This window comes from Phocoena phocoena, chromosome 3 (genome assembly GCF_963924675.1).
Source record: "Phocoena phocoena chromosome 3, mPhoPho1.1, whole genome shotgun sequence".
Lineage (NCBI taxonomy): Eukaryota > Metazoa > Chordata > Mammalia > Artiodactyla > Phocoenidae > Phocoena > Phocoena phocoena.
The window spans coordinates 168,586,027-168,714,839 of NC_089221.1; the positions used below are offsets into that span (position 1 = coordinate 168,586,027).

The 128,813-nt window shown below is 51.5% G+C and overlaps 2 protein-coding genes across 2 annotated transcripts; both read left to right on the forward strand.

Annotated features, from left to right (window-relative positions):
- Positions 1-11,518: 11,518 nt before the first annotated feature.
- ACER1 (alkaline ceramidase 1) lies at positions 11,519-28,504 on the forward strand. The gene is made up of 6 exons (XM_065875450.1): positions 11,519-11,611; positions 23,772-23,886; positions 23,975-24,116; positions 24,970-25,107; positions 27,924-28,061; positions 28,336-28,504. The coding sequence occupies exons 1-6, from the start codon at positions 11,519-11,521 to the stop codon at positions 28,502-28,504; spliced, it is 795 nt and encodes a 264-aa protein (XP_065731522.1).
- Positions 28,505-38,954: 10,450 nt separating this feature from the next.
- On the forward strand, positions 38,955-102,266 carry MLLT1 (MLLT1 super elongation complex subunit). Its single transcript, XM_065873845.1, has 13 exons — positions 38,955-38,991; positions 39,328-39,677; positions 49,250-49,517; positions 57,520-57,602; positions 86,016-86,159; positions 89,315-89,440; positions 93,250-93,804; positions 98,041-98,128; positions 99,852-99,960; positions 100,987-101,086; positions 101,348-101,419; positions 101,855-101,926; positions 102,138-102,266. The coding sequence occupies exons 1-13, from the start codon at positions 38,955-38,957 to the stop codon at positions 102,264-102,266; spliced, it is 2,133 nt and encodes a 710-aa protein (XP_065729917.1).
- The last annotated feature ends 26,547 nt before the right edge of the window (positions 102,267-128,813 follow it).

Consider the following 128,813-nt stretch of genomic DNA (forward strand, 5'->3'; position numbering starts at 1 on the left):
GCCCTCACCCAGTGTAGAGCCATGGTCTGTCATTACAATCCCTCCTTGACATATACCCTCAACTCCCTCCTCTATCTCTTCCTTCATCCCATTGACCTGGCTGGACTTAGTTAAAGCCAACACTCCATCCACTCCTCACCTGTACCTGGGCAGTCTCGCACACAGCTGTGCCGACTGGTCTCCCTTGAGACTCTAGACCTCTAATCCGCTGCTCAGTACTCCTACCACATCCCCAAGTCCCTTCACTCGCCAACTCTCTCATAGGTTAATGTCCTACCTTCCGTCTCCCCTCAAGCCTCCCCCTTCCTCCTGACTCTCAGCTCTGGACCTCACCTCCTACCTTCCGCGAAAACAAAGCCACAGAAGAGAACTTCCACGGCATCCCGGAACACCTACCCATGTCCCTTCATCTGGGCTGTCAGCGTTGCCTTCTTCTTTGTTATTGTGACGGAGCTGTCCCTGCTTCCAGCCAAGGTCAACTTTCCACCTACACCCTGGATTCCATTCCACTCGAGGCCATCGCTCTAACAAGTCTCTGCTTTCTCTCATAACAGCAGACATCCCCTCTCTTCTCCATTATTGCCATTAGCTTATAGACATGTGATAATTTCTGTGAGATATATATCTGTATATCTATATATAGATATATATTTCACATCTTCTCTATCCACTCCTCTATCCACTTCTCTATGGACACTTAGGTTGCTTCCACATCTTGGCTGTTGTGAATAGCGCTGCCGTGAACACTGGGGTGCATGGATCTTTTTGAATTAGAGCTCTGTCTGGATATATGCCCAGGAGTGGGATCGCTGGATCATATGGTAGCTCTATTTTTAGTTTTCTGAGGAACCTCCATACTGTTCTCCATAGTGGCTGAACCAACTTACATTCTGGGGGGGAGGGGCACAATGTAACCCATAACCCAGCCTTTGAGAGGGGGCTGGGAAGGGACAGGCAGAGTCTCTCCCCGTGGACCACAGTGATCTCAGCTTTGATGTTGAAGAGAAACGTTGGCCTTTGGGGCTAGATTTACAAGTCTGAATCTTTTGAACCTTAAAATCTGGCAGAAATCCCAGCTGGCAATATGTCTCCTCAGTTTTGTCACCATTCCCCTGCAGATGAAGAACAGAAGGTGTGCAAAAAAGGTTAATCTCAGAATAACCATTGGGGGTTAATGGAATTTGGAAGAGAAGGCACTGAAAGATACATTTCACAGAACTTTCTCATTCCAGGTAGGAACAGGACAGAGGTTTGGTTAAGGAGATACTTGCAAGTCAGTTGTCAGATTGAGCAAAGAAAAATGCAGAATGCCCATTTCGATGTGAATTTCAGATACAAAAGAAATCATGTTTTAGTGTAAGTCCATCCCACGCAATATAGAGGACACACTCATACTAAAAATTATTCACTGTTTATCTGAAATTCAAATTTAATTGGGCATCCTGCATTTTTTCTGGCAACCCTTTTCCAAACGAATAATGGAGTTAATCCACGTTAGAAGGCTATTGTGATGGAGTTTTTGAAACTTTGAGGCCACTTCAGGGTGTGGGTGAAGCAGAGACAGTTCACAACACACACTGACCCCAGTGAAAACCCAATGCGACTCTTACAAGGTGCAACCCCCCCTTCCCCGCTCTGAGGTGACCACTTCTCTGGATTTGGTGTTCGCCATTCCTTTGCTTTTTTTTTTTTTTTTTTAAAGCATTTTATCGCATATGCATGTACCCCTAAACCTAAGGCAATATTAAAAATATTGGCCAGAGCTTCCCTGGTGGCGCAGTGGTTGAGAGCCCGCCTGCCGATGCAGGGGACACGGGTTCGTGCTCTAGTCCGGGAGGATCCCACATGCCGCGGAGCGGCTGGGCCCGTGAGCCATGGCCGCTGAGCCTGCGCGTCCGGAGCCTGTGCTCCGCAACGGGAGAGGCCACAACAGTGAGAGGCCCGCGTACAGCAAAAAAAAAAAAAAAAAAAAAAAAAATTAAAAAAATTAAAATAAATAAATGAATAAATATATTGGCCAGGTCTTAAACCTTTTAGCTGCTGGGTCGTGAAGAAGTCCGTAGGGTCACAGGGGCATAGCCAGGGTGCTCAGGAACGTGCTGGAGTGAGGGAGGCTGGGAGCAGCAGCTACCTACCAACCAGTTTTGCCATATTTTATCAACTGGTACATTCATACAGAGGTGTGCCTGCTGGGTAGCAGCCCTGCCCTAAATACTATTTGTTGAATGTAGCCTTATTCTCTTTTAATCATTCTATAAACAGATATACTGTTTTATGACATGGTTTAATTTCTTTCTTTTGTTTTTGTTTTGGCCCACCACGATCTTGTTGGGAGTCATTCTCATTAATGCATGTCTCTGCTGTTCATTATTTTATGTGTCATCCATTGAATGACTACCCCACCATTTATTCATCTAGTCTACAGTTCAGGAATATTCCAGGGTCTTGCTATGGCTAGCAGGGCTGCTCTGAATAATCTTGTACATGAAATCTGGATCCACGTGTCAGAGTTTCTCAGGGGGACGTAAATCTGGGAAGGGAGTTCCCAATCGCAGGATCCGTTCATTTTCAGCTTTACTGGACCTGTCACAAAGAGTCAAGCTCCCTTTCCACGGGGCAAGGTTGTTCCTGGGGAGCAGCTGCTGTGCCAGAGACTACATTTCCCAGCCTCCCTTGCAGCTAGTTGAGGTCATATGACTTGTTTTGACCAATAGAAAGTACGCCAAAGTGAGGTGTGTCTTTCTGGACTGAGATGGTTAAGGATGCAGTGTGTCTTCCTCATGCTGTCCTTTCCTGCTGGGGCTGCCCTGAAAGCTTCATGCCGGGCGGGTGGAAGCCACATGGTGGGAATGGAGGCATCACAGACGGAAGGAGCCTGGACTACTTGACAGACTGCCTTCCAGGGTAGAAGCACACATTCAGTGGACTTAGCTTATGTAAGAAATAAACTTTCACTCTTAAGATACCGAGATCTGCTGTATTTTCTTATTCCAGCAATTGACTGACCCTGCCCAGTAATATATTAGATCACGTGAAATTGTTTTCCAAAATGGTTGCCCACCTCACGTTTCTCTCAGTGAGGGATGAGCGGTTTCCTTGCTTCTCATTCTCACCAATGCTTTTAATTTGCCAACTTTATTTTTGATTTTTTTTTTCTTTTCTGGCTGCGCCACACAGTTTGCGTTATCTTAGTTCCCCGACCAGGGATTGAACCCAGGCCCTGGGCAGTGAGAACATGGAGTCCTAACCACTGAACCACCAAGGAATTCCCTTAATTTGCCAACTTAAAAAAAAAAAAAACTTTCTACCTTGAAACATTTCTGTTGCAACAGAAAAGTTGCAGGAAGAGTTCAATGATCTGCGGAGTAACTCACCCAAATTTACCAATCACTAACATTTTGCCATTTTCCCCTCCCCCCTCTCTATTTTTGAAGAACTGTTTCAAAGCAGCTTGTGAGCATCACGTCCCTTCACCCCTAAATATTTAAGCATGTATCTCCTAAGAACTAGGCCACTCTCTTACATACCGATTCATTTATCAAATTCAGAAAATTTCTACAGATATAATAGTATTATCTAATCAACAGTCCGTATTCAAAGTTCACCAATTGCCCAGTCATGTCCTTCATGGCCTTGGGCATTTTCAGACTTTAAATTTTTGCCCCTCTGCACCTGTAACCATGATTTATTTAAACATCATCTTTAAATGAACTCACTTTTCAAAAAGGTAATTACATACATTTATTTCAGGAGGCAATTTTACATTGCTCCCCTAAATGGAAAGCTAGAAAAGTAAGCAAGTAGAAAGCAACTCTGAAAGCTTATACTAGTGTATATGCACACACACACACACACACACACACACACACACACACACACACATCTCAAGAAAGGGAAATTAAAGGCCAAAATGCTAATAATACTGAGGATATATCTGCGTAGTTAGGGTCCTCATATTTTCTTGTATTTTAAAATTTTTAATAGTAAGTTGCTTTTCTTTTTTAAAAAACTGTACTGTTAAAATATATCTTAGAACTTTAAATTGCACTGATTTCAATTTTCATGATTGTGAGCTCTTGGTCAAGCTTTGTATGTGCCATATATATATATTTTAAAAACCTAATTATTAAATGAAGAACCACAAAACAAAACAAAAATAAATGCTTGGGACTCCCCTGGTGGTGCAGTGATTAAGAATCCGCCTGCCAATGCAGGGGACACAGGTTCGAGTCCTGGTCCAGGAAGATCCCAGGTGCTGTGGAGCAACTAAGCCAGTGCTCCACAACTACTGAGCCTGCGCTCTAGAGCCCGTGAGCCACAGCTGCTGAGCCCATGTGCCACAACTACTGAAGCCCGAGCGCCTAGAGCCTGTGCTCTGCAACAAGGGAAGCCACCACAATGAGAAGCCCACGCACCGCAACGAAGAGTAGCCCCCAATCGCTGCAACTAGAGAAAGTCCGCGCGCAGCAGCGAAGACCCAACACAGCCGAAAATAACTAAATTTATTTTTAAAAATAATAAAATGTTGTGTTAGTTTCAGATGTACAGCACAGTGATTCAGATATATGTATATATATGTATATTCTTTTCCCTTACAGGTTATTATAAAATATTGAGTGTAGCTCCCTGTGCTATACAGTAGGTCTTGTTGTTTAAGTATTTTATATATAGTAGTGTGTATCTGTTAATCCTAAGCTCCTAGTTTATCCCTCTCCCCTTTCCCCTTTGGTAACCGTAAGTATGTTTTCTAGATTCCACATATAAGCAATATCATATAGTATTTGTCTTTGTCTGGCTTACTTCACTTGTGATAATCTCTAGGTCCATCCCTGTTGCTGTAAATGGCATTATTTCATACTTTAAAAAATTATTTTATTTATTTATTTTGGTTGTGTCTGGTCTTAGTTGCAAGCACACGGGATCCTCATTGAGGCACAAGGGATCTTTTCGTTGTGGCACACGGGCTCTTTGTTGTGGCATTCGGGCTTCTCTCTAGTTGTGGTGTGCAGGTTTTCTCTTCTCTAGTTGTGGTGCGTGGGCTCCAGAGTGCACGGGCTCTATGGTTTGCGGCACTAGGGCTCTCTAGTTGAGACACGCAAGCTCAGTGGTTGTGGCATGTGGGCTTAGTTGCCACGTGGCACATGGGATCTTAGTTCCCCGACCAGGGATTGAATCCATGTCCCCTGCATTGGAAGGTAGATTCTTTACCACTGGACCACCAGGGAAGTCCCTCATTCTTTTTTATGGCTGAGTAATATTCCATTGTATATCTATATACCACATCTTCTTTATCCATTCCTCTGTTGGTGGACATTTAGGTTGATTCCATACCCTGGCTATTGTAAATAGTGCTGCAGTGAACATTGGGGTGCATGCATCTTTTCGAATTGAAGTTCCCTCCAGATATATGCCCAGGAGTGGATTGCAGGATCATATGGTGGTTCTATTTTAAGTTTTTCAGGAACCTCCATACTGTTCTCCACAGTGGCTGTCAATCACGCTGTTTTAAAAAATCAATATGGAGAAGCCAAAAGGTGATATTAAATTTCTAGCCCACAAGGGGAGACCAAGAACTGTTAGAGAGGCCCTGAAGACACACTAGCATTCAACCGAGCTTTTCTCATTGGCTGAATCAGCCAGAAAGAGACATCAAAAGATACTGTCTTGGGACTTTCCTGGTGGTCCGGTGGTTAAGGCTGCATGCTTACATTTCAGGGGGCATGGGTTTGATCCCTTGTCAGGGAACTAAGATCCTGCATGCCACATGGTGAGGCCCCCCCTCAAAAAATACTAACTTTCTCATAATGGGATCCAATGTTCTTTAAGGCCATAAAGCGGTGCATGTCCCACACGTTGGGGACATTGTCTTCTCCTTGTGTGTGACTCTGGGGCAGGTCACTTGAACCTTTGAGAGCCTCCGTTCTCTCATCTGTGAAGTGGGAAGGCACATCACCCATTTGAGGGGCAGCGACCTTGGTGATTAAGAACAGTTACTTTGTTTTGTTTCGTTTTTTCTCCACGCCATGCAGCTTGCTGGATCTTAGTTCCCTGACCAGGGATCAAACCTGGATCCTGGCAGTGGAAACACCAAGTCCTAATCACTGGACCACCAGGGAATTCCCTAAGAACAGTTACTTTTTTTGTTTTTCCTTTTTTTTGTTTTTTAAATTTGGTTGCGCTGGGTCTTCCTTGTGGCTCGTGGGCTCCTTAGTTGTGGCATGCGAACTCTTAGTTTGTGGCATGCATGTAGGATCTAGTTCCCTGGCCAGGGATCGAACCTGGGCCCCCTGCGTCGGGAGCTCGGAGTCTTAACCACTGTGCCACCAGGGAAGTCCCAGAACAGTTACTCTGGAGACCCAGGTTTAGTTCCACCCGTGGAGCTCCTGGGGTATCTGAGACAATGAAATGAGATAACGCTTAGCACAGTGGTTAGAACTGCTCATAAACATTAGCCCAGCACTGTCCGGTAGAAATCTTATGTGACCTACATGTGCAACTAAAAATTTTCTAGTAGCCACATCTTGGAAAGTAAAGAGGAACAGCTAACATGAATTCTAATGGCAACACGATGCTCGGTGAAATAAGCCAGACACCAAAAAACAAGACAAGTACTAAATAATTCCACTTATAGGAGGTCCTAAAGGAGTACAATTCATGCAGACAGGAAGTAGATGGTGGGGGCCAGGGGCTGGGGGAGGGGGACAGAGTTTCATTTTTACAAGATAGAGAGTCCTGGAGATGGAGGGTGGGGATGGTTGTCCAACAATGTGAATGTACTTAATGCCACTGAGCTGTGTACTTAAAAATGGTTAAGATGGCAAGCGTTATGTTCTGTGTATTTTCCCATAGTTAAAAGTAGGAATAAAACTTAAAAGAATTATAGTGAAGAAGGCTTCAAGATACGGAAGGCTGTTAATGGCATTTTAAGTGAAAAAATTAGGAACGACATACAACGGCACCCAAATCTTTGTAAAAATAATAATAATACGAATGATTGTTTAAGCCGAAAACCCTAACCCTAACCCAGTATTAACAGCAGTTATCTCTGGACTGTAAGATTATCAGTGAGTTTCATTTTCTCTTGGCAGCTCTTTGTCAACCTCCTCACCACCCCACTGGCATCTACCTCCCACCCTTTCAAGCCCCATGGGAACTGATCTGGGGTGAGATGCCCGTGTCCGTCATGGACAGAGTCCCATCCACTGCTTCAATTCCGATGAGGTGAGGTCCCCATTCCCATCCCCCACCGTGCTGTCAAGTCCATCCTCATCCCCAAACCCATCCCAATGTTGTTCTCCAACTCACCCCCAACGCTGTCCATGTCCCCGTCCCCATTTCCATCCCCAACGCCTTCCATTTCCAATGCTGTCTTTAACCTCATCTCCAATCCCAACTCAGCCTCCATCCTCCACCCCAACCTGATCCCCAGGCCAGTTCCCAACCCTGTATCCATTCTTATCCCCAATTCCATCCTCGTGTCTATCTCAACCTCAATTTAGTTCAGCCCCAGCCCCCAGCCCGCTCACCCTCTTCTGTGAGTAGATGATTGGTTCCCTCCAAATGTCCACATCCTTGTTACCAAAACTTGGGAATATGTCACCTTCCATGGCAAAGGTGTCATTGAATTGAGGATCTTGAGAGGAGGAGATTGTCTCTCATTGTCCTCGTGGACCCAGTGTCATCACAAGGGTCTTTTTTAAATTTTAATATGTATTTATTTATTTATCTGGTGCACCAGGTCTTAATTGCGGCATGCAGGATCTAGTTCCCTAACCAGGGATCGAAGCCAGCCCCCCTGCATTGGGAGCACGGAGTCTTAGCCACTGGACCACCAGGGACGTCCCCATCACAAGGGTCTTTATAAGAAGCTCCAGATCAGAGAAAAGGGGTAAGATTATGGCATCAAAAGAAGGGATGACGCATTTTGGTTTTCTTTTCTTTTTCCTTTTTTTTTTTTTGTCTGCGATGGGTCTTTGTTGCTGCACATGGGCTTCTCATTGTGGTGGCTTCTCTTGTTGTGGAGCACGGGCTCTAGGCGCACAGGCTTCGGTAGTTGTGGCACGCGGGCTCAGTAGTTGTGGCTCGCGGGCTCTAGAGCGCAGACTCAGTAGTTGTGGTGCACAAGCTTAGTTACTCCGGGGATGTGGCATCTTCCCGGACCAGGGCTCGAACCCGTGTCCCCTGCATTGGCAGGTGGGTTCTTAACCACTGCGCCACCAGGGAAGTCCCGGATGATGCACTTTGAAGATGGAGGAAGGGGCCCTGAGCCAAGGAATGCAGGCAGCCCCTAGAAGCCAGAGAAAGCCAGGATATGGATTCTTCCCTGGAGCCTCCAGAAGGAGCCAGCCCTGCCCACACCTGGGTGTTTGCCCCATAGGACGCCTTCCGAACTCCTGATCTCCAGAACCGTACGATAGTAAATGCGTGTAGTCTCAAGCCACTGTTTGTGCTAATTTGTTGCGGCGGCCATGGAGACGCATCACCCCTCCACCCAAGCTCTGGCCCTTCATACCTGCTCGCTGGTAGAGGGCAAGCACCACCCCCTCAGCACCCACACACCTGTCTCACCGTCCTGTTGCCCCTGTGCGCATGTGCAGTACAGGGTGATTTCCCAAACTCCAGGCTGCAGTGGGCGTGGGCACCTGTTACCACCTTGCTTCCGGCTGCTAAACCCTTAAGCAAGATCCAGGAGAGCCAGATCCTGATGGCTGTGTCCTCGCCCAGATTTGACTAGGGAGGGACACAGGAGGCTGTCTGCTTCCAGCTGGGCTGGGAGAGGCTGGGGTGGCAGCGGTGGCGGGGTGTGTGTGTGTGTGTGTGTGTGTGTGTGTGTGTGTGTGTGTTTTAATATTTATTTTTTTATTTGGCCATTCCAGGTCTTAGTTGCAGCACATGGGATCTTTAGCTGCCTTGCGTCATGTGAGATCTAGTTCCCTGACCAGGGATTGAACCCGGGCCCCCTGCGTTGGGAGCCCGGAGTCTTAGCCACTGTGCCACCGGGGATGTCCCAGTGGTGTGTGTTTGCTCTCCTGGTCCACCTGGGGAAGGAGTTTGGGGCCAGGGCTATGGCTACAGGTGGGTTTTTTGTTGATCTAGGGGAGTAGAGAGCCAGGTCGAGCTTTTAATTCAGGCTCTGGAAACTTCTGTCACCTCTAAACGTGACGTCTTTCTCATCCCTCCAGAGGATCTCGAAGGCGGCTCTCTGCGTGCGTACCTGGAAGAGTGTGAACGTGGAAGCATTTTACACCTTGTAGATCAGGGATCCCCAACCCCCAGGCCGTGCTCCCCGTCGCTCACATTAAAGACTGAACCATCCCCCCGTCCCCTTCCATGGAAAAATTGTCTTCCACGAAACTGGTTCCTGGTGCCAAAAAGGTCGGGGACCGCTGCTGTAGATGATATCATGACGATGGTTTAATAGCCTCTTTTCATTCAGTGCCAACTCTGGGCTGAGACCTCAGCCTACACAACCTCAATAGTTCCCAAGTTTCGAATTTACAGAGGACCCTCGGGGTTTTCCTATATCCACCCCCCCACCGAAACTCTTATTTACGGAAGATATTTTGTCAAATAACACCCCCTTTAAAAAGCTAAATTAATTACTTTAAAAAACTGTGGTAAAACATACATAACACGAAATGTACCACGTTAACCATTTTTAATTCTTAAAGCCCGCACTCAGCAATGAAGACCCAACACAGCCAAAAAGAAAGAAATAAATTTATTTTAAAAAGTGAAATAGGGCTTCCCTGGTGGCGCAGCGGTTGAGAGTCCGCCTGCCGATGCAGGGGACACGGGTTCGTGCCCCGGTCCGGGAAGATCCCACATGCCGCGGAGCGGCTGGGCCCGTGAGCCATGGCCTCTGAGCCTGCGCGTCTGGAGCCTGTGCTCCGCAACGGGAGAGGCCACAGCAGTGAGAGGCCCGCGTACCGCAAAAAAAAAAAAAAAAAAAAAAAAAAAAAAAAAAGTGAAATAAATAAATACCGTGTAAATAATATCAAGACAGTCTAGCTGGATACTGTTGCCTGCTGAAGGGCTTTTTAACAAACAAAGGGATTAAACGTTGAGGCATAAACATGTATTAGCACCAACTGAGCCCCTCTCCTGGAACTATTGAGAACTGAAAAGGGAGTAAGTAGATTTCTCGCCACACAGTTCAGTGATTCTCAATGCAGGGCCACCATCACCAAAAGTTTTCTTCCTAGGGAGATGCTGTATCAGCTCATTAAATCTTCACAGTAGGCCTAAGAGGGAGGTACTATTATTATTCCCATCTTACAGGTGAGAAAGCTGAGGCTCAGAGAGGTGCATTCACTTGCCCAAGGCCACACAGCTTAGGAACAGGAGGAACTCAGAATTCAAACTCAGGCCTGTCTGACTCTCAAACCGGAGCTTTCCACAGCCCTGGGAAGCCAGGACTGGGGACCCCAGGCCCAGAACTCCACAGATTCCTCCCCTCAGGGATGCTTTGGTAGAAGCTGGGACACTCTAGGTGTATGAGGTCTTGTCCACCCAAGAGAAATGGCTTCAATCCGGCCTAGCCTTCCATAGCACAGACAGGAAGACTGAAGCCCCCAAAGGAGTTTCTATCACCAAGGATTCCAAGGGAGCTGAGCGGAGTCTGTTGGGGCAGGTGTCCAGCTGTTGGCCCTAATCTGGGAAGCAGCAGCGTGGAGCTTTGGCGATGTCGAGGTAGTAAAACCTAATGGTTAGAAGCTTGGAGTCTGGGGAATTCCCTGGCAGTCCAGTGGTTAAGACTTGGCGTTTTCACTACGGTGGCCCGGGTTCAATCCCTGGTCGGGGAACTGAGATCCTACAAGCCGCACAGTGCGGTCAAAAAAAAAGAAAAAGAAAAAGAAAAGAAAAAATAAATTAAAAAAAAAAAGAAGCTAGGAGTCTGGAGCCTGCCTGTTTTCACATCTTGTTGTCACCACCTTGCATGCTCTGTGCAAATGACTTTGCTCTCTGCCTCAGTGTGCCCATCTACAAAGTGGGGGTGGCAAAGTACTCATCCCAGTGGGATCATCACCACCATTACTTTATTTTTTAAAAATATTTATTTATTTATTTGACTGCTCCAGGTCTTAGTTGCAGCATGTGGGATCTAGTTCCCTGACCAGGGATGGAACCCGGGCCCCCTGCATTGGGAGAGTGGAGTCTTAACCACTGGACCACCAGGGAGGTCCCCATCACCATTATTTTAAATTACTGTTCCAAAAAACAGTCCCCCTGACTCCCACTCCTAGGGGGGCAGGGAAGGGAGGCCCCCTCCCCACTCACCCCTGCCCTGCCTGGACAGTGCCAACCCCTCTGCTTATGCCCAGGGCAGCGGCTGGCCGCCACCACACCGGACAGGCTGTCCTGGTGCCACCAGGGAGCCGTCCAGCAGGTTTTTCCTCTCTGCCTGCTGTGGGGCACCCCACCGTCTCTTCCCCGCCTTGGCTGGGCCCGGCCCTCTCTAGGCTCCCGTGCTCCTCTCTGCCAGACGCAGCCAGCGGATGGCAGGCACTGCATCGGGATGCCCAGCATCTTCGCCTACCAGAGCTCGGAGGTGGACTGGTGTGAGAGCAACTTCCAGCACTGGGAGCTGGTGGCCGAGTTCTACAACACGGTGAGGGCTGGGCGGGAGCCTCTGGTGGGACAGAGTCTCAGCAAACAGGGGTTCAAACCCCAGCTGCTCCACCTCCCCTCTGGGAAATCCTACCCGAGCAGCCGCCTCTCTGAGCCTCAGTTTGCTCATCTGTTAGGCAAGGCCTGCCTTCTGGCTTTCATTCATTAGACTGTCTTTATTAGGCGTGAGGCTCTGTGGTAGGTTTTGGAAATGCAGCCATACCCTGGAAAAGAGCTGCCTCTGCCCTCCCAGAGCAGAGGATACAGGTGCGACTCCAGGTGTCCACAACCCAGGATGATGGTGCTGTAATGGGAGGCGCACAGGCAGCTTCTGGGAAGCCTAGAGGCAGCTCCTGAGCCATTGGTGGAGGGGTGGATCAGGGAGGGCTTCCTGGAGGAGATGGCTGTGTCTGCCTTGTTCTCAGCTGTATCCCCAGCCCAGGGTGACCAACTCATCCCAGTATGCTGGGACTGTCCTGGTTTTAGCACCATAAGTCCCGGGTCCCAGGAGACCCTGCAGTTCCAGGCAAAATAGGATGGCTGGTCATCCTTCACCCAGCCCCTGCTGTCAGGACCACACTGGAAGGGCTCAAAACTCTTGGATGCCTCAACGGCAATGGCATTTAACCGAAGCTTGAAAGATGCAAGCGACCAGAGACACGTACAGTTATCCTGTGCGGGGTGCTGGGGACACCGTGGTGAATAAGGCAGTGGGCTTGCCTTCCTAGAGCTCCCAGATTGGTAGATAATGAGACAATGCCCTTTGCTCTGTGCCCTGCACATAGTACGTGCTCAATAAATGGTGAACATGAATTCACGCAAATAATGGCCTTTACCGAGCACTTACTGCGTGCCAGGCATTGCCCAAAACATTTTGCCTGAAAAAACCTCATTTAATCTTCACCATGACATTGGGAATTAGGCAGCATGTATAGTATATAGAGTTAGTTAATCCCATTTTCCAGATTAAGAAACAGGCATTCAGGGAGATTGAAGGATATGCCCAGGGTAACTGTGGTACTTAGAGGTGGGATTTGAACTTGGCATATCCGGAGAGGTGTTTTTTGCGGGGAGGGGAGCTCAGTGTCAGGTTGCTCTGACTCTGTTACCTTTGACCTCACCACTTCCCAGAGCTGGGAGGCAAGAGTTTGAGATTCAAGGGGTCCCTGAGGTCGCCTCAGCTTTTGCTTCTCCTGAGCCAGAGATACCGACCCTTTCTGGTCCTCGGTGGCCTTCCCTATAAAATGGGAGAGGGTTGAATGTGCTGGTGCCTGGAGGCTGAGAAGAGGGTGTGGGGTTCTGGACTCTTCCCCTCTGCGTTCCGTAGTCCGGAAAGTTCCCTGTCCAGCCCACCCCGCAGAAGGCACGGAGAGAGGGCTGGCTCAGATGTGGGCTGCTTCCGCATCCGTGCGCTCTCATGCAAAATTCCCCTCCGTGACATCCTCCTTCAACCTTTTTTTTTTTTTTTTTCCTGCGCCTCAGGGATTGTGGGATCTTAGTTTCCCCACCAGGGATCGAACCCGGGCCCTGGCAGTGAAAGCGCCAAATCCTAACCACTGGACCACCAGGGAAGTCCCTTTTATTTCTTTATTTTATTTTATTTTTTTGCGGTATGCGGGCCTCTCACTGCTGTCGCCTCTCCCATTGCGGAGCACAGGCTCAGCAGCCATGGCTCACGGGCCCAGCCGCTCCGCGGCATGTGGGATCCTCCCGGACCGGGGCACGAACCCGTGTCCCCTGCATCGGCAGGCGGACTCTCAACCACTGCGCCACCAGGGAAGCCCGGGAAGTCCCTTTTAAAATTGGAAACATCATCCTTAGCACATGGACCACACAAAAGCTATAACATTTTCACTAATCTTTGTAGGGCTTGAATAGATGTCAAACTACTAGGCAGCTTTTAAATTTTTAGTTTTAATTTTTTAATTTTATTTTATTTATTTATTTTTGGCTGCATTGGGTCTTTGTTGCTGTGCGCGGGCTTTCTCTAGTTGTAGCGAGCGGGGACTCCTCTTCATTGCAGTGCTTGGGCTTCTCATTGTGGGGGCTTATCTTGTTGCAGAGCACGGGCTCTAGGCTCAGTACGGGCTCAGTAGTTGCGGTGCACGGGCTTAGTTGCTCCGCGGCATGTGGGATCTTCCCGGACCAGGGCTCGAACCCGTGTCCCCTGCATTGGCAGGCGGATTCTTAACCACTGCGCCACCAGGGAAGCCCTAGGCAGGCTTTTAAAAGCATGCTTTTGGTCTAGGTATGTCAATGAAAGACCACATATATAGCAGAAAAAAATTTTAAATCTGTTCACATGGATTTTGTCATGATCCACTTAGGAATCACAGCTCATAATTGGAAAAGAGTGTTCTCTGAAGAATCTTTTGCTTTCTCGTTGATCTACGTGCAAGGAGCTCTGAGCCTGGGGTTGGAGGAAGTAGAGCCCAGCCCAGCACACGGTCGGGGTACAGACGAAGGACGCACTGGAGGACTCGGCTTCTTAGAGGAGGGCACCTAGGCGTTGGCTTTTGAAGGATGAATAGGACCTCGCCAAGTAGGGCAGGAGTCTGGGAAAGAGAGCAGAAGAGAAGAAAAGGGTGTGCTAAGTCCTGGAAGTAAACCAGTTTGGGAAAGTATGTCTCTGTGGCTAAAATACGGGGAGAGATAAAGATGAAGTTTTCAATGCTGAGTTGGAGTGTTTGAAATTTATCCTGTATTCACTGACGGACTCATTCATTCAACAAAAGTGCTGTAAACCAACCTGTGCTGGGTGATGCTGGGGTCCCAGAGAGGCTCAGTGCCCCCGGGTTGTTGGGCTGGTGGTTCAGAATTAGAAATGGACACCCCCACACTTAGCTCGTGGCAAAGGGAGAAAAACAGGGGGCAGATGTGGGATGGTGAGGAACCATGGGGTGGAGCGTGACGCCTCTGTTTGTTGAATGGGGAGGGAACCTTGATGCTTAAGGAATGAGTAAATGTTCTCTAAGGTATATGGGGCAAAGGAAACAGCATATGCAAAGGTCTTGAGGTGAGAGAAAAGAACTGTTAGCTTCAAGCCAACACCCAGGCTGCCTGCCTGAGGGGGAGGAAACGAAGGAGAGAAAAAGTGCTAATGAGGTTTCCAGGGGCTAAATCAGGAAAGCAGGGCAAAAGAGCGCGTGCTGCATCGTGAGGGCACGCGGGAGCCATGGCTGACTTCGGAGCATGGGGGAGTTGATGATCTGGGGGCAGCTGGAACACCTGGCTGCGTGTCACAGTCTAACCGAGAGCCAGGAAGGGCGATCCAACAGGAACAGAGGTCGGGGGTGTGGGAGGGGCTGGGGCAGGTGAGGCAGGGGGAGAAGTCAAGGTGTGGGCCGCTCTAGTTGGCACCTGTTTGCTTTGGCCTGGTGGCCTCCAGGTGTGGCCTCCTTCTGGGCTGCTGACAACTTAGGAGAGTTTCAAGTGGTGTGGGGAGATGTTTCAAGGCCCCCCCGCCCCAGGCTCCCAGAGGCAGCTGTGCTGCTGAAGTCCTTCCCTGGGATCCTGCCAAAGCTTCAGAAGCTCCGCATCTCATCCTCTCTAGAAAACTCCCTCTCAGATGCTCAGATTCAGAACAAAGGGATGGTATGCCTGGCGTGGGGAACTACATAGGAAAGGCATAGGAGTGGGGATGAGTAGGGGGAGTCTGGGGGTGGGTGGGTATCAAAGAGACAGGGAGATGAGAGCGGGGAGGGTGTAGGCTGCAGTGCACACCTCCGACAGCGTCCCCACCTTCTTTTCCGATAGCCTTGGCGCTGTTGGCCTCTGCAGTGTGCTGGTAACTCCAGTCTCTGTCTTCCCTGGATGCTGTGTGACCCAGGCGGGAGGCCCGCCCCTCTCTGAGCGCCTGGCTGTGACCAGCAGGTCCCATGAGCTCTAAACCACACCTGCCTCTTCTGCCTTTCTCCTCCTCAAAACTCACAGCAACTAATTACAGGGCACCTCTTGTATGCCAGGTCCCGCAGAACCGAGGAGGGCATGGTTCCTGCCCTCAGGGAGGAGAGATGCGATTAATTGAATAATTGCGCGCATGAAACTGGTGACCATGTTCATGATACATCCCAGACCCAGACTCGATAGGTCCCTCTGGGCCTCTCTTCTCCTTCGGAAAAACAGGCATCGCTGATCTGCAACCTGCTGGCCTCCCGGGGCTGACACAGGGGTCAGATTGAAATGACCCCTTTATTTCACTCTTCATTCATTGGGAATTGGTGCAGCCAGTCACTGTTTCAGTTCTGGGGACGCAGTGGTGATCAAAGCAGACAAAAATGCCTGCTCTCGTGGGGCTGGTGTCCTGGGGGATGGAGGAGACAGGCAATAAACAGGAGTCAAGAGTATAGGATGCCAGGGGGTGGTACACGCTAGGGAAGAAAAACTCATTCATTCATTCCTTTTTTAAAAAAAAATTAATTAACTTTTGGCTGCATTGGGTCTTCATTGCTGCGCTCAGGCTTTCTCTAGTTGTGGCGAGCGGGGGCTACTCTTCGTTGCAGTGCACGGGCTTCTCATTGCAGTGACTTCTCTTGTTGCGGAGCGCGGGCTCTAGGCGTGCGGGCTTCAGTAGTTGTGGCTTGCGTGCTCTAGAGCGCAGGCTCAGTAGTTGTGGCGCACGGGCTTAGCTGCTTTGCGACGTGTGGGATCTTCCCAGACTAGGGCTCGAACCCGTGTCCCCTGCATTGGCAGGCAGATTCTTAACCACTGCGCCACCAGGGAAGTCCCCATTCATTCCTTTTATTCAGCAAATATTTACTGAGTACCTATGCAAAAAGGGGATTTCTGTGAGGTGCTAGTAATTTTTGACTCATAGGACCATGGAGAGGATGATACAGCTACTGGACATCCCTAATGTCCATCAGTGGATGAATGGATAAACACAGTGTGCTCCATCCACACAATGGCATGTGATTCAGCCTTAAAAAGGAGTCAAGCACTGACACATGCCACAACATGGATGAACTTTGAAAACATGAATCTCAGTGAGAGAAACCAGACCCGAAAGACCACACAGTATGCCATTCTGTTGACACGAAACATCCAGAACAGGCAAATCCACAGAGACCGAGAGTGGATTCATGGTTTCCAAGGGCTGGGGGAAGGGAAGGGAGAGTGATTGCTAATGGGTACAGGGTTTCCTTTTGGGGTGATGAAAATGTTCTGGAATTAGCAATGATGGTTGCATACGGGGGTCCTCGGCCGTGTTTCTTGATTTGACTGAGTCAACATATTTTTCTTGAGTGCATGCCAGCCTACTGGGTGCCCAGCATGATAGACTTTGGGGACACAGCCGGGGAAAAAACAGGTGTTTCCTGTCCTCTTGGAAGTCACAGTCCGGTGGGGAGGGCAGAGATGATAAAGCAGTAAGCAGTGAAAAAGACTGAGGTGAGGCGTCTACTCAGGTCAATCCCCTTCCTTCCTTCCTTCCTTCCTTCCTCCTTCTCCCCACCTTCCCTCCATCTCTCCCCCTTTTCCTCCTTCCGGTCCTAAGGATCCAGCCACATCCACTTACCAGACGTCCTGCTGGGTACGGGTGATCAAAACATCAAAGCATTCTAGAATAATAGTCACCCCATGGTACACAGCACATGCATCAGACACATGTGTGCATTATTGACACGTATTCTTTGCATGCATTATTCGCTACAAAAATTCACTGAGCACCTACTGTGTGCCAGGCACTGTCCTAGACACCTGGGGTTTGTAGCAGTGAACAAAACTGCCGACCCCCCTGGTCCCGTGGCACTCAGTTCTCGAATCCTCACCGTGGCGCTCGGAGATAGGGCCTCCGTTTTATAGAGGAGGAAACTGAAGCATAGAGCATCCCCCAAACTCTGACTGGATACACCGTAAAGGCAGTGACTTTGTTTTCAGGCACTGGTAAGGTCCTTGAGTACGTAGTAGGTACTGAAGGAATGATTGTTGAGCAAATGAATGAATGAATGAATGAATGAAAGTGAAGGCACCTGCTGGGACTGGGACCCAAGGAATCCAGCTCACCTGTGTCCAGAGCTCAGGACTGGCCACGATCTCGGGCGGGTACCTTGCCTGCCTCTCTGAGTCTGGGTAGGGCCGGTGGTTGGGAAACGCGGGGGCCCAGCCCCGGAGGGCAGAGAGGGAGACGCTGGCGTCAGGGTGGTCTCTGATTCTATCACAAACCCCGGCGGCATTCGGAGCCCATTAGTTATAGGCGTTGCCCGTTGCTCTGTCCTCATTCTGCACACTCAGGGACGTTATTGAGAACACCCGTCTTCATCCTGCAGGCCACTTAGCATGGAGCATTGATACCAACCACAAGCCTGTTATTATTATCTCCTTGAACAGTAACAAGAGCAGCAGCAGCCTTTGCTATTTCTTGAGCCCAAACCATGTCCCTGGCGAAGTAGCTTTTCAATGCCTGGCCTCATGCATCCCCCTCCCCGCAACAACCTTCATGGTAGCATTGATGATCCTCTCCTACTTCACTGGTGCAGGAAAGGGGGACCCACAGACACCAGATCACACAGCCAGGAAGCAGGGGAGCCCCCTCTTCATCTTCACCACCCAATCTTTCAAAGCAGGGGGTCAAAGCAAACTTCGGAGTCCCCCAGAGCTGTGCAACCTCAGAGAAATCACTCCACCTCTCTGAGACTCAAGCTCCCCATTGCCAAACAAGAACTAGAAAGTTGGACCTTGAGGGGGTGTGCTAGGATTAAGAACAATCTGTAAGATCAGGCTGTCAATAGATTGGAAAGTGACAGTTGTAGCACCTTCTATTCAGAAGTTTCTAGATGCAAGACCCTCTGCCAAGTGTTTTCATGTGTGTGACAGGTGATCCACCTGAATTATTTTGAGATCCAGCCAACAGGATTTATTGAGCACCTACTATATTCTGGTTCCTGAGGTTATAATGGGGAAGGGGGAAGCCACAGTCCCCATTCTCAAAGCCAGGTTTAGCGGGAGAGCCAGATGGTTCCAGCCAGACAAGTGTCAGGAAAGTGGGATGGCACAGGGCCACAAAGGAAGGCCACCTGACCCTGCCTTGGGGGATTAGGAAGGCTTTAGGGAGAAAGTGATGCCCAGGTTAAAGGCGGAGTAATTGGCCTGGCGAAGAGGGGTAAGGGGGAATGAGAGTGTTCCAGGTAGTGGGAACAGTATGTGTGAACTCCTGGAGGTTAAAGTATGGCTCATTCAGAACTAAGTTATTCCTTCCACCCAGATTATAAAGTTGAAGGTGGAGAAAGGTGAGTTATGGAGGGAGTTTATAAGCCAAGCTTAAGAATCTGGATTTTATAGATGAGAGTCACGGACGTGTTTTAAGTGGAGGCTTAACAGTTTGGGAGGCTGGATGGCTCAGCATCTTCAGGGCATGCCTGATTTGCCCAAGGGCTGCCGTTTGGTTGAAGACAGAGGGAACATCAGATTTGTTTGGGGTTTTGCCCATTCAGTATCCATGGCCCCATTTTCCCTTCATCAACCACCTGGTTATGGCCTCGGTGGGATGGTCAATCAAGGTGGTCCCCCTCCTCTGGCCAAGGATGGGATGTGGCCCAGGCTACACTCTCCAGAATTTGAAGCTTGGGCTTGGACAGAAGGACTGGACACAGTTGTTTTCATTCATACCCAAAATTGCCCCCTGAAGAGATTGTCCATTAGAGGGTCAAAGCTGTTCTGGTTTCTGGTTTTCCTTGTCCTCTGCAATTCCTTTGATTAATGAGCTCCCTATAATAAATGAATGAATGAATGAATGAACGAACGAATGAATGAATGATTTGGTTAATTAAATAAGTAAACACACACACACACACACACACACACACACACACACACACATTTATATTTATAGGGTAAGTTCACCAGAATCATTTTCTGTTGCTTGCTACCAAAGAACCCTAGCTAATATTACCAGTGCTGATGGGTTTGTTGGATTCAGGCAATAGAATGGTAGCTTAAGCAAAAACTAAAACAAAGAAACAAACCAAAGGGGGGCGGAGGGGGAGAAAGAAGGCATTGGAAAGATTGTGGGATACCTTAGAAAATGGAAAGATGAGTTGTTTTGGGAAGGCTGCGACCCAGGGTAGGTGTGCAGGATTCAGAAGAAGGGCAAACACTACCCTCGAGTATTTGCTTTTTTTCCCTCACCCTTGTCTTCTCGTGGGTGGCAAGATGGTTGCCATATTTTAAACATCATGACAATATCCCAGGGCCTCTTTAGACAGTTGCCAACGGTGCAACACAATTATGGTGACTCCCAGGCTTTGTGTCTGCTCCAAGTTTCAAATTCCCCAAAGAAAAGTCTGATATCCTGCTTTGGGATAGGTGTCTATTCCGGTGGGGTAGGGTCTCGTGATACAGACAGGGCAGGTCGGGGGTGTTCTGTGTTCTGGGGTAGCCACTGTGAACTGGGTGATCCTCCTGGAGATGTGTTTGACTCTGTCCATTGACAAACACCAGAGAACTTGGCATGGAAAACAAGGACATAGGTGGGACCATGGGCTGGGGAACCAGTTTGCCAAGGCTGGGTTCTCAAACTATGACCTTTGAGCTGGTTCTCCCATTGCCCCAGGAGAGCTGTGGACTTTCCTGGAATCAGGAGGCCTCCTGTCTTGGGAACCTGTACAGGTGCCCAGGACCTAGGCTAGTAGATGCTGACATTGTATCAGGTGAATGATTTTCCCCACACCCACCACTGTGCCCTGTATTTTTGAGTCAGCATCGTTAATACTGGGGTTCTAAAAAATAACAGAGCATCCTAGTTAAGAGGGTGCTGTTTCTTCACTTTCTAAGATGGAATGCAGACAATTTAGGAGACCTTTACAAGGGGAAGATTTTTTGGGGGAGGGAAGGGTGTCATTGAGTGAGCAAGCTGGTTGACCTCAAATTGGCAGGTGGATTGAGGCCATGAGAACACCTGTTTCTGAGCCCATGTGAGATACTCACTGTGACCCCAACATACCTGGGGGAGACTTTGAGGGGCATCGAAGTCCTGCATCAGCAGTTGGGGACTTTGAGCCGTTGAAATTCTGGTGCAAATGTTCTTGTGACCTTAATTGTATTTATGAGTCCAGTGAGGTTTGGGGACCTTTGGGTCAACAGCATGAAAAGGCAGGTGGTGTTATGCATATGTCAGAAATGCAGAGATGGCAGGTTAAGGGATTGAAGTTACCTTCTCAAGGCTCCACAGTTAATGAGCAAGGGAACATGTATCCAATCCCACACCACTTGGATCCCAAAGGTCGTTCATTGGAATGCTTTGGTTTCAAATAAAACACCCAACTAAAACAGCTTAAATAGAAAGGACAGTATCTTTTTTTTTTTTTAATGGAAGTTGGAGGTAGATGGTTCCAGAATAGATTAACTCAGAGCCCAACATCATCAGGCTACTTGGTTCTTCCCATCTTTCTTCTCTGCTATCCCTGGAGAAGTGGTCCTCAAAATATTGTCCAAGCGCCACCCTGCTTGGTGTCCTTGAGACCCTTTCAGGGTTTCCTCAAGGTCAAAATTATTTTCATAATAATATTAAGGTATTATTTGCCTTTTCCCACTCTGATTCTCTCACGAGGGTACAATGGAACCTTCCAGAGGCTGCATGACGTGTGATGACATCATCTATCTGATGGCCACACGAATGTGGGCTTGTGTAGTCACGTGTCTTGAAAGTTTTGGGGTTTTAATTTCTAATAAGGTAAATCTTGATAGATGTAACTCACACAGGCAAAAGCTCTTCAGGGTCCTCAGTAATATTTCAGAATATAAGAAGTCCTTGAAACCAAACTGTTTGAGACCACTGTCCTCAAGTATTTGTTTTTCCTGTCAACCTTGTTTCCTCATGGTTGCAAAATGGCTGCCACAGCTGAAACATCAGAACAATCTCCAAAGGCCTGTTCACTCAGTCTGATTTCAGTAAAGAGAACTTTCCCAGAAGCCCCTCATCAGATCTTCCACCATGTTTCATTCCTTAACCAATCCTTAGCAATAGGGATGATCTATGCCCTGGGGCTAAATCCTGCCTCCCTAAAAGCCATGCCTTCCTGATACCTGAACAAAATTCTGGTTTATTGAACAAGGAAGAAAGGGAGTATCTATAAGTTAAGACATAAGTCCAGCTGCTGTAGCAGAGACCCAAAATAATAATGGTTTAATGAAGATAGAAATTTGTTTCTCTCTTACATAACATCCAATCATAAGCTCCCCAGGGCTGGTGTGAGAGCTTTGGGGTACCAGAGATCCAGGCTCCTTCTATATGGTTGTTTTCCCATCTCTAGGCCATTGCTGTCATCTGTGTGGCTCAAGAAGCTATCCCACCACATCTGCATCCCAGTAGAAAGGGATTAAGGGGAAGGCACACCCCTTCCCTTTAGGAAGACAACCTAGAAGCTGTACTTATGTCTTGTGCCCATGTCTTACTGGCCAGAACTCAGTCACACGGCTGTGTGGAGCTGCAAGGGAATCTGGGAAGTGTAGTCTTTAGCTTGGTGGCCTTGTTACGTAGAAGAAGGAGAGAATCAGATTAGCTCATGCCCATTGTTATTCCCCTTTGCCTCCCAAGAAGGAAAGGTCTTCCTAATACTGAACCAAATCAGTCTGGTTAAGGAGGAAGAAGGGAGGATGGTTGTTGAGCGCTCAATTCCCGCTGTCTGCCATAACTACCATATTCTTAGCGGTCATTGTGAGTTATCTGAATCATGTGTTATTATCAAACATCGATTGAGGTCTGTGAAGCAGTTTCCGCCTCTGTGATAAACAGCACTCTGATTCTTGTCTCAAGAAACTCACGTGGGATCTCGCTTCAAATCCTGGATTCTCCAGTTACTGGCTGGGTGACCTGGGCTGGACCATTTGACCACTCTGACAATCAGTATCTTCTTCTGTGGCGTGGTGATACACGACCTAACTGGCAGGGTTGTTTTGAGGATGAGAACAGATTCTGGGAATAATAAACCTTGCCTGGGCCCCAGAACATTGCGAATGTCTAATTATAAGGACGCAAATCACTAATCCACAGACAACATAGCTGTGCAATCATGGGGTCAACAGCATGAAAAGGCAGGTGGTGTTATGCATATGTCAGAAATGCAGAGACATTTCTGGACAAGGCATAGCTGTGTGGTACCAGCTGGCCTCCATGCACCTTTCTCCTCTCCTACCCCAGCCCACAGTAATATTTCCTCTTTGTCTCAGCTAGCTAATGTTGCATAACAAATGACCCTAAAGTTTAGTGGCTTGAAACAATGACCACTTATTTATTTATTTATTTTTGCTCATGAATCAGTAATCTGGATAGGGTTTGGCAGGGACAGCTCATCTATGTTCCACGTGGCAACTGTTGGTGTGACTTGAAGGGGGGAAGGGGACTGGAATCAGGTTCATTCACTTCTGTGTGTGGTAGCTGGACTGGGAAGAGTCAAACTTCTGGGGACTGGAATAGCTGGGGCTCCTCCAGCATCTCTCTCGATCTCTCTGTGGTCTCTCCACATGGTCTCTCCAGCATGGCAGCTTTAAGGGTACCCCGTCTTCTTGCATGGTGGCTAGAGCTCCAATGTCTCGTGCTCTGAGATAGCGACTATCAGGTGGAAGCCACTGTACTTTTTTTGACGCAACCTCAGAGGTCATGCCCCACCACTTCTGCTTCCTGCTGTTTTTAGAAGCGAGTCACTAGGGTATTGCATTGTCTTTCCTTGTCTACAAGGCCAAGGCCAACTCATGACCACCAAGTTTGCATTTCAGTCCACAAGAGGTAGAGTGCAAGCCTTAAGCTGCTTCTTAAGGACTGACCTGGAAGCAATAGGTTCATTTACATTCCTATCCCATTGACTAGACCAGGTCCCAAGGCCACAGAGAGCTGCAAGGAAGGCTGGGATATGTAGTCTTTCGCTGAGTAGTTGGACGCCCAGCTCAAACTTGGGGAACACTATTGCCAAGAGGAAAATGTGGAAAGTTAGTAGATAGACTTTGCCACAGGCATTGAATGAATGAATGAACCCATAGAATAATGGATGGAGTTATGGATCTACTGATGACTGGTTGGCTGTTAAGTTCAGCTGAAAGATGGATAGACCCTGGGTTGATCAACTGCCTGAAAGGTGATAGGGGACCGACTGGGTAATGACTAAGGGCAGCCCCCCTCCTCGTCCTCTGTCTGACAACCCCCTCCCCGTATTTCCCCCTTCCTTCTCCAGTTCAGCAATGTCACCTTCTTCATCTTTGGGCCTCTCATGATGTTTCTGATGCACCCATATGTCCAGAAACGTTCCCGCTACATTTATGTCACCTTCATCCTCTTCACAGTCATAGGTAGGTGGGGGGGTGGGGTGGGACAATACGGTAGTGGGGGCGGGAAGGGAAAATTCCCTTGACCACCTGCCTTTGTCTTTCGCTCCAGGTCTGTTCTCTATGTACTTTCACATGACACTCAGCTTCCTGGGCCAGATGCTGGATGAGATCGCTATTCTGTGGCTGCTGGCCAGTGGCTACGGCATATGGATGCCCCGCTGCTACTTCCCTGCCTTCCTAGGGGAGAACAGGTGGGGCGAGGGCCGGTCCTCTGTCGATCTTGCTGGAGCCCACCTATCCTCTGGGTCCCCTGCCCAGGCCCTCTTGGGGTGTTTAGAATCCTTCCCCTCAACACCCCAGGACTTTTTTCCTGACCCTGCCTGATCTAACTGGACTTCCAGGGACCCCTCTTCTGAGTGCACTTGCGACCCCTGGAAGTCCTCCCCTTATCCTACTCTTTATTTGGAATTCTTCCTCTGATCCCACCTGGATAGCTGGGACCTTCTCCAGACCCTGTCTGAACCCACTGTGGGGTCCCAGAACCCCATGCCTAAGCTTACCTGGGGCCCACAGACCTCTTCCCTGAGCTTGTCATCTGGGTTCCCCGGAATCTTTCATTGGATCCTCCTGGGCCCCTTTTTTTGACCTCAAGACCCATCTGAATCTCTCTCCTGACCCTGTGTGACCCACTTGAGCCTTCCAGGACCCCTCTCCTAATAGCCACTGGGACCCCTGTAGTTCCTTCCTTAATCCCACCCGGCTCACCTGAATCCCTTGCCTGAACTCACCTGGGCTCTGGAACCCTCTTCTGACCTGACTAAGCCCCCTTGAGCTTCCCTGAGACCGCCTCGTCATCCTACCCATCCCCTACCCCGGGACCCCCTTTGGACCCTGCCTGTGCCCACCTGGGTTCCCTGGGAAATTTCCTGTGATCCTCCTGGGACCCCTGAGACCTTTTACTGAGCCCACCTCGGAGTCTTAAGACCATTTTCTGAGCTTCCCTTTTCTCATCCATCTTTGCGACAAGAGCACCCTATTGCTCTGCCTAAACCCCACAGGAACACCCCCCAACCACCCCCGACGGCTGAGCCCTTCTCTCCCCAGGCCCCAGTACATCTGCCTGGTCATCACCGCCACCGTGGTCAGTACCTTCCTGTCCTTCCTGACGCCCATGATCAACGCGTACGCCCTCAACTGCATTGCCCTGCACATCGTCTACATCGTGGCCCAGGAATATAAAAAGTGGGTGGTGGCTGCAGGTGCCCGGGGAGGGGGCTCCCCTTTCCCTTCCAAGAACCACGCCCTCCACCCCCGCCAAAAAAACCCACAACACCTCACTGTGTTAAAGAGGTGATGTCCCTTCCCCAAGATCATTCACCAAATAGGGGCAGGACCGGGATTTGAACCTAAGGTTGTCTCTGACTGCAGAGTTTGTCCCTTTTATTCTGAAAACCCCCAAACACACATACAAGTGGAGAGCATTGTATCACAAATCTCCGTGTGCCCACTAACCAGCCCCAGCAAACATTAGCATTTTGCCGACCTGCGTTCTGTGTTCCCCCCAGATTTCGTATAATGTCAACCATTCATTGTTCAGGGTTTCACTCACCTGATAAAGAATTATTATCTTTAGCCCATACTAGGTCTTAGCAGGCTAGAGAGGGGACTCTCAAATGGGGCCATTTGAGGAGAGTTGAATAAAACGTTTCCTTACAAAGGAGAGGGCAGACTGTAGGAAAATCACTAGGGATCATTTAGAAGCTCTGTGTTAATAACGACGGGATTCTATGATCATCGGGAGACCTGGGATGGGGAGTGATGGGAGGGAGTGATTGCAAGAATCTGGAAGGAGAGAGCTAGCAGAGGGGGGTCTCCTTGGCAAGAGCTGTGGCCTCCAGTTGTTGGTTGTAGCCAGCCCGAGCCAATCCCACAGGGAGGTTGTGTGGACCAAATCCAGGGGCTCCCTTGTCCTTGGGCTTCCAGTTGGGTTGCCCAATGGTTTCCAGTTGGGTTGGCCAATGGGGAGCCCCAGTAGGGAACCGAAGGGTGGATGGAGGATACTGTTGGAATATTTATTTCGAGGTCCACATAGCTTAGCTCCCCTGCCCCTGCTGCCCCCTGAGGCACAGGGCAGAGTGGAGAAAGGCAGGGAAGGATCTAGAGGGACGAATAGATCCTTCCTTAAAATAGCATCTAATACCCATTTTTCACTGAACTTTCCCCAGTTTCCCAAAGACATCTTCTTACACCTGGTCTTGTTTAAATCAGAAGGCAAACACAGTCTCTCAGACCTTCTTTATTCCATAGCACTCCCTCCCTCCCTCCCTCCCTCCCCCCCTCCCCCTTTCTTCACGCCTCTGATTTGATAACAGAAACTCGATCGATCGTTTGTCCTGTACAACATCCTGCATTATGGATTTGGCTGACTGATTGCTGTGGTTTCTTTCTTTCTTCCTTCCTTCCTTCCTTTCTTTTTCTTTCTTTCTTTTTCTTTCTTCCTTCCTTCTTTCTTTATTTTTGTATTTCCTGAAAATTAATAGATCTAGATTTACATTTAATTTTTTCATTTCATGTGTGGCACTGGGTGCTGCTTGTTCCAGCCAATGAAGACCCCATGATGAATGGTTGTCCCACATTTAGTGCCATTAAGATTGGTCAGTAGATTCGGATGTTGTCATCCAGACCCTTCATTGTAAAGTTTTCTACTGACCTTTCCCCTAATGATTCCAGCAGCTGTTTCATGCCGTCTCCATCCGTGATCTCATTAGAGGGTGCAAAAGGGTGATTTTCAGATTCTGTTATTCCTTCTGCATTGATTATCTGGAGTTCATCCATCCAGATAGAAGGACTTTTGCTCATCAACCTTGAAATACAGTTTGGACAGGAAAGACAGGATAGGGCACTGATTCTTTCCCTTTTAAAAATCAATTTCTAGAGCAATGAGTTGGTGCCTTAGCCATCTCTAGTAAGGACCAATGAAGTGGTTTTTTCTTTAAGTATTATTATGAACTCATGGGTGTTTATATCTCTGAAGTGTTTCAATCCATTGCAGTCACTATCCTATATTTTTAACTTTTTATTTTGAAATAATTACAGGCTCAGAGCAAGTTGCAAAAATAGTACAGAGTCCTGTGTACCCTTTACCCAGATCCCCCCCTGCTCCCCCAATGGCAGCATCGGATGTATCCACAGTCCAGCCTCAAAAAGGAGGAAATTGACAATGGGACAATACTGTTAACTAGATCACAGACTTTATTCAGAGTTCACTAATTTTAATGTTTTTTTTCTTTTTTTTTTGGCCACACTGCCCAGCATGCAGAATCTTAGTTCCCTGACCAGGGATCGAACCTGTGCCCCCTGAAGTGGAAGCGCAGAGCCCTAACCACTGCACCGCTGGGGAATTCCTTAGATTTCACCAATTCTTCTTCTTCTTATTATTATTTTTGGCGTTCAAACTGTCCCATTTTAGGCTAGCGGGCAGGGCTTGTGCTTTTACCCATAAAGGAGTTACTGCCCCATTAATCCCTGATAAACTGTTTCCTAAGGGACAGTGGGTTAGCTCTGCTGTTTGGGAAACACAGATTCTAATCTTGAGTTGTCCTGAGACATGGCCTCAGAGAATACACCCTCCCACACACAGACATATATTCTCATAGCCACATAGACATAAATTCTCATGCACCGACCCACAGGGGCACACACACTTACACCCCAAGACACAAACACGGAAAGCCTTGTTGGTTACGGGTTCTGCATTCTGATAAACCTGAATCAGACCCCACTTACTAGCTGTGTAACCCTGGAGTGGGGCTGGGACATACTTAATCTCGCGTGCCTCAGTATTCTTATCTACAAAATGGGAATAATAGCATTGTTGTGAGGACCCGGCGTCTTGTAAGTGCTCAGCAAGTGTTAGCACAGACCTGGCCCTCTCCCCGCTTGCCCCCTTGATCCTTCCCTCCTCCCAGCCTCATCTCCTTGGATGGAGGAGTTTCCCATCGGCTCCTTTGGGCCCTGCTAGCTGAGTCAGGCTCTGATCTCCCTCCTTCCCTCCCTAGGACCAGTAATAAGGAGCTTCGGCATCTAATTGAGGTCACCATGGTTTTATGGGCTTTTGCGTTTACTAGCTGGATCAGTGACCGCTGGCTCTGCAGTTTCTGGCAGTGGATTAATTTCTCCTACCTGCACAGCATCTGGTAAGCATTTGCCCTGTGGTCTTGGGCCTTAGAAGCAGAAACTCTCAGATGCCAGAGCTTGGAGCAGGAGCCTGGGGGCAGGGTGGGGAGGCACAGATACTGGGATGTGTGTGTGTATGTATGTCTGTGTGTGTTGGGGGACGGTGTAGTCAGGAGATCAGGTCCAGGAGGTCCTTTGGGATGGTCAGGATCCATGAGAGGTAGGGAGAGGTGGGGATGGGGGCGTCAAGCTGGCTGCAGGGGCATCTTGTCCCGTCATCACCCTGTCACATAGGCATGTACTCATCAGCATCACCTTCCCCTATGGCATCGTCATCATGGCCATGGTGGATGCCACGTATGAGATGCCGGACAAAACTCTCAAAGTCTGCTACTGGCCTCGGGACACTTGGCCCATGGGGCTGCCCTACGTGGAGATCAGTGATGACAACAAGAGCTGCTGAGGTCCGCCAGCTTCTTGACCACCCAGCTACCTGCGTCCTGAGGACAGAAACCTGAATGGGGAGACTGAGAGACACTCGCAGTTCCACCCTCCAGCTCCATTTCCCCATCCTCCTGGCCCTCCGTGGCCCCATCCTGAGGCAGGGGATGGACTTCACAACCTCTCTGTGCTGTAGTCTGATGACCCTGGGCGGCTGCCTGGCAGAGCTCCCCTCCACAACCTGCCCCTGTTCTCTTTCACTTCCTCTTCCTGGTTCACTGTTGTCACGTGACCAGGCTGGATGACCTGGTGCTGTGACTCTGTGGCAGCCACTGGGAATGACCTCAGGCTGGGGCTTGGTCCCCGGGCACCTTATAAAGAGTGGCAGTCGCTATGAGACTCTTTGGACCTGTCTTTGGCTGTGCAACGTCACTGGTACTTGGGGGGCATCCCAGAGAAGGGACATGTTTTCCAGTCACCTCATTCTACACTCACACATGCGTGCAGAGACCTCACAGATACTCACACAGGCTCACACCGGCTCCCATGGAGCAACTTGGAGGCCGGGACTGGGTGATTTGGGTACTGTTGGGGCACGGGCATCAGTACGGGAGCTGCAGTGGCCGGTACTGGCTCTCAAAGCGAGGGGAGAAGGGGAGGGTGATTTCCATGGCGGTTAAGAGCCCAGGGCTTGGAGTCAGGCAGATGTAAGTTCGAATTCTGCTCCACCATCTCCTACTTGTATTATCCGGGGTAAGCGATTTTTTTCCTGCCTCTGAAGTTCAAGGACCATGTCTGTAAAACATTCCTTCCGGGCTTCCCTGGTGGCGCAGCGGTTGAGAGTCCACCTGCCATTGCAGGGGACACGGGTTCGTGCCCCGGTCCGGGAAGATCCCACATGCCGCGGAGCGGCTGGGCCCGTGAGCCATGGTCGCTGAGCCTGCACGTCCGGAGCCTGTGCTCCGCAACGGGAGAGGCCACAACAGTGAGAGGCCCGCGTACCGCAAAAAAAAAAAAAAAAAAAAAAAAAAAACCATTCCTTCCTTCCTGGGATTTCTGTGTAGATAAAACAAGGTAACATATAATGTGCTTAGCATGGAGTCTGGCAAACATCCATCCATCTACTCATTCTGTAATTTATCCATCCATTTATCCATCCATCCATCTTTTGAACTGTCCATTGAACTATCCATCTAGCTATCCTTTAATTTACTCATCCACTAATTTATTCCTTCATTTGTCCATCCTTTTATCTGTTCTCCATCTTCCTTATCTACTGCTTATTCATTAATGTATCATCCATTCATTGAACCATCCACGCATCCATCTACTCGTCCACTTATCCACCCATCCATCCATCCATATATTTTTCATCCTTCCATCATCCATTACTCATTGTCCTTCCACCCATCCATGTATCCAACTGTTAACTATCCCTCCCTCCATCTATATTTAGCCATCCATTTATTTTCATTTATCCTTCTGTCTCACCATTTGTTTAATTATTTATCCATCCATTCATCCATCCATCCATATTTAGCCATCTCTTTATTCATTTATCCATCCAAATCATTCAGTCATCCCTCCATTCATCTGTTTTCCCACCTGTTCATTCATTCATTCATTCAGTCAGCCATTCATCTCTTCAACAAATATATACTGAGTTCCTACTATATGTTTGACACCAGTCCTTGGGGATATATGACAACAAAGACATGCAAAGTCCCTCCCCTAATGAGGAGACAACATTAGATAAATAAAAAGACACATGACCAAGGCACTGATGGGTGCTGCAGAAAAGATAAAGCATGGTGATGTTCTCAAGACCATGGGGTGGGGAGCGCCCATTTCAAATGGATGATCAGTGGGGAGCGCACTTTCCAGCTGAGCCCTCAATAACAAGGAAACCAGCCATTCCAAGAACCGGGCAAGACCATTCTGGGCAGAGGGAATGGCAGGTGTGAAACTTTTGGGGTGGGAATGAAGTGGAACAACAGAAAGGAAGCTGCTGTTGGAGCTTAGTAAATGAGAGAGAGTTCAGAGTAAGAGGTTCTTAACCTGGGGGGCCGGGATGGATTTCGTATCCATGAACCACTTGACGTTCTCTGCAGAAGATGGGTTTCTGGGCATGTTATCTAAGCCCCTGGACTGCATCACTCCAAAAGGAGAAGAAGCAAGACCATCTGGCCTGCTGGAGAGATGGGGACATTGGAAGGAGAGGGGCCCCTCGTATTTACATGTCCATGACACACAGCATTGAACCTAATAACCCTCGACCCCCTCCCCCCCAGATAGACAAGAATAGTCTCATTTTATAGATGTGGCTCAGAGAGGGCAAGCAACTTGCCCAGGCCCCCACAGCCTGGACTTGAGCCAGGACTGTCCTTCCCCCAGATTCCTTGCTCCACAGTGAGTCAGAAGAAAGACTGTATTTGGATCTCAGGTCTCCTGCTTCTGGGTCTTTCTGACTTTCTTGTTCTAGAAACCAGAATTTCTTCACCTATGGCCTCAGGATGGATTGTGGTGGGAGGAGGGGGTGGAGATGGTGGGAATTTCTACAGACTTGTGAATTGTCTGCAAAATGTTGTGTCCTGGTGTTTCTGGTGGGGAGAGCAGCTGTGCCTCCATGATATTCTCTAAAGGGCATCTGACACTCTGATAGTGAAGAATCTCAATTCAAACTCTTCTGGGGGCAGGCGGATAGAAAAGCATCTGCTTCCTAATCCTCTTGCCTCTATCCGTAAATACATGGCCATGATTTGTCCCCAGCTTCTGACTCCTGGCCCCTGCTGACTCCTCCTTGCTGACTCCTCCTTACAGCCTCCTCTTGGGGCATGGAGGCAGTGGGCAGGTAGGAAGGAGGTCTAGGTACTCATCCAGTGTGTAATTCTAACTAACCATGGGACCTTGGCAAGTCCCAGTCTCCATCATGGAGGACTCTGGGTGGCAAAGGACAAAATGTTCAACTCTAGGTGGCTGGAATGACAAAAGGATAATCAGCATATATACCTTTGAAGTTAGCCTGCTGCTGGTGTGGCTGGATCTAGGATTCAAATGATGTCACCAGGGCCAGGTTCCCTCCATCCCTCTGGTCTGCCTCATGGGTAGGAGGTGGCTGCCACTAGGCTTCTAGCCTTCCAAGTAGAAAAGTATACACTAAAGCTCCAAGAGCACATGAAAAGATGCTCAACATCATTAATCATTAGGGAAATGCAAATCAAAACCACAAATATCACTTCACACCCACTAAGTTGGCCATAATATTTTTTAAAGGCCGTAGATAAGTGCTGATGAAAACATGGAGAAATGGGAACCCTTGTGATTTGCTGGTAGGAATGTGAAATGGTACCGCTGTGGTGGAAAAGAGTTTACTGGTTCCTTAACAAGTTAAACATAGAATCACCATGTGATCCATCAGTTCCACTCCTAGACATATACCTCAAAGAATTGAAAACAGGTATTCAAACAAGTATGCATACAGAAATGTTCATAGCAGCACAATCGATAAGAACCAACAGGTGGAAACAACCTAAATGTCCATCGATGGATAAACAAAAGTGGTGCATTCATACAATGGAATATTATTCCTCCTTAAAAAGGAATGACGCTCTGACACATGATACAATATGGATGAAGCTTGAAAATATTACACTCAGTGAAAATCCAGACACTAAGGGCACATATTCTATGATTTCACTTATATGAAATGTCTGGAACAGGCAAATCCATAAGGGAGGGCAAAAGCAGATTAGTGGTTGCTAGGGGCTGAGAGGAGGGAATGGGGAGTGACTACTAACGGGTATAGGGTTTCTTTTTGGGGTGAAGAATAGGTCTTGGAAAACTAGATAGAAGTGATGGTTACACAACACTGGGAAGGTTCTAGATGCCCCTGAATCATACGCTTTAATACGGTTCATGGTTAGTTTTACGTTTTGTGAATTTTACCTCAATTAAAATTTAAGAAAGCTCCCGGAGTCACTCTTGGCTGGTGTTAGATCGTGTCCTCTCGCACCCGCCTCCACCGATCCCGGTAGCGAGAAGGATGCAGCCCTTGGAGTGGCCAGACTTGGGCATGTGCTTCCTCTGTGGAGGGTGGGGAGCCTCACTCTGACTGTGAGTCTGATTGGGGGGAAGAGGGAGCAAGTGGGGGTCGAAGTCCTCTCTTAAGCTTTGTGCCTGTCATGAGTTGGCATCCTCCCAGAAGGGCTGCCATTTAAAAATTCACACAAAGGTGACTTACAGGCTCATACTGGAGGGAGCCCTCAGATCAGGGACTGTTGCCAGAAAATAAAAAAGGGAGAATGGGGGCTTCCCTGGTGGCGCAGTGGTTGAGAGTCCGCCTGCCGATGCAGGGGACACGGGTTCGTGCCCCGGTCCGGGAGGATCCCACATGCTGCGGAGCGGCTGGGCCCGTGAGCCACGGCCGCTGAGCCTGTGCGTCCGGAGCCTGTGCTCTGCAACGGGAGAGGCCACAAGAGTGAGAGGCCCGCGTACCGCAAAAAAAAAATAAGGGAGAATGACGCTAGGAGGGAGAAAATTGCAAATGTCCAGTGTAGTGCCCTTTTCTGGGGAAATGCCTTGTTGCACATAGTTTTGGTCTGCTCCAAAACCATGCATGGCTCCCCACTGCCTATGGGATAAGAGACAAGTGTCTCAGTGTGACATTCAAGCTCTGCTCTGAGTTGAAGTTAATCTGGGGTAGGTCTCCAGCACCCCACTAGGCTCTGCTCCAGCTTGGTCTTATTCGATACTGCTATGAGTGGCTGTGTGTACATGTGTGGCTGGCAGGAAACGGGAAGGTACAGGAAACGTGCTGAAGGCCAGAAAGAGGGTTCCAAAAAAAGTCTCCGAGGGCTGAACCACCTACAAGGTGAAAGGTAGGGGAATTAATACGAAGTCCTCCCTTTGGGTGCAAATAAACTGGACCACTAGAGGGCGATAGAAACCTAATATAGCAGTTCAGTTACAGACTGGAAGCTAGGCTCCCCAGGTCCAAAATGTTACTTTCTAGCTGTGGGACTTGTGCCTGATAACATGTATCAATCATGCATTCTGCCAAATGCTCAGATTACTATGTGCTTTTTGTTTCTTAAGATCTACTCCCTTTGCTCACACTGATGTATTTAAACAGGAAACATTGGGTCACTTCCAGAAGTCATTTGTCATAGATCAAAAATAACCATAAAACTAGATACAGTAACAACAAAAAGTGTGATTAACTGCAGCTCAGTGATCCTTTTTTTTTTTTTTTTGGCTGAGTTGGGTCTTCCTTGCTGCACGTGGGCTTTTTCTCTAGTTGCGGCCAGCGGGGGCTACTCTTCCTTGTGGTGCCCGGGCTTCTCGTTGCGGTGGCTTCTCTTGTTGCCGAGCACAGGCTCTAGGCACGCGGGCTTCAGTAGTTGCAGCACGTGGGCTCAGTAGTTGTGGCACATGGCCTTAGTTGCTCCACGGCATGTGGGATCTTCCTGGACCAGGGATCAAACCTGTGTCCCCTGCATTGGCAGGTGGATTCTTAACCACTGCGCCACCAGGGAAGTCCCATTAACTGCAGCTCAGTGATTCTTTTTTTTTTTTTTTCCCCGCCCCCTCCCCGCGCTGCCCTCCCCAGCTCAGTGATTCTTAACCCAGTCTGCACATGAGAATCCCCAGCTGATTTTTTAAAAATTTTTATCGAATTATAGTTGATTTGCAATGTTGTGTTAATTTCTGCTGTACAGCAAAGTGATTCATATATATATATATATATATATATATATATACTCCAGACTGATGAAACCAGTATCTCTGAAGGTGGGCCTCGGGCACTGGTATTTTTTGAAGCTCCTCGAGAGACATCAATGAACAGGCAGGGCCCTGTACCAGGTAAGTCACCTGTCCCAGGGTCTGAACCCTTGGTCTGTTCTCTTGCCATTAGGAAGATAAGAGGGTGCCAGAGAGGAATTTAAGAGTTGTGAACACCAAGCCAAGACTTTCTTCTTGAAGGAATTAGAAAGACTAGAAGAGAAATCATCAGGAACTAACCTTCTCACGATGTGATTCACTATTATTTCATGTCACGCAACAGACATTTTTTTTGAGCAGCTACTATGCACCAGGCAGTGTGTTCAGGGTATAGGGAGCAGAGTGAGCAATGGGGAGATAGGGGAGGTCTGTGCCTCCCTGTCCCCCTCATCTGTGACCTTGTAGATATTTATACAGACTTTGGGCTTTACTTTATTTAACAGCAAATTAAATAAAGTTTATCATTATCATCTATAATTACCCAGGACCTGGTCTTCAGATATTGGAGTTAATAACTGTGGAAGACGGTATATTTTCCAGAATGGCTGCAACCACATCTCCCATTCCACATGTTCTTCTTACAATGTGACCTTTATGCTCCTCTGTGAAGGAGCCCTTGAATGTGGGTGGGCTTAGTCTATGGTGGAAGTGACTCCATGTGACTTCTGAAGCTAGTTCATCCAAGGCAATGCAGCTATCTCCTGATTTTCTTGGGACACTCACTCTTGGAACCCAGCCACCATGCTGTGAGGAAGCCCAAGCCACCCTGTGGAGGAGCCCACATGGAGAACCAATAGCTGGCACCAACCTGCTGGTGTGGTGAGTGGGCTGTGTTGGAGAGATTCTTCGGCCTCAGTAAGCTCACATCGTGAGGAGCACAGAGAAGCTGTTTCTGCCAAGTCCTTAAATCCACTCCCTGTGCTCTTACTGAAGTCAATAGGAAACATTGTGTCACTTACAGAAGTCATTTGCCAGGGATCAAAAATAACCACAAAACTAGATACAATAACAACAAAAAGTGTTATTAACTTCAGCTCAGTGATTCTCAACCCAGTCTGCACATGAGAATCCCCAGCTGAACTTAAAAACGGGGGGAGGGGGAGGTGGCCCTGTCTTACTCCAGACTAATGAAACCAGAATCTCTGAAGGTCCAACAACTGGGTCCCGACAATAAATGATTAGTGTTGTTCTAAGTCACTCAGTTTAGGGTGATTTGTTATATAGCAAATGACAAACAGAGCAATACTGTGCACAGTGCCACCTTCTGACTTACTATCTAAACATTCTTCATTCCTCCGAAAGAAATCAGAATTCACCTTCCATGCAATTCAAGTCTCAGTTTCAATCTCCTCCCCCCCCCAACCACCACCACCAGGAAGTCTTCCCTGATATCCTTATTCAGCAAACGTGTACAGATGCTCTTGTGGGGGAGGCTGCTAGTAGGCACTAAGGTAAGACACAGGGCGGCAGATATGTAGCTCTGGACTCTCGGTGGGTCCCTGGCTCTGCCATATACTCAGCATGGGACTTTGGGTAACTCACCTCCTCTGGGCCTCAGTTTCCTCACCTGTGAAATGGGGGCAACGACACCTACCTCTTACAATTGTCAAGATGAAATGAGTTTAAAATTCATCCTCTGGAGTTTGTGTACAGCAGGTGTTGGCTAGGACATGGCCATGCTAATGACAAAATGGAGCAGCCCGCTGTTTACCTCCAGAGGAAGGAAAAGAGTGGTTCAATTTTAGGCAAAGGATGCATTTTTTTTTTTTTTTTTTTGTGGTATGCAGGACTCTCACTGTTGTGGCCTCTCCCGTTGCGGAGCACAGGCTCCGGACGTGCAGGCTCAGGGACCACAGCTCATGGGCCTAGCCGCTCCGCGGCATGTGGGATCTTCCCAAACCGGGGCATGAACCTGTGTCCCCTGCATCGGCAGGCGGACTCTCAACAACTGCGCCACCAGGGAAGCCCAAAGGATGCATTTTTAACATTTTTACTTTTTATTATAGAAATGTCCCACATGCAGAAAAGTATAGAGACCAGTTTAATGAAATCCCATATGCCCATCATTTAGATTGAACAATTCTTAACATTTGCCATATTTGCACTGTCTAGTTTTTAAATTAATGTATTTTAAAGGCGATTAGCCTGGGGGCATTTCACCCCTATGCAGCTTTAAAAAATAAGGCCATTTTCCTACACAACCATAATTCCATGATCACACCTAACAAAATACAAGTTTAAACATAATGCAATATAATTCAAGTTCAAATGTCCCCAGTTGACACAGCTGGTTTGTTCAAAGCCAAGATCCAATGAAGTACCCAACATTGCATTTGGTGTGACACCATCTCTTTGAACTCTGGGCGGTCCTCATTTCTTTCCTCCCATCCTGTTGACTCCAGAAAGCCAGGCTGTTGAGAGTCATGCCTTCTGGACTTGTCTGATGGCTTCTCATGGTGTCATCTGCCATGTGCCTCTATCCTTTGTGTTTCTTCTGTAAACTGGAACTAGAGGTGTGATTCAAGTTAAACGTTTGGGGCATGAACACTTTTTTGGTGCTGTGTATTTACCATTGCACCTAGTAGGAACTTGTCATCTGCTTGTCCCACTGCCCTGCTGCTAAAAGTCACTGAACAAAGGTGGCAATGGTATGATGCTTCCATCGGAAAGTTATTTTTTCCCTCTTTGCATCTAGCAGGCAATCTATGAGGAGATCATTGGAGGACCTGATACTATCCAGTCTCCCGTGAACCTTTCAGTTAATCGTTTTAGCATCCATTGACGACTCTTGTCTGTGATGATTAGTTCATTAGGGGCTTCAAAACAGTGATTTTTCTGTCATCCTTTTAGCATTATTTGTTGGCATTTTTCTGCAAAAAGGGCTTTCTTCCCTCATCAGCTGGAGCTGGTTTCATGCTGTAAAGGCTTGGTAAGTGAGGAGTTCATACAATTGTCACCTTCGAAGGTGACAAATGTGCTTTGTTGTTTTAATACCACTATGGACTCATGTATATTTGTATGTTCACAGAGTTAAATGGTCCTTTTTTTATCGTGGTAAAAACATATACAACATAACATTTGCCATTGTAACCGTTTTTAAGCGCACAGTTTTGTGGTATTAAGTACATTCTTATTATTGGGCAACCATCCCCACCATCCGTCTCCAGAACTTTCTCATCTTCGCAAACTGAAACTCTGTCCCCATGAAACACTGACTCCCCATCCCCCTCCCCCAGCCCCTGGCCCCCACCATCTAGTTTCTGTCTCTATGAATTTGACTCCTCTAGGGACCTCATGTGAGTGGAATCAGACAATATTTGTCCTTTTGTGTCTGGCTTATTTCAATGTGCGCAGTGTCCTTAAGGCTCATCCATGTTGTAGCACATGTCAGAATTTCCTTACTTTTTGAGGCTGAATAATATTCCATTGTATGGACAGACCACATTTTGTTTGTCTGTTCATTCATTGATGGGCACTTGGGGTGTTTCCCCATTATCCTTTCTAATGCTCAAAAAGTTATACCTGATCTAGTCAGAGCTCCAGGGAGGTAGTTTTGAAAACCCCCAACAATTCAGAATCTAATCTAAGGATAGTTTCCAGATGAGTAAGAGGGAGGAGGCTGAGTTCCTGAAGCTTTTCTTTGCAACAACTGTAGCTTAAAGGTTCTTCACTGCCTGCTTCCTTCAGAGACAAATTTCTGCACTACCCCACCCCCAGCTGGCCACACACCCAGTTTCTGATTCCATAAATCAAGAGAAACCAGAAATTGCATTTGTAACAAAGTTCCCAGAGATGCTGAACCTCCTGGTTCAAGGACCGCTTAGAACCACTGATCCACTTACATCCAGTTACAGGATTAAAAAAAAAAAAAAAAGTTAAAGTTGTACCCACATTAAAGTTGCTGCTGGGACTTCCCTGGCGGAGCAGTGGTTAAGACTCCGCCAGGGAAGCAGTGGTTAAGACTCCGTGCTTCCACTGCCGGCAGCATGGGCTTGGAGAACTAAGATCCCACATGCCACGGCGCGGCCACAGAAAAACAAAACAAAACAAAAACAATAAATAAATAAACAAAATAGATGATGATTAGGTATAATTATGAAGAATATCTAAAAAAAAAATAAGTTGTTGCATATTTTCTCAGCATGACCTCCACCCTCCCCTCTCCCACCACGAACCAGCTCGCCCTGCCCTAGATTAAAAAGCACGGTGTTACTATGTATTATGACAGTGATCTGGCCCTCTTCAGAGTTTTTGTTTGGACTTACTTCTATCCCAAAATAACTGATTTTTCCGGCGCTGTTCTTCAGCGCAAAGCACAGGCCACACCACCTAATGAATACTTGCCTGACACTTAAGTGAGAAGTGGAGGGGGGAAAATAGCCAAACAAACAAAAAACCCTGATTTCTATTTATAAGAAGGGATTTAAAATAACTGCACATCGTAGGTAGAAGTCCTAAGGTCCAAGAGACAAGTGGCTTACAGGATCCTGAAAAAGATGGGGCCATATGTTTACATTTGATATAAACAGTTTACAAGTCGCGGTATATTATCATGGGTAAATTAAAAAACGGTTTTTGGAGGGATTAGCATGATAAATCTCGTGGATAAAATGAGAACTTCTCGGTTATGTCAATGCAGCAGATTTTAGATTTGCATCATTCAGATTACCACGTACTAGCATCACACCGTGATGGTCCCCATTCTACAGATGCAAACTGAGATTCAGGGTAAGAAGGGAGTTGACCATGATACAGTTCCAGGATTGGAAAATTAATCTTCAGTTCCAGAGCCCAGGTCTCATTCCATCACACAGCAGCAACACGTGGCCAGGAAACAAAAGTGTCCCTGGGGATTCCTCCCTACCGGGGAGAGAGGGGCCCGGGGGAGGCTCAGACACGGGAAGCTCCGGTCACTGGGCAGTGCCCCCTGGGGCCACAGTGCGCAGGCGCGGCGCTCCCGTCCCGCCTCCGCCCCCGCCCCCCTCCACGTGCGGCGCACACCTCGCGCTCCCCTCTGCGGGGCTCGCCTCGCGCCTCCCTCCCTCCCTCCTCCCGCCCCTCCAGTCCGGGCCTCCCATTGGCTGCGGTCTTCGTCCCTCCGACCGCAGCCCGGCAGGCCCCCGCCAGGCCGGAAGTCCCGCCCCACAAGTTGCCGTCCGCGTCGTCGACTGGCCTGGGCAGCTGTCAGTCCGGGCAGCGGGCCCGAGTCGGCGGCGGGGGCCCGCAGTCGGTGCGCGACCCGGGTTGGCGGTGGTTTCCGGTTCCGCGGGGCTGGCGGGCGGGCGGGCGGCCGGGAGAGGCGGCGGCGGCGCCTGACAGACAATGAGGGCGGCGCGGCGGCGCTGAGCGGCGGCGGCGGCGGCGAGCGACGCGGGGCCCGGGGGCGGGGCGGGGAGCCAGCCATGGACAATCAGGTGAGGAGCGGCCGCGCCGCTGCAGCGCGGCCCGCGCCGCCCGCCCGGCCCCCTCCCTTCCCTCCCTCCCTTACCCGCCCGGCCGGGCCCGACCCTCCTCGGTCCCGGCCTCCCCGCCCCCGCTCGGCGCCCGCCCGCCCAGCTTTGTGCGCGCCCGCAGCTCCCCAGGCCTTTATGTGGGGCGGGGGCGCCCATCCCCCATCCGCCACCCCCGCCGGGTCAGAGCGCCGCGGACCCCCCTGGGAACCCTGGTCCCCCGCTGCTCAGAGTCCCCTGGGAAGCCCCTCGGAACCCCGGTCTGGCCCAGATCCCCGTGAGACATCCCCCGTGATCTCCACTTCAGCCCAGAACGCTCTGGGACGCTCCTCGGGACCCCGGCCTGGCCCACATCCCCCTGGGATGCCCCTTGTGACCCCAGTCCGACCCAGCGCCCCCTGGGACATCTCTCGGGATCCCGGCACAGTCCTGAGTCCCCGCAGCCCCCCCCCCCGGGGGCCCCTTAGATTGCTCTGATCCGGCCTGTACCCCTTTTCCTGTCTGAATCCAGGGCCAGTCGGTGTCTCCTGCCTCCTCTGGCCCCTTGGCCCTGAATCCTCTCAAACTCCCGGCATTAAACCTTTGCTGGGGTTTGAGTTCCCCACAACTCCTGGGGCCTTGGTCTGCAGCCTCCTCCTTCCTCGAACCCAGGCCCACGCTGACCTCTCTCCCCTCTGGTCCTGCCCTTGCCTCAGCCTGAGCATCTGTTCCTCCTCAAACCCTGATAGGGTCCCGGGTCTTTTCCCACCAGGACCCAGGCCTGCATTGAGTGGTCCCCTGTTTTGGACCTGGGCTTTCCTCTTCAGATGCCTTGGACCCACTCTGCTGCTCAGCCCCCTCTGCTTTCAGGCCCTGATCACTCTCCCTTGGACCGCAGGGCCCCAAGGGTCTGTCTCTTCACCTTCAAACCCTCTTTGACCAGGTCCAGGGACCATTTCTGCTCGGACGTGGAGCCTCCACGCCCTTCAGACACCAGATGCCTCACTCCCCTCAGTTCGGGCCCTCTTTGCCCCTGTGACTCTGATTTACGCTTCCCCACGTTGTCCCCCAGTCCAGGTCTCCTCTCTCTGGTTCCTGTAACCATAGTCGTCCTCCCTGCAGAGACCTGCAGTCTCTCCTGAACCCGTGTGTCTCTCTCCTTACGTTCAGGGTCGCCCACTTCCTCCCAGCATCCCCTAGTCTGATGCCGTGACTTTGACCCACTACCCTCTCCCCCTAGCACACCCCATTTTCCCTGCCTTCCCCAGCATCTTGGAGCCGCCACCGAGAGCCTTGCTGCAAACCTAGGGTGTTCCCCAGCCTCCCTAAACTCTCCCCACGGCCCCTTTCCCTTCTATCTGGAAACCCTGAGCCAGTCCTGGCGAACCCAAGGCTGTTCTCCTCTTCAGTACCCAAGCCCCTTACCCCTCCACAAGCCCTGGACCATTGCGACCCCCGTCATAGGATCATTTATTTCTTCACCCTCCCCTGCTGCCCCTGCCTTCCAGGGGCTCGAAGCCAGGAGAGGCAGTGTGGGAGCAAGTGGGGCTGGCAGCTGAAATCCCCGCTGTTAGGGCACGTTGGGGCATCCCTGGCTGCCGGTGCCACTCAGGCAGCTCTGGCTCGTAAGGTGCTGTGTGGCCGTGGGGTTTCAGGGTTGGGGGTTGGGAGACCTCCCCCCCTGCCCATCCCAGCCACCTGGTGGCCCAGGATCACTGAGGCCTGTGCTTGGGGGCACCCTCTCACTGCGATTTCCTTTCAGCCTTGGTGTTGTACCTCTTTCTTGAGAAGTAGGGAATAGTTCATGACAGCTGAATGGGGGATTTCTGCAGTGGTGTGAGTTCATTTCCCTTGAAGGGGCAGAGCTCGTTGCCTCTGATTTGTATTGAGTTAAGAAACACAACAAAATAAACCTTCATTGTCCACTTTCAAGGAAGCTGGCCCCTGGGGAAGTCTTGCTGGGCACCCTGTGGGCGTAGAGCATGGCTCCCGCCCCTCACCCCACCCGCCGGGCCCCCCGGGGAAACATCTCAGGCCCAGCTGTGTCCATTCCCCTTGTGATATGTGGCGCCCTGGCTGGTTGGGTGGCTGTCATCTGTATGAGCGGAGCGGTGAGAAGCGGCGGCGTTCTGGGTCGGTGACAGAGGGAGACAGCCGTCCTGCTGGGGGTGCAGGGAGCAGGCGAGCACCCTGGGCCAAAGAGAGGTACCTCGCCACTGCCCAGCGCGGCAGCAGCTAGCACTTGGTGGCTATTTAAACTTAAAAGTACGGGAACGAAAAAGTCAGTTCCTCAGTTGCACCACCCACATTTTAAGTGCCCGGGAACCACCACTCCTGAGGTGCCGGCCACCTCATTGGGTAGCACGAAGAGGCGACCTTTCCATCAGGGCAGAAGGTTTCACTCGACAGCGCTGGTCTGGATCCTTGCACACGTTTTGACAAGTGAAACCGGTCCCAGAGGAAAGCTTGAGCCACCCAGGCGTCTGACTCTTCATCCCTGGCTGTGTTCTCATGCAAATTTGGGAGAGGCCCAGGAGCTCTGTCCCTTCCTTAGGGGGCAGCAGCCCCTGGAGAGGCAGGAGAGGAGGGGCGGGGGAAATGCTGTGAATCCAGCAGAGTCAGCCTTCTCTGTCTCCCCCATGATGCCCCAAACCTGTGAATGCCTCAGTATGATGGGAAACAATGGGGCTTCCCCCGCTCGCCCAGGCCCGCTTGCTCTGGGAGACTTTGGTTCTCTTGACCTTCCTGTTGTGTTCTCTAGAACTTCCAGGCCCACCAGCTGAGAAGGGGGATTCTGCATTTGGCTCTGGCTCCCGGGAAAATGTCATTCTGGTACCCTTTGCCTTGACCACACCCCCACCTGTTTGATCCCTTGACCTGTAGCCTGTACTTACACGTCTGTCGTCTGCGGGATTTGTATTTTTTTTAGGGGGGACGTGGTGATGTATTTTTGGGGGGCAGGTCTTTGCTCACGCAGGGGTCATGGCTGGGAGCCATGTGATTTATCTCCAAGGATGGTGGGGAAGGAATGGGCGTGGTTACAGACTGAGCAGCTGCTGAAAAGATGGAAAGGAGGCTGGGAAGGGAGCCTCAGGGGGCGGGGGGTTGCCTAGGGAGCTAGAAGTGGTATCAGCATCTGGGGAGTCCTGTTCCCCGAAGGACCAGGGAGTCCTCCCTTCACAAAAGCATTGGGCCTGGCTGCGAGGTGGGCAGCCGACCCGCTGAGCCACATGGTTGAACTGACGCTGACTCTTCATCTCCAAACTTTGGATTTGAGAACAGCTGCCTGTGACCATACTCTGCTGTTGCAGAAGGGAGGTTTGTTTCTCACGGGGAAGGCCCATTTCACGGATGTGCAAACGCAGGCCCAGGACAGCCCTGCAAGGAGTCGAGGCCTGGTGGGATGCTTGGGGAGCGCTCGCTCTTCCCCCAGACCTTGCATAGAGAACCTCAGGACTGTGCAGAGTGCTAATGAGAGGGTGATGGGGTCCTCCCCCACCTGGCTCTGAAGCTGTCACAGCAGGTCGATGCCAGGTTTTAAAGTTGTGAAGCATGTTGTAAAGTGCTTGAGAGCGGGGACCAGAGTTCTGCTCCCCTTTGGGTCCCTCGTAGTTTGTAATGCGAAGAGTTGCACTTAGCTTCGCCAACTGTTGGTTAAATAAAAGTGACTAGGAATCACTGCCTTTGTCACCAGGCCCACCTGGCCTGGTGACAGATGCCTTTATTGGGCTTGTTCGTGTTCCAAATCTCCCAAGACTGCTCTCTGGAGAACTCTGGGGATGGCCGACGCATCATCTACATGTCTGTGTGCGTTTCCTACATATTTAATGCATATCCTGTCCCAGGCCTCCCTGGTGGGCTGGTAGGGGTGAGGCTTCCCAGCAGCCTGACAGCCCTAAAGATTGTGGGTGTATCTGCACGCCCTCACGGTCTGCACACTTACCTTAGAGAGTTTCCAGAGGCACATTCATTGAGCCCCTTCTTGTCCCTTTGTCATTAACCTGGTGCCCTGGGTCAGAGAATTGAGGCCGGATGGAGCCCTAAGAGAGTGTAGGGGCAGCCACCAGCCCCCGTGGGCCAGCCGTCAGTGGGCCAGCCGTCAGAGGGCCAGGGCCTCCTGCGGCTGTCCTGAGAGGTCCCAGCCTCCGGGCAGGCAGTCTCCACTTGAGAGGATTGTCTCAGAGGGACGGCCGTCCTCTCCCTGTCTTGTGCTCTGATTCAGTGGCTGCTCCCGGGAGCCCCCCGCTGGGTCTAGAGGGAGAAAGTTCTGTGAAGAGCGCTTACTTCGGGCTTGTGTGGCTGCCGCTCTGTGGGCCCAGCCCCTGTCCCCCTTTGTGGGTGTGTGGACCACGTTGCCAGTGACCCTGCTGGGTGTCATCAGACTTGGCAAAATCGTCCCAGGCTGATCAGGGAAAAGACCCCTGGGTGCTTCCTCCTCCTGGGAGGGGAGGGGATTGCGCATCTGAGGGAATTAGCTGCAGTAGCCAGACTCCAGGCCTAATTAGGCCACTTGGTAAAGTGGGAATTCCCGGGGTGGGGGGACGGGGGGGGGGGCATCTGGTAAAGAGAATTCCCACCAGAAGATCCGGGGAAATCTTACAGATACACTTGTTGAAGACCTGTCTCCTGGGGCCGGGCTGAGGGCAGGGTTCGAGGGATGTGGGAAGGATCCCGGGAAGCGAGGGCTGTGAGGCCGGCAGGGCTGTTGACACCAGGCTGGCTCTGTCTCTGCTGGGTGGGGCCTCCCCTTCCACACCTGCAGGGGTCTGTGCTGGCTGATCCGTTTGCCTGGCTCGCAGGACTTAGGATTCTGGCCCTTGGGTTCCAAGTGCCCGCCGCCAGTTGGCCTGGAGCGAGGGCAGTGCCCAGCGGAGGCCCTCAGCCCAAGCTTAACTGTCCCTAGATGGCCCTGGGAGCCCTCGTGCCACTCCATCTCATCTCAGGTCTTAGGGACGATTTCCCAGAGGTAGAATAGTTAACCCTTTCTGGAGCAGCCTGGAAAGTGCCCCTTTGTTCTGGGCTTTTGTGGGGGCAGTGGGTGGCGAAGTGGCCCTCAAGATGCTGGGACGTGGCAGTGACCAAGGCCGGGCCCTCCCTCTGGAGGCTTTGCGAGGGGCCTCCCAGCAGCTGCGGGGCAGGTGAGGGACGTCACTCCAGGCAGCGTGGGCTTTTTTTAAAATTTTATTTTATTTTATTTTTTTTAATTTATTAGTTTTTCTTTTTTCATTTTTTTTTTGGCTGCATTGGGTCTTCGTTGTTGCATACGGGCTTTCTCTAGTTGCAGTGAGCAGGGGGGCTACTCTTCGTTTCGGTGTGTGGGCTTCTCATTGCGGTGGCTTCTCTCGTTGCGGAGCACGGGCTATAGGTGCATGGGCTTCAATAGTTGTGGCACATGGGCTTGGTAGTTGTGGCTCTCGGGCTCTAGAGCCCAGGCTCAGTAGTTGTGGCGCACGGGCTTAGTTGCTCCGTGGCATGTGGGATCCTCCTGGACCAGGGCTTGAACCCGTGTCCCCTGCATTGGCAGGCGGATTCTTAACCACTGCGCCACCAGGGAAGTCCAGCTCGGGCTTATTAATCCAGTCAACAGCGAGCCTCTCCAGCAGGCACCCTTCCTGGAGAAGCAGCTGACTGATCTGCTTCAGTTCTCCAGTTCTGCTGGACGGGGAAGGAGTCCAGGTGGAGTAAGGAAGGAGGGGGCAGAGCCTGCAGAGGTGGAATTGTCGGAGGTGGAATTACCGTGACTCGCCGAGTCGGAATAGTTGGCCAGGGCTCAGCTTTACTTGCCTCCGCTTCGGTGTAGCTTGAGTGTCCTACCGAATCAATGATTTCTTTTCTAATATAGTGTCCCCAAATCTGTGATATTCCACCATCTTTACTTCTTAGAAGATTCCAGCATTCAGGGGAGACTTCTCCTGTGTGCACTGGCGTATGCAGTCATTGGCACCTGGGGTCTGGGGGTGTCGGGACTGAGCTGGCGCTGGCCCCTGAGGCAGAGATGCCGCCTGGGCGGAGCTTTGGGCACGGCCCGCCGGCTGCAAAGATTACCCATCGCGCTTCAGAACCTTCCTGTTTACTTTGGCCTCTGGAGCGTCTTTTTGGCGCTTCCATTTTCCCCCTCGGATAGAACTGTGGTCTTCCCTTCTTTCACAATCACTGCTCTGCCGGGCTTGCTCATGTGCCCTGGGTAGGAACCCCACGTGATGAGAAATGCCGGGAAGGCAGCTGGGGTTGGAGCAGGGTTGTTAATCTCCGGATTGGTGAACAGCAGAATCTGAGGGGGCATCTCATCACCTAGGAGTTAACTCGAAAGTATTGATACCAGAAGCCATTCAACAGTGTCCTGTTGTCATTGTGATTATGTGAATCTGGTTTCCCATAATCCAGGGATTGTCTCCCGACTCCTCAGTGTGAAAACAGGTCAGAGAGAAAGGCAGAGTTCGTTACACACCCGTAAGTGTATGGGGCGATTATGGCCTATTTGGGATCATGTAAATATTGTTGGGTGTTGTTTATCTTGAGCCTTGTCCATAAGCAGCGTTCTGCGGATAGAAGCTTGTGGTTGATTCGAGCATGACTTGTTTATCCAGACGTCCAGGCCTTTTCTCCAGCTGTCAGGGGGGTATTTCCCCCCAAATGTCCCCACCCCCCCCACCCTCGCTCCACCCACCCGGGCTCCATGGGCATCATCATAGCCACCCAGCTGCCTGGTCGCCTGTCTCTCCTTCTGCATCCGCCCTTGGGTCCTCCCAGTTCTCCTGTTTCAGGCTCCTTTTCCAGCCACTCCCTCTGGTTGCCTCCCAGCAGGCTTGTTGTTGTTGGTCTGTCTGTCCTTTTTGCCTTCAGCCCAGACAGTGTACACAGTTGCTGGGGTGCTTTATCACTTAGATGCTGTTTCCTCCAATCCGTCACCTGCGTACAGTTGGCTGTCATTTCTCTAGTGTGGAATCTAAATGCTCCATCCAGATCCCCACCCCTCCCCCGAGGGGACCGGTCCCGGGGCTCTCTGCTCTTTTCCCAAGCAGCCCCACGGGGACTGTCCTGTGCCGGCGGGGTGGGGGGCTCCTGCCCTGTTTTTACAGTTGTCTCACTAAGTACCCACTGCCTCCTGCCAGTCCATGCGTCAGGGCCACCCTGTCCTTATCTGTCACCTTGGCCCTTCCCTCTTGGAACGAACGTACCACTTAGAGCTCACTGATCTAGGAAGCCTCTCTGGTTTAATCCAGTGTTGATGCCTCGTGCAGCGTGATTCCAGGATAGAGGTTAAAAGGACGGGTGGGATGTGGCCCTGGGGGAGACAGCAGTGAACAGTCAGGAGCAGGGTCGGGATGAAGTGGCACAGCGGAGTTGGTTGTACACAGACTGCTGTGGAGACCAGGGTCTGGTTGGTTTCCGGTGTGGATCTATCAGAAGGGGCTCTGGAGAGAGTAGCACTTGAGCCAGGGCTTAAGGGACAAGTGGCATTCCAATCAGAGAGAAGTGAGTTAGGGCGCCCCCGGCTGTGGGCCGGAAGGAGCAGAGGTGGATGGGAGTGGACATTCCCAGTATGTTTGGGGATGGCTGGTGTCTGACTGAGTTGGGATGCAGGGTGTGTGCGTTTTCCTGTGCTTCCTCGGTTCTCAGCCTCTAAGGCCTGGCCAGAACTTAGCAGCAGCTTCTTTGTGCACGAGCATGTGTGTGTGCACGTACAGGGGACTGCAGCGCGGGAAACTTGCACGGCTCTGCGACATACTCTCTGATCTTGGGTGAAAGCATGGTAAACGAGGAATACCCCAGACTTCAGGAAGCACAGGTGCGAGATGGGAGGTATGCTGAGGCCTGCGGACTCGATTCTGACCGAGAGCGGCGGGCCATGCTTTCCCGGCAGTGACCGAGCAGCGAGGGGTGGAAGAGTGGGGAGTATGCCGGTGGTGGGTCTGAACAGGGTTTTGGAACCCAGAGAAGAGGCAGGTCCTGGAGGGACTGTGGCCCCAGGGGTGCCTGGGGGTCCAGTGGTGAGAAAGAGAGTGCAGAGGGAGGTTTCTGGTCTGGGCCTGGGCTGTTGAGCCCGACAGGGGAGTTTCCTTCCGGATGCGTGGGATGCAGGCCGCTGGCCCTCTTGTCCCTCGTTATCTCAATACTTAGGAGCAAGTGTCCACTTGGCCTCTGCTTTCTTTGTAACGTTCTTGATTTTGATACTAGGTGTCAGGCTGTATCTCTGTGAAGGCCAGAGAGGGTTTTAACAGGCCAGAGCGGATGTGTACAGTGCGTCCCTGTCGGCGGCTTCAGCTGGCCTCGCTGGTGCAAGTTCTACGAAGAGTTGGGGCTGCCTGCTTAGCCTGTGTGTGTGTGGCGGGGGGCCGGCACGAGCTGCTTCCTGTCTCAGGCGAGTGGTCAACATGTGTGTGAGGAGGGCAGCCCGAGGCCGCGGGCCCACCTGCACCTGTCCCCAGCTGACTTCACACTTGCCCCCCATTCTCACTGTGAACCGCTGTTCTGCTTTGAAAACAAAGCCAGCGTTTGTGCAGGTGACTCGGGTGACCCCAGGGGCCTCTGTTTTCCAGGAGGCACTCTGTGGGATGATGGAGAATGAAAATGCTTTAATCAAGGATGGCAGGATGGCACACTGGCCAAGGGAGTGGCCTTTGGGTGACACACACACACCTGGGCCTGAATCTCCCTACAACTCAGCCGCCTCGTGTGTGCCACTCAACAGCTCACTCTTGGAGCCTTGGTCGCCTCATTCGTAGAACGAGGTACAGTCTGCCCTCCGGATCCGTGGGTTCTGCATCCGCCCATTCAATCAGTTGTGGATCGAAAATATTCGGGAAAACGATTCCCGAAAGTGCCAGTAAGCAACCCTTGAATTTGCTGTGCCCCAGCAACTATTTACATAGTACTTACATGTAGTTACAACTATTTACCTAGCATTTACGTTGTAGGAGGTATTATAGATGATTTAAAGTATGCAGGAGGATATCCGTAGGTTACATGTAAGTGCTAAGCCTTTTTACCTAAGGGACTTGAGCATCCGTGGATTTTGGTATCCTCGGGTCCTGGAAGCGATCCCGCATGGGTACTGAGGGGCGACTGCAGTGGCACCACGGGTCACGCCGCTGTTTTCCAGGAGATCTTGGTGAGGGTTGCTACTCCGGGCAGGGAGCCATTTGCAGTGAGCCAGTGCAAGAGGAGAGTAGGCAGACTGCTAGCAAGATGATGTCTGATCATGGAGACTGCTGAGAAGACTGTGTCAATAAAGAGCCATGGGGTGGTGGTGGGTGCTTTCAGGTTGGGTGGTCAGGGAGGGCTTCTCTGAGGAGGTGACAGTCAAGCCGAGACCTCGGTGACAGGATGGAGCCAGCCGTGGGGAGGCCTGGGGGAGAGCATCCGAGGCAGTGGGAACCACAGGTGCCAAGGCCCTGGGGCAGGGTGGGGAGGAGGCGCCGGGGGGCCCCGTGGGCCTCCTGGGGAGCGAAGGCATGCACAGCCGTCGGGGCCCCGCCCACCTGAGCACGTGCAGGCTCCTGCTCCTGTGGACGCGCTGCCCCTTCGCGGACTCCCTTCACTTACGAGCTCTGTAGGCCGCGGGGGGCCGGGGGAGGGCACGGCCTGCAGCACCCTGCCCTGGGCTCTGCGTTGACCCTGTGCCCGCCTCTCTCTCCCTGCAGTGCACTGTCCAGGTCAAGTTAGAGCTGGGACATCGTGCCCAGCTACGCAAGAAGCCCACCACGGAGGGCTTCACGCATGACTGGATGGTGTTTGTCCGCGGCCCTGAGCAGTGTGAGATCCAGCACTTCGTGGAGAAGGTGGTCTTCCGGCTGCACGACAGCTTCCCCAAGCCCAAGCGTGGTGAGTGTCCCCACCCTGGCCGCCTGCCCTCTCCCTGGGGAGCAGGTGGCCTGTACCCCGCAGCCCGAGGCGAGAGCTCGCCCTCCACACAGGGCCTCCACCATCCCTTCTGCTTCTCCCTCGGCCGCGGAGTTGGCTGTAGGGAAAACCCAGCGGAGGTGGTGACAACATCTTGTGTCATCACTTAGACTCAGGCTCTGAGAAGCTTCCAGAGAATGTAGCCCTTGGTTGAGGGTGGGAAGGGCGACTTACACCCCCTGGTGAGTAAGCAGGAAGCTGCTTACTGGGCCCACGTTGGAGGAGAGATGCCCTTTAGGGAGCCCGTGGTATGTGGGGCAAAAGCAGAAAAGGCTTGCGTTTCGCCGCTGCCTCCTCCCTGGCTTCACCCCTCAGAGCGCCCGGCCATCTGCGAAGTACAGGGTGACATGCGGCCCGGCTGTCTCACGGGGCGGAGAGCCGGGAACTCACCCAGGGCGCCCAATCAGAGACCACTTCCTGGGGAATTTGGAGCGAAGTTGGAGGCAATGTTGGGAGCTCTGTGGGGGCCGGGCCCTGTCTCCTGTTTTCACCATTCGGTCCCCATGTGAAGCCCAGCCCGTCACAGGGGTCTTGAAAATAGTTCTCGAATGGATGCGTTGATAAAGGAACAAAGGACTCTGTGCTCGGAAAGGGCTTCAGGGCTGGGAGAGCCGTTGCTGGGCTGCTGCCCCCTCTACCCGCAGTAGGCGGGCCAGGGGGCCGGGGGTCATGCTGTGACGGCATGGAGCCTCGGGTGGAAGCAGGAGCCCATTCTGGGACCTGCTGGGGGCCTGGGCCTGGACTGGCAAGTGTCTTACTGTCCAGTGGGGAAGTGACGTGTGTTACAGGAGTAGAAACTCCTGGTTCAGAAGTAGGTCGAGATTCTTTTTCTTCTGGATTCTTCCATCAGCTTTCCGCTGTTCCTTTTCCTTCGTTTCTCCTTTCCTGAGTCTTCAGCTTCTCTCCCTTTTTCCTTTTTCCGTCTCTGAGCCTCTTGGAGAGAGCCCATCTGGTTCCTGGCAACAGCAGGTATCTGTAAAGCACCTGCTAATGATAATAGTAGTAATACATGCCACTTATCAGGCACGTCCTGCTCACAAGCTCTTTTCGTTCACCCCGCAACCCTCTTTTACAGATGGGGAAGCAAGCTCAGGGGGCCAGGTAAGCTGCCTGTGCTTTAAAGCAGGGGTCTGTGCTCTGTGGGCTGGATATGCCCGTTTTTCTTGGCGCTTGGTCACGCCTGTTCATTCGAGGGGAGCCCGTGGTCGCTGTGCCCGGACGCAGAGCAGAAGCCGGGCTGCCCCCTCCTGGCCCAGGTGCCTGCTTTCCCAGATAGCTGCCCCTGCGGTTCCTTCACCACCGCCCTCTCCCGTCCCTCCCTTTCTCTCAGGGAGGGGCCTCAGATGGTGACTCCTATCCACCTTTCAGCTGCTGGTTTCATCTTCCTCCCCTCCGGTCCTTAACCAAGCAGCCGCTAGAAGTAACACTCAGAGCGGCCTACGTTTGTCCTGCCCTCGCTCTGTGCTGTGCGATGCAGGGAGCCCCCCAGGATCCCCTCCCATATCTAGATGTGGAAACTGAGGTCCTGAGAGGCCCAGTCACCTGTTTGTGGTCACGAGGAAGCGGCACATTCTCTGAGCTCCCGATGTCTGAAGCATGGGTTTTGAGTGAAGCGCACTCCTTTGAAGTGTCGTTTTGCAGGCAGAGTTTCAGTAGGTGAATCGTGCATGTTTGCAAAGTCTGTGCGGCCTGTACACAGAGGGCACCTGTGTCACGTGTATCGAATGGTAAATGCTCACTCGCCATTTGCTTAGTGGTCAGTGAAAAACAGATCAGGTGAAGCAGCCAGTGAATTTCTTATAGGGCTCCAGCCTCTGAAATTATACTTTATGTGCTTAAAAAGTATCTTTTACACCAAAATATGCACCCGTAACAGACCCAGCAGAGATGTGCCAGATGGGATGTTCCCACCTCCCAACTCATCAGTGGTGGTATCACCCCAGGGGCAACATTTCTAGGCCTTTCTGGGTCGTGTCCTTTCTTAACACCTTAAAGCAGTAAAAGCAAATTTGCTTCTTATCTCTAGATTTTTCACATTTGTTTATTAACTTACTAGCGTGAAGGGTTAGACTTTCTCCTAAGCTTCTCCCCCTTTCATCCCCTACAATTGAGGGGTTTGTGTCTGGCCATATAGTTTGCTGCTGTATGCTAAGTAATACTTAGGTGCTTACTAAGTATTCGTTGAGAGAACGAATGCATTCTTCGATGCTGTCAACTTTGGCCAAGGTCTCCTGACTTTCCATTTAGGAAGAGAAGGGCAGGAGCACCCCGTCTTCCTTGAACCTTACACCCCTCCCTCTGGGAGCTACACTTGACTTCGTTAAGGTTGCTCCACTCCAGGATTAGAGATTAAGTCTAGAAGTTGGTAGCTGGCAAAGGGCACTGACCGTAGTGACTCTCTCCATTGTCGGGCTGGTCGGGATCCTCTCTGAACTCTGGGCCACTCCAAGGAGAACGCTCAAGCTCATGTCAAGGTCAGATGGGCTCTTTTTATCATCCTTGGTTAAAATTTGGCCCCGTTTACTGCGCTTCATATTTGGCCCTTTGATTCTCTTCCCATCCTTGCATTGTGTCTTTTTCATCAAAGGTGCTTTGCCTTTTTTCCATCCTCCCCAGCATTTCATTTATTCAGTGGAGTTTTTTCCCCTTCGAGATATTTCATTCTGGTCTCTTCCTCCTCTAATCAGAACTGGCTCCTCTTTAGCCATCACGCTGGGACTTTCCTTTACTTTTCTCCTGGGGGGATTTACCTAATACCCTTATGTTTTGGTTTATTTTCCTGTTTTACTAGAATAATTTCTCAAGAAGTTTCCCAGGAGATTAATTACTGAAGCAATTTCCAAAGAAAGGTGTGTGGGGAATAAACTCCTTGACTCCTAGTGTATTTGAAGTGCCCTTGTTCTGTTCCCACACTTGAATAGTAGTCTAGTTGGGTGTAACGTTCTAGTTGGAGAATTACTGTCACTTAGAGCTTTGGAAGTGTCGCTTCTTTGTCTTCTGAGAAGTCTGGTGCTATTGGGTTCTTGTTCTGTTGCAGATGACCTGTTTTTTAGTTTTTTGTTTTGTCTTTAGAAGGACTTAAGATGGCATTTATGACATTGTTTCCGGGGTCTTTTTTGGTTGTGTGTTTGTTCATCATGTTGGACATGTGGTGTCCTTCATTTTATTTTATTTATTATTATTATTTTTAAAAATATTTGTTTATTTATTTGGCTGTGCTGGATCTTCGTTGCTGTGTGAGGGATCTTTGTTGCCGCATGTGAGCTCTTTTAGCTGTGGCATGTGGGATCTAGTTCCCTGACCAGGGATTGAACTTGGCCCCCTGCGTTGGGAGCGTGGAGTCTTAACCACTGGGCCACCATGGAAGTCCTGGTGTCCTTCATTTTAGCTTCTATTTCTTTGACAATTTCTTTCCACCTATTTAATTTCTTTTTTCGCATTCTAGGATGCTTATTACATAACTTCTCTATGTTTAAGTCTTTTCATCTGTAAAATGGGAACAACTGCAGCTGCCTCGCGGTGTTGTTGCGAGGATTAAATGAGTTAAATGTGTAAAGTGCTGAGAATACTGCCTGGCATACCGTAGGTGCTTTATGAATATTAGCTGCTGTTGACATTTGTTTAATCTGCTGAGTTGTTTTTGCACCTTTCACCCTTTAAAAAAAATGTCTTTTTGCTCTACATTCTGGGAGATTCCATCGACTTTATTTTCTGGTCTTTCTGTTGAATTAAAAAATTGTAAGTACTATATTTGTACTAAGGTCTAAGAGCCCTTTCTTACTCTCTAATTTTCCTTTTTAAAAGTATTTTGTTTTCATTTGTTGAGCAAGTCTTGCATCTGAGGGCATTGACTCTAGGTTTTTGTTTTTGTTTTCCTTTTCCCAAGTTCTCTTGTGGTCCCCAAAGTATTCCTGTTTCTTTGGCCTCTTTCCTCCAGGTGGGAACTCTTACCGAGTGCTCTGTTCAGGGCAGGATGGGTTCGCTTTACCAGCGGTTTCTGGTTAGGGACGTGGGTCCCCCAATTTCCTGAATGAGAAGGGCCTGACTCAGGGGGTGGGGTGGGGGAAGGTCGCAGGAGGGATACCCAGGGCTGTTGTTCCAGTCACAGCCGCTCTGTTTGGCTTTTTTTTTTTTTTTTAATAACTGCTTTACGAGGTATGAGTCAGACATGATAAAATTCACCCTTAATGTGTACGATCCTCGTGTCTATTGTGTTCATACAGTGGCTCAACCATCACCTCTCTCATTTCAGAACGTTTTCATCACCCCAAGAAAAAACCCCTAGCCACCCGCTCCCCACCCTCGCCCCCCACTGCACCTGCGGATGCCCTAGCCCAGGCCTCCCGGGGCTCAGGCCCCCCGTGCAGCGCCTGTGCCATGTCCCTGGCTGCAGCTTCCTCTTCCTGTTTGCTTGCCCGGCATGCTCTCACCCACTTTCTGCCTTCCAGAAAGTTCTTGACTGCTCACATCGCCTCCCTCCCCGTTACTCTCCCGGCATTATTTGGTTTCCTCCTGGCCTCACTTTGCTTGCCATGGGCCCTCAGGTGGGACGGCAGGCAGGCCGGTGGCGTCTGCTCGGTCTCCCACGTCTGGAAGCCTGTACTCTGGCCCCTGTGCCCCGTTTCTGAACGGATAAGGTGGTTTTCAGCCTGGGAGTGCCCGTCCTCCGAGAGGCCTTTAGAGAGCCTGAGAAATGCAAAGCAGGGTCCCTTCCCTGAAGGGGTTTGTCGTCTGGTAGAGAGATGAAGATCAGAGGTGACATGAGTGGAAGTAAGTGACCTGGGGGTCAGAGGCCGAGGGAAGCCAGGGCTGTCCCTGCGGGAGGGGGCCCTGACTCGGGCCTTCATGGCTGAGGGGATTCAGACTGGGAGTGGGTGGGGGGAGATGGATATTGGGGTGGAGGGTGCAGGCAGGTCCCCGGTCCCTCCCTCCTCTGCTGGGGGATTGTGCAGTAAGAACAGGCCGCCCTTCCTCTCTGCTTCCTCTTTCCTTCCTGGATGCAGGTTAATTCAGCAAGCAAGCAGGGCCCGGCCCTGTGCGAGGCCGGGGCACACGAGGCAGACTGCAGGACGCTCACGGTGGGGGGCTTGGGCACTAGGTGGGCAGGGTTCATGCAGGTGGAGAAACCCCCCCTCAGTCTGCTCAGACAGGATCGAGAGACTCGGGGAGAGGCGGGCCGTGACCTGGCCTCCCTGCCCACATTTCTTCCTGTCCCTGGACAGGCCTCTCACTTCAGTAGATGACCTGACAGAGGTGTGACATGTGGCCCGCTCAGCAGTATTTGACAGATACATAGTGAATGTTTCCAAAAGGCCTGGCCATGGTGCTGGCTCTGGGGGTGTCACACTGCATGAACTGGAGCTCGTGTAGGATTGAGGAAGGTGGAGACAGTAAGCACAAGGAGTGCTGAGACCCAGTGATACAGGACGCTCGGGGCCGGAGGAGGGAACCGCAGCCTGGAACTTGATGGGGGACGGGGGCTGCTGCTCAGTGAAGGGGTCCCGGAGGAAGTGGTCTGTGATCTGAGAGGGGCAGCGTGGCCGGGCTGGTGAGAGATGAGCCTGGAGGGCATGGAGCCCCGTGCAGGCCCCCCGGAGTGGCTAGAAGTTGGTCCTGAGGGCAGTGAGGAGCCGTCAGGGGACACAGATCTGTGACTCAGAGGGGTCCTTCCCGCGACCCCTTCAGAAGAGGCCTGGGAGCAAGCCTGAGGCAGGCCGGCTGCTGAGGGGCTGGAGCGGAGGCTCAGGGCGCCAGGCAGCGGGGTGCAACCCAGAGATGTTTGGAGGTGGCCTTCACAGCGCTTGGTGGCGGGCCAGCTGTAGGGGCAGGAGGGGCTGAGGCGTCCTCGGGGGAAGCGGTGGACAGCTGGGGCCCTGACCTGCACGACGCCGGGAGCCGCGGGCTTCAGAGGGAACGAGGAGGTGTCTTGGGGCGGGCTGCTTCGGGCATGCCCAGCCAGCACCGCCAGGAGGCTCTCCGAGGAGCAGCAGAGTAGGAGCTGGCTCAAATAGGGATTTGGGGCCGAGGTCGACCCCACAGTGTCCCCGGGCTGCCTGGGCCACCGCCCATTGACCCAGCCTGCAGGCAGGGGCACTCCTTACTTCCAGGTGGGCTGACCGTCAGACTGAAGGTGACAGAGCTTACTCCTGGGGACCAGAGGTGTCCCCTTGGCCTCTGGCGTCAGCCGGGCACCTGACACTTGTCAGGCGCGGATAGTGGTGGAGTGAATGCACGAATGAGCGAGTGCAGCGTTTGGTAGCAGTAATGACTCTGTGCAGGCCCCGAGGTCAGGTGACAGTGCTCAGGGCGCTCAGCCGAGGCAGCCGGGCTACTGCTGCCCCCACGGGAGGCTATGCTGCGGGGGCGGTGGGTCCTACGGCCCGGTCGGGACGGCCCCGCTCGCCCCTGGCAGGGAAGTCCGTCCAGGTGAGCACGCCTCAAGCCCCGGGCTGTGGGGACTGGAGCCTGAAGCGCAAGCTGAGCCCTCCTGGGGGACGTGGGGGGAGCGGGAGCTGGGCTTGGAGGGCAGGTGGCTGGCGCAGGGGCAGGGGGAGCCCCTGGGGCTGGCTTACCCGCCAGTCCGCGCAGCTCGCGGGACTATGGTTTGCAGAGCGGGGTCCTGTGCAAGGCTGTCCAGCCAGCCCTGGCCTTGAGGGTCCCCAGTTACTCTAAACCCACCCCCTCACCAGTTTTGTTTGCGCAGATGGATGAGACACGTGAGATATTTGAGGTATATGATATTTTAAATTATTTTTTTTAAGAAAAATCTTAAAAGGTTTTAATTTTTAAAAAGTCATGTTTCTTTTTTAAAATTAATTAATTTATTTATTTTTGGCTGTGTTAGGTCTTTGTTTCTGCGCGAGAGCTTTCTCTAGTTGCGCCAAGCGGGGGCCACTCTTCATCGCGGTGCGTGGGCCTCTCACTGTTGCGGCCTCTCTTGTTGCGGAGCACAAGCTCCAGACACGCAGGCTCAGTAGCTGTGGCTCACGGGCCCAGTTGCTACGCTGCATGTGGGATCTTCCCAGACCAGGGCTCGAACCCGTGTCCCCTGCATTGGCAGGCAGACTCTCAACCACTGCGCCACCAGGGAAGCCCTAAAAAGTCATGTTTCATTATGTTCCAATGCACTGTTTTCCGGCAATTTCTGGCCCCCTTAAGAATTACAGTACAGACATACGTGTGTAAAGGTTTTAATCCTTGGCAGGATTTTTTCCTATCTCCCGGTCTGGTTGCCTCAGGAGAGGGAGGGGTGGAGGACAAGGGGGATTTGATCTGTACAGTTCTGATTTTTTTTCTTACATGCGGGAGAACAGTGTTGTCACGTTACTTCCATAATGACAGCATACCTGTCAAAACATTGACAGTTCATCCTGGAGGGTGAGACTGCGGGAGATTGTTTTACCTCTATTTTACTGTTCTTCTTAGTTTCTTTCTCCCCCTCCCTCCCTCTCTCATCACTCGTCACCTGGGAATGCTTTGCTTAGGTGCTGAGGTGGAACCCAGGCAAGCCCCCGCTGGGACCGGGCCATCTCCATCTCCATCTCCTGGCGTCCGTGTCCCTGGCCCCAAGCGGGGCCTCAGTGTCCATGTTTGAGTGGGCGATGGCAGGAGGAGGCCACAGCAGAGTGCCTGCCCTGCTGGGAGACCAGGGGCCCCCTGGCCCAGCGCCTCGCTGAGCCGCACTGCTGTGCTGCCCTCAGTCGGTTGAACCTGTGTGGCCCGTGGCCGGTGCTGGCTGCGCTGCCGTAGCTGGTCTCGTGCCCCTTCCCCAGCGCTCTCCCACCCTGGCGCCACGGGGTCACCTTTCTCCTGCTCCGCTGCTTCTCTTCCTCTTGACCCCTTTGACATGGAACAGGGCCTGGGGTTTCCCACGCTGGGGGAGCTGGCCTCCTAGCACTGACAGCGGTTTTCCCTTTCTTTTCAGTGTGCAAGGAGCCCCCCTACAAAGTGGAGGAGTCGGGTTACGCAGGCTTCATCATGCCCATCGAGGTGTACTTCAAGAACAAGGTAGGAGCCCGGGTAGCGGTAAGGAGGATGCACAGCTCACACAAGGGCCAGTGGGACCGGCAGCGCCGGGTGACAGGGTGGATGTTGGCATGTGTAGCAGAGACTGCATGTTGGGCGCCCGCGGGCGGAGCGTCGCGCGCATCCCTCCCATGGTGGCAGGGCTGGGGGGCGGGGCACGTTGCAGCAGCAGGTGGGGGAGTACCGGGGCACGTCGCCATAAGTCATCCTGAAAGTGGCAGGGTCCCCGGCTCAGCCGCCACGTGCTAGAGGGGTTGTCACCTCGCGGGAGGAGGGGTGAAGAACTGGAAGTTATTAGACGTCTGACAGTGGGCTGTTGGTTGGATGCACTTTTGCATCTTCTGAACAGAATCTTTGATGACCTTGGAGGAAAGAGCTTTTAATGTTGTTGAGTGAGGAAAGCAAGTTATATGTGTGTCATTTATAGAAAAAAGGAATTATATACGTGAAAGATGTTAACAGAGGTAATCTGGGTGGCAGGATCACAGCGGGGTTTTGTATTATTTCTCTCCATATGTATTTTCTAAACATTTACAATGAAAAAAATGGAAATAGTCATAGACCGTTAAGGCTGCTGTAACAAAATACTACAGACTGGATGGCTCATAAACAACAGAAATTGTTTGCTCAGCGTCCTGATGGCTGGAAGTCTGGGATCGGGTGCCACCGTGGTCGGGTGAGGGCTGTCCTCCGTCCTCTGGGTCACAGGCTTCTCGCTGTGCCTTCACAGGGTGGAAGCGGTGAGGGGCCTAGGGGCTCTTTCTGGAAGTGTTAATCCCGTTCCCGAGGGCTCCATTCTCGTGACTTAAGCCCCTCCCAGCACCATCACGTCGGGGGCGGGAGTCAGCATAGGAAATTGGCGGGGGACACATTCAGGCCATAGCTTTTTTTTTTTTTAAGCCCAGTAACCAACATTTAACAGTTGCCTCCCTGGCAGCGTGCCTCTGCTGATCCTCACAGGTGCCACCAAGCGGCCAGCAGTGACCTTCGATGGCTCCAAGGTGGCCGGCTGGCTGCTGCTTCTCCACAAGTCCAGCTAGACTGGCTGTGGGCGGCTGTGCCATCTTTCAGGAAGGACATCCCCCTGGGGGGCCCGAGGGTGCCACCACTCACTTAACGAGCCCCTTGTTCTGAGAGCCCGTGGCGTCAGAGGCCTCTGGGGTGGAGCTCAGGTGGGCACCCGCGGCCCCCTGAGCACCAAGGGACATCTCAGCGGGTGCGGCTCAGCGGGATTTGGCGGCGGGGCCTGTGGGTCATCCCGAGGCTCTCTGGGCGTCGAGGCCTGAGAGTCCCGGTGACTGGCCACTGTTGAGAGGAGAGCCCAGCCTGTCCGCACGGGTGGGACACCTGTGGGTGCACCCTGAGGGGGCTGGCGCCCTGCAGCTTAGGGACCATGCTCAGGGAGGCCTCCTGCTGCCCCGGGAGCGTGGAGAAGGGGGCGTCCATGTGGGGCGGGGTGCCAGTGCTGGGGTGAGTCCTGGGGCCCCCCGTGGGGAGGCTGTGCAAACGGGATGCTGATTGTAGCCCCTCTGGGTGGTTGGGGAGACAGAGTGAGTCCATTGGGAGGGAGCGCTGAGCTGTGGGTGCCTTGGTATCTGCAGGGTTGGGTGCTGGGTCCGGCATGGCCCCGTGAGCCCTTTCTCAGGATAAGTGCTGGGTGCTCTCCTGTGCCTTGCGTCCTGTTACTAGAATCCTCTGTTCCTGGTGGGGGCGTTGCCCTCAGGGCTGTAGCGGGCAGCCCTGCACTGCAAGGCCCATCGCGGGAAGGGGTGCAGGTCCTGTCACAGGTCCTGTGGGGTGCGTGTGCTGTGCCAGGCGCTCTGCTGAGCGGTGCTTATTACTTAGTACCCGGACCGGCCCCAGAGGATGGTGATCTCTCCAGTCTGGATGAAGGGGCGCCTGGATGCCCAGTTGTGTGGGCAGGGCTGCACCATGATTGGCGGAGCTGGGGTTTGGACCAGCAGAGCGTGTGTTCACACATGCGCACCCATTGCTTCAATACCCGAGACAGGCGTGACCCGGGATGACAGCTCCTCATGAATTCTGTTGTTTACTTGCTTCTGGGTGACAGGGACAGTATTGTTTTATGTATCGTATGGTACAGCTGTTGTCTAAATGTGGGTCCCTGTTGAGGGACGTGTGTGGAAAAGTGAGTGCCGGTTCATGGCAAAAGCAGCTTCTGTAGGCATGGGATGCATGTGAACCAGGGACATCGTGAGAGCGTCTGCTGGTGACTTTTCCCCCCTGCCATAGGCAAGGGCTGCCGTTGGCTTTCAGCCCTGCCTTACTGTCCAGCTGTCAGTAAGGTGAGCTAGTCTTTGTCCTGCTAAGAAGAGGTGGGGCAACTGTGGACAGCCCACTTCTCTTGGCCCCAGTTTCTCTGTCCGCGAGATGGGTTCCTAATTGTGTCTGCTGCTCAGGCTGTTGGGAAGATTCGGAGTGATGGAAGCTAGCGTGTGGCCCGGTACCCAGCACAGAGTAAGGGCTTCATCCACGTGTGTTGTTGATGTCACTGCTGGGTCCGCCTGGGTGAGCAGGGTGAGTGGAGTAGGCGGCCTCTGAGGCCTTCAGGCCCCAGGATGACATGTGGCCTCTCCGGACAGTGGGGGGATCTGCACCCAGAGCAGAAAGGACACTTTCTCAGACGCGGGATGTTTTCTCGTGTGAGCGTGAGGCGATCTAGCCTCAGTGGCACTAGCTGGAGAAATTCTGTGTTACGTGGTGTTTGGCGCTAAAACTTATCTGAGGCCACGTTCCGTTTGACCTGTTGGCAGGATGTTCTTTTACAGATAAAGCCCTCCTTTCCCCCAAGCGAAAAAAAGAAGCAGTGTGGGGGGTGGGTCTGTCTGACTTAATAAAAGTAATTTCTGTGTCTTCTTTTTTTTAATACTTTTAAAATATTTATTTATGTGGCTGCACTGGGTCTTAGTTGTGGCATGTGGGATCTTTAGTTGCCGCACATGGGCTCTTAGTTGCGGCACGTGGGACCTAATTCCCTGACCAGGGGTGGAAACCGGGCCCCCTGCATTGGGAGCGCGGAGTCTTTAGCCACTGCGCCACCGAGGACATCTGTTGAGCGGTTTTAACTCACATGCTTCTGACTCCAAATGCACGGTGTCCTTCCCAGCACCTCTCCTCCGGCTCTGATTCTCCAGGCACCACTGGAGTGCCCAGCAGTTCAGTTCGCTTCTGACACTAGCCACTTGAATTAGCGCAGACCTGCAGGTCAGGGGTCAGCCCCACAGGGCTGTCCCCAGTTCAGAGGACAGCCACAGGTCTGCGCTGCGCCTCCTGTACTTCTGATGGATCAGCTATCCATCGGGGGTCCCCACAACCCCCTCAGGTTCTGGAATTTGCTGGAACAGCTCACAAAACTCCGATCAGCATTTTACTCCCTGTTTCCGGTTTAGTGTATGGGATGTAATTCAGGAACAGCCAGGTGGGAGAGAGGCAGAGGGCCCGGTGTGGGCAGGAGTGGGCTTCTGGGGCCTCTCCTTCCATGCACCGCCCTCCTGGCACCTCCACGCTCACCTGCCCTCCCTGAGGTCTCCAAACCCCATGTTTAGGGGTTTTATGGAGGCTTCGTTGTGCAGGCATGAGTCAGTCATTGGCCACTGCTGACTGACTCAATCTCCAGCCCTCCCCCTCCCCGGAGCTTGGAGAGGCTGGGAGGGGGGATGAGCTTCTAATCAAGACTTGGTCTTTCTGGGGACCAGTCCCATCCTGAAACCATCTAGGGACCCAGCAAGAGCCGCCTCGTTAGAACAAAAGACGCTCCTGTCACCCCGTCACTCAGGAAATTCCAAGACCGGGAACTGAGGACAAATGCCAAATATCTTTCTATGATGCCACAATTGTAAAATAAAATTTTTATTGAGGTGAAATTCACGTAACGTGCAGTTAAGCGTTTTACAGTGCACAGTTCAGTGGCATTTAATGCGTCCCCCCGACCCTCATCCTCTGGGAGCCTCTCATCTGCTTTCCGGCTATGGATTTGCCTATTCTGGGTATTTCATACAAAACGAATCAGACAACATGTGTCTTTTTGTGAGTGGCTTCTTTCACTTAGCATAGTGTTTTCAAGGTTCATTCAAGTTGTAGCATGTGCCAGTACTTCATTCCTTTTTATGGCTGAATGAAATATTCCACGGTATGGAGATACACACGTATATACAATCGATTCTCGTTACTCAAAATAGCTATGCTCTCCGTAAGGTCACCAGGAACACTGAGTTAGTGAAAACTGAACGGTTGCTACAGGGGGCCTAAAGGGTTAAGTTCCTGCGAGCCTCTGGTCACAGTTTTGTCAACTGGTGGATGCATAACCTTGTTTCCTGAGTGCTTCTGTTTGAAACCTCCTTATTTACTGTACACTGTTGATTCATTAGCATTGAACTCACAGCCCAAGCACCATCATTCATGCCTGAACCAAGCTTGTCCAGCAGACATATTTTCTCTGTAAGGCACATCACAGCCCTCCTGGGCTTGGGAACCCTAGACAGCACTTCAGCACTGTGCGTGGGGCCATTTCAGATGGCAGAAGCACAAAAATGTGGTAAAAATGGCACTACATACGTGGTGAAAAGGCCACTCGTTCAGTGTGAGAACTGCACAGGAAGGCCGAGTGCAGCTTGTTTCACAGCAGCCGGGGATGAGCCTGCAGCCAGCTGCTTTCTCACCACGCGGTGCCTGTCTGCAAGTGGACATGAAAGCCACGAGGACTGATTTTGGGTTTATAGGTAATTTTAGTGAGTAGCTAAATACAGAAATACAGAAACGGGGAACGCACGAATATTGAAGATCCACTCTGCCACAGTTTGTTTATCCACTCATCTGTTTGTAGACGTCTGGGCTGTTTCCGCCTGCTCGCGGCTGTGATTCATGCTGCTGTGGACGTGTGTGGACGCGTACATGTTTGCGTTCCAGTCTCCAGTTCTGTGGAGCGTATGCCTAGAAGTGGAATTGCTGGGTCATGTGGTAATCCTGTGTTTTACTTTTTTGAGGACCTGGCAAACTCTTCTCTACATATTCCCACCAGCAATGTAGGAGAGTTCCTATTTCTCCCCATCCTCAACAGTGCTTGTTATTTTCTGTTTTTGTTTTGTGGTAGCCATCGAAGTGGGTGTGAAGTGGTATCACGTTGAGGTTTTGATTTGCATTTCCTTAATGACAGTGGTGTTGAACATCTCACCTGCTGTTGGCCATATATGTATCTTTGGAGAAATGGCTGTATACATCTTTCGCCCATTTTTTTTAATATTTATTTTTTTAATTGTTGTAAGAGTTTTTAATATATTCTGGGTATTAAACTCTTACCGCATGTGTGATCTGCCAATGTTTTCTGCCATTCTTTGGGTTTTTATCACATTCTGATAATGTTCTTTGATACACAGAAGTTTTTAATTTTTATGAAGCTCAAGTTATCTACTTTTCTTCTTCTGTTACACTTTTGGTGTCAAATCTCAGACTCCATTGCCAAATCTGAGGTCATGAAGATTTACCCCTATGTTTCCCTGTACTAGTTTTATAGTTTTAGTTCTTACATTTAGATAGTTGACCCATTTTGAGTTAATTTTTGTGTGTGGGATGAGGTAGGGTCTAACTTCATTCTTCTGCATGTGATCGTTCCGTTGTCCCCGCACCATTTGTTGAAGAGATTGTTTTCCCCTGTGGAATGGCTTTAGCATCCTTGTTGCATATCAATTGGCCATGTATGGTTGGTTTTATTTCTGGACTCTCTATTCCATTGGTCTTTATGTCTGTCCTTATACTAGTACCATACTGTTTTGATTACTGTAGTTTTGTAGAAAGTTTTGAAATCAGGATATGTGGGTCCTCCAACTTTGGGGGTTTTTGCTTGTTTTTTTTAATATGGTTTTGGTTTTTGTGGGCCTCTTGGGATTACATATGAATTTGACACTTGGCTTTTCCATTTTTGCAAAAAAGGCCACTGAAATTTTGATACAGATTGCATTGAATCTGTAAATACTTTGGAGACATTACGATCGTAACAATATTGAAGTCTTCCAATCCAAGAACACGGATGTCTTTCCGTTTGATTAGGTCTTCTTTAATTTCTTTCAGAAACATTTTGTACTTTGCAGTGTACAAGTATTTTACTTTCTTGGTTAAATTTATTCCTAGATATTTTACTCTGTTGCATGCTATTGTAAATGGAATTGTTTCCTTAATTTCCTTTTGGAATGTTCATTGCTGGTATATAGAAACATAACTGATTTTTGTGTGTGTTGATCTTGTATCCTGCAACTTTACTGAATCTGTTTATTATCTTTAGTAATTTTTTGTGACTTCTTTGGGATTTTCTACATAAAAGATACCTGCAAATGGAGATAGTTTTACTTTTTTCTTCTCAGTTTGGATCCTTTTTTCTTTTTCTTGCCTCAGTGATCTGGCTAGGACTTCAATACAGTGTTGAACAGTAATGATGAAAGTGGTCTTTCTTAGTTTGTTCCTGATCTTTGAGGGAAAATGTTCAGTCTTTTACCACTGAGTATGATGTTAGCAGTGGTTTTTTTCATAAATGCCCTCTATCAGGTTAAGGAAGTCCCCTTTTATTCCTGGTTTACTGAGTGTTTTCATGAAAGGGCATAACATTTTTTCAAACATTTTCTGCCTCTGTTGAGATAATCATGTGGGTTTTTTTCCTTTATTTTATTAATGTGGTATATTACAATGATTGAACCATTCCTGCATTCCTGGGATAAGTTTCCACTTGGTTACGTGTATAATCTTTTTTAATGTGCTGTTGGATTCGGTTTGCTAGTATTTTTTTGAGAATTTTATATTCACAAGGAATATTGATCAGTAGTTTTCTTGTGGTATTTTTGTCTGGCTGTGGTATCAGGGTAATAATTCTGACTTCATAGAATGTCTTAGGCAGTGTTCCTTCCTCTTCTATTTTTGGAAAAGTTTGAGTAGAATTGTTGTTAATTCTTAGAATGTTTGGTAGCGTTTACCAGTGAAACCATCTGGTTCTGGACTTTTCCCTAATGATTTATGGCATTGAGCGTATTTTCATAGCTTATTTGCCTTTAACTTCTTTGATGAGGTGTCTGTTCAAAGTGTCTGACCATTTTTAAAAATTGGGATGTCTATTTTGTTACTATTGAGTGTATAACTGTGATAGAGTGTATAATATATTGATTGTATAACAGTGATATTGCGGATATCAGTCCTTTATCAAACCTTCCTTTTGCAGATATTTTCTTCATCTATGGCTTGTCTTTTCAGTCTCTCAGTCTCTTAGTGTCCTGCAAAGAGCAGAAGTGCTTGATTGTGATGTAGCTCAGCTTGATTTTGTCATGTGTGGCTCGTGGTGTATCTGTGTCTGTAACATAATATTTATCATTTCAGCCATTTTTAGATGTATAATTCAGTGGCATTAAGAATACACACGATGTGAAATAAGCCAGACACAAAAGGCCAAATATTATGTTCTTCCACTTGTATAAAGTATCTAGAACAGGCAAATTCACAGAGACAGAAAGTAGGGTAGTGGTTACCAGGGACTGGGGGAGTTATGTTTAATGAGTACAGAGTTTTCGTTTTGGACGATGAGAAATTTCTGGAAATGGATAGTGACAGTGGGTGCACAACATCGTGAATATACTTAATGCCACTGAATTGTACACTTGAAAATGGTTAAAATGTTAAGTATTATGTTACATATATTTTATCACAATAAAAAATTCACCAAAAAAGTAAAAAAAAAAAAAAAAAAAAAAAAAGAATATGCAGAGTGCTGTGCAGCCATCACTGCTATCTGTTTCCAGAACTTTTTGATCATTCCAAATAAAACTGTGCCAATTAAATAATAACCTCTCCTACCCTCAGTCCTCTATTCTACTTTCTGTCTCTGTGAATTTGCCTATTATGGGTACTTCACGTGAGTGAAATCATACAATATTTGTCCTTTGTATTCACAACGTTTTCAGGGTTCATCCACATTGTAGTGTGTGTCATTGTTTCATTCCTTTTTAAGGCTGAACGATATTCCATTGTATGGATATACCACATTTTGCTTATCCATTCATCTATCTTGGACACTTGGGTTGCTTCTGTGTTTTAGCTACTGGGAATAATGCTGCTGTGAACATGAGTATACAGATATCTCTTTGAGACCATGCTTTCAATTCTTTTAATTTTTTTATTGAAGTATAGTTGATTTACAGTGTTGTGGGCTTTCAGTTCTTTTGGATACATACCCAGAAGTAGAATTGCTGGATTATAGATATAGTAAATCTATTTTAATATTTTGAGGAACCACCATGCTGTTTTCCACAGCAGCTGTACCATTTTACATTCTCACCAACAGTGCAGAAGGGTTCCAGTTTCTCCACATCCTTGTCAACACTTGTTGCTTTCTCTCTCTCTCTTTTTTTTTTTTTTTTTGATAGCATCAGTAGTAATGTGTGAGGTGGTATCTCCTTGTGGTGGTTGTTGTTGTTGGCCACACTGCACGGCTCGTGGGATCTTAGTTCCCCGACCAGGGACTGAACCCAGGCCCTCGGCCATGAATGCAGCACGTCCTAACAACTGGACCGCCCAGGGATTCCTTCATTGTGGTTTTGATTTGCTGCTTCTAATGATTAGTGATGTTGAGCATCTTTTCATGGGCTTATTGGGCATTTGTATATCTTCTTTGGAAAGATATCTATTTGAGTCCTTTGCCTATTTTTGAATTGGTTGTTTGGTTTTGTTTTGTTGTTGAGTTTTATGAGTTCTCTATATATTTTGGGTAATAATCCATTATCACATATATGATTTGTAAGTATTTTCTTCCTTTCTGTAGGTTGCCTTTTCACTCTGTTGGTCATGTACTTTGATGAATAAACGTTTTTAATTTTCATGAAGTCCAGTTTGTCTATTTCTCCTTTTCTTGCCTGTACCTTTGGTGTCATATCCAAGAAATCATTATCAAATCCAGTATTGTGAAGCTTTTGCCCTATGTTTTCTTTTAAGAATTTTATAGCTTTGGCTCTTACATTTAGGTGTTTGGTCCATATTGAATGAATTTTCAGATACAGTGTTAGGTAAGGGTTGAACTTCATTCTTTTGGACGTGGATATCCAGTTTTCCTAACACCATTTGTTGAGAAGACTGTTATTTTCCCGTTGAATGGTCTTGATGCCCTGTTGAAAATCATTTGACCACATATATGAGGGTTTATTTCTGGGCTTTCTAGTCTATTTCATTGGTCCGTATATCTGTCTTTATGCCCAGTACCACACTATTTCAATTACCATAGCTTTGTAGTGTTTAAAAAAATTTTTTTTTAATTGAAGTATAGTTGATGTACAATATTAAATAAGTTACAAGTGTACAACATAATGATTCACAATTTTTAAAGGTTACACTCCATTTATAGTTATTATAAAAGTATTGGCTGTTTTTCCTGTGTTGTATAATGTATCTTCATAGCTTGTTTTGTACCTCTTAACCCCCACCCCTATCTTGCCCCTCCCCTCTTCACTCTCCTTACTGGTAACCACTAGTTTGTTCTCTATATCTGTGAGTCTGTTTCCTTTTTGTTATATTCACTAGTTTGTTTTATTTTTCAGATTCCACATATGAGTAGTATCATACAGTGTTTGTCTTATTTCATTTAGCATAATACCCTCCAAGTCCATCCATGTTGTTGCAAATGGCAAAATTTTATTCTTTTTTATGGTTGAGTAGTATTCCATGGTGTGTGTGTGTGTGTGTGTGTGTGTGTGTGTGTGTGTGTGTATACCACATCTTCTTTATCCATTCGTCTGTTGATGGACACTTAGGTTGCTTCCGTATCTTGGCAGTTGTAAATACTGCTGCCGTATCTTTTCAAATTAGTGTTTTTATTTTTATTTTTTTCAGTACCCAGGAGTGGAATTGCTGGGTCATATGGAAGTTCTATTTTTAGTTTTTTAGGAAACCTCCATTCTGTTTTCCACAGCAGCTGTACCAAGTTACATTCCCACTAACAGTGCACAAGTGTTCCCTTTTCTTCACATTGTTGCCAACATTTGTTATTTGTGTTCTTTTTTTTTTTTTTTTGCGGTATGCGGGCCTCTCACTGTTGTGGCCTCTCCCGTTGCGGAGCACAGGCTCTGGACGCGCAGGCTCAGCGGCCATGGCTCACGGGCCCAGCCGCTCCACGGCATGTGGGATCTTCCTGGACCGGGGCACGAACCCATGTCCCCTGCATCGGCAGGCGGACTCTCAACCACTGCGCCACCAGGGAAGCCCTATTTGTGTTCTTTTTGATGATAGCCATTCTGATGGGTGAGGTGCTATCTCATTGTGGTTTTAATTTGCGTTTCTCTGATGATTAATGTTGTTGAGCACCTTTTCCTGTGCCTGTTGGCCATCTGCATGTACCCTTTGGAAAAATGTCCACTCAGGTCTTCTGCCCATTTTTTAATTGAGTTGTTTGTTTTTCTGATGTTGAGTGGTATGAGCTATTTATGTATTTTGGCTATTAACCCCTTATCAGTCATATCATTTGCAAACATCTTCTCCCATTCAGTAGATTGTCTTTGTCAGTGGCTTCCTTCGTTGTGCAATAGCTTTTAAGTTTAATTAGGTCCCATTTGTTTAGTTTTGCTATTATTTCCTTTGCTTCGGGAGACATCAAAAAAATATTGCTACAATTTATGTTAAAGAGTGTTCAGCCTGTTTTCCTCTAGGAGTTTTATGGTTTACAGTCTTACATTTAGGTCTTTAATCCATTTTGAGTTTATTTTTGTATGTGGTGTTACAGAATGTTCTAATTTCATTCTTTCACATGTAGCTCTCCAGTTTTCCCAGCATCACTTAATTGAAGAGACTGTCTTCTCTCCATTGTATATGCTTGCCTCCTTTGTCATGGATTAATTGACCATAAATGTGTGGGTTTATTTCTGGGCTCCCTATTTTGTAGTAAATTTTGAAGTCAGGAAGTGTGAGTTTTCCAAGTTTATTCTTATTTTTAAAGATTTTTTTGGCTATTTGAGGTCCCTTGAAGTTCCATATGAATTTTAGGGTAAATTTTTATACTTCTGCAAAAAAAAAATATCAATGGTATTTTTTTTTTTTTTTTTTTTTTTGCGGTACGCGGGCCTCTCCTGTTGCGGAGCACAGGCTCTGGACGCGCAGGCTCAGCGGCCATGGCTCACGGGCCCAGCCACTCCGCGGCATGTGGGATCTTCCCGGACCGGGGCACAAACCCGTGTCCCCTGCATCGGCAGGCGGACTCTCAACCACTGCGCCACCAGGGAAGCCCTGTTAGTGGTATTTTGATCGGGATTGCATTGAATCCCTAGATTACTTTAGGGAGTTTGACATTTTAACAATATGAAGTCTTCTGAATTCATGAGCATGGAATATTTTTTCATTTATGTCTAATATCTTTCGGCAATGTTTTATAGTTTCATTGTACAAATCTTTACTTCCTTGGTTAATCTCTAGGTATTTTATTCTTTTTGATGCTGTTGTAGGTGGAATTGTTTTCTTAATTTCCTTTTCACATTGTTCGTTGTTAGTGTATAGAACTGCAGCTGATTTTTTTGTGTGTGTTGATTTTGTATCTTGTAACTTTGCTAATTTATTAGTTCTAACAGTTTTGTGTCTGTGTGTGTAATCTAGGATTTTCTATGTGTAAGATTATGTCATCTTCAATAAGAGGTAATTTTACTTCCTCCTTTCCAATTTGTATGCCTCTATTCTTTTCTTCCTTTTTTTTTTTCTTTTTCTTGCCTAATGCTCTGGCTATTACTTCCTAGGTGTTGTATAAAAGTGGTGAAAGCGGGCATCCTTGCCTTGTTCCTGATCTTAGAGGAAAGCTTTCAGTCTTTCACTGTTGAGTGTGATGTTTGCTGTGGGCTTTTCATCTGTGGCTTCTATTTCTAGTTTGTTGAGCGTTTTTATCACATACGAGTGTTGAATTTGGTCATATGCTGCTTCTTCTACAGTTATGGAGATATAATAACTATTGAGCAATATTACTTATAATATTGTTACACCTCAGATAATTTTATACTTGGGAGAAAAGTATTGAATGATAATAGGCCAGGGGCTGTGTTAGGCATTTTACAAATAGCTCCTATAACCCTCACACAATCTCTAGTGGGTGTGAAGTGCATCTCATTGTGGTTTTGATTTGCATTTCCCTAGTGCCTAACGATGCCGAGCATCTTTTCATGTGCTTTTTGGCCATTTGTATATCGTCTTTGAAGACATGTCTGTTCGTGCCCTTTGCCCAGTTTTGAGTTGGGTAGTTTTTTTGGTTGTTGAGTTGTAAGAGTTCTTTGGGAATCCTGGATTGGTGCCCGTTTTTAGATGCTGACAGAATTTGCTGGGCAGAATGAATGTGTGATGTGAACTTCTCTGGGTTGGGAGCTTGAGCTCGTCCAGGGGGATCCAGATGGTCACCCTCTGATCACATGTGACCCAGAAAACCCTACGAGCTGTGGCTAAGTTGTTCCTTTGGAAAATGATCTGGGGTGTTGGTTGTGGCCTGAGAGAGTATGCCTGGACAAGACAGCGTGTCCAGGATGAGTAAAGTATCCTAGGACCAACTGAATGAACAGGGTCTTGCTGAAATGCTCCCTTGATATCTGTTCGTTGTCCCAGAAGTGTCCTAAGGTCCTTGAAGCCCTTCTTGTTCCAACAAGTGAATTATATCTTGTGCCCTGGCTGTCCAGTAGAAATATGTAAGCCACGTATGTAACTCGAAACTTTTTAGTGGCCACGTTAAAAAAAGGTTACAAGAAACAGGTGAAATTAATTTTAGTACTGTAACTTATTTAACCCAATATATCCAAAATATTAGCATTTCAACATGTGTAGTCAGTATTTTAATATTAGCAAGCTGTTTTATATTCCTTTTAAAAAATACTAAGTCTTTGAAATTTGGCTTTACACTTACTGCACATCTCAGTTTGGACACAAGATTTTATTGGAAGGACTTGATATGTCTTTAGGTTCCATAACGTTCACAGTCAAAAGAGGTCGCTTTGCAAACCCAAGTTGCTCCAAGTGTGCATAAAGGTGTCTTGAGTAACCCAACCAGGAAGGACTGGCTCATCGTCACGAATTTTTTTTTAACTTTTAATTCTGAAATAACTTTAGAAACACAGAAGAGTTGCAAAGATCATACAGACAGTTCCTCTATACCCCACATCCAGCTGCCCCTCGTGTTAACATCTTACATGACCACCGTGAGTGATCAAAACAAAGACATTAACGTTAGTGCAGTACTTCCTGTTACTAGGCTTCATTTGGATTTCCCCATTTCTGTTCTGGAATCCATCCAGGACCCTACCTTGCATTTAGTGGTTGTGTCTCCTTTTTTGCCTCCTTCCATCTGTGACAATTTCTTAGTCTTATCTTTCATGACCTTGATGTTTTTGAATTATACTAGCTAGGCGTTTTGAAGAATGCTCCCCAACTTGGTTTTTTTTTTTCATGATTAGGCTGGGGTTGTAGGTTTTGGTAAGAAGACCACAGAGGTGAGGAGCCCACCCTACCCAACCCCACCGTGCCCCACCCCCATCATTACCTCATAGTAGGGTGGACCTGATACTAACTTGACTTATTACTCGGGTTGTTACCTTGATCTGGTTAAGGGGCATCTGCCAGTCTCTCCTGTGAAATTACTATCTGTCCCTTTCCATACTGTTAGAAGCCAGTCGCTTATGGCCAGCCCTCACTCAAGGGCAGAAAAATTAAGCTCCACATCCTGGTGGGCAGAGTTAAATACACCACAGTAACTAATATCTATTTGGGGGAGATGCTTTGAAACTATGCAGATCACTTGTTTCTTTTTCAAGCTTCATCCACTAGTTTTGGCATCCATCTCTGGTGATTTCCATTTCACTCATTCCTTCTACATTTATTAGCTGGAATTGTTCTGTAAGGTAGTTGTCCCTTCTGCGTTTATTTATTTATTCAGCCCTTTATTTATATCAGTATGGATTCATGAATCTTTGTGGGGTTTGGGGGGGGTTATAATCCAGGCCTATCGTCATTTGTTTGGTGGTTCAAATTGTTCTCACTCTGGTGGGTGGGGACTCCCTCAGGTTGGCCCCTGGGCCTTTGCATCATGTTCCTGTGCTTTTTGGGGTGCTTCCTCGCTTTCTGGCACCACAAGGTGCTCCAAGCTTATCTTGGTTTTTTCCCCTGCACCAGCCCTAGAATCAGCCCTTTTATCCAAGGAGCCTTGGTCCCTTTTATTAGAGAAGGATGTTTAAAAACCAAGATCTGGGAGCAAAGCGTGTTCGTTGCTCCTGGGGCGTCACTGCTTTTAGGCCCCTCAGAGGGCAGATCTGAGAAGTGTATGCATGTACACTAACCGCCCGCCTGTGCTCATCCCGATGCTGTCTGTATATGTAAACACAAAAGTAAGCATCAGTTCGTGCCTCTGCCTCCACCTCCAGTCCAGCGCCACCAAGTTCACTCGAACACCCCTCACCCCCACCCTTGCTGATTTTAACTTCTTTCTCTGCAGGGAGACACCTGGCTCTCCTTACCTGCAATATACTTGCTCATTTGTTTAACCTTAGTGTATCTGGAAAGTAGTTTCAGAATCTCTAAGCCATATTCCTGTGAGAAGTAAAGTAACGGTGTCTGCATGCAGTTTTTGTCTTCAGCCTTCCAGGATCCAGTGAAAAGTTCTTTGTTGCAGCTCCTTTCCTCCATCGTTGCTGGTGTGGTTGTGTCATTCGTGTGTATACAGTTAGATTCATTAGTCATTGTCTGCGCTCTGTCTGGGGTTCCCTTTCCCCACTCATCTGGTTATTATTATTATCACCATTTTAGTTTGTCTTCAGTGAAGTTCATTCTGGGTTTTGACATGATAGAGTCATGCATCCACCACAGTGTCACCACACAGAACCCTTCGCTCCTCCCCAGACCCCCTCCCGCTGTCCCTTTGAAGTCAGCTCCTCCCCCCACCCTCAGTCCCTCAAAAACACTCATCTGTTTTCCATCCTTAGAGTTTTGCCTTTTCCAGAATGTCACATAAATAGACTCCTACAATATGTAGCCCTTTGTGTCTGGTTTCTTTCACTTGGTGAGATGCACTTAAGATTCATCCGTGTCGTCACATGCATGAATAGTTCATTCCTCGTTGTTGTGTGGATAATGCCGCATTTGTTTATCCATTTGCTGGTTGAAGGACATCTGGGTTGTTTCCAGTTTTTGGTGATTATGAAGAAAGTTGCCCTAAACGTTTGCAGACAGGTTTTTGTGTGGATGTAAGTTTTCAGTCCCCTTGGGTAAATACCCAGGAGGGGGGTTGCCGGGTGACACCGTACCGGTAGGTTGGACTTTATGAGAAACTGCCCACTGCCATCTGAAGTGGCTACCACTTGGCACCCTCACGAGCAGTGGAGGAGGGTCTTGCTGCCCTGTGTTCTTGCCAGCACTTGATAAACTCTGTTGCCTTTTTTTTTTTTTTTAAGTCTTCATTGAATTTGTTATGATATTGCTTCTTTTTTATGTTTTGGTTTTTTGGCCGGGAGGCGTGTGGGATCTTAGCTCCCTGACCAGGATCAAACCCACACCCCCTGCATTAGAAGGCAAAGTCCTAACCACTGGACCGCCAGGGAAGTCCCCCATTTTGCCTTTCTAATGGGCAGACAGTGGTAGCTCTCTTCAGTAGCTTTATTGAGATATAATTTATATACAATATAATTCATCCATTTGACGTGTACATTTCATTGGTTTTTAGCATATTCAGAGCTAAAAACATACAGTGCAACCATCACCACTAATTCCAGAACATTTCCATCACCCCAAAAGAAACCCCGTCCCCATTAGCAGTCACTCCCCATTCCCGCCTCCCCCAGCCCCTGGCAACCACTAATCCACTCTGTCTCTGTGGATTTGCCTGTTCTGGATGTTTCACATAAATAAAATCACACACTCTGTGGCCTTTTGTGACTGGCTTCTTTTATTTAGTGTAATGTTTTCAAGGTTCATCCATGTTGTAGCATGTGTCAGTGCTTCATTCCTTCTTATGGCTGAGTATATTCCATTCAGAGTGGATCACCTTTTGTGTATCCATTCATCGGCTGATGGGCGTTTGGGGTGTTTCCACCTATTAGCTGTTTTGTGAACAAGTTTTTCTGAGCCTATATGTTTTCATTTCTCTTGGGCATATACCTAAGAATGGCATCGCTGGGTCTTTCGGTAATGCTGTGTTTAACTTTCTGAGTGGCTGCCAGACTGTGTGGCATAGCAGCTGCCCCATTTTACCTTCCCACCGACAACGTCCGAGATTCCAATGTCCCCACATCCCGGCCCACACTTGCTGTCTCTCTGATTACAGCCATCCTGGTGGGCGTGAAGTAGTGTCTCATTAGATTCTGATTTGCATTTATTTCCCTGATGGCTGATGACACTTAAGCATCTTGTCATGTATTTATTTGCAACTCATATATTTTCTTTGGAGAAGTGAAGTGAGTGTTCAGAATTTTTGTCTTTTTTTTTTTTTTAATTGGGTTAGTTTTTTTCTTATTGTTGAGTTTGAATAGTTCTTTATATACTCTGGATACAAGTTCTTCATGCGGTACATGATTTATAAATATTTTCTCCAAGCCTATGGTTTGTCTTTTCATTCTCTTTAACAGTATCTTTGGCCCAGCAAAAGTTTTACGTTTTGATAGCCCAGTTTATCATTGTTTTTTCTTTAATGGCTTGTGCTTTTTGGGTCTGGCGAAGGGAATCTAAAAACCCATGAGTTTTGTTTTTGCAGCCCACCCACTGGCAGCGTGTTCGGAAACAGCTGTTTAAAGAGGCAGAAGGAAATTGCCTGTAGGAGGATGGTATCTAGAAGGCGATGCCATTGTCATTTATTCTTTGCAGTTGAGGGTTTTTAGAAAAGTTTATTTATTTACAGTGAGGAGGGGGAATTGCTTTTCTCCTGTTTTGGGGGTGTTTTTGTTTTGTTTTTGCTGCAGTTTCATTGATTTATTCAAGCAGCAGATATTTACCGAGTCTAGGACACAATGAGGACCAAAGTGGATCCGGTCCCACGTCTGGTGGAGCGCCCAGACCGACAGCGCAAGAGGTGCTGGACAAGAAGGGATGAGGGCAGCGAGGTCAGCATCAGTCCTCAGTGCTGCCAGTGCGTCGCAGGGACCCACTTAGAAGGGGGCGGGGGGGAGGTGCCGAGAAAGGTTTCCCTTAGGAAGCCAGGCTTACTCAGAGCCTTCGGGTGGGTGGGAGTCCGCGGGACACAGCAGATGGGAAGACACTCTTCCTGGTGAGGGTTGGGGCCACGCGGGTTCACAGGCAGGCCGGGGTGGGAGGGGCGAGAGCGTTGGGGAGCATTGGAGAGATCAGCCCGGTTGTGTGTGATGCGGTCACGCTCGCTGTGTAAAAGACCCCTCAGGCCCGTGCGCGGCAGGTGGGTGTGCTCTAGACCCTCAGCGAGGGGTCGATCCCTCTGACCCCTCTGGGTCCATCTGCCTCTTTGCTCGCGAGATCTTTCGGCCTTGGCCTCAGACTCCGCGGTGAGGCGCCTCTCCCGGGCCTGTCCCAGGTTGTCTGGTGGCAGCACGGTCACATGACTGGGCAGACCTGGCCCAGGCCTTCCTGGGAATAACTCAGTGGCTGACAAGCGGGAAGTACTTGTCCGTGTCCTGGGGAAGTAGGGTCGGTGTCTAGGGCTCAGGGGCCCTGAAGTATCCACGTGAAGGGGGGCTTGGGGGCTTGGTCTCAGGTGGGAGCAGATGTGGACGAGCTGATCTCATTTTTTTCTTTTTCAAATTAAAGCTGGTTGCCCCTTAGTCCTGAGTTTCTGGCTTGGAGCGATTGGTGAGACCAAGAGGAGAGAAGAGGGTCAGTGGCAGGGTGGGGATGAGAGGTCATCTGAGTTCGGAGACACCTGCTCTGTCATATCCCACGTCGGGCCGGCGGCCCTCGCTTGTGACCTGTGGACATCTGTTAGGGAGTGAACGCTGGCCTGGGCACACATGGGTGTGGAGCCCTCAGCTGGGCCATTTGGGCTGTGAAAACTTCCCCGAAGCTGACCTTGGTCCCGTTTCCTCTGGTCTCTGCCCCCCTTCATTGTGAGATGTACCGTCCGCTTAATGACACACTTCGGGAGGAGAAAGAGAACACATCATGGGTGCCTGCTGACTTCAGGACACAACCCGATTTTCAGAAATGCAGAACGTGAAGAAGTTTACTCTGGTGGCTTCTGCTAATATTGGACATCCTCCCTGCCCTCCACCCCGCCCCCAGCAAGCTCTTGTTGGACACTGAGCGCTCACCATCACTGACTTAACGTGACTTTTCTCAGATGCCGTTAGCTGAAGTCACAGAAAGGGCGTCTTGGTACGTTTTATTAGGAATTTTGCGTGGTTTATTCAGAAAGGATTTTTTGTTTGTTTGTTTTAAAGTAAGTTGAAACAGCGAGGCCGGCTTCTGAGCCGGAAGCCCTCAGAGGCCTCGTCTTTGACGTTCCCGCTGACTTGTGCTGGGGGGACGACAGCGTGGGCAGCGTGGCAGAACCAGCGACATGTTGTGGGTGGTGCTCTGGCCCCCACGTCCTCAGCCCCCCTGGGCAGAAGCGGCTCTGGGTGCCTGGCTTGCTGGTGGTGGCCGGTTGGGCTTTCCCCACTTGCCCTCAGTGTGGGTTGAGACGGCGGGCGAGAGTGGGTCTTGAGTGATTAGGCCCTCGCCCCCGGTGGGACCACCAGCCCCGCACACCCCTCGGCTCCCAGGCTCTCTGGGGCCTTGCTGGGTTCAGGGGGCGGGCAGCCCTCGGCTGCTCTGCACCGGGGACAGTTGCTGGTCGAAGCAACAGAGGGGTCGGCCCCACTGGTGGATCCCCAAGGAGCCAGGACAGAGGGGACAAGGTGAGAGGAGACCAGGGAAGAGGTCAGGGGCTGCCAAGTTGTGACAGGCCGCGTGGATGCCGGCCAGCTGTGCCTCGGTTCATCTTTCTCTGTAGCATCCCTCTGCTCCTCCGTGTGGGACCCCAGAAGCATCTGCATTTCCTAGAGGGTGGGTGTGGAGCCCCGGAGAGGCATGCCTTGAAAGAGCGAATGAGTGAGAGAAGAGGTGCGGCCTGACCCACTTGTGTAACCGAGCCGTTTGCACTGTCACCCCCCAAAGTGAGGGGGGTGCAGGCAGTGGGAGGGGGCTTTTCCACATCAGCCCGGGTGCTCTCTTGGATGGAGCTTCGGCTCAGGCAGCCTCAGTCCCAGGTTGAGAACTGATCTGCGTTTTTGCATACCTGGCTCTTGTGTCGCTTTGTCTTGACAGCACTGGGGATGGGGGCGGTCCTAGATGGGGGGCAGTGAGGTCCAGGGAGGAGACCAGCGAAGCCTGGGTCCCCTTGGGCTCCAAGCACTCGTGGGCTCGTCCCAGGACGCCTCACCCTTTCTTCTTTTTTGTCTGTTTTGCTCCAGGTTTCCTTGTCAGATTGCCATTTTACGTGTGAGTTCGTATTGCTGGCTCCTTTCTCACCCTTTTTGGTGTTCGCTTGGGGCTTAACCATTGTTAGGGCTCCAGATAATAGAAGCTAACTTTAAGCATAAAAGTATTTGTTTCCATACAAAGCTCTTTAAATTGTAGTCTTTGCCTTTCTGCTATCTTGTTTTAATTTCTAATTGATTATCAATACACTGATATATTCAGAATATAGGTTACCCAAAATTCAGACAACACTGAAGCATGCAGAGCAAAAAAAAAAAGCGAAACTCTTCCCTTTCCATGTCTCCGTCCCCCAGCGTCCTTGCTCTTCAGGGGTGAGTGGTGGTGTGTGTGTCTCCAGCCGTTCCCCCGTGGGTTTTACATTCCGTGTGTGAGTGAGGCTTTGCTCTAGAGCAGTGGGCTTTCCCCCTGTCCTGGATTTGTGGGTTTGCTCTTGCTTTCCTCCACGGGCAGCGGGGCTTGGAGCTTGTCCACGTCCTTGTGGAATGATGACCAGCGTTTCTGGGGTCTGTTACTTCATTTCACAGGTGAGGAAGCTGGAGCAGGAACTGGTGGTGTCACCTGCATGATGTCACCTGCTCGATGTCCCCAGCAAGTGCAGGAGCCAGCGGGCTCCGGAGTCTGCCCCCTGGGTCACTGTGTTCTGTCTGAGCCTCCCTCAGTGGGCATGCACCATTATGTTCAGATGTCAGAGGTACATTTTCAAGGAAAGAGAATGTCCCTGGCACCCCTGACCTCCAGCCGGGCCATCCTGACTGGCATCTCGGTGGTTTGCCTCTCTGGCTGTCTCCCGCAGCACTGCAGTGACCGTGCCCCGTGCAGCCAGCCCTGGCAGGCACCGAGGTCACCCGCGGGGCAGCCTCCTGGCCTCCTGGGCCGCCCGACAGCTGCTGCCCATGGTGTGCTGCCAGCTAGTCACAGCCGCTCCTCCTGCCTTCCCTTGTGCACCCAGAACCCTGGGGGTTGATTTCCTCCTCTCACCGAGGCTCAGAGAGGTGGAGTGGCGGGTCCAGTGCCACACAGCAAGGCAGCGGTGTGACACCCGGGAGGTCTCAAGACCCCAAAGCCCACGGTTTTCAGCCCACATTGCACTGCTTTCCTTAATGCTTTTAAAAAGTTTTTCTCGTACTTCTAACTGCAAAGGTGATATGTGGAGGCTGCGAGGAATCCGGGTCTCCTCTCCAGCCTGTTTCCTTGAAGTGGCCACTGTCACCACTGTAAGTCACCTTCCAGAAACAACATCATCTTCTGTGTGTATGTGTTTGAGTGAGTCGGGGGGAGGGGGAGGGAGAGAGAGAGAGAGAGAGATGCAATTTCAAACTGAATATCTGTGGACCCTGCTGTGCTGGTACCCACAGCTCTGCTGAGTTCTTCGCGCTGTCTGCTTAGCGAGCCCCTCAGCTTAGACCAGCCATCATGGACCTGCCCTCCCCGGCTAAGGGCCACCGTCACTCCTGCGGGCTGCCTCAGTGGCCCTCCCTGAACACTTGTTTACTAGGTGGGTAGGCTCGATCCTGGCAGTGGGATTTCAGGCGTTGCTTCCCTCGCTGTCTCTCCCGGGCGTTCTGTGATTCTCTCCTGCCGCCTGGAAGCCCCGTTCTGGTCGGCCTGGGCTGGGGACCCGCGGGCCAGGCCGGAGGAGCTGAGTGCACAGAAGCGCGGGGTCTGCACACACCCGAGGCTGTGGTGTGCCAACCTGGTGTCCGGCCTTTATTGGTTCCGTGTGGTGTTGGCAGTTGATTAAATGCCGCAAAACCTCAGTTTCCTTGCCCGAGGGGCGGTGAGAGCAGTGACTAACTCTCAGAGCTTTTGCAGGATGAAATAAGGCGCTGAGTAAAACCTGCCACCTGGCGCCTGACCCCAGGGAGGGCTGGCGGGGCTGCTGGCGGCAGGGCGGCAGCAGGGGCGGGGGGATGGGGGAGACGTAAACCTGCGGCCACGGAGGATCTTGGGGACAGTGGGAGGGTGGCCGCGGGCCTGCCTGCACCCTTGTCCCCAGTACCAGGATACAGGCAGCCCACGTAGGTAGTCAGTAAGATGCTCGAATGCGGAGCTGTGGGGAAGGCTGGGGGTGCTAGGCGTGTATATTTAAACTTTTAAATATAGAAAACCAAGAAACAGATGCAGAAGTAGAGAGGGCAGCAGAGCAAACCACCACATAGTGCCCACCACCCAGCTTCAGCACTTACTCACCTGCAGGCGGTGCTGTTCTCATCTCTGCTCCCAGCATGTCTTTTTTTTTTCTTTTTTCTTTCTTTTTAACATCTTTATTGGAGCATCATTGTGTGTTAGTTTCTGCTATATAACCCAGCATGTCTTGAATCAGGTGCTAGGCATCCTATTTTTTTCTACTCTGTAAATGTTTCAGCCCGTGTCTATAAAAGATAAGACTCTTGGGCTTCCCTGGTGGCGCAGTGGTTGAGAGTCTGCCTGCCGATGCAGGGGACACGGGTTTGTGCCCCGGTCTGGGAAGATCCCACATGCCGCAGAGCGGCTGGGCCCGTGAGCCATGGCCGCTGAGCCTGCGCGTCCGGAGCCTGTGCTCCGCAACGGGAGAGGCCACAACAGTGAGAGGCCCGCGTACCGCAAAAAAAAAAAAAGAAAAAAAAAAAGATAAGACTCTTTAAAAACAAAACAAAACAAACAAACCTAAAACAGTATTATCAAATGTAGAAATTAATAAATCAGTAATTCTTTAATATTGTCAAATATCCAATAATATCAGAGTTTCCCTGTCTCACGTATATATATTTTAAATAATTTGTTCACATCAGGATTCAAATAAAGTCAGTACATTGCTACTAATTGCTGTGTCTCTTAAGCGTCTTTAAATCTTTTTCTCTCCATCTCTCTCCCTTTCTCTCCCTTGCAAAGCACTTTCAGATGCTGTATTGTGGTCCCATAGGGGTATTGCTGACTACAGCCCTGTAAACTGCCAGTTAGGTCTAGAGCCACGGTCAGATTCAGGTTTACCTGGTTGTCCTTTAAGCTCAGCATATGCGAACCCCGGGGCCTCTCACAGGGAACGTTGAACAGGCCCGAGGGACCAGGGAGGGTAGAGGAAACAGCCCCAGGGTCCTCAGGAACCAGGGGTCCTCCTCGGCTAGTGAGGCTGCGGGAACTTTCCATTTGACCTGGAGGTCCTCTGGGCCAGCCCTGCCAGCTGCAGCAGAGGGGGGCCCTGGAGATGGCCCTGGGGGTGGGTTCTGAGGTGGTGGACGGGGCCCAATGCAGAGCTTCAGTCAGCTGGCCCAGGGCTGGGGGCTGCTGGTCCGGACGGGCCGCGTGGCCCGCACTCCCTATGCAGTGGACAGATGTGTGTGCTGCCGGCTTTGGGCGCTGACACCAGTTTGGCCAGTTCCTCCGCATCTTAGTTTGCTGAGGCTAGAGAGGGATGCTGGCCTGTGGCCAGTGGCCCAGGGCCTGGCCTGAGAACCCCTGAGGCCGGCCTCGGTATCCCGAGGGTCCAGGGCTCCCGCTGGAATGACTAAGGACGTTACTTACTCTTGGGATTGCTACCCTGCACACCTTGAACTTGGCCACCCCTCACCTAGTGTGCTGCTGGCTCTTGGGGTGCCGTGGTGCTGCCTGCCTCTTGGCTTTCTCAGGAGGCTGGTTTCCTGGGGGCTGGGCAGGAAGTGGTCCGCCACCCTCTTGGAAGTTCCTAAGCCTGTCAGGCCCCAGGTCTTGTCCCGAGGGAGCTCTGATCATCAGTGTGCGCTGGGGCACATGCTGGGTGCTGGGGGAGGCCCCTGCCCAGCCCACATGCCACTCCCTGGTTCTGCTCCTCACCGCTCACCTGGGCATCCCAGAGAGCTCCTCCTGGGCGCTGTCTCGGGCCAGCGCGTTGCCCTGTTTGGTTTGTGTGGGTGTGAGAAATGCTCCAAGAGCCAGGGGTTCCAGAGGATACTGACTGCCTGGAGGGCGTCCTGGCTCCCTGCTGACCGGCCTCTTGGCACCGGGCGTGTGCTCTGCCTCTGGTTCAGTTTATTCATCTGTGAAATGGGGACAGTAAGAGCACCTGTGCTTGGAAGAGTGCCTGGCCTCAGGGACACTCCACGGAGTTACATTACAGAGCAGTGGGCGTCATGTCAGCATCGCTGCTGCCCTGAGGGCTTCAGGACACTGGAGACCCTCCTCAGCCCTGGTTGTGCTGTGGGCACATGGCGGGCACCCGTGAAGTTTCTGTAGGACAGACGAGTACGTGGGCACATTCAGCAGACATGGGTGCTTGCTCAGCGCTGCCCCATAGGAACAGAAGGGGTCCCTTTGTCCAGAAGCGTGGTGGACAGAAAACACATGCATCCTGTGGACCGTGACAAGGGCTGTGATTGGGGATGACGGTCAGAGGAGGCCCTCGGAGGGAAGCCATTGGCGGGCTTTAAAGGAGTGGGTTGGGGATGAGCCAGGAGCCGGTTCAAACTCCATGGGTTGAGAGGAGGCCGCAGCAGAAGCAGCTGGGTGGTAGGGGCAGCGAGTGGTCCAGAGGAGACGAGGAGGGGCTGGCTGAGGGGCCAGGGACTGGGGGAGTGGCTGGACCAGCCTTGCAGCTGCACCACCAGGCTGCGGCTGGTGGGGGGGGGGGCGGGCGAGGGGGTGTCACCCAGAGAGGGCAGAGGCAAGAGGAAGTCCTGGTTCTGAGCCTCGGGCGCCCAAGTTTGGCAGCGGGGGTCCCATGTATGGGCTGCATCTCCACGTGCCCTCGTCAAGCCTCTGCTTCTTCCTGGTGAAAACAGTGGTTTCCGTTTCTTGATGGCGCAGAGCTGAGCCCTGTGGCTGTAGCTCATCCTCCCACCTTTACAGGTAAGGAAGCCGAGGCTCAGGAGGGCAGGCCTTGTGCAGGGAGAGACAAGCCCCAGGCCCAGCCTGACCCTGTGCCCTGCAAGGGGGACAGCCAGCTGTCTGCTGACCTCCCCTTGCTGACACACAGGTGCCCTCAGCTGAGTTCCTCCTCCTAGCCTGTAGCCTCACTGCCCTATATCCACTCGGAAGGCGACTGGGGAAAGTTGGAAGCACCTGCAGGAGTGGACGGGCTGATGGGATGGGCCCCTGGGAGCTGTCTGTGGCCTGCTGCCTCCTGCCTGCGTCATCTTGGAGCAGATCCCAGGCATCATTATTTCACGTGTCAGCGCTTCAGACTGTGGCTCTAAAAGATAAGGCCTGCTTCATATTTTTTTCTTTCTTTTTTTAAAAAAATCAATTAATTTACTTTTGGCTACGTTGGGTCTTCGTTGCTGCACATGGGCTTTCTCTAGTTGCCGTGAGCGGGGGCTGCTCTTCATTGCGGTGGCTTCTCTTGTTGCAGAGTGCGGGCTCTAGGCGGACGGGCTTCAGTAGTTGTGGCTCGCGGGCTCAGTAGTTGTGGCTTGCGGGCTCTAGAGCGCAGGCTCAGTAGTTGCAGCACACGGGCTTAGCTGCTCAGTGGCATGTGGGATCTTCCTGGACCAGGGCTTGAACCCATATCCCCTGCATTGGCAGGTGGATTCTTAACCACTGCGCCACCAAGGAAGTCCCAGGGCTGCTTTCTAGTAGTGTAACAGTACCAGTGTCACGCCTGCAAATTATCAATTTTTTAATCCCCAGCCTAAAGGTCTTTCCTGTCTGAATCAGGATCTTGGCCGGACCCGCACATTGTGATTCAGGGGGATGTCTCCTAAGTCTCTTTGAATCTATAGATTCTTCTACCTTCTTTTTCTTTTTCTTTTTTGGTTTCTTTGCACTTTATTTGTTGGAGAAGCTGCGTCATTTGTCCCGTAGAGTTTGGTACCGTCTGCCTTGTTGCTGCTTTCGTCCCCGTGGTGTCTGCATTTAGCGCAGTCTCCTGATCTGTGTCTTCCCTGACAATGTGCACTTGAATCTGGAGGTGAGGTCTTCCCGGGAAGGGGGTCCGTGCTGGTGACGTTGGCAGGGTTAACAGACAGCGCCTGGGTGACCGACCTGTCAGGAGTCACAGATGGGTGGTAATCTTGTTCCTTCTTCATGTAGTAGCCGGGATACGTTTGTGCCATTTACCCCTCTTATCGTCTGTGTGTTTACCTAGTGGGAAAGCGGGACAAATGCTTGCTTCCACCCGCCTCCTTTGTTTGCCAGTTTCAGGCCCTGCTCCCAGTCTCGACAGACATTCTGCTGGCCAGAGGCTGTTTATTCCCCAGCACACGAATCTGTGCTCTCTCTTCCCCAGCCTCAACCCCCATAGAGCCCTCTGCCCCCAGGATGAGGCTCACCCTCTCAGTGGCGGCCAAGGCCCTTCTCTCTGGGTCCCCTGCTGCCACTGCTGTCCACCCTCCCCTCCAGCTGCAGCCACGTGGGCTCTCGGGGTCCCAGAGAGGACACTGTGGCCTGTGGCGCCTCTCTGCACCCTCTAGCTGTTCTCCAAGCCTGTCACAGCCTCCATGGGCCCTTCCTGGCCCCCTCCCCACCCCCACTGTTGGGTCAGGCCCCTCTCCAGCAGTGGTCACATTTCATTCTTTTGGCGAATATGGAGCGCCTCCCCAGGGCGGCCAGCACCCAGGGAAGGGGGTGCAGGACAGGAGTCCCCACAGCTGCTGCCTCCAGGGGTTCCCAGCTTGGTGGGGACACACACCCAGTGTGACAAATGCCTCCATATGGGTGGACACAGAGGAGGGGCACTGGCTGCATGTAGGGGTGTAACAGTGGTTACCAGGGGCTGCTTTCTCTTCCTTAACAAGAAGTGGGAGGCAGCAGCTCTGTGGCACTAGGGCTGCCTGCCTGGGGTGCTCTCGGCTTCCCTCCACGCTTGTGCCATGGCTGACGCTGGCCTGCAGGTGTACCGTGTGCCGTCTCACAGTTAGTCAGGAAGAAGAGAAATGCTGAGACTTTCTTGCACTTTTTTGATTTGGAAAGGAAAGCCCTCCCTAGGCTGACCTCCCTTATCTCATCGCCTCAAACTAGGTCACTGTCCACCTTGGACAAGGGGACTGATTTCCAAGTCTCGTGCAGATGGGCGGGGTAGAAACCTATTCTTCCTGGGGCCAGGGGCCAGGGGAGGGGCCGGGTCGATGTCGGTGGCGTCAGGTTGGCTTGAGAAGGCCTGACAGCTCCTGGAGGGTAGGGTCTGTGGCTCCATCGCGTGACAGATGCACCTTCTACCTTTGTGGCCTGGATGGGGGGACAGAGTCGTCCAAGTGCAACTGCAGGACCTCACTCCTGTCCCCTTTGTTCAGAAGCGGGCGTGTGGCCAGCCAGGCTGCCGCTCGCTGCATCACCAGCTCACCACGCACCATCTGCCCAGGGATGGCGGGGCGGCCGGGGCCCTGGTGCACCACCGCAGGAGGAAGGGGCAAAGAGAAGCCAGCCCGGGAAGTGCCAACGAGAGGGCTCAGCTGCCCTGCCCCTCCTTCCTGAGCCCTGCCGGACCTGCCCTCCTTCCTCACCTCCTGTGCACTGCTGAGAGGCCGCCACTGGCTCCCTGTACTCCTAGTTTTCTCTCTCCCACGGATAGCACTTTAAAAAATTGGGGTGTAATTCACATACCAGGAAATTCACCCTTTTTAAAGCACACGAATTTGGTGGTTTTAGCGTGTTCACAGTGTCGTGCAGTCATCACAGCTTTCTAGTTCCCAGGACGGTCTCATCATTCCAGAAGGAAACTTCATCCCTATTTGCAGTTAGTTTCCACGTTCCCCTCCCCCAGCCCCTGGCAACCATGAAGCCACTCTGTCTCTGGATATGCCTGTTCTGGACGCTTCGTGTAAATGGAATCACACACTGCATGGCCTTTTGTGTCTGGCTTCTCTCACTGAGCATCGTGTTTTTGAGGTTCATCCACGTGGTAACATGTGTCAGTGCTTCATTCCTTTTAGTGGCTGGATACCATTCTGTTATATGGATGGACCACAATGTGTTTATCCATTCACCTGTTGATGGACACTTGGGTTTGTTTCTGCTTTTTGACTATTGTGAGTGATGCTGCTGTGGATATAGGCGTACAAGTTTTTTGGGTTTTTTGGTTTTGTTTTTTTTTTGCGGTACGCGGGCCTCTCACTGTTGCGGCCCCTCCCGTTGTGGAGCACAGGCTCCGGACGCGCAGGCCCAGCAGCCGTGGCTCACGGACCCAGCCGCTCCGCGGCACATGGGATCTTCCCGGACCAGGGCACGAACCCGTGTCCCCTGCATCGGCAGGCGGACTCTCAACCACTGCGCCACCAGGGAAGCCCAGGCGTACAAGTTTTTATGTGAATGTGTATTTTCATTTCTTTTGGGTATACATCTAGGGGAGATATGTGGGTCATGCAGTTACTCTGTATTCAACATTTTGAGGAACTTTCATACACTTTTCCAGAGGGACCACCATTTTACCTTCCTGCTAGCAGAGCACCAGGATTCTGGTTTCTCCACATCCTTGCCAAGGCTTGTTATTTTCCTTTTTTAAAATAATTGCCATCCTAGTGGGTGTGAGGCAGTATTTTGTGGTTTTGATTTGTATTTCCCTAGTGGTTAATGGTGTTGAGCATCTTTTCGTGGGCTTATTGGCCGCCTGTATGTCTTTGGAGAAATTTCCCTTCCAGGAAAGGGGCCGGGGGTTGAGGCTGCAGGATCCTGGTCCTAGAGCCTGGGGTCCGGTCTCAGCATTGTCGCTGAGCAGCTGTGTGTCTTGGAGCGTCGTCTTCCCCGTCCGTGGGCCGAGCACTGAGGGGTGAGGGGGATGTGTGTGCGGGGCTGCGCATACCATCGGCAGGACTGCTTCATTAACCCGCTGAGAATATCATCCTGATGGTCTTTATTTCTGTCGTGGTGCCTGCTTTGCCGCTCCGCAAACAGTAAGTTGATTTCTTTTGCATGAGCGGAGCGATGGGGAGGCACACACACACACACACAGAGAAGCAGATGAGGGTCCAAAGGGAGAGGGGGGCAGGCCCGGCGGCAAGGAGTGCCTCCGCCTGGTCCGTGGCTGCCCTGCAGCCTCCTGTCCAGCCCCCTGAGTGGACTTCCTTGTTTTCTCTGTTTAAGGAGGAGCCAAGGAAGGTTTGCTTCACCTACGACCTGTTCCTGAACCTGGAGGGCAACCCACCCGTCAACCACCTGCGCTGTGAGAAGCTCACCTTCAACAACCCCACCGTGGAGTTCCGGTACAAGCTGCTGATGGCCGGCGGGGTGAGTGTGCCGCTCCACATGCCCCAACATGGCCCCCAGTGCTGGGCGGCCCTGGTGCTGGGGGCCCCCCGGGGCTCTCCAGCGTGTGGTTGGGCACCCAGGACCCAGAGGGGCAGGTTGCACGGGTGGCGCCCAGCAGCTTTGGATGGGACCCAGGCGTCCCGAGTCTGCGCTAGGGTGCTGTCCGCTGCGAGGGACTAACTAGTCTCTAGTTACCCTGTAGCTTCTTGTTGGCTGTGGGTAATTAGCATCGTCCTCCATGGAGGTGGGGCGGGGTGGGGGGAGGGGGCAGGAATGGGCGCGAGGCCAATCTGTCAGCTTGGAGCCGGAGCCAGTTTTAACCAGATCAGCAAGGCCTCGCGGGGGCGTGTCATGGGGGGTGGGGGGAGCAGCCCCGGCTCTGTAGAGGCTCCCTGCTGATGCGCGCTCCTGGCGGTTTTGTCCTGGTGACACAGGCTCTCAGAACTTAGGTCTCCGTAGCAAGTTGTGTGGCCAGTGATCCCCCTGCACGTGGCAAGGCCTTTGGAGAGCTGGGTCGGGTGCTCGGTCGTGGAGGAGGACTGGACTGCGCCGAGGGCGGTGGGCTGAGCACACGGACATCCCGAGCCTGGGATGGAGGAGTCGGGCTGGGGGCGCGAGAGCCTGTGTGTGCGCACGTGTGTGTCGTCGAGGCAGGCGCACCTCCCCAGTGCGTGCAGGGCGTTTGGCTTGGGTTTCTTTGGCTCTGGGGAGCAGTCCTTTCCTGTTCACTTAATTCAGTTGGGTCTTTCTATAAACTTTTTTAAAAATATGAAAGCAATCACGTATTCATCGCAGAATACGTGATTAAGTTATGCTGTATTCCTAGTAAAAGATTAGTGTGCGATTCTAATCTAGCACATGATGGCTGACGGAGTCCAGTCACAGAGCCGGGAGGTGCAGAGTCAGCTTACACAGATGTTGGCCCTGAGTTTGCTGGGTTCAGCGGTCCTCCCCCAGCTCTGCTTCTCTACCTTATTTTCGCTGCCAGATATTTTCCAAAGTATTTCCCGAGGTGTTCCCAGGTGTTCCCCCAAAGCTTTCACGGTCACCTCTCTTTGGGAGACAGACACACAGAGCGTCCACGGGCCTCTCAGAGTCCCAGGACCCAGGCACCGAGACCTTGGCTCCCCACGTAAAGTTTTTTTTTTTTAACCTTTAGAGTCACATGGGAAAACTGGTTGTATCATTTATAGTCATTTATTTTATTTTTTAAAAACTAAAACGTTTTGAAATTTAAAAAAAAGATGTTTTCTTTGCTCTGAGGAGATGCAGGTTCAGTGAGCATCATCTAAACACGTAAAACTGGAGGGCAGGGAGGAGGAGGTGCGCAGGGGCGGGGGAGGGAGGTGGGGAGGGCAGGCACAGCCTGCAATTTGGGAGGGAGGAAGGGAGGCCCGCGAGCTGCCACCCTGTGGTCTCTGCTGGCTGCTGTTCTGGCCCTTTGGGGCTGCCTGGAGAGCCGGTTGGCTGGTCAGGAACTTTCTCGCCCTTTGGGGCTGCGGGCTTCACGCCCCAGGCTGATGGCAGGGCAGTGCTTTCTGGTCCCAGGAGCTGCCCGAGACCTTTATGGGACGGTGGCTCCCGAGCCCTGAGTCCTGGTCCCTGTTTGCCATTCTGGGGCTCTGGGTCCCAGTGGCGCCGCCTTTGCCATCCCGTGGCGGATGGGCCCGGAGCCTGCCTGCATCGACGTTGATGTCGGCGCTGGAAGCACAGGAGGCCAGCGCAGGAGGAGCGGGCCGTCGGTGAGCCCACGAGGACTGCTTTCTGTGCGGGCCCCTTCTCCCGGGGTTGCCTGAGCCCTGTCGCTCCTCGCGTGAGGCTCAGACACCATCAGCGGTGACCTGAGCTGCTTCCCGCTGTGCCAGGCGGTTGCCCGGCCCCTCAGCTTGTGTCTCATCCTTTGCCCCGTCGGCAGTTGAGCTGTGCAGAGGTAGAGGCTCCTTCAGAGGCCAGGGGTGAGACGGGTCCCCGTGGAGCCATGTGCCCCAAAGGGCTGTCACAGACAGGCAGCGACACGGGAGGCCTCCACGCGTTGTCCTGGGATAGGGTTGGTTGGGGACCTTCATTTGAAGGGAGAGAAGTTGCAGCGAAAGTAGAAGGAAAAGGTCTGTGGGTGGACGCACTAAGGCATCCTGTGGCCCCGCCGTTCTCCTGGGCTGCGCTCTCCGTTGCTTCCCTGTGGCCTGGAGTGTGCGGGTCGCCAACAGCATGATCCCGGGCCTGGTGGGGCAGGCGGCTTCTGGGTGTCTGGTTCAGAGCGTGGTGGTCGGACAGGCTCCCGTGAGCAGCACCGCCTCGGGCTCCGCTGCAGGGCTTGGGGGGCGAGGGGCTCCACCGCCCTCCTTTCAACCCGTCGTCCCCGCAGCCAGGCGTGACCTTGGCCCCCCCAGATGAAACGCTGGTTCCTCGGGGAATCCCAGGCTCTCAGGGTTATTCATGGGGCCTGTCCTACCAAGCTAAATGCTTTCTTCTTTTGTGTGTGTGCGCTTTATTCTTTTGTTCTGTCTCATCAGCGTCTGGAAGGCTCCCTCTGAGCGCTGACTGCTACTAGGGTCAATTTGCGGTGTCAGTATTTCGAGGACTTGCCCGCCGCCTTCTCCCCCTTCAGCCGGGGCCTCGGGAGCCTGGCTGGAGCCGGGCAGGTGTTTCCCTGTGCACCTCCTAGCAGGACCCTGGACCCTCCCTCCTCTGGGCCCTCCTCCCCGCGCCCACCCCACGCAGCTCTCCTCTGGCCTGGCCGCACTCTCCCTGTCTGTCCACCCCGCCCGCCTCACGGTGGAGGAGGACATCGGGCACACACATCCTGCAGAGGTTGCTCCCTCCGCCGCAGCTGCCTGCTCTGGGTGTCCGGCCGGCTTCCCGCCCATGCCAACCACGCTTCTGGTCTGTCTACACCGCCGCGTGTGGGGCAGCTTTGGCCACAGCTCCGCGTCTTCTCGGCCGGCCCGGCCCACCGCGCCCAGCCATCCTGGGACCCGGCTTCTCTTCGCTCTCTGCCCGGCCCCGCTTGGCTCCAGCGCTTGGCACTCGGCCCCTCCCGGAGGGAAGCTCCGCAGGCCGGCTTCCTCTTGCCGATCGAATTTCCAGCCTGCCTCCTTGCTCGTTGATAACATCTGTCTCTTCTTTATCACTAGGTGATGGTAATGCCCGAAGGAGCAGAAACGGTGTCCAGGCCCAGCCCCGACTACCCCATGTTACCCACAATTCCACTCTCTGCCTTCTCTGACCCCAAGAAGACCAAACCGTCCCACGGCTCCAAGGTTAGTGAGGCGGAAGGCCCAGTCATGTGGGAGCGCTGGGGCCCAGTGGCGGGGCCTGGGCTCAGGGCGCCCCTCCGCAGAGCTGGACCTTCCGTCCCCGGACTCGCTCCCTTGGCATCCTCTCTTGGAGCACATCTCTGTGCTCCGCCCGGCTGCTCTGCCCCTTCGTCAGGAGGCTTGCCCTCCTGCACCGCTCAGACAGCCAGATGATCGCAGGTTCTTCCCCCGTTCCTCTTGAGGCCAGAGAGCCTGCCCCGTTCTCCCGTCCACCGAGTCTGAGGGCCTAGGGCCACTCGGACAGAACCCCAAGAGGCTGGCGTGGCTGGGGGCCGTGGACAGAGCATGTCCACCGCTGCCTCCTGGGCGTAACTGGCACTCCCCATCCGTAGGGGCTGGCGCTCCCTCCCGCGGCTGCTCCAGGCTCCACTTCCTTCTTTGGCAGCAGCTCTGGGCAGAGAGAGCTCGCCTGGGGGAAGGGCCGGGTGGAACCATGTGGCGGAGCCAGCTGTTTCGCCTCAAGAAGAAACGTTTCCTCGTCTTCTCTCGGCCAGCCAGGCAGGTGGCACTCTGCCCTCCCGACACCTCTCTCTCTCAGCTGTCCCGGAGTGGCCTCCAGAGCCCTCGGGCTGGTCCTGCAGTGGACCTGGAAGCTTGTGGGCACGCGTCCCACGCTGCAGCCACCTACACAGCTGTGTCCCCGAGGCCAAGCTCTGCCTGGCTCTCAGGGCAGCTGCTGGTCGTCCGCCACCAACCCCGCAAGTGTATCCTTTCTCATCCTGGCAGACTTCTTGCTTCACTCCCTGTCGGGTGTCGGGGGCCTGGCCGAGGTGGACAGGTTGAACTCTTGGGCCGTCTTACAGCCTTATGCTCATCAGCAGCCTTGGAGGAGGGCCACGTCAGCCAGGCAAGGTCTTTCTGGCACTTTCCACAAGGCCACTAGGTCTCTGAAATCCTCAGATCTGTCTGACTTAAGCCCTCTGGACGCGTGAGGCCAGAGTCTTCAAGTACGGAGTGCGGCTCCAGGGTCTTCCCCTCACAGGACTCCTGGGTCTCTCCCTGAACCTCACAGGACTTGAAGAAAAATTCTTGCTAGCCATCTTGGCAGCTTCTCCGAGCCACCCACAGTTTTTCGGAAGTCGGTGCAAAGTAGGAAGAGTGGGAACTGCCATCTCTTCTGTACCTGTTGCTTGCAAGTCACCTAAGAAGTGCCCCCTCCCAGGTGGTGAGGACACTCCAGTGGCCGACAGAGCCACGTCTGCTGGGGTTACTGGTGGCATCTCTTGCTGAGGTCTTTGAAACCCCTGGGACCCCCCCCCAAGCCAGTGGGTGTATCTGCGAGGCTTGGGAGGCCTGCAGGTAGGGTCCTTCGTCTTCACCCCTCCCGGTCCAGCATCTTTCTGCAGCCCCTGAACGCTGTGACATAGGGGGTCCCTGCGAAGGTTTCTGCTGATGGCTCTCTGACAGACCCCCTCTGCCCATTGTCACAGTCCTGCCTCTTCTTCCAGCTGAGGAAGCACTGGCTCTTTCCCCCAGACGGATTCTCCACTGCCTGGACCTGCAGAGGCTGACTGGCTGGACCGCATGCTCCAGGCAGAAGGGCCAGGAGGGAGGGGCGTGGTCCTTGTAGGGCCTGGGGGCCGCTGGAGAGTCTGGCTGTTGCAGCCCCAGGTGGATTGGTCCCTGTGGTTCTGTTTCTTCCCACAGACCCCTGGAGGGTAGCTTGGCAGGCAGGAAGTGGAGCCTCCTAGGAGAGGACCGGGACCCCCTGAAGGCTCACTGTGCAGGTGGCTGTTCCCTTTGGTCCCGCCGCCCCCTGGACTTGTGCGCCTATAGCTTCAGGGCGCCCTGCCTCTCCTTGTCTGATGTCAGCCAGTCGGCCTGGTGGGCTTTTCTCTAACACTTGGTTCTTAATCATTTTGGGTCCTCGACAGCTTTGAGAACATGACTGCAGTGGAGCTTTGCCCCAGGAATGTCTACATTATGCTACAGACTTAGTGTGTGACTTCAGAGGGCCTGTGCTCTTGGGTGCCCGTACAGAGCTCCAGGTGAAGAGCCGCCGCTCCGAGGCCCCTGCTAGTTGGGCAGGCCCTGGACAGCGGGGAGGCTCTGCCGACCCGGGCAGGGGGCCGTCGGCAGTCGTGCCCATCAGGGGTGCTCCGCTCCACCTCTCGGGGCTGGGACTGTGCGGCCCAGGCGGGCTCATGGACGCTGCAGGAAGAGGCCAGGATGGTGTGGGAGGTCTCTGCTTCTTGCCTCCCTCCTTGGGGGAACAGCTTGCTGGAGAGTGGAGCCCCCAGAGACCGGCCCCATTCCACACAGCAGCCCCCCAGGGGTGCCCCTTTGCACAGGCTTCTAAAGGGGTGCTCGTGGTGTGAGCACCCCTTCCCGCTGCCGTGGTGACGTGATGGCCGGGGCCAGGGCACAGGGCCGACTTCTCTCCAGGGAGGTGGCAGGAGCCCATGGCCAGGTGGGGCTGGCCCTGAACCTTTGGCACTGGTGTGGGTAGTGGATCCGCAAGAAAACGGGGACTCCAGTAGGTCAGAGGTGGTTCTAGGCTGTGCCGTCTTTCCCTGTGGCTCTTTGCTGGGAGGCTTCTGTCGCTGGACCCTTGGAGACTGTGAGCGCAGGAAGCAGAAGCCCAGCTGCTGGGTGTTCACCTGGCTCGCCCGTCCCTTCAGCACTTGGGGTGAGCTGGTAGAGGGAGGCTGCTTTGGGGGCCCCGCCCAGGTGGGCCCCTGTGGTCTAGCTGCTGGTGGTGCCCAGCCGTGCACCTGTCCCACAGAGTTGGGGGCAGAATCCTGGCAGCGGACGGCAGCGGGCACCTGTCCCGCAGCCCTGGCTGTGCGGCGAGGTGGTGATGCGGTGTACGCGGTGTTGGCGAGGAGCAGGCCCGCCAAGGTGTCAGACGGGGCTCCTGCCTGGGGGCGGGGTGACTGTGCACTCGCTGTCCGCCCTGTCCGCCCTGCCCGCCCTGCCCGCCCTGCACTGTCGCCTGGTGAGGTAGGTGGTCTTGCTCCTGCTTAGAGGGAGCGCAGGCGTGCAGGCTTGGAGTTCACCAGCCCGCCTTCCCGGCGGCCCGGTGCAGGGCCGCTCACTGCCTCTGTTGCCGGTGGGAGCCCCCCTGACCTGGCTCATCAACGCCAAAGTCCAGGCTCCACCCTCAACCCTCGGTTTCCGAGGCGGAGGTTGAGGCATTGCACATGGTTTAGAAAAGCTGCCCAGGCGGCTTGGGTTTCGGGATACGTCTAGGAGCCGTTAGTCATGCGCAGTGCCTGGGAACCTGGCAGGCACTCAGTTAATGCTGAATGTGGAGATTAAAGGGCGATCAAAGAGCTGCGGTGCTGGTGCGCGTTGGGGCCAGGCCAGGCCGGGCCGGAGCCGGGCCTTCCAGGCAGGGTGGGGGCGACCTGGGGAAGCACCTGGCTCTGGTGGGGACAGAGGAGAGGCCCCGCCTGCTGGCGCCCCCAGCCCCCGCGCCGCAGCAGCCCCGCGGGAAGCTGCAAGGCGCTGGAGTGGGAGTGGGTCCGTGTGGCTTGCCTGTCTGTATCTGACTCACCGTGTACTCTTCTTGAATCCCTCAGGGGAGTCTTAGCCTGCAGCCGCCTGGGACCTGCTGACACTTCCTAGTAGTTTAAAGGGACAGCTCCATTTAAAACTCTCACCTGCTGCCTTACTTTTTCGCTTTATGGAAGATTTTCTCTAGCTGAGTCTGAATCAGGTGGATTATACTTTGTAGGGGTTGTGGGAGGCGGAGCAGGGCGGCCCCGAGATGCCATTTGACCGTGTCCCCCTCCTGCCCGGCATTGCAGGACGCCAGCAGGGAGAGCGGCAAGGCCTGCAAGGCCCACAAGACGACCAAGGAGCACCGGGAGCGGCCACGCAAGGACTCAGAGAGCAGGGGCGCCTGCAAGGAGCTGGAGCGCGAGCAGGCCAGGAGCACCAAGGACGCCGCGCGGAAGCTGGGCGAGGGCCGGCCGCCCAAGGAGGACAAGGCCCCGCCGCCCAAGGCCGCATTCAAGGAGCCCAAGATGGCCCTGAAGGAGACCAAACTGGAGAGCATGTCCCCCAAAGGCGGGCCCCCGCCGCCGCCCCCGCCCAAGTCTTCCAGCAAGCGGCCGGCCGCCGCCGACTCACCCAAGCCCAGCGCCAAAAAGCAGAAGAAGAGCAGCTCCAAGGGGTCCAGGAGCGCCCCGAGCACCTCACCCCGCACCTCATCTTCCTCCTTCTCGGACAAAAAACCGGCCAAGGACAAGGGCGGTGCCAAAGCGGAGAAGGTCAAGCCTGAGAACGAGCCCAGGGAGATCAAAAAGCCTCCGGAGGCGGAGGAGTCCAACTCGGAGGACGAGGCCTCCTTCAAGACCGAGGTGAGGTGGCTCCTTCCCCCGCCCTTCTCCCCTTCCCACACCCCACCCTCGTCCTCTCTCTGCGGGCTCTGAGCCGCCCAGAGGTTACAAGGAGGCTGGGCGCCCACTTGCTCCATGTAGCTTTGGGCAGCCTCTGTGCCTTGCCAGATCTCAGTTTCCCCTTACGTTGGGGGTGACGAAACCGCCTCGCGAGAGATCTGTGTGGACGGTGCTTGGGATGAAGGGTCCCAGTTCAGCGTTATACTGGTATCTGCGTTCACAGCTCTTCTCGGGTTGCCCCCTGTGTGGGCCGGAGTCTCACTGTCCGCTTTGGGGTCAGGGTGGGCGATTGTGTCTCACCATGGAGTCTTTACCCGGCTGCCGCAGGCTCGGTCAGCCAGGGCACCCCCTCCCTCCACTTGTGATGTGGTGTCCCTGTGTGTTTTCATCCCACTCTCTGGGTCCGGGAGCCAGAGGTTCTGGGTTTTTCCTGCAGCAGCATTTCCATGCAGCTCTGAATGTCACCATCAGAGACGGCTTGAGTCACAGAGGAGCTAGGGGCCAGATTGTTGACTCTGGGTAGCCAGACCTCTCTGGGCCTTGGAGGGCCACGTCATTTCCGCATGCTGTTTGGCCTCTGGTACTCAGCGAACAGGGACTTGGAGGGATGGATGGATGGATACGTAGTTGGATGGACGGATGGATGAGTGAGCGATTGACCCCCTCACCTGTATCACCAGCCCCAGCCCTCAGTGGCCTTTTTTAAAAAAATTAATTATTTATTTACAGCTGCATTGGGTCTTCGTTGCTGTGCGCGGGCTTCTCATTGCGGCGGCTTCTCTTGTTCTGGAGCACGGGCTCCAGGCACGCGGGCTTCAGTAGCTGTGGCTCGAAGCCTCTAGAGCGCAGACTCAGTAGTTGTGGCCCACGGGCTTAGCTGCTCCGCGGCGTGTGGGATCTTCCCGGACCAGGGCTCGAACCCGTGTCCCCTGCATTTGGCAGGCGGCTTCTTAACCACTGCGCCACCAGGGAAGCCCTCAGTGGCCTTTTGTAGTTCCCAGACTCTTATTCACTCTCAAAGGCAGAAGCTTTGTCTCCAGCATTGCTGCTCAGAGAGCCACTGGGACTTTGCAGATGGTTCCCAGAGGTGAAGCCAGAGGTGGTTTGTGTCAGTAGCACCGATGTCGTGAGCGTGCGGCTTCCAGGGGCACCTCGTTGGAGGTGGCTGGGGGTGACAGTTTGGCTCATGGGTAACAGTGCATCCCCACAATTAGGGACACACACAGGGCTGGTGATGTCACATGCCCAGCGCTTCTTGCGCCCGGGAGACTGTCTGCCAATGAACCTGAGGATGGCAGGACCCCGGAACGTCTCTCTTACTTGGAGACTCCTGGGAGTCCAGGGCCCTCCCAGCCACCTCTCGGTTGCCGGAGGTTCTTTGGGTGCTTCATAGCACCCCATCTAGCATCTTTCTCTCCCGTCTGCTCAGACCCGGAGCTCTGGTCTGGTGCGCTTCCCTCCTGTCCGCCTCAGGTGCTTCCAGAGAGACCTTCCTGTGCCCAAGGCTGGTGCCCCTGTGTAGGGAAGAGGTGGAGGCCTCCCTGAGCCCTGCCTCCCTGGCTGAATGTTGGCGCCCTAGCCGCGGGTGTCCACCCTGACGTCCTGCTGTGATTGTTGTGAGCACCCGTGCCACTGTGGGCAGCTACCTCCGCCTGCTCCGTGCGGTGGGGTGGGGCTGGCTGGGTGTCCAGTGTCTGTGGCCTTGGCCACCGCGGCCCTGAGGCTGGAATCGCTCAAGGAAGCCCAGGGCTTTCTCCTGGCTAAAGAGGCGCATCCAGCACGCTGAGAGACTTCTGAACGGCGAGTCTGGGCCGTCAGCATGCCCGGGGGATCTCTAGGGCTGCTGGACAGTGACTCACATGTCCTGACCCTGGGACCTGGCGAGGCACAGGTGGCCATGGCGAAGGGGGCGAGACGGCCTTCCAGACCCGGGCCTCCCCAGCTGCCCTTGCCTGTCTCCGGCCGTCCCACGCTGGAGGCCGAGTGGGCGCCACTGCCGGAAAGCTCTGACCGCTGCGTGGAGCCCAAGTCTCCTCCTCCCCGTCGGCCCTCAGAGGGGCCAGGCAGCTCCTCGTCTGAGTCCTGGGCCAAGCCCCCCAGCTCCTCTGGCTCTCCTCTGGCTGCTCCTCTGGGGTCTCCTTGGCTGTGGGGTTCCTGACACTCAGTCCCTTTCAGTCACAGGCCCTGGAGCACTGGGAGCACAGCAGGCCCTCCACCCTCCTTCCGGACGCCCCGTGTGGCCTGAGCCCCAGGACACGTCGGCAGCCCCTTGAGGGCTTTTCTGACCCCCAGGAACCATTAGGCTCTTGGGGCTGACACCACTTCCAGATTCCCCCCTCCCCTCCACACCCCGCCTCTTGGATTCATGTGGAAGGAAAGGGGACGAGTGTGGCTGAGAAGCCCGCCTGGCCTGGGCCGTCAGGACAGAGCAGGTGCTGCCCTGCCCTGGACCTTCCTGAGCCTGTTGGCCCGAGCCTGCGTGCTGGTGGCCTCCCAGCCAGGTCTTCCCTGCCCCGGAGCTCTGTCCAAATTCCCTGCCCCAGATGTCGGAAGTGCAATTGGCATCGACCTCCGTGTGCTTAGCAGAAGCCTTCAGGGCAGCTCTTTTACAGATGGGGAAACTGAGGCTTAAAACCACAGGCTGCCTTGGCCAGTTGGTGAGAAAGCCAAGGTCAGAAGCCAGGACCTCCAAGCCAGAATAAGAACTCAGGGATATGCATGCCGGGGGAACCGTGTGGCTCCAGGCCCGTTTTTGGGGGTGGGGAGGGTCACACACTGGTCTGACTGGTACCCACCCAGTGGACAGTGGGTGATGCCAGTCTAGGCTGGTTTCCCGGGGAGGGTTTCTCGGGGCACACCACTGGCCCGTGTGAAGGTAGCAAGTCGGGGACGTTGGCAGGGGCGTGCTGGGAGGGCCCGGAGCGGGTCGGGCTGGGCGGTGGCGGACCCCAGAGTAGGGAGCCCTCAGCTCTTCAGCTGGGAAGCATTCTGTGCCCAGGCAGTGGGATCCTTCTCTGAGTCTGCTGAGGAGAGACCTGAGCCTTCCCGGGTCTCCTTCCGGGAGCTGGGGCTGCCCTCAGCCCACGGGCCAGGGGGAGGGGCTCCTCTCCTGTGGCACGTGCCAGGATTGAGGAGACACTGCTGGGTGTCTCCGCCTGTCTCCTGGCCCCTTCCAGGTGCTCAGGCTGCTCAGCTCCCCCAGACAGTCCCCGAGGACAGGAGGCTGGACGGTGTCTGGGCGCCCTGGGCTGGCAGGCTTTCTGAGCCATGAGTGCCCACTGGAGCCCAGCCTGGCCCAGCCCCCGGCGCTGGGCTTATCACTCTGCTGCGCGTACCTGTGCCAGCCTGTTGGTTTCTCCTGAGGGCCCAGAGCAGACGCCACCCAGTTCTGGCTCAACCCCTTCCCCACGCAGGCCTCTCAAGTGGGAGGTGCTGCCCCATGCTACTTACGCCTTAGTATCCTAGGGCCTGGGCTCCTAGTTTGGGCTTTTACTGCCCCCTGGTGGCCAAGTCGGGGCTAAAGGAAGAGGAGAAGGGGGATGTGACCGGCTCTGGGTGCAGTGGGGCCAGCTGTGAGTCCACTATGTCCTCAAGTGCTTGTCACTTGCCCACACACTCACTCATCATCACCTCAGGGGCACCCAGTGACAGGGAGACAGCTTGTTGTCGCTACTCAGCCTCGGGACAGACTGAGGAAATGAGGGGCAGGATGAGGACGCACCCACCTTTCCTGTTCGGACCTTCCAGCTGTTGGCCGCAGCGCACACCAGCCAGCTGTGCTCTCGCCGGAGGAGGGTAGGGCCCACGAGTGAGAGCAGCCACAGTCGCCTGCCCCCCGCCCGCCTCCAATCCCCCTGCGGCGAGAGCTGGCCTCGGCCCCGTCCTCCTGCGCGGGCAGGTGGGAGCACCAGGCGTGGCTGGAGATTTACCGTCCCTCAGTGGGAAAAGAAAGGTCATTGGTTGCATTTTGAATGCACACTGGCGGCACACTGGCGGCATCCTGGGGCTGGGGGAGGCGGTGGGATGGGGTCAGGGTCTCGGGTGCCGGGGCCTGGCGCCTTGGCGGGCTTTGGAGTGCGTATCTGGGGCGTCCTGCCTGGCTGTCCCTGCCACCGGAGGGCTCCTTTTCTTTGGACTGAAAGATGACTGTTGTCCTCTCTCCCTGCTGCCCCCCGCCTGCCCTGCCGTGGGGTGAAGTCCGCCCAGTCGAGCCCATCCAACTCCAGCTCCAGCTCCGACTCCAGTTCAGATTCGGATTTTGAGCCATCTCAGAACCACAGTCAAGGTGCGTGCTGGGAAAGGAGAGAGCCGGGGTGGGGACGCGTGGGGCTGGTTTCTGGTGGAAAGGCTCACTGCTCTGGGAGCAGCCCCCGACCTTCACGGAGGCCAGTGGGGCACTGGGTCTGGTATGGAGCCCAGGTTCACAGGGAATCTCGGGTCTGGTATGGAGCCCAGGGGTTCACAGGGAATCTCGGGTCTGGTATGGAGCCCAGGGGTTCACGGGAATCTCGGGTCTGGTATGGAGCCCAGGGGTTCACAGGGAATCTCCCAATGCGGGCTTGCTCGTGCCCGAGTTTCAGCACACCCTGAGGGCCAGAAAAGCCCGAGGGCAGGGCGCGAGGGAGGGTAGGGAGGCTGGGGCCTGGGCTGAGCTTGCCCAGGGTTTCACTTCAGGATATGCTGTTTGCCTGTACCGGGCCCCAGAGATCCGTGTCCACAGGTGTGTGGACGCTCAGGGGTCCGGTGCTAAAAGCAAAACTGGCACAGATGACCCGACCGCCAGCTGTCCGTCGCCTGGGCCCTCAGCTTTGCCCCATCTGTGCGACAGGGCTTTGAGCTGTGCTTTGTGGGTCTGCGGCGGAGGGCCCTGTTGTGACTTGGGCTCTGCCCTTGCCGGAAGCCTCCTCTCCAGTTCCTCCCAGATGGAGGCTCACTTGGCCAGCGCAGGGTCCCTTCCTCTGCCTCAGCCACCCAGCCAAGCACCCCGCTCCTGCCGCATGCCTGGCCAGCACTCGGCCCAGGCCCCCGCAGCCTGCAGTGCTGCCTTTTCCCTGCAGGCCGCCTGGGGTACTTGTTGGGAGGCGGCACCAGACCCATTTCCTGCCCCAGAGTGGATAGGGCCCCCTGGCCCCTCGACCCCTGCCCACCCTCGCACTGGAAGCACCTCTTCTGGTGGGTCGGATTGAGAATTTCCTCCACGGCCTGCAGTCCCTTTTGGAGGGTGGGGGAGAGCTGGGGGAGGCGAGCATAGTCCGGGGGCCTGACATAAAGACACGCAGTCCTGAGGGGGCTGGGGGATGGGGTGCTCCAAGCCCATAGTCTCTCCAACGGTTCTTATCTACGGGGAAGGGAGGGGGAAACCTGCCGTGCACGGGATCACATGACCAAGGTAATTGAGGGCTTTGTGTCCCTCTGTTGCCTTGGTAACAGGAATATAAACCAAGATGCCGTCTGTAGGGGACTGGAACCGAGTGTCTCTGGAGAAAGGGGAGGACGGTGGGCCGGGAGCAGTGGAGGGGCCTGCCACGGGGCTGGGCAGGCCCGAGGAGGGGCGCAGGCTGGGGGGCTGGTGTTCTGTGGCCCATGCTGCGGGCCGCCTCGCCCTTCTCAGCCAGGACTGGTTCATCCTGCCTGCAGGCAGAGCTCTGATCCCAGCAGCCGGAGCAGAGGAGGGCTGCTCCTTCCCTTTGCAATGGAGGGGCCCTGCGGTCCTGTCTTGGGCCAGGGGCCAGAGGCCTGTGAGGAGGGCCAGGAAGGTAGGGGTGGGGGGAGCCAGGAGTCTCTTAAGGAGGGGGTGGCCACAGGCGCAGTGCTTGGAGATAGGCGGCAGGCCCCACCTGGCCAGAGGAACCTCCGAGGTGGGTTTGCCTGGGTGTGTTTTGGAGGTCGTGGCGTCAAGGAGCTCCATGTGGCCCTGGGGGTGGAGGGGACTCTGGGGTGCACGTGGAGCCCTGAACCCCCTTCTCTCCCCCTCCCTCCCTCTATCCCTTCCTCGCGGCCCTCACCAGGACCCCTGCGCTCCATGGTGGAGGACCTGCAGTCTGAGGAATCTGACGAGGACGACTCTTCGTCAGGCGAGGAGGCTGCTGGCAAGACGAACGCAGGAAGGGACTCCAGGTGCCTGGGCCAGAGGGGAGGAGTGGGCGTGGGCGCACCGGGGCAGCTCTGCCTGGCCCTGCTGTAATCGTGGGGCCTCCAGTAGGTGGGCCAGGACGGGGGCTCCCCGGGGTGAGGCAAAGGGAGCCTCTGAGCCCACCGGGCGGTGCCCTGCCTAGGCATTGAGGTGGGCCTGGGGGCCTCAGGGGGCATCCTTCCTCCCCTCGCTGGAGGATGTGGCTGCCTGGCAGGGAGGGGCAGGACGCTCAGGGAGAGGAGTCCATCACCACCCGAGAAGGGGGGCGAGGCGGTGCCCAGCAGCCCGAGGACCAGCCTTGGTCCCAGGCATATGGGGCAGTGGGGGCTGGTTCCTCTGCTCTCGGGCTCGGGCCAGGGGTCCCTTCCCCCTTCCCCAGGTGCACTGGCCCAGGGAAGATGACGTGTGGCCTTCCCCCAGAGTGGGTAAGCCGAGGCCCCTCCTTTGGACACCCCCAGGCCTTGGGAGCGAGCCCACCTCAGGGATGGCTGTGCGTTCTCAGCCTCCAGCCCAGCGCAAGTGCCAGCCTTGGCCCCAGGACTGTGGGGTGGGCTCAGCGGACTCGGGGTCTGGGCCCAGCCCAGCAAGGGGCGGGCGTCTGATGTCACCACGCTGGCACCTGTGTCCCTCCCTCCCGGGGCGTTGGGCTCAGGCTGCCGCTGGCAGGGACTGTCCTGCAGGGTGCCGCACCGCGCCGGCATTCTGAGCCTGCAGTGAGCAGCGAGCCCCGCCGGGATCCCAGAGCCTCTCAGAGCCAGCGTGCTCGTCTCTGGGTTCTTTGCTCTTTGAAGGCAGCTCAGATGCAGTCTTTCTTTCCTTTCCTTTTAAGCCGGCAGTGACCGCCTAGAGCTGGCTGAGGGGGTCTCCTGAGCTGTAGGGGGAGCGCCGGGCCCTGGCCTGGCCCCAGGGAGGGGCCGAGTCCGTCCCAGAGCCCCAGAGCATTGTTTGCAGGGTGGGGCCCCCTCCCCTGAGGACAGGGTGGCCTGACAGGGTGTCGTGTCTGCGTTCAGGTTGAGCTTCAGTGACAGCGAGAGCGACAACAGTGCCGACTCCTGCCTACCCAGTCGGGAGCCCCCTCCACCCAAGAAGCCGCCCCCACCCAACAGCAAGGTAACGTCCTAGAGGCCGGCTGAGGGTTGGGCCTGGGGTTTCTCCAAGCGTCTGAGGCTCAGGGTGGTGGGCGCAGAGGAAGGTCATTTCACCCCCAGGCCCCAGAGATCGTCAGCTGCCCAGGAGGGGCTGCCCTTAGAGTTGGGTCCAGGGCCAGAGGAGGGAGGACAAGCAGGCCTGGGGCCTGGGAAGGCGGTGGCCCTGGGGGCTGGGGAAGGGGGTGTGGGCTGGCGCTCACACAGACCTGGGGTCACCCTGCAGACGTCAGGCCGCCGGAGCCCGGAGCCCTGCAGCAAGCCCGAGAAGATCCTCAAGAGGGGTGCCTACGACAAGGTGGGGGCTGGGGGGTGGGGGGGCCTACGACAAGGGTGGGGGCTGCAGTGGGGAGGGGCCTGTGACAAGGCGGGGGCTGGAGTGGGGAGGGGCCTACGATAAGGTGGGGGCTGGGATGGGGAGGGGCCTGTGATAAGGCGGGGCTGGAGTGGGGAGGAGCCTATGACAAGGCGGGGCTGGGGCGGGGTGGGGGGGCTATGACAAGGTGGGGGCTGGAGTGGGGCGGGGCCTGTGACCAGGCGGGGCTGGAGTGGGGAGGAGCCTACGACAAGGCGGGGCTGGGGCGGGGTGGGGGGGGTGCTGTGACAAGGTGGGGGCTGGGGGAGTGGGGAGGGCCTACGACAGCGCTGGGCGGGGAGCGCCAGCCTGGAGCTGACGTGGGTGTGGTCGCAGGGCTCCGCTGGGCCGCGCGCTGAGCGCCTCTCTGTCCCCCAGGCCTACACTGACGAGTTGGTGGAGCTGCACCGAAGGCTGATGGCGCTGCGGGAGCGCAACGTGCTGCAGCAGGTACTGGATGCGGCCACCCACCCCGCGGCCCCCGGAAGGCAAAGCATCTCAGAGGAGTCCCGGGTGGGGTGCCCCTGAGGCCCGTGGGCTGCTGACCCCGTTAGGCAGCCCCAGGGAATCACTCTCCATTCTCCTCGAGGGCCTGGTGGGGGGCGGGGTCCACGCCAGCCTAGCGCCCCGTACACTGAAGCCACCTGCCACCACCCTCCAGATCGTGAACCTGATCGAGGAGACCGGCCACTTCAACGTCACCAACACCACCTTCGACTTCGACCTCTTCTCCCTGGATGAGACCACCGTGCGCAAGCTGCAGAGCTACCTGGAGGCGGTGGCCACATGACCCTGGGCCGGGTGCCGGGCCGCGTCCCCGGGGTCCTGGGAGGCCACGTCTGGGCCCCGCCTTCCCTCCTCTCTCAACTTGCCCGCCCGCAGCACTGCCTTAGTGACCGCCCTGTCCTCGGCCCACACGGCCAGCTGCACTTTCCTCGTCAGGAGCCCCGGGGCCGAGGGGCCCAGGCCGGCGCTGCTGCTCCCCGACACCCTGGGGCCGTCACCTGGGCCCCCCTTGGAAAGTGGCTTGTGTACTCCCGAGGGGGAAGAGACGTGCCCCGCAGTAGGGGCCTCGCTCCTCGGTGGGGCGTGTGGCACAGCTTCACTGCCCGGGCCCCTCTGAGAGGCTGGGGCACTGCCTCCGGCCTCCCGCAACGGTTCGGAACACCCCGCCGCGCCCCAGGACCTCAGAGGGCTACTGCCGCACCAGGACGGGCCCGGCTCGTCCTCCGCGTCAGCCAGACACGGTCCTGTGTCGGCTCTCACTGTGCTGGGACTCCGTGCTGTATAGTTCTCTCTCTATTATATATATATGTCTGCACTGTAGGTACCGAGCGGTTCCCGGGTGTGCATTTCTAGGGCAGCAGTGCACGTGGGGGTGGGGGGTGTAAGGCGGGACTTGTAGGTTGCGATGTCGCCGCTGCCCTTGGTGTTGGGCTGAAGGCCGGGCTGGAGCGCCAGCTCACCCTCTCCAGGTGCAGGGAGGACGCCTCCTGCCGCTCCCGGGGCGGTGAACACTGCGGGCCGCCGTCTCCAGGAGCCGCCCTCCCGGCCCCCAGCCAGCCGCGGGCTGAGACTGGGTCGGCGTCCTGGGGCTCGTCCTCTTCCTCCTTCCATAGGATCCTCTTCCTTCTGTTGACCGAGTCTTCGAACTTTGGAAAAAATGAGCTTTTGCCAAATAAGACGGGATAGTTTGTGGAGTTTTTTGAGGAGCGTCAGGACTCAGAACCAGCCCCTCGTGCCTGGGCCCCGGCCGGCGACAGGCCCTTCCACCCCTGCGATTCACGCCGGTCCAGGGCTGGAGACCCAACTCCTCGCACGCCTGAAACTCTCCAAGGGCCAAGCCAGCTCCTCCCTCCCGGCCAGAACGCCCTCACGGAGTCAGCTCACCTTGTGGTGGGCTCCTGGGGGCTGGGGACCTCGACTCAAGGCTCCTCTGGTCCCCACTGGCTTCAGGAGAGGAGGCCAGGGCTGGAGCCAGGCTCACTTCTCTCCCACCCACTGTCGGACGGTCCCTCCTCCCCCCAGTTTGTGAATTCCCACGTGGGGCGTGCCACGCTCCCCTTCCCTGTGGTCCCCTGACCATTGTCACTGCTCCGATTCTGTCTGTCTGTCAGGCAGACCCCAAACACTCCCTCGGGAGCCCCGCCTCCAAGGCTTCCCCGAATGCCAGCCTTCCTGGTGAGATCCCAGGACTCGGGGAAGGCCCGAGAACTTTCAGAGGAGACTGCCGTGACTCCTCGCCATCTGCTCTGATTCTCTCCCAACCCCACTGCCTTGAGGTATTAGGAAGAGGGCAGGCCTGTGTGGCGGGCTCCGTGCTGCCACCGTCCCCTTCTCCAGGCAGGCCAACAATACTCCGAAGTGGGGCACCTCTCTTCTCTGTTAACTCTAAGACATTGGACAGAAAGGACTGGCCCGAGAGCAGCAGCTGCCTGGCCCTCTGCACAGAGGCCGCTGGGGGTCGCGGGTGGGAGCCTCAGCCCAAGGGCCCCAGTCTTTCTCCTTCCGGAGGATCCCCTCCTGGCTCTGTGACTCGGGCGGCCCTCAGCTCAGGAGCCAGGCTCTGCCCCTGAGGCAGCTAGAGGAAGGCCGGGCTCTCGGGCCTGCCCTTTGCAGTAGCAGCGGCAGCATCTGGCCCTGCCTGCTGTTGCCAGGGCCTTTGGAAGCACCAACCCATTTCTGTTACCTCCTCTGGCCAGAAGGCCCCAGTGCTGGCCCTGTGACCACCTGATGGACGTGCCAGGCAGCCAGGGCCCCGACCATGGCATTCCCAGCTGCTCCCCCCACCCCACCCCCAGCTGCCCGGCAGCTGGGCCCACCAGGGCTCTGGGGACGCTTCCATAGGAAGGGGCCGGCACTTTGTGATTGCCGTGTGTTTAGTGTTAAGCCCCCTGACCCCAGTGCAAACCCCGGTGTTTTGCTCTCTCCTGAAGAAAATGTAAACCGACGCCTGAAAGCAAAAGGTATCGAATACCTTTCTTACCCACAAGGGTTTTTACAAAGAATGTGTCTAACTAGGAACTAGGACACTCATCGGCCCGAGACCAACTCCTGGATAAGAGGAATAAAGGAGAATTGTGTTTGTAATAAGTTACAGGATTGTTTCTGTCCTGGATTTTAAACTTTTTGTTAAATTGTGAAATTATGGAGGAGTTTTATAGAAAAAAAAGTGAAATAAAGTCAGATGGGAAAGCAGAGTTCTGTGTAGAGCTTCATGCATCTGCTTGCTTCCTCCCCACTGTGGAGTTGGTGGGTGGAGCCACAAAGCACCACGGGGTTCCTCGTCTCCTCTCCCCGTCCCAGTGCTTCCAGATCGATGACCAGGAAGAGGAGAGAGGGCTGGAACCGAGCCTGTTGGGCATGAGGAGTGGGGACAGGGAATGTGAGCGAGGCTGGCATCCCGGAGGAAGAGAGTCGGCACCACCAGAAACCCAAGAGGCGCGAGATGGCGGAGGACTAAGTGTCTGGTCCTGCTTCTGATGGTGTGTTCTTTCCTTGCACGCAGGCAGCAAGTTTTGGGTTGAAAAGCAAGCCTAACTTCACAATGTGGACGAATGGGTGGGTGGATGAGTGAGTGGATGATGGTGGGGGGGGGGGTGGATGGAAGGGTGGATGGGCAGGTAGATGGATGTATGGATAGGTGGGTAGATGGATGATAGCCAGACAGAAAATGTGAGACATCTTTTGCCAGGGGCCAGGGTGCTTGTCTGCCAGTTTGTCTGTGGTGGGTTTTGCTCTGGACTTGGTGTGGCAAAGCTGAGTGAACCCCAAGGAGATGGCTCTCCCAGGCCCTATCTGAGCAGCCCTGTCCACTCTGTGGGCTCCAGTCCCACCAACGGAGCAGAAGTTCCATTCCTGAGTGGTCGGCATTGCAGGCCAATACCCTCTGCCCACAGCAGCTAATTAAAATCACTTCTGTCGGTTGGCAGCCACTTGGGGAGACAGCCGGCCACACCAGGGTACTCGGGAGCATTTCTTCTTTCTTCTAGTCAGTAGCCAGAATTTCCATTTCCAGCATCAAGGCTATGGCCTCCCTGCCCTGTCTTTCCTACCAGAGATTCTGCAGGCCTTTGGGGACAGTTTCTCATCTGAGCTCCTAAATTAGGGACACAGAGTGAAAGAGGGTCTAGAGTGGTTCCCACCGCTCCCAGACCCCCATAACACAGTAAAGGACGACTTACGTGTAAAAATACAATAGGGCTTGCTACGAGCCAGGCGCTGGGCTGAGAGTTATCTCACAGATTGCACAAACTCTCGATGAGGGTGGGGACTGCTGTCAGAATCCCCACGGACAGATGAAGAAACAGCCTGCAAGCGTTGGCCCACCTACAACAATACAGCTAGTAGGCGCGTTCCCTGAGACTCAAGACCAGGTATGTGTTCATTTTGTTGCTTACAGTCAATCTTTCTTTGTATTTATCCATATACTGACCCCTTGGGGTCCCCTTCTTTCTTTCTGTGTTAATATCTGGAACCATTTTCCTTAAGCCTGAAAAAATCTCACTAGCATTGCATTTAGTGCAACAATGAATTCCCTCAGCTTTTGCTCATCTATAAACATCTTCATTTCATCTTTATTCTGTAAGGATATTTGCATTAGGTATAGAATTGTAGATTGGCGGGTATGGTCTGTCCCCACTTTCCACGTGCTGCTCCATCGTCTTTTGGCTTCCATTGTTTCTGTGGAGAAGTCAGCCATTCAGTCTCATTGTTGCCCCTGTGGGTATCGTGTGACTTTCATCTCTGGTGTCTTTAAGATTTTGTCTTTTAGTTGGAAACAGTTTCGTATATCTTAGTGATTTGTTTCTTCTATCGATGTGACATCTCTGCCCTTTTCAATGTTTTGCCTTGAATTTTTTCAAATCTTTTTTTTTTTTTTTCAAATTCTAAATGTATATTTGGGTGATGCAAGCACAAGTTCAAAGTTTTCAAGGGCACATGTGCAGTAAGCAATGAACCTCATTCCTACTTCTTTTCCTTCTCCACTTTCTTATACAGCTCTTGAGAGCCATCTGTGCATGAAGAAGACATAGTTCCTTTACAAGTGGTAGCATACATGCATCCTTTTAATATATCTTAGAGTTCATTCCAAATTAGCATGTTGTGTAAACGCACAGTAGTTTACATAACTAGTCCTGCTGCTGGGCATTTAGACCATTTTCCCTCGTTTAATTCCGTGACCACACATAACTATACACGTGCAGGTGTGTGATAGCATCTATGATTAACAGCTTTGGCAGTGGACTTGTCTATTTTCTACCAAGTTTCTTGGTATTTATGTCTGTGTGCTTGTGTGTCTATGTGTATTTTTAGGAGCTCCTTATGGAATATGAAATGTAGGACTTTGCAATGTATTCTGTTCCCCCCAGTTTTGTTTTTTTTTTCTGATTTTTTTTTTTTTTTTTTTTTTGGCTGTGTTGAGTCCTCCTTTCTGTGCGAGGACTTTCTCTAGTTGTGGCAAGCGAGGGCTACTCTTCTTCACGGTGCGGTGCGCGGGCCTCACTGTCGCGGCCTCTCTCGTTGCGGAGCACAAGCCCCAGACGCGCAGGCTCAGTAGTTGTGGCTCACCAGTCTAGTTGCTCCGCGGCATGTGGGATCTTCCCAGACCAGGGCTTGAACCCGCGTCCCCTGCATTGGCAGGCAGTCTCTCAACCACTGCGCCCCCAGGGAAGCCCTGTTCCCCCCAGTTTGCCTGCAGGTTTTGTTTATGGCATTCCCCACCGTGCTGGAGTCTTTCCTTTCAGTGGCTTTAGAGGTTGTTACTTCTTGTCTAGGATGATTTTTCTGTTTTTTTTAAAGTTCTCTCATGATTTATTCCCTCTCTCCTTTTTTCTTTCTCACCTTCCAGTTTGCCGTGAGCTAGGGCCCCACTGATGCGTTACTCATTTCCTGCATATATTTCTGTCTGTCCCTGACTTCTCTCTTCTGCATATCTATTTATGCCCCATCACTGAGCTTTTAGTTACTGCTGCTTTGTAATTTATATAATATCTGGTAGGTCTAGTTCCCCTTCATCAATATTCTTTTTTTTTTGCGGTACGCCGGCCTCTCCCGTCACGGAGCACAGGCTCCGGACACGCAGGCTCAGCAGCCGTGGCTCGTGGGCCCAGCCGCTCCGCGGCATGTGGGATCTTCCCGGACCAGGGCACAAACCCGTGTCCCCTACATCGGCAGGCGGACTCTCAACCACTGCGCCACCAGGGAAGCCCTCAATACTTTTAAAGAAATTTCCCAGATATTCTTGCATGTTTGTTTTCCATATAACCTAATTAGCTTATGTTGTAAAATGTTTTTCTTTATCGTTTTCTGAAGTTTCACATTAATATTGTTTTTAATTCTAATTAAAAAAAAAAACAAACATATCCTGGGTAGCATCTGGTGGACTCCTAGAGAACTCTCAACCATTGTGTCTTCAGATGTTGCTCCTCGCTTTTTCTCTTCTCCCTCTCTGGACCTCCTATGACATAGATTTGAACCTCCAGGATTATTCACCTTTCAGATCTCTAACCAACTCCCATTATGCATATGTTACACGTTTTGCAATTGTGCTACAGCTCTTGGATATCCTTTTCCTCCCTCCCTTCCTCTCTCCCTCCCTCCCTTCTTTCCTTTCTTTCCTTCTCTTTTCCTTTTTTTTTCTTCCTCTTCGCTTTCCAGTTTGGGAAGTTTCTATTAACATATCTTTAAGGTCCCTGATTATTTCCTCAGCTGGTTCAGTCTACTAATGAGACCCTCAAAGGCATTCTTCGTTGCTATTATAGTTCTTGATTTCTTTTTTTTTTTTTAATTTTCTGTTTTTTTAAAAAATTAATTATTTATTTTGGGGGGCTGCACTGGGTCTTCGTGGCTGCGCATGGCTTTCTCTAGTTGCGGTGAGCGGGGGCTACTCTTCGTTGCAGTGCGTGGGCTTCTCATTGCGGTGGCTTCTCTTGTTGTGGAGCTCGGGCTCTAGGTACGTGGGCGTCAGTAGTTGTAGCGCACGAGCTCAGTAGTTGTGGCTAGGGGACTCTAGAGCGCAGGCTCAGTAGTTGTGCACGGACTTAACTGCTCTGCGGCATGTGGGGGGTCTTCCCGGACCAGGGCTCAAACCCATGTCCCCTGCATTGGCAGGTGGATTCTTAACCACTGTGCCACCAGGGAAGCCACCAGGGAAGTTCTTGATTTCTAGCCTTTCCTTTTGATTTTCTCTTAGAGTTTCCATCTCCCTGTTCACATGACTCATCTGTTCTTGCATGATGTCCAGGAGGGCCTTAGCTGTAGCGCGTCAGTCATATTAATCGTAGTTGTTTTAGGTTCACAATCTGATAAATTCAAAATCTCCGCTGCCTTGGAGTGTGGTTCTGACCCTTGCCCTGTCTCTCCAGACTGTGTTTTTTGCCTTTTAGAATGTTCTGTAATTTTTTTTGTTGAAAGCTAGACCCAGTATACTGGAGAAAAGGAACTGAGCTGAACAGGCCTTTGGGGTGAGGGTTTATGTTCCTCTGGCCAGGAGTTAGGCTGCATTCACTGTTTGCTGAAGCTGGAGGTGTTCTTGTTTTTGTCTATCCTGAAACCCTGGGTTTCCCTAGTGACTCTTGGTATTTAAAACAGGGTCTGAGCCTTGCAGTCCTTTTTATCTGTAAAACCCTGTTATACAGGAGGCCTATTGGTGTGGTGGTAAAATGTGTGACAGGGGAAGCCTTCTGTGGCCTCCACCTTTTAGGGAGCTTGTGCCCTTGGACCGAGACCTTCACAAGTGCTTCTCAGCTTTTTCTTTTGTTTCCTTTGGTATCCTTAGGTGAGAGGAAGCCTAGAGAGGCCTGGAGATGGGTGTTTCCCTTCCCCCAGGTCAATTAAACGCTGGTAAAACCCACTTTGGTCAGGCCCTGCTAAGATAGTTTCCCTTGAGGGCAGGCCTTTGTTAAGGAGAACAGAGTGCTCTGAGATGTGTTTCAAAACAGTTACTTTCCCCCTTCTTCTGCAGGAAGCACCAGAGTTGATTTTATTTTTACTTGTTCTCTCAGATCTTCACTGTGAGAACCTGGGGGGCTCTTGAAATGTGTGTCCCCCCGCCCCAAGCCTGGGTCTCCAGGCGTTCTTACCCCTCAAGCTCATCCACGCTCACTCTCCAGCAGTGAGTCAGCTCCACACCCCACCGGACACTGGCTCCGGCAGTGGTTTCTGCCCCAGGTAAGCGGAGTGTCTGTGTATCCACCCCTCTCCTGTTTTTAGGGTAGGGGTTTGCTCTGCGACCTCAACTCACTGACGGACCCAAGAAGTGTCATCAGTTCTCAGTTTTTCAGCATTCTTGTTGTGAGCACAGAAGTGACGGCCCCCAAGTCCTTTACCCGTCAGACTGCAAACTGCTCTAACCAGCTCCCCTAGCTTATCTCTTGGATGTGATTTCCTAGTCCCCCTCCAAGGAAATAGCTCTGTTTCCCTGGGTGTCAGTTCTTCTGTGTCAGCCTCTTGTCTCCTGATGTTGGCCTCTCTGGACACTTCATGTTCCTTGTTTGTAAACACGACTCTTTTTTTTTTGGTTTTTAAAATTTTTATTTATTTATTTTGGGCTGCGTTGGGTCTTCGTTGCTGTGCACGGGCTTTTCTCTAGTTGCGGCGAGCGGGGGCTACTCTTGTGGTGCGCGGGCTTCTCATTGCGGTGGCTTCTCTTGTTGCGGAGCACGGGCTCTAGGCGCATGGGTTTCAGTAGTTGTGGTGCACGGGCTCAGTAGTTGTGGCTTGTGGGCTCTAGAATGCAGGCTCAGTAGTTGTGGCGCACGGACTTAGTTGCTCCGCAGCATGTGGGAATCTTCCCGGACCAGGGCTCGAACCCGTGTGCCCTGCATTGGCAGGAGGACTCCCAACCACTGCACCACCAGGGGAGTCTGTAAACACGACTATTGAAGGAGGGTTCCCTTGAGTGTGTCCTGGGCTGTGACGGCCTCATCATCCTCCCTCTGAGCCTTGCTTTCAGCTGTGCCCCCCCTCCTCCCCCCATTCCCCTATCTGAGCCAGAGGCCCTGCTGTGTGGCACAATCACGCCTACCAGTTAATTCTTACCTCTTTTCTATGGGTCGGGTGCAGGGTGGCATTTAGTATGTACCCTTTGAACCACAAGTCCAGTGTGTGAACCCCTGAAGCCAGCCAGGCCCCCTCGCTGTATAAACGGGAGCTGGTCGATCCCTTCCGCAGATGGACCTCAGGGTGACCGTGAACACTAGGAGGTGTTCCCGTACCATCTCTCAAAAGGGGTGCAGCAACCCCTCAACATCTCACTGAAAGAGTAACTGTATTTTTCAAAGTAAAGACACCCATGAGCTTTGTCACGTCCGTTTTTGTCTCTTTCGGAGCCCTCAGCGTGAAACTCCTCACCCACCCCAGCACTATGGACGTTTCTGGGCCGGGCAGTCCTTCCTGGGGAGGGGCCATCCTGGGCACTGTGGGGTGTTGAGCATCATCCCTGGCCCCCCCCATCCACCAGTTGCCAGGAGCACCTGCCTGCCTAGCTGTGACAACCACAGATGTTTCCAGATGTTGCCAAGTGTCTCCTGGGCTGGGGCTAGGAGGGGCAGAATCACCCAGGTAAGAAGAACTGCTCTAGTGAAACCAAGGTTATTATTCTCCTACATTTAAAACGCTTCCCCAGAGAGGGGCATCTTAGTTCAAACCGGCTCCCTCGCTGTGAGCAGTTCCCTTCCCTCTAGAAGGCGGCTCCTCTATCATCAAACAGGAGAGACGGGTGGGCAGGAGATGGGGGGGTGTTGGCAGTCACTTCCTTGAGGAAAGGAGCCCACAGTGCTCTCCAGGCCCCTAGTCTTTGTCATATTCCCTGTAAAATCTTTCCGTTTCAGCTAGGCTTCCTTGGGCACCACAGCCCTCCTCAGTTTCATGGTCACCCCTGTAAAGGCATCAAGTTCCAGGTGGGACCTTCCCTCCACCCCTAACAGGAGCCCCCATCACCACAGGACGAGGGGTCAGCAGCCGAGTCTGCTCTAAGGATACAGAGGGCCAAGTGGCATCGGAATGGCGGGAGGCCTCGATTGGGGAGCCCCGAGAACAGGGGTGCAATAGGCCTATCCCAGGGTGCCAGGAGAACTTCCATCCTGTCGTGGACGCAGCCTCCCCTGTGTGTCAGACTCCCCAGAGGCACCGGTTTAAAACGCAGATGCGGGGGGTGCCCGCTGGGGAGATGGCATTTTAAGAAGCACCCCAGGGCCTTGGGCGCAGCGACCCTGCCCGGACCCGCTCACCCTGCTTGAGGATGGTCCACTTGAGGATCTTGGCACTGAGGTGACCTCCACGTTCACAGTGTCAATGCCCTGCCTGCCCAGTGAACTCCATGACCACAGGGTCTCTGTCGTAGACGACATCTGACAGCCCGCTGGACAGGCTCTTGAGCTGCCGGCAGAGGGCGACGGCGTGTGCACGTTGATAGGGCACTGTTGTCTGGGGCTGAGGGGTCAGGGAGCTCCCAAGCCGCCCCTGCATCCACCAGCAACCCCCAAACCCAGCTCCCCAGGCCGGGGGCTCCCCCTCTCAGGTCACGTGTCACTCTCGCCTCGACCCTGGGGGGTTGGGTCCCCACCCCCGTTGCCTCCTACGGGCCAGGAGGGCCACATGCAGATCCACCTGCCATCTCCCTGGACTCCCATTGCCGGCACCTCGAACGGGCACCTCGGTGGGTACCTGTGCCCCAGCCTTCCCTGGACAGCCGACTCTTGTTGACCCTGAGCCCCAGCCCCATGGCACACTGGTCAGTCTTCCTCTGGAACGGGGTCAAGGCCAGCTGGCTGGTCTTCAGGTCATCCGGCAATCTGTCCCAAACCCAGGGGATGCCGTAGAACATGGTGGGCTTCACCTGCCGCAGCATGTCCATCAGGGAGCCCTGTGCCGCTTGATCACCATTCCATGATCCCCCTTATTGCTTGATACTTAGGTGGGTTGTTTTCTTCCCTCCACTTTTATTAGATAAAATGTCAGGGTGAACATCCTCGTAGCTTCAGCTATGCCTGCACACGTGATTACTTGTGCTGTTGTCTGGACTGACTTGAAAATTCAAGATGGTGCACCATTCATTCATCTTGGCAGAACCAGGTGAGGCCCTCTGATCCAGGTGGGGCCTCTCCCCTCCACTCCAGACTCTCGGCTACAACTGCCCACTCCTTGTGTCCCCGTCTAACAGGCATCTCAAACTCAACACGGCCCCAACAGAATTCCTGATGTCATCCCCTACCCCAGCCTTCCACAATCTCAGTTAACGGCAGCTCCATCCTGCAAGTTGCAAAGGCCAGAAATCTCGGCCATCCTCCGCACCTTTCATTCTCTCAGATACCCAATCCGTCAAGGCTCTGCCTCCAGAATCTGACCGCTTCTCATCCCCTCCCCCACTACCATCCAGGTCCAAAGCATCTTCATCTCAACCTCAACTCTGTTTCCACCCGGTCTGTTTTCCCTGAAGCCACCAAAGGGCGCCTGTGAGCACCTGAGTCAGGTTCGGTTCTGGGCTGCCCACAGCCCTCCAGGGCTCCCTTGGGGTAAAAGCCCCAGGTCCTCCCCTCACCTGCCCCCACAGCCCACGAGGCCGTGTCCCCTTCCTGCCCTCACCTTCTCCCACTCCCCCCACCCCCTCACTTTGCTCCAGCCAGAGTGGTCTCCTCTCTGTTCCTCCAACTTGCCAGCCACGTTCCTGCCCCAGGGCCCTAACACTGCCCCATTACCTCTGCCTAGAGCACCTTCCACCAGATATGTAGCACCCTCCCCCACCTCATTTAAGTCTTTCTTGAAATTTCTCTCTCATAGAGGTTCTCCTTGGCCACCATATGTTAAAATTTCAAACCCCAGCCCTGACTAGTCCACCCCCTTCATGTTTCAGTTTTCTCTGGATCACTGTGTACTCACTGGATACTTTATTATGTTGACTGGACAAGCCCCTGGAAGTCTCTTATGCCCTGTCCGAATCTGGAAAATGGGCATTTATTCATTGAACACACACCTGAGGGGCCAGTGCTATCCTAGATCCTGGGGCCCACGTGGAACACGGCAGTCTAGCCCCTCGCCCTCATGGAATTGACCAACTAAACAAATAAATGATACAACCATGGTAGCAGGGGGCCAGTAGGGCCGGGCAGAAAATTTTAAAAGGGTGTGTGATAGAGAGTGAGTCTGGGTGGTGAGTTTGGGGAGTCAGGGTGATCAAGAACAACCTGGCCATGGATGAGACTCGCTGGAGAAGAGACATAGTTAATAACAGCCACTGTAAGAAGAATAATTAATGCTAATGCAATGCTTAGTGTGCCAGGAGCTATTTTTTAAAAATTAATTAATTTATATTTTAAGAAAGACATCCTGAGTCTTTTGTCTTTTTTGTTTTTAATTTTTGGCTGCGTTGGGTCTTTGTTGCTGCGTGTGGGCTTTCTCTGGTTGCGGCGAGCGAGGGCTACTCTTCGTTGCGGTGCGCAGGCTTCTCACTGTGGTGGCTTCTCTTGTTGTGGAGCACGGGCTCTAGGCGTGGGGGCTTCAGTAGTTGCGGCACGTGGGCCCAGTAGTTGCGGCACACGAGCTTAGTTACTCCGCAGCATGTGGGATCCTCCCAGACCAGGGATCGAACCCGCGTCCCCTGCATTGGCAGGCGGATTCTTAACCACTGAGCCACCAGGGAAGTCCAGGATCTATTTGCTATGCGTAAACTCATGGAATCCTTGTAGCAAATCTTTGTGCTAGGTGCTATTATACATTTTAATATATTTATGTGAAAATGCCAGTATAAGAAATACATTTTAAATTTAAACTATAAAATGGATCTGTTCACATATAAATTTTAAATTTTTAATATTATTTATATCTATCTATAATACTCCATTTTACAGATGGGGAAACTGAGGCACAGTGATGCTAAGTAGGGTTTTTTTGTTTTTTTTTTTTTTTTTGCGGTACACGGGCCTCTTACTGTTGTGGCCTCTCCCGCTGCGGAGCACAGGCTCCGGACGCGCAGGCTAGGAGGCTACGGCCCACGGGCCCAGCCGCTCCGCGGCACGTTGGATCCTCCCGGACCGGTGCACGAACCTGTGTCCCCTGCATCGTCAGGCAGACCCTCAACCACTGCGCCACCAGGGAAGCCCTGTTTTTTTGTTTGGTTGGTTGGTTGGTTTTTTTTTGCGGTATGCAGCCCTGTCACCGCTGCGGCCTCTCCCGCGGCAGAGCACAGGCTCCAGACGCACAGGCTCAGAGGCCATGGCCCACGGGCCCAGCCACTCCGCGTTATGTGGGATCCTCCCGCACCGGGGCACGAACTCGTGTCCCCTGCATCGGCAGGCGGACTCTCAACCACTGTGCCACCAGGGAAGCCCCTAAGTAGGTTTTTTTTTTTCCACAAAAAAAATCACACGAATTTAATGTACACATGTTGATGAGTGAAGCTAAGTGATTTGAGCAAGAACACGCGGGTAGTGGTGGAGCTGAGATTCAAACCCATGAATTCAGGAAGCCTTAAAGAAACCGGCCAAAGACGCAGAGCGGAACGAGGGCCCTGTGCGGGAGGGAAGAAATGGTGCGCAGGCGCAGGAAGGAAGGAGCAGTGCGCAGGCGCAGCAGGGAAGAAGCGGCGCCAAGGAGTGGCGCGCAGGCGCAGGAGGGGGAAGGGGCGGTGCGCAGGCGCAGGAGGGCACCTTGAGGAAGGCCTGGTTAGCGCGCTGCCGTTCCTCGTGGTACCTGATGTGGGCTAGCAGGTGCCAGAGTGTTCCTCTGCTTGGAGCCAAGCGCTATGTAGTTGGCGTACTTGATGGCCGTGCCAGAGACCACCACAGTGATGGGTGCCTCTCTGACGAAGGAGACCTCGTGCCAGCAGGTACACCTCGCCATCCCGCTTTGTGGTCCAACGGCGGTGGTGTGAGGGCAGGCCCAGACCCCAGGTAGGTGAGAGAGACGGGGGAGGACGGGCACAGGGGCGGGGGTGTGGCGCTGATGGTGTTACCAACCAGGGATCTTGGCTTCCGTAGTCTACAGAAATTGATAGGAGGCGTGAGGAAAATTCAGGCGAGGCTTTATTGGCGGCCCCTGCTGCAGCAGGAAGGAGCAAAAAACAAGTCACAAGTTCTCTTGCTTGCTGGCTCCTTATATGGTGTGGGTCTAGGGGTCGGGCGCGAGTGGTGGCTCAGGCGGTCGGCCCGCCCGCTTGGTGGTGCTGTGAAGGGTTTTGGTCTTTTTGTATCTTGTTTATAATTTGCCCCACCTGCTTATGCACGCGGTTTTTAGTCCCATATGGCTTCCTTGTATTTTGTTGCTCAAAGAGAGGTGTGTCCAGGTGCAGGCACTGCAGCAAAGGGTCCCAGGTCCCAGCCTGTCTCAATGCAGGCAGAGAAAGTCGAGGGAGAGTGGGGTGAGGGGAGAGGCGTGAGGGATACAGTGAGAAAGACAGGGGCTCGCTGATGGCGAAAGGACACAGGGACAGGTGGACAGACAGACGCACTGGCCCAGAGAGCAGAGGACAGCAGCAGACCCACCAGCAAGCAGGCAACTCAGTCCAACTGTTGGTTCTCTAGACCCCTCCCCTCCGGGACCAGGCGCCTCTGACAGCGAGTGACCACCTGCACACACACAGACTCCCAGCCTAGCGTCCAGGCAGAGAAACAGTGTCCCCCTCTCCAAAATAAAAAATCTTGACTGGACCTCAGGGATCCCAAAGCTGGCTCAGAGACCCTGGGTCGTCTCTGCGGGGCCCAGCCCTCAAACTAGTCTGTCTGGGAGCCTCACCAACCACAGCCAGGGCCCAAGGAGCCCACCACCACTGGCTTTCATTACTGGTGGGTGAGGTCTCTCCTTCGTTGAACTCAGTATCTTGGGCGAGGACATGGTGTCCAGGTTACTTTCACGTCTGTTCGCACTTGTCTGCGGGGCACCTGGTCTCCTGGGATTGGGCAGACAGATATTCATACAAGCAAGGTTGCAGCCGAGTGGAGGGCGGGGAGTGACCAGCGATGGGGAGGCACTGGGCTCCCCCCGAATCACGGGGTGATCGGGAAGGCTTCTCTGAACAGTGGGTAGGAGTTGACCAGGCAAAGGGAGCGAGAAGCATCTGAGAAGAGAGTGATGTGACGTAGACGGTTGGGGCTGGAGGATAAGGAAAAGTGGGCGGTGCGGAAGGAAATGAGACAAGACAGGTGGTGCGGGCCAGATCACGTGGGGTCCTGTTGGCCATGTTAGTAAAGAATTGTTTTCTGGTATTTTCGGCGCCCCCCCCCACCCCACAACCCACGCGCAGAGATTCATCCCTGGTGGAAGCTGAAATAGCTGGGCTCCCAGCCCCTGCCTTCCACCCACAACGCATTTTCACCCCTCTGTCTGTGGATTCCGCAGCCTGCATCCATCATGGCAACACAGCCTGCTGCGCCTTTGCAGAGGCCAGTCTTAGGGGGCAGGGGTCCACCCAGGAAGCCCCTTCACCCTGTGCCCCTACAGCCCATGGTTCCCAAGGTGACAGTCTCCAGGGAGGAGCTGGCGGCAGAGTCTTAGGTTCAAGTGTGAAAGCTAGAGGGACTCCAGAGTCACTGCTCAGCATTCATTGTTGGCTTTCAGAGAAGGAGTTCACAAGGGAGCCTGAAAAAGAGTAGGGAGATGGAGGAGGCCGACTCGGAAGGTGTGATGTCATGGAGGCCAAAGAAGCAGAGAATTCCAAAAGCAAGGCAGGGTCAGCAGGACCCAGGGCTCCCAAAAGGTCAAGGACTTTGAGTCACTGTGCCTGGGGGTTCATGAATTCATTTGCCCACCAGGCATGATCTATAGATAGTCTCCTGTGTGTGTACAGCTGCATTTTCAAATATTGTTGGATGCTGTTGAGATTGGTAAGCTGAGAAATCATTTAAAAGCCTCTCTGGTTCCTCAGAAAATGAAATAGAATTACCATATGACCCAGTAATCTTATTTCCGGGTATGTATCCAAGAGAATTGAAAGCAGGGACTGGAAGAGAGATTTCACACCCATGTTCACGGCAGCATTATTCACAGTAGCCGAAAGGAAGGAACCCATTGTCCGTTGACAGATGAATGGAAAAACAAAATGTGGTCCCATGGAATGTTATTCAGCCTTCAAAAGGAGGGAAGTTCTGACCCATGCTATGATGTGGATGAACCTTGAGGATATTATGCTCAGTGAAATAAGCCACTGACAAAACGATAAATATTCCACTCTTACTCTGTACTTAAATTAGTGGCATTCATGGAGACAGGAAGTAGAATGATGGTTGCCGGGGAGAGGGGGTGTGGGGAGTTGTTTAATGTGAATCGTGTTTCAGTTTTGCAATGTGCACAACAGTCTAATCTACTTAATCACACTGAACTATGTATTTTTAAGTAGTAAATTAACATGAAACGGTAAGTTTTGTGTTTACCACAAATTAAAAAATAAGTTTAAAAAAAAGCCTTTCTGGGCTTCCCTGGTGGAACAGCGGTTAAGAATCCGCCTGCCAATGCAGGGGACACGGGTTCGATCCCTGGCCCAGGAAGATCCCACATGCCGCGGAGCAACTAAGCCCGTGCGCCACAACTACTGAGCCTGCGCTGTAGAGCCCATGTTCTGCAACAAGTGAAGCCACGACAATGAGAAGCCCGTGCACCGCAACGAAGAGTAGCCCCCACTCACCGTAACTAGAGAAAGCCCGTGCACAGCAACAAAGACCCAACACAGCCAAAATTAAAAGCAAATAAATAAATTTATATATATATATAAAAGCCTTTCTGAACCTAGTAGCCTTTCATTTCTTAAAGAACAGCTGTTAAGAGAACAGTGAGGCCAGGACGAGAACCGTTGAGAAAATACATGTATTTCTCTACTGAGTTTGAGCATTTTTTGTACAGTACAATCAGCTATATGTATTTCCTTTATGAGGGATAAATATTGAAAAGGAAGTAAAAAAATACTGCAGAAGATGTATGCTCATCTCTGTAAAAAAAAAAAAAGCCGATATGTTTTGAATAATACGTTGACAGTGAAGTGTCTAGTTATAATATTAACACAAAAAAACCCAGCTTTCCCATATATCAACATTAACTGCCTAGAAAAAGGGAGAAATCACATCCACGGTGGAAACACAAACTATAAACTAGAATTAAGTTGACCAGAAATTATACGAGATAATTAAAGATAAAATTATTAACATTTAGGACATTCCCTGGCAGTCTAGTGGTTAGGACTCTGTGCCTTCTCTGCAGGGGGCATGGGTTCAATCCCTGGTCAGGTTACTAAGATCCAACAAGCCTTGGGACGCGGCTAAAAAACAAAATTATTAAAGTTTACTAAAGAAAAGACATGAATAAATTGAAAGAGACATCATATTAATGAATGAGAAGGCTGGGTCAACATTGTAGAAGTTATTCTTCCACAGATTAATCAATGTAAATGCCATTTCAGTAAAAATCCCAACAGGAATTTTTATGGAACTTAGGTTGGTTTTAAAGTTTACATAGGGGGACTTCCCTGGTGGTCCAGTGGTAAAGAATCCGCCATTCAGTGCAGGGGATGCGAGTTCGATCCCTGGTTGGGGAACTAAGTTCCCACATGCAGCGGGGCAACTAAGCCCACGCACCACATCTACTGAGCTCACATGCCCTGGAACCTGTGCACCACAACTAGAGAGAGAAAACTCGCATGCCACAACTAGGGAGAAGCCTGCACAGCACAACGAAAGATCCTGCACGCCTCAGTGAAGACCCCGCGCGTGCTTCAACTAAGACCCGATGCAGCCCCCCCAAAAAAAGAAAATAAATAAGAAAAATAAATAAATATTAAAAAAAATAGTTTACATAGATAGTAAATTGCAAGAAAAAAAATAACAAAGGAGGTCTTGTCCTGCCAAAATCAAAACACCTTATAAAGCTATAATCACTAAAACAGCATGAAGGACTTGTAATCAGAATATACAAAGAACTCTTGTAAGCAACAATAAAAAGACAAAGAACTCAGTTCAGAAATGGGCAAAGAATTTGAATGGACGTTTCTCCAAAGAAGATATGCATATGGATATATGTGGTACATCCAGGTAATGGAATACTACTCAGCCATAAAAACAAACTATTGATATGCACAAATGAACTTATGCTACCTGAGAGAAGCCACTAGGACAACCACTACTGCCTGGAGGATGATGGATCCCAACCCCGTTCTAACAGTCGGAAGCTAGAAAGCTAAAAACTGTATTCCCCAGAATCCCATGCAGGGAAGTTTCTGGACATAACTTGGGTTCTGCTAATCGTGACTGATTTGGAAGTGCCACATGTGACAGGGAGAGCCAGGTTGGTTGCCGAGGTGCTTCTGGGGCCAGCAGCAGTGGCATCAGCTTTCTGCCTTGGCCGGCAGTTTCCTGACTCAGCGGCCTCTTGAGTATAAGCAGTTTTCCTGGTCACAGCAGATACAGCGTGATTCCACTGTCAGCTGCTGTAGAGATGATGGAGCCTTCTGGACTGATGAACTAGGGCTTGTTTTCGGAACATACTCTTCCAGCCCCACCGATGATTTTTTTCCCTCAGATTAAAAAAAAAAATTATTCGTTTATTTATTTATTGGCTGCATTGGGTCTTCATTGCTGCGTGCGGGCTTTCTCTAGTTGCGACGAGCAGGGGCTACTCTTCGTTGCGGTGTGCGGGCTTCTCATTGCGGTGGCTTCTCTTGTTACAGAGCATGGGTTCTAGGCGTGCGGGCTTCAGTAGTTGTGGTGTGCGGCCTCAGTAGTTGTGGTGCACGGGCTTAGTTGCTCCATGGCACATGGGATCTTCCCAGACCAGGGATCGAACCCGTGTCCCCTGCATTGGCAGGCAGGTTCTTAACCACTGTGCCACTGGGGAAGTCCATCTCCCAGATTTTTTGAGCTATGATTTACAAACTGTAAAATTCACCTCTTGTAACAGTACAACGACTTTTAATAAATTCATACAGCATGAAACCATCACCACAATCTAGTTTGGGGACACTGTCACCCCAAAAACTTCCCTTGTGCCTGTTGAGATCAGTCCTGCTCCTAATCCCAGCCTCAGGAAACCACTGATCTGTGATCTGTCAAGGTAGTTTTGCCCTTGGTAGAAATTTCACATAAATGAGATAATACAACATTGTAGTCTTTTGTGTCTGGCTTTCTCTACTTAGCACAAGTTCATTTGCATGTATCAATAGTTCATTCATTTTTATGGTTGATCAGTATTTCATTATTTGGATGTATCGTGTTTATCAAGTCAGCAGTTGATGGGCATTTGGACTTTTCCACAGCGTTTGGTGATTATGAATAATGCTGCTACGGACATTCATGTACAACTTTTTGTGTGTGAATATGCTTTCATTTCTCTTGGGCATATATATGCCTAAGAGCTGAATTGCCGGGTCATGTAGTAACTCCATATTTAACATTTTAAGAAATTTCTAAACTGTTTTCCAAAGTACCTGTGCCATTTTACATTCTCACCAGTGGTTGTGAGGGTTCCAGTCCCTCCACATCCTCAGCCACACTTGGTATCATCAGATTTTTTATGTTAGCTGTCATAGTAGGTGTGAAGTGGTATCTCGTTGTGGTTTTGATTTGTGTTTCCCTGATGGCTCATGATGTTGATCGTCTCTTCATGTGTTTATTGGCCATTTGTATGTTTTTAGAGAAATGTTCATTCAAATCCTTTGTTCATTTCTAAGTTGAGTCATTTGTCTTTTTACTACTGAATTGTAAGCGTTCTTTGTATGTTCTGGCTACAAGTCCTTTAGCAGATACATGATTCTTAAACACATTTGTCTTCATTTTCAAAGCTGACATTTGTTTGACAATATGGTTTGAAGGGCAGGAATTTTAAATTTTGATGAAGTCCAATTTTGTCATTTCTTTCATTTATGGTTTGTGTTTTGGTGTCATGTCTAAGAAATCATTACCTAAGCTGGAACATAGAGAGTGGCATTGACATATATACACTACCAAATGTAAAATAGATAGCCAATGGGAAGCAGCCGCATAGCACAGGAAGATCAGCTCGGTGCTTTGTGACCACCTAGATGGGTGGGATAGGGTGGGTGGGAGGGAGATGCAAGAGGGAGGGGATATGGGGATATATGTGTATGTATAGCTGATTCACTTTGTTATACAGCAGAAACTAAAACACATTGTAAAGCAATTATACTCCAATAAATATGTTAAAAAATGAAATAAAATGTGGTTTATTTAAAAAGTATAAAATTTGAAGATACTGTCATAAAAATTATATACTAAATTTGAAAAATGAAAATTATTTTCACATTTGTTTTCAAATATTATCTTTTTTCCAAACTGTTGAATATTATTTATAAAATTAAAAAAGAGTATACAAATTGTAATTAACAAATACCAAATTTTAAGTAAAATAATAATAATAAATAAAAAAGAAATCATTACCTAATCTGAGGGCACAAAGATTTTCCCTTATGTTTTTTTCTCTCCCAACACTTTTGTAGTTTTGACTTTTATATTTTAGGTGTATGATACATTTTGAGTTAATTTTTGTATATGGTATGAAGTAAAGGTCTTAAGTTTTCTAAGTTATTTATTTATTTGCGTATTATCCAGCATTGTTTGTTGAAAAAGCTATCTTTTTTGCATTGAACTGCTTTGACAACTTTTTTTTTTAAGTATAGTTGATTTACAATGCTGTGTTAGCTTCAGGTATACAGCACAGTGATTCAGTTATACATATATTTTTCTTTTTCATATTTTTTCATTATAGGTTATTAAAAGGTATTGAATGTAGTTCCCTTTGCTATACAGTAAATCCTTGTTGCTTATCTATTTTATGTGTAGTTTGTATCTGTTAATCCCATACTGCTAATTTATCTCTCTCCCTCTCCTTTTCCCCTTTGGTAACCTGTGCATCTGTTTCTGTTTTGTATATAGATTCATTTGTATTATTTTTTATTTATTTTTATTTTTTGATGGTTCATAAATATTTATTAGAATTCAAAGTTGGAGAATTCCCTGGTGGTCCAGTGGTTAGGACTCTGCGCTTCCACTGCAGGGGGCACGGGTTCAATCCCTGGTGGGGGAACCAAGATCCTACATGCTGTGCAGCATGGCCAATAAATAAAATAGGCTTTTAAAAAAATTGAAAGTTGTTTCCTCTCCTATCCCATGAGCATCCTTCCAGCTGCCTGTCACCTGTTAAGATGCATGACTGCTGTCATAAATGCCCTTTGCTTAAAACTGCTTGCTCCCTGCGTTGTAGCCAGTACCTCTCTTGACACCTTTATATAAAAGATATCCAAAACTTGCACCCCAAGCAAGCCATCCATGGATAAAAACGTGTACCCAGGATCAAAAAGTTGGCCCGGACAGTTCAAGGATTCAAGTCCACCCCTTCACCTTTCAGCTTAGTACCTACATAGTGCTTAACTTCCTGCTTAGTGCCTGTTGGCCCATGGACGCAGCATTAAGCTTGCGCTTTGAGACCCCAGCAGCGGTTCTCATCCCTTTGGTACACAGCTGTCCACCAGAAGCCATCAAAAGCCACATTGCATTCATGCCTGGCACCCATGCCTGGCGCCATTCCAAGAGCTGTCTCATACCTTCTAAAGCTGTATTATTTTTTAGATTCTACATATAGGTGATATAATATTTGTGTTTCTCTGTCTGACTTGCTTCACTAAATATAATATTCTCTAGGTCCAACCATGTTGCTGCAAATGGCAATATTTCATTATTTTTTTTATGGCTCAGTAATATTCCATTATATGTGAGATGTGTGTGTGTGTGTGTGTGTGTGTATACACACATGTATATATATATAGTCACATCTTATTAAGCCAATCATCTGTTGATGGGCACTTGCGTTGTTTCCATGTCTTGGCTGTTATAATTAGTAGTGCTATGAACATTGAGGTGCCTGTATCTTTTTGACTTAGTTTTTGTTTTTTCCATATATATACCCAGGAGAGGAATTGCTGGATTATATGGTAGCACCATTTTTAGTTTTTTAAGGACTCTCCATACTGTTTTCCACAGTGGCTGCACCAATTTACTTTCCTACCAACAGTGTAGGAGGGTTCTCTTTTCTCCACACCCTCTCTAGCATTTGTTATTTGTAGACTTTTTGATGGTACCCATTCTGACCCGTATGAGGTGGTACCTCATTGTGATTTTGATTTTTATTTCTCTAACAATTAGCGATGTTGGGCATCTTTTCATGTGCCTGTTGACCATCTATATGTCTTCTTTGGTGAAATGTCTCTTTGAATCTTCTGCCCATTTTTTTTTGATTGGGTTGTTTGGGGTTTTTTGACATTGAGTTGTATGAGCTGTTTGTATATTTTGGGTATTAACCCTTTGTTGATTGCATTGTTTGCAAATATTTTCTCCTATTCCATAGGTTGTCTTTTCGTTTTGTTGATGGTTTCCTTTGCTATACAACAGCTTTTAAGTTTGATCAGGTTCCATTTGTTAATTTTTGCTTTTATTTCTTTTGCCTTGGGAAACTGATATAAGAAAATTTATGTCCCAGAATGTTTTGCCTATGTTCTTTCTAGGAGTTTTATGATGTCCTGTCTTATATTTAGGTCTTTAAACCATTTTGAGTTTATTTTTGTATATGGTGTGAGGGAGTGTTTTGATTTCATTGATTTACATGTAGCTATCCAGCTTTTCCAACACCACTTGTTGAAGAGACTGTTGTTTCTTCATTGTATATTCTTGCCTCCTTTGTCATAGATTAATTGACCGTAGGTGTGTGGGTTTATTTCTGGGTTGTCTATTCTGTTCCATTGATCTATATGTCTATTTTTGTGCCAGTACCACACTGTTTTGATTACTGTAGCTTTGTAGTATGTCTTAAGTCTGGAAGGGTTATGCCTCCAGCTTTGTTCTTTTTCCTCAGGATTGCTTTGGCATTTCTGAGTCTTTTGTGTTCCCATATAAATTTTAGTATTATTTCTTCCAGTTCTGTTAAAAATGTCGGGCTTTCCTGGTGGTGCAGTGGTTGAGAGTCCGCCTGCCGATGCAGGGGACGCGGGTTCGTGCCCCGGTCCGGGAGGATCCCACGTGCCGCGGAGTGACTGGGCCCGTGAGCCATGGCTGCTGAGCCTGCGCGTCTGGAGCCTGTGCTCCGCAACGGGAGAGGCCACAACAGCGAGAGGCCCAAGTACCGCATAAAAAAAAAAAAAAAAATGTCATGGGTAGTTTGATAGAGATTGCATTAAATCTGTTAGTTGCTTTGGGTAGTATGCCCATTTTAACAATATTAATTCTTCCAGTCTAAGAGCATGGGATATCTTTCCATTTATTCAAATCATTTTCAGTTTCCTTTATCAGTGTTTTACAGTTTTCAGTGTATAGGTTTTTCTCCTCCTTGGTTAACTTTATTCCTAGGTGGTTTTTTTTGTTTTTGTTTTTGACACAATTTTAAATGGCATTTTTTTTGGTAAATTTTCTCTTTCTGATATTACATTGTTAGTGTAAAGAAATGCAACCCATTTCTGTATATTAATCTTATATCCTGCTATCTTGCTCAATTCATTTATTCTAATAGTTTTTGTATGGAGACTTTGGGGTTCTCTATATGTAGTATCATGTCATCTGCAAATAGTGAGCTTTATCTCCTTCCTTCCAATTTGGATACCTTTTATTTCTTCTTCTTTTCTGATGGCTGTGGCTGGGACTTCAAATTCTATGTTGAATAGAAGTGGTGAGAGTGGGCATCCTTGTCTTGTTCCTGAATTTAGCAGAAACGCTTTCAGCTTTTCACCATTGAGTATTATGTTGGTTGTGGGTTTGTCGTAAGTGACTTTTATTATGTTGACATATGTTCCCTCTGTACCCACTTTGGTGAGAGTTTTTTTATCATGAATGCATGTTGAATTTTGTCAAATGCTTTTTCTTTGTCTATTGAGATGATCATGTGATTTTTGTTTTTACTTTTGTTAATGTGGTGTATCACATTGATTGGTTTGCATATGTTGAACCATCTTCGCAACACTGGAATGAATCCAACTTGATCATAGTGTATGATCCTTTTTGTGTATTGTAGGATTCGGCTTGAGGGTTTTTGCATCTGTGTTCATCAAAGATAACATCCCGGGGGCTTTCCTGGTGGCTCAGTGGTTAAGAATCTGCCTGCCAATGCAGGGGATACGGGTTTAAGCCCTGGTCTGGGAAGATCCCATATGCTGCGGAGCAACTAAGTCCATGCGCCACAACTACTGAATCCTGGGCGCCTAGAGTCCATGCTCTGCAACAAAAGAAGACACCGCAATGAGAAGCCTGGGCACCGCAACAAAGAGTAGCCCCCGCTCGCCGCAACTAGAGAAATCCCGCACCCAGCAACGAAGACCCAATACGGCCAAAAATAAATAAATAAAAATAAATTAAAAAAAAAGATAATGGCCTGTAATTTTCTTTTTTTGCAGTGTCTTTGTCTGGTTTTGGTATCAGGGTGATGGTGGCTTCATGGAATGAATTTGGGAGTCTTCCCTTCTCTTTAATCTTTTGGAATAGTTTGAGAAGGATGGGTATAAGTTCTTCTTTGTATGTTTGGTAGAATTCCCCAGTGAAGCCATCTGGTCCTGGGCTTTTGTTTGCAGGGAGTTTTTTAAACTACAGATCCTATTTCACTTCTAATGATCTGTTTGTTCAAATTATCTGTTTCTTCTTGACTCAGTTTTGGCAGGCTGTATGTTTCTAGAAATTTGTCCATTTCTTCTAGGTTGTCCAGTTTGTTGGCATACAACTGTTCATAGTATTCTCTTGTGTATTCTTGTTGTTGTTGTTGGATTTCTATTGTATCAGATGTTATTTCTCCTCTTTCATTTCTTAACTTATTTAGGTCCTCTCTTTTTCCTCTTGGTGAGCCTGGCTAGAGGTTTGTTAATTTTGTTTATCTTTTCAAAAAAACCACCTCTTGGGTTTTTTTAATCTTTTCTGGGTTTTTTTTGATGCCTATTTTATTTATTTCCTTTCTGATCTTCATTATTTCCTTCCTTCTGGTGACATTAGGTTTTGTTTTTGTTTGTTTTTGTTTTTGCAGTACGTGGGCCTCTCACTGTTGTGGCCTCTCCCATTGTGGAGCACAGGCTCCGGACACGCAGGCTCAGCGGCCATGGCTCACGGGCCCAGCCGCTCTGCAGCATGTGGGATCTTCCCGGACCGGGGCACGAACCCGTGTCCCCTGCATCGGCAGGCGGACTCTCAACCACTGCGCCACCAGGGAAGCCCGACATTAGGTTTTGATTGTTCTTTTTATAATTCTTTTAGGGGGTAGTTTAGATTTTTTATTTCGATTTTTTTCCTTGTTTCTTGAGGAAGACCTCTATTGCTATGAACATCCCTCTTAGAATTGCTTTTGCTGCATCCCATAGATTTTGTAAGGTTGTGTTGTCATTTTCACTTGTCTTTAGATATTTTCTGGTTTCTTCTTTGATTTCATTGTTGACCCATTGGCTTTTTAGCAGCATGTTGTTTAGTTTCCATGTGTTCATTTTCTGGTTTTTCTTTCTGTGGTTGATTTCTAGTTTCATACCATTGTAGTCAGAAGATGCTTGAAATAATTTCTATCCTCTTAAATTTGCTGAGGCTTGTTTTGTAACCTACTATATGGTCTCCTAGAGAACGTTCAGTGATCACTTGAAAAGAATGTGTATTATGGGTTTTTTTTTCTTTTTGGATGTAGTATCCTGTAGACATCATTTAAGTCCAACTGGTCTATTGTATCATTTAGGACCTGTGTTGCCTTATTGATTTTCTGTATGGAAGATCTGTCCATTGATGTCAGTGGGGTGTTAAAGTCTCCTACTATTATTGTATTCCTTCATTTTCTCCCTTTATGTCTATTAGTATTTGTATTATATATTTAAGTGCTCCTATGGTGGGTGCATATATGTTAACGAATGTAATATCCTCTCTTGTTTTGGTCCTTTTGTCATCATATAACATTCTTCATTGTTATTCTTTGTGGACTTTGTTTTTTTTTCTGTACGCAGGCCTCTCACTGTTGTGGCCTCTCCTGTTGCGGAGCACAGGCTCCGGACACGCAGGCTCAGCGGCCACGGCTCACGGGCCCAGCCACTTCACGGCATGTGGGATCTTCCCAGACTGGGACACGAACCCATGTCCCCTGCATCGGCAGGCGGACTCTCAACCACTGCGCCACCAGGGAAGCCCTGGACTTTGTTTTAAAGTCTATTTTGTAGCCAGGTCATGGAAGCAACCTAAATGCCCATCAACAGACGAATGGATAAAGAAGATGTGGTACATATATACAATGGAATATTACTCAGCCATAAAAAGGAATGAAATTGGGTCATTTGTAGAGACGTGGATGCATCTAGAGACTGTCATACAGAGTGAAGTAAATCAGAAAGAGAAAAACAAATATCGTATATTAACACATATATGTGAAACCTAGAAAATGGTACAGATAAACCAGTTTGCAGGGCAGAAACTGAGACACAGAAGTAGAGAAAAAAACGTATGGACACCAAGGGGGGAAAGTGGCAGGGGTTGGGGGTGGTGGTGTGATGAATTGGGAGATTGGGATTGACATGTATGCACTGATGTGTATAAAATGGATGACCTGCTGTATAAAAAAACAAAATTTAAAAAAAGATAATAAAATCTATTTTGTCTGATACGTGTATCCTACACCCACTTTCTTGTCATTTCCATTTGCACGAAATGTCTTTTTCCATCCCTTCACTTTTTTTTTTTTTTTTTTTTGGCTGCGTTGGGTCTTCACTGCTGCCTGCGAGCTTTTCTCTGGTTGCGGCGAGTGGGGGCTACTCTTTGTTGCAGTGAGCGGGCTTCTCATTGTGGTGGCTTCTCTTGTTGCAGAGCATGGGCTCTAGGCATGTGGGCTTCAGTAGTTGTGGCACGGGGGCTCAGTAGCTGTGGCTTGCAGGCTGTAGAGTGCAGGCTCAGTAGTTGTGGCACACGGGCTTAGTTGCTGTGCTGCATGTGGGATCCTCCCAGACCAGGGATCAAACCCGTGTCCCCTGCATTGGCAGGCAGACTCCCAACCACTGTGCCACCAGGGAAGCCCCCCATCCCTTCACTTTCAATCTGCGTGTGTCTTTTGCCCTTAAGTGGGTCTCTTGTAGGCAGCATATTGAAGGTTCTTGTTTTATTATCCAGTCTGCCACTCTGTGTCTTTTGATCATAGCATTTAGTCCATTGGCATTTAAAGTAGTTATTAGACACAGACGTAGAGAACAAATGTATGGATACCAAGGGGGAAAGGGGTGGGGTAGGAGGAATTGGGAAACTGACATTGACACATATACGTTATTGATGCTATGTATAAAGTAGACAACTGATGGGAACATACTGTATAGCACAGCGGAACTCTACCTAAATGCACTGTGGTAACCTAAATGGGAGGGAAG

Coding starts and splice junctions, on each gene's coding strand:
- ACER1 (XM_065875450.1), top strand. CDS start 11,519: ATGCCCAGCATCTTCGCCTACCAGAGCTCGGAGGTGGACTGGTGTGAG. Junction 11,612..23,771: donor TGGCCGAGTTCTACAACACG/GTGAGGGCTGGG, acceptor TTCCTTCTCCAG/TTCAGCAATGTCACCTTCTT. Junction 28,062..28,335: donor TCCTACCTGCACAGCATCTG/GTAAGCATTTGC, acceptor CCTGTCACATAG/GCATGTACTCATCAGCATCA.
- MLLT1 (XM_065873845.1), top strand. CDS start 38,955: ATGGTCCCCATTCTACAGATGCAAACTGAGATTCAGG. Junction 38,992..39,327: donor GATGCAAACTGAGATTCAGG/GTAAGAAGGGAG, acceptor CCGCCCCTCCAG/TCCGGGCCTCCCATTGGCTG. Junction 57,603..86,015: donor AGGTGTACTTCAAGAACAAG/GTAGGAGCCCGG, acceptor TCTCTGTTTAAG/GAGGAGCCAAGGAAGGTTTG.